This window comes from Ctenopharyngodon idella, chromosome 6 (assembly GCF_019924925.1).
Source record: "Ctenopharyngodon idella isolate HZGC_01 chromosome 6, HZGC01, whole genome shotgun sequence".
Lineage (NCBI taxonomy): Eukaryota > Metazoa > Chordata > Actinopteri > Cypriniformes > Xenocyprididae > Ctenopharyngodon > Ctenopharyngodon idella.
The window spans coordinates 14,917,627-15,061,805 of NC_067225.1; the positions used below are offsets into that span (position 1 = coordinate 14,917,627).

At 38.6% G+C, this 144,179-nt stretch overlaps 4 protein-coding genes and 3 long non-coding RNA genes across 15 annotated transcripts in view; 1 reads left to right on the top strand and 6 right to left on the bottom strand.

Annotated features, from left to right (window-relative positions):
* Positions 1–8,941: 8,941 nt before the first annotated feature.
* zgc:174863 (uncharacterized protein LOC100136852 homolog) lies at positions 8,942–16,214 on the bottom strand. Of its 5 annotated transcripts, none has more exons than XM_051897109.1 (9): positions 16,074–16,196; positions 14,270–14,324; positions 13,506–13,582; positions 12,893–13,207; positions 12,442–12,759; positions 11,498–11,623; positions 11,038–11,070; positions 10,475–10,523; positions 8,942–10,327 (listed from the first exon to the last, which is right to left on the bottom strand). In XM_051897109.1, exons 3-9 carry the CDS (start codon positions 13,573–13,575, stop codon positions 10,282–10,284), a joined length of 957 nt encoding a protein of 318 aa, XP_051753069.1. In that variant the 5' UTR covers positions 13,576–13,582; positions 14,270–14,324; positions 16,074–16,196; the 3' UTR covers positions 8,942–10,281. The 5 variants fall into 5 exon arrangements, with proteins under 5 accessions (XP_051753069.1, XP_051753067.1, XP_051753066.1 ...); XM_051897107.1 differs by having other exon boundaries at positions 12,893–13,204; positions 16,074–16,179; XM_051897106.1 differs by lacking the exon at positions 14,270–14,324 and having other exon boundaries at positions 12,893–13,204; positions 16,074–16,214.
* A 34,798-nt stretch (positions 16,215–51,012) lies between these two features.
* jpt1a (Jupiter microtubule associated homolog 1a) lies at positions 51,013–56,558 on the bottom strand. The gene is made up of 5 exons (XM_051897111.1): positions 56,357–56,558; positions 54,791–54,930; positions 53,123–53,232; positions 52,971–52,998; positions 51,013–52,180 (listed from the first exon to the last, which is right to left on the bottom strand). Exons 1-5 carry the CDS (start codon positions 56,410–56,412, stop codon positions 52,035–52,037), a joined length of 480 nt encoding a protein of 159 aa, XP_051753071.1. The 5' UTR covers positions 56,413–56,558; the 3' UTR covers positions 51,013–52,034.
* A 755-nt stretch (positions 56,559–57,313) lies between these two features.
* sumo2a (small ubiquitin like modifier 2a) lies at positions 57,314–62,329 on the bottom strand. 2 transcript variants are annotated; one of them, XM_051897112.1, is made up of 4 exons: positions 62,199–62,329; positions 61,028–61,156; positions 58,943–59,014; positions 57,314–57,806 (listed from the first exon to the last, which is right to left on the bottom strand). In XM_051897112.1, exons 1-4 carry the CDS (start codon positions 62,316–62,318, stop codon positions 57,744–57,746), a joined length of 384 nt encoding a protein of 127 aa, XP_051753072.1. In that variant the 5' UTR covers positions 62,319–62,329; the 3' UTR covers positions 57,314–57,743. The 2 variants fall into 2 exon arrangements, with proteins under 2 accessions (XP_051753072.1, XP_051753073.1); XM_051897113.1 differs by lacking the exon at positions 58,943–59,014.
* On the bottom strand, positions 57,662–72,321 carry gga3a (golgi associated, gamma adaptin ear containing, ARF binding protein 3a). Its single transcript, XM_051897110.1, has 20 exons — positions 72,165–72,321; positions 71,177–71,261; positions 70,689–70,764; positions 70,498–70,596; positions 70,217–70,340; positions 70,011–70,108; positions 69,181–69,261; positions 68,184–68,321; positions 68,021–68,102; positions 67,804–67,914; positions 67,392–67,655; positions 66,744–66,829; positions 66,444–66,607; positions 65,804–66,063; positions 65,497–65,666; positions 65,294–65,404; positions 62,199–63,642; positions 61,028–61,156; positions 58,943–59,014; positions 57,662–57,806 (listed from the first exon to the last, which is right to left on the bottom strand). Exons 1-17 carry the CDS (start codon positions 72,202–72,204, stop codon positions 63,532–63,534), a joined length of 2,100 nt encoding a protein of 699 aa, XP_051753070.1. The 5' UTR covers positions 72,205–72,321; the 3' UTR covers positions 57,662–57,806; positions 58,943–59,014; positions 61,028–61,156; positions 62,199–63,531.
* A 14,684-nt stretch (positions 72,322–87,005) lies between these two features.
* Positions 87,006–112,011, bottom strand: LOC127514341 (uncharacterized). 2 transcript variants are annotated; one of them, XR_007930604.1, is made up of 4 exons: positions 111,809–112,011; positions 111,199–111,504; positions 108,748–108,872; positions 87,006–87,526 (listed from the first exon to the last, which is right to left on the bottom strand). It is a non-coding gene; the product is annotated as an uncharacterized LOC127514341 (long non-coding RNA). The 2 variants fall into 2 exon arrangements; XR_007930603.1 differs by having other exon boundaries at positions 111,199–111,501; positions 111,809–112,005.
* Positions 102,327–108,741, bottom strand: LOC127514342 (uncharacterized). Of its 2 annotated transcripts, XR_007930606.1 has the most exons (5): positions 107,324–108,741; positions 106,905–106,956; positions 106,159–106,311; positions 105,875–105,964; positions 102,327–103,147 (listed from the first exon to the last, which is right to left on the bottom strand). It is a non-coding gene; the product is annotated as an uncharacterized LOC127514342 (long non-coding RNA). The 2 variants fall into 2 exon arrangements; XR_007930605.1 differs by having other exon boundaries at positions 106,905–108,741.
* A 20,883-nt stretch (positions 112,012–132,894) lies between the features above and the next one.
* Positions 132,895–144,179, top strand: part of LOC127514133 (uncharacterized) — an 18,877-nt gene continuing 7,592 nt past the window's right edge. The window contains exons 1-3 of one of the 2 annotated variants that reach the window (XR_007930571.1): positions 132,895–133,083; positions 133,386–133,691; positions 140,233–140,381. This is a non-coding gene — a long non-coding RNA (uncharacterized LOC127514133). The remainder of the gene's footprint in view (positions 133,084–133,385; positions 133,692–140,232; positions 140,382–144,179) is intronic. The other variant, XR_007930570.1, reaches the window with a different exon arrangement.

The following is a 144,179-nucleotide window of genomic DNA, read 5'->3' on the forward strand; positions in this document are numbered from 1 at the left end:
GGTAGGCTAAAGGCTACCACCGCTTAATAGAAAATAAGTTTGTTTCTGTTGCTGTCAGTATTGTTTTTGGAAGTTACATTAAAATGCAGTTAGCTCAAAAATATGAGGGCACACGACAGGTGCTGTTTGAAAGAGCATGATACATCTGTGTATGTTTAATGTGTTTGTTTAAGTGTGTGTTTCACTGGCTCCATGAGCACATTTTGATTGATCTAATTCTGGAAATTTCCAGTTGATAACTTAGCCTAAGACATGTGATTAATAATAAGACCGCACCAAGAGAACCATTATAATCAGTGATGCTGTGACTGTCACTTCTTGTATTTTGGGCACACCACAAGGTGTCACTGTGGCCTCAACGCTTCACCCTCATCTACTCTGAGCTCGATTGCTATGTCTGAGGTAAACCACGCCCTCCTCAATACCCTATGGACAAAGAAATGTAAAAATACATAAATGTAAAAATAAAGAAATGTAGAAATGAATAAATGTGGAAATTAACATATTGAAAAAATATATAAATAAATAAAGAAATGTGGAAATAAATAAAAATCGAAATGAATAAATGTATAAATAAATAAAAGAAAAAATAAATAAAGAAATGTGGGAAAAAAATATATACATAAATAAGGAAATAAATGTATAAATAATTATTTATTTATTATTTTTCTATTTTTTTTCTCTATGTATATTTATTTATATATTTATTTTTGCTTTTTTACATTTCTTTGTATATTTATTTTTATGTATTTATTTATTTTTAATTTTGGCAGACTTGGCATTCCATACACATGGGAGCTTTCAGACAACTCCCAGCTTACAAACTGTAATTACGAGCTCTATGAGGACGTGAACACTTTTACGAGCCAGAATCTAGGCTAATCTCTTTAATTTAGGCATTGATAGTGGTGCCATAGAAATGCATAATTCTTAGTCTGAGGACGTGAACAGCTCCGAATATAACGTCATGTGTTGTCATCTCAAGATTACAGTAATTACGTGGTTGCGTGAATGCAGCAAAAGACAAAACAGAGCAAAACCCTGACACACTGAATCATTCAACAATGTTCAAAGAGAAATGTCATGACTTATTTCATTGCACAACAAGACTATAACCAAATTATTGTTTAAAATGTGAACATAGTACCAAAAGTAGAAATTCAAAAAGAATGGATTTGTAACAAGCTCCCTGAAATAATCAATCAGGGGCCAGTGTAGTGGTTTCTGCTCTTTGTAAAAAAATCACACCTCAAAGATCTTTGATGCCAGAATTTTAGACTTTATTTTTCAGCAATAAAGCCGAGCAGCCTCTGCAGAAGACAGCTCCAGAATTCTGCTCCAATCTCAATTTATATGCATGCATCTTTCCCTGAATGGCCATACACCCTATGGATATTCTTTGGCAAAGTGTTCATATTTCATTCTTATATAGGCCTCTGTTCAAAGTTACAGATACACATTATTTTAATAGTAGAATTATATTGCTATTATACTTGAATTACTTATTTTCTAAATAATAAAATCTTCTTCACCAATTGCATAAACATAGCTGCTAAGTTAAGACTGTCTTTAGAACTAGTCTGACCAACTAACAATTAGTTAGGGCTAATCAGTCTTACTTTTCGTATTCAAGTTAGACCACCTTTTTATGTAACTGACTTAAAGTTATGACCAATCTTGAAGAAAAAATTAAATGACTAACTTGTAAGACTAGTCTAAGCAGTTTATGCAACGTGCCACAGGCCTTCACTTTAATCTTTCATTTTACAATGAGGGCTTTTTGCTAAGAAAAGCTGGCAAAAGCTTTGAGAAGAGTCATCATCTAATTTCATACAGTAAGATGCAGCAGTGAAATGGTTGATTGTTAATGCAGGAAGTTTTTCCAAAGTCCATGTTAACAAAATAAAGCTGTCTGGGAATCCATACCCTTGGTCTCATGAGACCAGGTCAGTCATCGAAGTGGTGCCGCAAGGGGCAGTAATGAAGTGCCTGGCCCACACAGTGAAGTTCAGTGGAAGTATAAAGTGCTTATATAGTGATGTGAGTATACTGAAGGTGTGGAGGATTTGTGCTTTATCACTGGTGTCATGAATTCACTGTAATACAAAAGTTTGAAAGAGATGATGCTACCCTTTTCTTGTTTACTGCATTGAGCATTTTTTTCAACATGACATTGACTCTATACATTCTCCCAAGGTGAAAAACCTGCAGTGTACAAGCATTTCAGCCAACCTTAACACTATTGAGCACCTGTAGGAGAATTTTATAGAGACAAGTTGCGCAACACTCCCATCAAACTGTCAGGGTCCCTTGTTTATTCCTTTTCTAGTCCTTGTTTGCTTGATTGTGTTCACCTAATCCTCGTATGCTCTGCTCCCTTTATATTGTGTTCCTTTCCCTCATGTCTTTTCTGGTTTGTTGTATTCATTGTGTGTGTGAAGTTTTGTTGCTTCCTTGTCAGGCTACATTTAGTGCTCTTTGTCAGTTCTAGCTTTGTGTTTATTTCCTTTTGATTTCTTTGTTCCTGTTTTTTTTTTTTTTTATGTCTAGTCGAGTTCCAGTTTTTATTTTGCTCTAGTTCTCCCCAGCTTTATTCTTGGATTTTCTCTTGTTTTTGATGTACTAATCTTTTACTTCTTTTCTCTATTGTTCCCAGCAAGGTTGCAGTTTTGTTTTATTTATTTTTTCGTTTGCAAGTTCCATTTAGTTATTTCTAGAATTTGTATTTCTTTTGTTTAGCTAGCTCCAGTTATAGTTTAGTTTCTTTAGTTTGTTTTCTCTAGTCTTAGTTGTCAGTTTTATTTTGTTTATCTCTTGTGCGTGTGTGTGTGTGCGCGCATTAGTGTCTGTGTGTGTGTTCCTGCCCTGCTTCCTGACTCTCCTGACCTGGCAGCCACTCTGGTGCTACTTCGCCAAGTGTTCAGCCTCTGGTTTCCTAAACCGCTGCCTTGTCTCCATTGTTGCCTTAGCTTCTGGAGCTTCCTCATCCCCAACCAGCCTGTTTTCCTGTTGGACCCTGTTTCTGCCTCATCTATCTTGTGCTTTGCCTTTGTTAGTAATAAATATATGCCCCTGCTCATTCTTCTATTGTGTCTGGGTCCTCCCTCTCAGAATCCTGAAACAAACATTAGGGCACGCAAGAAGATCATCCTCCAGGGGCCTGTACCATGATGGTAGTTGAACAAACTCAGGGTTATAGGATTAGTTTCGAGTTGACAAAACCAAACCACTCCAATCTGGCTTTGTTGGTACCATGATGCTGATCATCAACTTTCTTTGTCAACTCAGGCTTTGTGGAGCACGTGCACATGAATGCGTGACATCAGTGGTGAACAGCCAATCACATGCCTTGCAACAGAGAGAAACTATGATTCACTTCTCGCGAGAGAGCCAGCGCAACTCAAAACTCTTTTGCTGAAGGTTTCAGAGATTGAAGAAAATGAAGTATTTAAACTCATTTACACTGACAAAAATACTTGTCCATGAAAGAGGACTGATAAAAGAAAGTGTCTTGCTCTATCAGTGCAAGTGAAACTTGTGAAGTAAGTTTATATAGTTGATAATATATAGCGATAGAGACTCAAACATGTAAGGTCACATCATATTTAAAGTTTATTTACAGCTTATTTATATTACATATGATCTTTATATATTAATATTCATTAAAATGTGTCAGTGTCAGTTTGCTCACATCTGATAGGCCCAATTTCGGTTTGAGATCTCATACCAGAGCAGAGCAGCAGGTTAGCCGTGGAGCGTAAATTACTATGGTGATGAACACCGCTAAAAGCCAAGTCACTTTCATGGTACCTAAAACCCAGGATTGGCGCAAACTAATCTGAAACTTACCTGGCTAGCCAGCTAATCCGGCTTCATGGTACAGGCCCCAGGAGTTAAACCAGATAGATATGACAACTTGTAAACTCAGTGCTAATGTAGCAGTTCTGTCTACCTCTGTCTACCTCTGGTTTATTTTTTTGTTAAAGGGTGGACTGAGGAGCTTTGTGGGATGCCATCATCTGTTTTTACGGAAATGCGTTTAGCACGCAACAGTTTCTGTGCCATGTGAGTCGCATTACAGGTATGTTTTGATTTTGAGCATATAACCGTATGATTGTTAGCAGCCTGGCTGGTTAAATTTATGTTTTGTGTGTCAAATTTTACGTTTAAGGTGCGGGCCAACATGCAAGTGATGTTACAGTGGGCTTTGTGTCTCGTTTAAACGTCCGTTTGGATGCCTGTTGTGCTGGCTGCTTCGCTTTACTTCCTCTACTACGCTATATGTCATCGGACCTTTGTCACTGCGATCATTATCCTGTTTCTGTGAATCAAGGGAGACTGGATCGTAGCCTACGGTTCTGCTGCTGGATTGGACTCATCTCTCCACGCTGTAACTTAGTTTTAGCTCGTGTGTCATCACATGGTGTCTATTTCTGCTAACCATTTACATTTACAGCATCTAACACCCGCCTTTACCATCAGTTGTAATTGTGTGAGTAACAAACTTTAGTTAAATAGACGATCAGCCACCTAGCTGTCACCAAGCTTTTTGTGTTTTGGTTATTTTGTTTCTAAGTGAATTGTTATATATATATATATATAAATTTTCTTTCCTTATGTTTGATCTGAGTTTGTGTGATATTTATACATATTACTTTGTTTATTTTCTGTGATTGATTTAAGTGGTTTTTATTATTTTCTTTTCTTTCTTTTTTCTTTTTTTTTTTTTTTTGATGCGAGGTTGTTGTTTTTACATGTGTTTCTTTTTTTGTAATACTGCTGGCTACTGTTTCCAGCCTGACAACCGATTGGTTATTGTGGTGACCGGACACAGCCCCTTGACCAGTTTGGTAGGACTGACCTGGCGAACTTGCATACTGGTTGAAACTGTGTGATGCGTGTTTTTTTTGTTTGTTTGTTTCCCTTCAGAATTAGGGCTGCAGAGGACCAGCGTCTCTCGTTGCTGTGGTGGGTCTTTTGCCTGAATGCAGTGTTCACAGTGAGGTGTGGCATGCTGTGGTGTGAGTGTACACATGTGACTGCTGGGTTTCTTAGACTAGTGCGGCCAACCCCAATTCTGAATTTGGCAAACTGTGTGTGAGTGACTGGTTTTATTGAATTATTGTGGGATTTTCTATTATCTCAAATAAAGATTATTGTTGAAATTGACACCTCCTTGTCTGGTATCTGACACAGCCTTAACAAATTCTGAATGATTCTAGCCTTTTCCACTTCTCCCATTACTCTCACTGCCACACTAAGAAGGGTCATAGCAGAATGCTTCAAGTTTTTGAGGACATACTATGTGATGATAATGGAATAAACGTATGCACTCCTCTTTGCAACCCTTCATTTAAGTTAAATTGCCTAATTTGCTTATTTCAGAGATATTGAGGACACAGCATTTGTTACGTACTAGCCCTCTTTAGTATAGGTAAACTGGAGGGAAACTTTGTTGAAGTGTCTGGAGAGCAAACAGCCCCAATCCAGAACCCTACCTAGCCCAGTTTCCAGTCAGAGACCCACCAAAGATGGAGTGAATGCCAGGAGGAACGACCAAGCATGACATCACCCTGGAGCCTGAGGGGTTTTCATCTGAGGAGAGGTCCAAGTCAGCAGTCCCAGTCAGCGCAGAGGGTGTCAGAGACGAAGGGCTGGTTAGAAGCCCCGCCCGCCCGTCACTGAGAGTGAGTTTACCAACATCTACACAACTCCTCATCTGCCTAACCATTCTATACTGGACTCACTGGTCCCACCCAGCCTCCCTCTCCCACATCCTCTCCTAGATGTTTCTGTCAGCTCATCATCCCAGCCTTCTTCCCAGACCCCAGCCATGTTTGCTGTCCTGCCCGAGCTGTCCCCCATCAGTCCCGCTGTACCACCATCATCTCCTCTCAGTGACATGGGTCCATCGCGGGCCTACTGTGAGCCACCTCCTTCTGGGCGTGAGGATCCTGTGGCTCCGCCTCCGGCTTCTGTTCTGGTCTCTCCATGTCGACCCGTCGCCCTGACGACTCCACCTGCACTCCTTCCTCCTTCGACGTCTGCTTGGACCTACGAGCTTTCGGCTTCGCGGAGCTTCCTCAGCCCTCCGGATCCCTCCCATCTCGGGGGGTCGTCGCTGCGGCTCTGTCGTGGCCGTCGGTGTCGATCCACTCCATCAGCCCTCCATCTGCGCCGTGGGTTCCTCATTCGTCACTGCCATCGCCCTCGCTCCTCCCCAAGGTGGTGCAGAGGCCATCACCACCATGGCTCCTCCCTCCAGTGCCGCCACTGTGGTCCACCATCTTGGCTGGGGACTGGGCCACCACCTGGCTCATCCTCCAGCTCAACCGTCCTCCTCCTGAACCATCTCCAGCATCTTCAATCTCACCTTCACTCCACCTCCAAGACCCCCTCCAGGCCCTCCCCTTTGGATCTTCCATTACGGCGCGACGACTTGCCTCGCCGGAGGGGGATGTACTGTCACAGTCTCCAGATCAGTCACCAGCACCGGCACTACATTTCCCAGTGTCCCTCCTGTTCCTCACCTGCACTCGATCATCAATCACCCCCACCTGAAGACCATCATCATTACCACTCATCAGCACTCCCTTTATAAGCAGTCACTATCCTCACCACAGGGTCGGGTCTCGTATGTGCTAAGTGTTGTGTTGCATGTATACCTGTTCCTGTATATTCTTCTGTTGGATTACTAGTAAAGACTTGTTTGTAAAGTATCTTCTTCGTTGTGTGTTCCTGCACAAGCAACCTGTTACAGTAGTGAACTTAAACTGATATTTATTGAATCAAAATAAAGAATAGATTGAAACAAGCTTCAAGAGGGGGCAAGGCCAACAAAACAAAGATTCCTAAATTAATTTTAACCATAACTTATTTATACATGCATAAATAATAAAATAAACAACAATTGAGCTTCCCGGCCTCCCTAACTAAAAGATAAACAGGAGAAAAACGGTTTCAAACAAAATGAACTCCAATTATGAGTTTTCTCACACAAAATTGTCTTAAACACTGAAATCACAGTAACACAAATGGCTGAAACTTATCAGCAACAAGACACAGTAAAGCTATCTAGAGCAGGAGAGATCAGGGGCCTGTAGCATGAAGCCGGATTAGCTGGCTAGCCAGTTAAGTTTCAGATTAGTTTGTGCCAATCCTGGGTTTTAGGTACCATGAAAGTGACTTGGCTTTTAGCGGCGTTCATCACCATAGTAACTTACGCTCCACAGCTAACCTACTCCGGGGCAGGTTATGTTCTGGGTAAGAGATCTCAAACCGAAATTGGACCAATCAGATGTGAGCAAAGTGACACTGACACATCCAACGCAATAAAGTCCCTCCCCCAGTTTCTCTTCCTCCAAATTAAAGATCACTATATAGTGAAAACAAATGTTTAACAATGAAATTGTCTTGCTTTAATGATTTATAGAATTATTTTATGATTTATACATGATTTAAATAATTATTATATGATCTATATTATTAATCCATTTCACACAAGCAATTTTAGGTTTAACAGTTATTATTAAGCATTTATTTAAAATAAATATTAATATATACAGATCATATGTAAGCTGTAGAATCAACAGATAACTCTTTAAAAATGACTACATAACCTTACATGTTTGAGTCTCTATTGCTGTATATAATAAACTATATAAACACTTGACAGTTTTCACTTGCTCTGATCGAGCAAGATAATTTCTTTTATTTTCTACTTTAGTCAAGTTTCTTCTTTAGTGTAAATGCATTTAAATTCTTCATTTTCTTCAGCAAAAGAGTTTTGAATCGCGTTGACTCTCTCGCGAGAAGTAAATCAGTTTCTTTCTGTTGCAAGGCATGTGATTGGCTGTTTGCCACTGATGTCACGCATTCATGTGCATGCGCTCCACAAACTCAGGATCAAAGCCTGAGTTGACAGAGAAAGTTGATGATCAGCATCATGGTACCAACAAAGCCGGATTAGAGTGGTTTGGTTGTGTCAACTTGAAACTAATCCTATAACCCTGAGTTTGTTCAACTACCATCATGGTACAGGCCCCAGGTCCATGTGGCAAGTCACACGCCACAACTCTCTCTCTACTTTCTGTGAAGCAGTGCCGGCCTTTTTTCTAGCCTTCTCCTGGCAGGAGCCAATCAGTGAAGCTGAGGTTGTTAGACAGCAAACTATTGTCTTTTTAGAGCTGCTTCACAGCAGAATTAAATTCTATTTGCATCATTAATTACCTGTTTATCACTGTAAAGCTGCTTTGAAACAATTTGTATTGTATAAAGCGCTATATAAATAAAGGTGAATTGACTTGATTTAGTAATGCACTATAAACTAACATGAACAAACAATTGTATTTTTATTAAGTAAATTATTAAATCATGGTGACTTCTGGTATAGCCATTGTTATGACCCTGTCTTTTCCTTCTTTGCCTGGTGGTGGCAGTGTGATGTCCGGATGTGATGTCACAGTTAAATTGGATAATTTATGGGTGGAGAGTATAAATATTTGGCTGATCTACCCAACAGTACTTTCTCTGGTAGAACATAGTTCTCCAGAGAAGTTATTTGCTCCAACTTGTTTTCTTTTTGTTCTTAATTACTTATCAACTTTTCTTACCAATTGGAATCTTATTTTCTTTTATTTAACCTTGCAATTCAAAGAACTCATTTGTTTGTGTGGTCCTCTTTATGTGACGGTTAGGTGTAAGGTGTAAGGAGTTAGGTGTAAGGAAGAAGGGCTCCGGACCTACATTGTTAAACTAAACCTGTTACATGCCATAGAGTGTCAGTCATTGTTGGTATTTTTATTTAGTTTGTCTTGCTTCAGGAATGTATCGGCCCTTTACAAAGCTCCGTAAATACATTGTAGAGAGACTGTGGATGGATTTCAAAGCAACTTATCCATGGGGTGTAATGTGATGACTAAAAGATTGCGAGAAGGCAAAATTTCCTTTTTTCTTTTATTTCTGTACAGTAAGAAAAAAATAGAAGTGTATCCCAAACCAAACTTACAATTCTGGAATGATCACCCAGTCTTAGAAGCATGTCTACATGCTGCATTTTACAAAGAGGCATATTTCATAATTTTATTCAAAATCAAGAAAGAAAACATACTTCCTTTACTCAGAGCATTCTCACTTCAAAACCACAACACTCCTGGTTTTAACAGGAACTACTCTTCTTTTTGGCACACAGTTGTACTCTATAGAAAGTCACCACAACCCAAACCATACAATAATTCACTTTTGAATTATAATGGCATACATAAGTACACACATAATTACAAAATGATTGTTTAGGACTATAAAATATATAGGCAGCTATATATTTGCAGGTGTTTTCAGACTGTCATCATTAATGCTATTAATTTTTGATGTATAATGCTTAGAAGAAACATTTTCAATTTATTTCTAAATCTCACTTACTAAATAAGCATAAATGTTGTTAATAAGCAGCTTTACAGAAAATTTGAACATAAAACACTCAGTGTAAGCTAAATGTGACAGCAGTGAGTAAAAAAAAAAAAAAAAAAAAACTATTTTACAGAACTATATTTAGATTTGGATATTATTTCCTAAATTTGCTGAAAATTTTATTTAAAATGATCATAAATAATGATTTATGATTTCTGACCAGATGACATATTGACACCGTATTTAATCAATTTCACATTAACTTTGACAGCCATAGAAAAAATAACATTTTGTAAAATCATCACATCCTCACATGAAATCCTCATTTTCAGAGAACCTATAGACCCCAGTTTGAATAGTCCTTGTTTACATAGATGTAGTAATGAATTTTGGCAGTATAGTATACATGCTCCCTAAACCCACATTTGTTTGTAAATGTAAAGAGAAGCAATAACCCTTTATAATAAGGTCTCATTTGTTAACATTAGTTAACAAATGAGAGATAATGTATTAACTAACTTGTTTAACTTAATGTATTAACTAACTTGAACTAATCGTGAGCAATGTATTTCTTATATTCATTAATCTGTTAATATCACTTAATAAAAATACAGTTGTTGATTGTTGATTGAGATTAATAAATGCTGTAGAATTGTTTACTGTTAGTTCACTAATGTTAAGTAACTAATGTTAACAAATGAAACCTTATTGTAAAGTATTACCAGAGATGTTAAGCTGATTTTTAAGCCTTTGTAATCTTACAGTCCATTGTGTTGGCCCAGACATTACAAAAAGCTGACGCAGCTGCCATTTTCTTTATGCCTTCACTTTTGTTTTTGTGAAATGGTGGCTGTGCTGACCTCAGTATGAAAATCAGGGCTTATTTTCAATTTCATCAGCTGATAGTGGAACCTTCACTCTTTACGACAAAAAACAAAACAAAACAGAAGTGAAAATTTTAATAATATAACTTATGAGCTAAAACAAAGTTAACTGTTAAGTAATAATAAATTGTGTAATATTGTTTAGATCTGTGCCTATAATCAAAAATGAACTGTGGGCCTACCTGTAGTTGCCTGTTTCCAGATCATCTTCAGTGTTTCCTGATTCATAACCTATTTAAAAAAACATGTTAATTGATAAGTGCAGTCTCTACAAATGTCACTGGGGTTGCACAAGCTAGAGCTCTTCAAGTGTCAGTCCCAAATAAACTATTTTGTGACCCCTCACAAGAGCAGCCTGCAGCCTTTCCACACACTCACACACACACACAGACAGAGAGAGAGAGAGAGAGAGAGAGAGAGAGAGAGAGAGAGAGAGAGAGAGAGAGAGAGAGAGAGAGAGAGAGAGAGAGAGAGAGAGAGAGAGCGCATCTGTTTCCAATTTTTTTTTTTTGAATAAGCCAGAGCTGCTGTAATTTTCCCACCAGATATCCTTTCAGATATATCTACAAAGATTGTAACTCAGATTAAACATGAACATGGAAAAGTGGGAAAGTGAAACAGAAATGATCCACAGAGCTATGACTATTTGTTGAAACAGAAACTGAAAACAGAAAATGTCTTACAGAGAGAATGTTTAACCCAACACCATTGTTAATATAAAATCACATGCATTTGAGTAACATACTTAGAATAGGATGGGCAGAAGGTCGTCTACCATCTGTGAATAAATTCAGTCCAAAATTATATATCACTACTGACTACTCAAACCCGTATTGTTGAATAACCTTTAATTAGAGAACTATAGAGAAGTTAAAACATAACTTCACAAAACTTATAGTTGACTGCAGTTTAACCTAAACAAAAGTCATGACTATCAAATCATGATAAGGAAGTACTGTAATGCTTTATGAGGTCTTTCGGTAACACTTTCGTTAAGACTTCCCTTTACACAAGAACTGCTGAGGCCTCTTGTTTCTAAACTTAAGCATTGCCACATTTCCCATTTTGGATGCAAAAAAAGTAAAAATTCTGTTTCACAGAGATCCTTCCTCAGACATAACAATCACTGAAATGTGTATATAAAAGAAAATAAGAGTAAACAAAAGTTCAGTATTCTTTAGAACAAATGTTAAAGGTATACTCACGTTGACCATTTCTTTTTCGGAAAATTAACAGAGCAAACAGAAGACCAACAATAAGTGATCCAATGACCATCACACCAGCAACAATCTGTGTTGTATTAGATGCTGAAATTTCCTTTTCAGGATCACCTGAAGAAACAATATACATACAATTGAGACCAGCACATATTCTCCATGACAATGTTGCTATATATATATATATATATATATATATATAAATAAAAAATGTACAACAAGATTATCTTCAAGATAATGGGCAGATTTAGAAATTTGCTGTCTCACAGTAACCAGAGATATCTACAATATGCAGATTGTGCGGCAATATCAATGTGGCAATATGCTTTATTGTACTACTGTAAATTACATTGCTAAGAAAAAATGATATAAATAAAATCCCATAATATTGCCAGCTCCCTACAATTTGCTTTGTCTAAAAACATGCTCACTGTCTTCACTTTGAGAAAGTAGATCTTCAGAATACATGATACAATTATGTAAACACTCCTGAAACAGTGCTACTGTTAACCCTGAGTTATGTCTTCTAGAGATAAAATCTTTTCAGCAGATCATATTTTTACACAGCCTTCTAGCTATGTAACCTTCCAAAAATGAAAATTCCGTCATCATTTACTTCCCCTCAAAAATGTTCCAAACCTGTATAAATTAAATTTCTTTGTTCCGCTGAACACAAAGAATGATATTTGGAAGAATGTTTGTAACCAAGCAGATCTCGCCCCACATTGACTACCACAGTATTTTTTCCCTACTATGGTAGTCAAAACATTCTTCCAAATATTTTCTTTCATGTTCAGCAGAACAAAGAAATTTATACAGGTTTGGTACAACTTGAGGGGGAGTAAATGATGACAGAATTTTCATTTTTGGGTGAACTATCCCTTGAAATAAGCACTCGGGTAAGAGATGGTAAGAAAACTAGGCTTAATTACCATATGATAGTGATTTGATCGATAATGTGCTTTCTCCATCCTGAGCATATTTGCTGTTGAAGACGATGCATCTAAATGGCTCCAGGTCGTTAACAGACTTGAAAGTCAGTCTGCTATACAAGGCCACAGATTTTAAACCGTTGGTGTCCTTGGTGTCGGTTTTCAGTTCTGAATTCATGGTCCAATTAGTTTCATAACGGTCAAACCAATGGATGAAGCCTGCTGGGTAGCCATCAGTAGCATTGCAGTAAAGGTTGATGGGCCGTCCATCTGTGACAACTTCAGGCCATATGCTTGTGACTGGATTTTTGTACTTGGCTTTAGTGAGGGAAAAAAAACATTGATACATGTCAAGAAAGCAGAAAGTATTATAATAACCAGTTTTAAAAACAAAATGGCTAAGAATTTCAGTTTTATTTTATTTGATATGACTGGAGAAATTAAATCTCACCTGTGATACTGATGCTAAATTGTGCCATTTTTACACCACTGTCTGTCATAACACGGTACAGATATTCACCCTCATCGGAAAACTTGGTGTCAGAGATTTGCAATGATGGACCCAATTTTGGGTTTTTAAGACTAAAGCGTTCATCTCCTGATATAGATTTCTGATTCATTTCAAAAACTGGCTTTTCCTGTGTGATTTTTGTTAAAGAAACTGCAAGTATTTCCATCGTTTTAAAGTCTTTGACAATGCATCTGATAACTGTGGTCTCAGAAACAATTCCAACTGTAGGCAGGCATTCCAATTTCCACAAATCTGCTGAATATAGAAGTATAAACATAAAAAAATTGCATTATTGTATTTTAGTGAAAGCATAACTACATATTTATATTTAAACTAATGTTCAGAGTTTGTCTATTGACAGAATCTGTGGGATGCTGTTAATAATCAAAGAAAATAACTTGATATAAAAAATTATTAACTTGTATTGAGCCCAGAACATTCTTGGAAACTGCTCTAAGCACAACAAACAATCTTAATCTCTACTTGATACAAACATTGTGAAATTATGCTACTGTGCAAATCCAATAAATCTCTGAAGATTAAAGCATTGTACCTTGACTAGGCCTCGCAGCAGGGATGAAGAGAGAAACTATTACAAATACCATAACCATCAATGAAGCCATGTTTACTCTGAAAGGAAGAGAGAGACAGAGAGAGAGAGAGAGAGAGTTAACAAAATAACGAAAAGATTGTACATTGTGTTGCAGTGTAATTTTTGGTAACGTTATCTCTACTATTGTAAAAGTTTAGGCTCGGTTTCAGGAAGCAAACCTAAGTACAATGTTAGTTCGTTCAAATAAATACATCTTAAACAGAATATGGTCCTTAATCAGAAAATGTGCATGTAAACATGATACATACATTGTACATGGTGGATAAACATTGATAAGCATAAGTAAAGAATTGCAAAAGAGAGATGATTCTTAATGCTGATAGTGATTTAGAAAGAAAATTGCAACATTGCAATATAATTCATAATTTAATAGTAGTAAATAATAAATAATAATTAGAGTGCTAAATAATTAAGTATGTAGGCTATAATTGTTTATTAATAATTAACATCCATATCCACATTCAAATTAAGACAAAACAGCTTTAACAGTATTTTTCCATTTCTATAAACTAAGTCTCCTCTTTTGTGGCTTCTTTCTATAAAGTCTTAGCAGTACTGCAAGTTCCCACACATAGACTTTAGATGTTTGAGCACGCTTGTCTCGCATCTACATTTAAAATAACGAACTTAAGCATGCAAAGAACGCCACATGTGAACGGCCCCTAACTAGTAGAAAATCTACCCTTGCTCTACGCGTTTCGTACCTTCTCGTTCTGTGACCGGAAGAACTGTTTACTCCCACTGACAATCCCACATGTGCTGCAGAGAACCAAAGAGACACAGTGGATATTTCACTGACATGTGTGCGCACATGTTTGTGTGATCATGTTCATTCCACATTACATTTATAAGAGCAGTTAGCCACATCCAGAAAAATGAATGGATGTCTATGGGGCTCTGCTGGATGTAAATGATAATTACACTTTTTTTCCTAAAACTGTATTTCCTACAGATTTTTCTCTAACCAGCAGATGGTAGAATTCTGTCCCTAACACCTATGCTGTGTCCAAAATCACCCCATTTGACTCATACACAGGCGTTCAACGCATGTGCAGTTTTGAGCAATCTCTCGCCGCGAGTTACAACCCATGTAAACATCTTTTTCATGCAAGAGTTGTACAAATGAGGATACTTTCTAACCTCTTCGCACAATCTCGCATCTTTGTAGGCCTCCATTGTCCCTGTAGATTGCATGCATTCCGGTCTGTTCTGTTTATGTTTTTATTTTTTTTACTACCTTGTGAATTAACGCCCCCAGGGCATGGTTGCCACCTTGTGGATAAACAAATTACTGCAAAAAAATTACCACCTTGTGGATAAACAAATTACTGCAAAAAAATTACATGTGCAAAAAAAAAAAAAAAAAAAAAAAACATTTTAATTGTTTATCTAAGGCTTATACATAATTTCCATGACAAAATTCAAAATAAATCCTTTCATCTTACTACTGGAGCTGTTAGTTTGCTAAGTTTCAAATGATTAAACAGCAAGCAAAACTATGCAAAAGCGGCCCTTCCTGTGCATTTAGTGTCTGAATTCACTCACTCGTTTTCAGTCACTCTTTCAAGTGAACTGTATTAGTGAACTAATGTAGGGAATAGTTTATTAGTTTATGAGAGTATAGGGGGTGATTTTGGATTCAGCCCTAGATCAATATCCAGAAACAACTCATATTTAGTTTTGATCATCATTCAAGTTTATTTTATTTTTTTTAATATATATATAATATATATATATATATATATATATATATAAAATGTAATATTTCATATGCATGGTGTTGAGGTAAAAAAAAAAGAAAAAAAAAAGTACTTCATATCCCCCAAAACAGCATATTCTGTATCAAAATGAATTTCAATAAATATATTGTTAAAAGTCACACATTATTTGTTGTTTGTCACGTGTAGTAGTAGTAGACCATTTTTGTGCCGGGGGTAATAGGATTTTTCACCTAGCTAGGCTAGTAGATATACTGTAGCCTATTTCAAACCCGTGGGAGCACTGCTTAGCCATGAACTTCGTAATTGCATATTGTAAATTATTAAACCAAAAGTTGTATTATAACCTGGCTTCACTTAATTGTCCTGTTGTTCATTTGTGCTCTTAGATCCATGACTTTATACCACTAAATGAAAACGGATTGGTATGCATTAAAAAAATATTAGTACTAGTCCACTTTTAGAGCCCGAGTTAGGTTATTTCGTTGTGTTGACGCATGCGCAGTTCTTTATATAGCCTACACAATTTCCGTGTATGAAACGCATTAATAAAATCCAAATACATTTTAAGAGCCACCAGGCTACTCATTCATAAACATAAGAGTGGGATCCACTTCCATACGTGCCCGATTCTTACGCTGCTGTCTTTTTAGCCTGTAAGTTTAAGCAGTATTTGACCGCATTGTTCTGTAATTTTTACGATTGTAGGCTAAACCATATGGTTGTTCAACCTTACGGATATTAAAAAATGACACCATTGAAAATAGGCGAAAAATTAAACAAAACTTACGGTGTAAATGCTCTTCAAATGGACAAGGAGAGTAGAATACGACCGCACGAAGCGTGAAGGACTGCTTTTGTGTGCTTTCGCTTTCAGTATGACTAGCCTGTACGTCTTTTCGGCACACCCTACGTAACAGCCTATCAAACAAATAGTTTTATAAACCCTTTACTCATTATGCAAGCAAGTGAAAATTATTTTCAATATTGGAGCCATTTGTTTTTCTTAAATGAATTATATATTGTGAATATTTCCCAGGGAATTGTATCTGATTCCAAACTGTGTCTGATTCTCCATCGATTTCAGCAGCATTCCCTGAGCATATAGAACGTACTTATGTAAGTTTATTTTCATCCTATAGTACGGTTAAAAAAAAAAAAAAAAAAAAAAAAAAAAAAAGTACTGTACCCTGCATCTCTTTATAACATGCACATGGTGACCCAGAGCTGTACTTTTCCACTTAATATGTTTTGAGAAACAAGATAGATCTGGCAGAGAAGAGAAAACATCTGGCTGGAAGAGATCTCCAAAAATACCCACAACTATTCCCAGCAGCATCTATCCCAAGTCCTTCAGAATTGACTGTTAAGATGCATATAAAAAGTTATGGTTTTCACTCCTGCATTTACACAATTGACTGGAATATGATGTTAATGGCATTGTTACGTCTTTTGACATAATTTGCCAATCCTGCTGTTTTTGTTACACTTTTTCCTACCAGTTTTACACAATTGTAAAGAGTATCCACTTGAAAAAAAGGTAGGGGTGAGTGCCATTTTCTTTTGTAAATATTCCTGCAGTTTTTCCTGTTTTTCACTGCTGATTCTCCAAAAAAAATTCTCAAACTTATTAGATACATTTTGGCTAATTTCTCCATAACATTGTTTACTAAAAGAACATTGTGCTCAAAAGTCAAAATTATCAGCAAACAAAGCAAGATTTTCCAGTTGTAAAAAATGACTCATGATTGTGACCTAAGACACGTAGTTGCACCTGATTTCATAACCTCATTGCCACTTTTGACAGCCTGTAGAGCCTTCACTTTTATTAGTGTTTACAGTGCACATACCACAGCATAAATCACTTTCTTATGTTGTTCCTTTGAAAATCAAAACCAGTATAGCTACTGACAGCCCGACAAAGAGCTTGAGTTAATTGATAAATCAGTAGAGGTTAAAAAAATCTTTTTTCGGTGAAGGCAGGAATTTAAAATCAAAAAGTGACCATTTTAGTTGCACAACGTGCTAGATGGATACCTGATTATTTTTAAATAATCCCTCAGCTAATTGAAATAGATTGGACAGAATAAGCGTAGTTATTTTATTGTGATCTATCTATAATACCTTTTCTTATTCCTGGACATATTAAGATGACGCATATAAATTCTGATATGCACCAAAAACAGCCCAAATAGTTGCCAAATCTATGGATGTTACAGCAACACTGTAGTAAAGGTCAACAGGACCTCCGCCTGTTACATTTTCAGAACATGAGCTTGTAATGGGATCTTTATACTGGGCTTTGATTGAGAGAGTTTCAGTCTGACTCTGACTCATTTTGAAAATAAAAGTAGCACTGAACAATTGACATTTGTGTTATTTGTGAATATATAAATCATGTATAAAACTGAAACAGAAAAAGATTTTGAAATTATGAATTGTTTTACTCTTCATAAAAAGAAAAGAATTCATTAAGAATGAATCATACATGGACATTTCACTGATATCTTAGCTTCCCTTTCGATACTTCACTCGTACTGCGTATGGGGAAAAGCTCTTTTTTCCTCAATGCTGAAGCCTTTTTCAATAGCGCAGTGTAACTGCACGGCCATTGGTTCAAACTGGAAAACTTTTTGAACCAATGACGGCACGGCGTAGCTGCGCGAGCCTATGGCAATGCAGCGCGCCAAAGCCCGCCAAAATGGGCGGGGTGTCTGGCTATATAAGCTGGCTATATAAGCTGAAATCCTATGGCATTTCGCCATAGGATTTCAGATCTCTCTCCTACAGCGAAGACTTCTCTTCGCTGGATCTCTTTGCTGAACGCCTTAGCCTGCTGGAACGAGCTGAAGAGGCAACGCAGCGGAGCAGCTGAGATCGCTGAATGCCTGCAGCGCCGGCACCCTCATAGACTGCCACCCTCGAGCGCCGCTCTCGAGCCGCCCGCTTCCCGCTTCTGGCCGCCTTCTCAGCGAGTCTTCTAAAATAGCATATTTCCGCGGTTTTACGACAGCTTGCACCGCTAAGTGCTCTACCTTCCCGGTCTGTCATCCGACGTTATTCAACCCCTTGTCACGAGGGCCGAGGCCTGGCAGGCCATCCCTGGGATGTCAAAGTGGGTATTGGGGATAATAAATCACGGCTACTCTCTGCAGTTCGCCCGAAGACCCCCGCGTTTCCGCGGGGTGATTCCCACTTTGGTAGAACCGGACAACGCTCATGTCATCCGCGCCGAGGTGATGACTCTGCTAGGGAAGGGAGCCATAGAAATAGTTCCCCCCTCAGAGAGCGAATCGGAGTTCTACAGCCGTTATTTCCTTGTCCCCAAGAAAGATGGTGGTCTCAGACCCATCTTAGATCTCAGACTCCTGAACCTCTCCCTCATGAAACGGAAGTTCAAGATGTTAACGTTGAAGCAGATCCTCACGCAAATTTGCCTCGAGGACTGGTTATTCTCGCTGGATCTGAAAGACGCTTACTTTCACATCCAGATAGCCCCCATCACAGATGATTCTTGAGATTCGCATTGGAGGGCGTGGCTTACCAATATACAGTCCTTCCCTTCGGGCTGTCCCTAGCTCCTCGCACTTTCACGAAGTGCATGAACGTGGCGCTTTCCCCTCTGAGACCGATGGGAATCCGGGTTCTGAATTACCTCGACAACTGGCTCATGCTTGCCCAGTCGCGAACCGAGCTAGACCATCACAGATCCGTGCTCCTCAGCCACTTGAAGTGCCTAGGACTCAGGGTCAACTTTGCCAAGAGCTCACTGCTCCCCAGCCAAGGTATTACGTTCCTGGGTGCAGTTATCGACTCAGTTCAAATGAGGGCTGTAGTCTCGCCAGAGCGTGCCCTGGCAATTCAGCAGCTCACGGCTTCCGTCAGGAACAAAGCCTGTTTCCCTCTGAAGTTTTTCCAGAGGATGCTAGGGCTGATGGCTTCCGCCTCCCCGGTTTTGCAGCTCGGCCTTCTGCGGATGCGGCCTCTGCAATACTGGCTGAATCTCCGGGTCCCACCTCACGCTTGGTGGAATGGCCGCTTTCGCGTCAGGGTCAATCAGGCTTGTTTGGCTGCCCTGAAACCTTGGACAAACCCTATTTGGTTCAGTCGTGGAGTACCCCTGGAGGCAGTCTCCAGAAGGACAGTGCTCTCAACAGATGCGTCGAACTCGGGTTGGGGCGCTCTGTGCGAGGGCAGACCAGCCTTCGGCTCATGGTCACACGAGGAGAGCCATCTCCACATCAACTGCCTCGAGATGCTGGCAGTGGATCGAGTCCTTCACTCCTTCCAGGTGATCCTGAAGGGGTGCCACGTCTTAGTCCAATCGGACAGCATGACGGTGGTGTCCTACATAAATCACCAAGGCGGCCTTTCATCCAGCCGCCTCTGCGCAATGGTAAGGCGCCTCTTGGAATGGGTACTACCCAGGCTGCGGTCACTCAAAGCGACAAACATACCAGGCAGAACGAATCTGGGAGCAGATATGCTATCTCGGAGCAATGTCCCCTCGGACGAGTGGATGCTCCACCCCCAGACGGTTCTCAGAATCTGGGAGATCTTCAGGAAGGCAGAGGTCGACCTCTTCGCCTCAGAAGACAACTCTCATTGCCCAACCTATTTCTCAAAGGATGCAGATGCGCTGCTCGTGCAGATGCTCGTGGGCCTGGTCTAGTGGTGTCTCTATCAAAGACATCTGTGAGGTGGCCGGCTGGTCCTCGCCATCCACTTTTGTCAGATTTTATAACCTGGACGTTCCGACCTTGCATGCTTGGGTCCTCTCGGTAGGATACGACGGCCTCTGTCGAGTTCCGTCATCATGCCACTCCCAGGGAGCTAGCACCCTCTTAGCAAGTGTAATATAAGGGTTCGACCGATCCAGCCTTCTCACTTGTCCCTTGGACCCCTACGGTGTCCAAGATAAGTCTAGTCGTTCCTTCCCGTGGCACGGCGTGGTTGAATTCGTCCCCCATACGCAGTACGAGTGAAGTATCGAAAGGGAACATACTCGGTTACGAACGTAACCTCAGTTCCCTGAGATACGGAACGAGTACTGCGTTCTATGCCGTGCCACGAGGCTGCGGCTTCAGTGTCGTCGCTTCAGTCGAATGACCTGAAATCCTATGGCGAAATGCCCGCTTATATAGCCAGACGCCCCGCCCATTTTGGCGGGCTTTGGCGCGTTGCATCGCCATAGGCTCGCGCAGCTACGCCGTGCCGTCGTTGGTTCAAAAAGTTTTCCAGTTTGAACCAATGGCCATGCAGTTACACTGCGCTATTGAAAAATCTTCAGCATTGAGGAAAAAAGGAGCTTTTCCCCATACGCAGTACTTGTTCCGTATCTCAGGGAACCGAGGTTACGTTCGTAACGGAGTACGTTATTTGTACAAGCTCTCTTCATTGTTTGAGAATTATACAAAAGTATTGACACCAAAAAAAAAATAAATAAAAATTGCTGAATGCAATTTTAATGTTTGCTTTTTTAATATAGCCTGGTAACCGGCAGTGTCCTGGTAGCGGGACACTTGGCATGCTTTTTTAGTGCGTTTTTCCCTATCACATTTTAGTAATCATCATAAATTAGGTATCATTTGAAAGCTTAAACACTGAAAACTCATCCTGTGAAAACCATTTTGAAATGGGACATTGTATTACCATGCAAATATATACTTCAAATATCAACTTCAAATTTGGAACACAACTTGGTTAGAGATATGGCTTTAATTTTCGAGTTCATTTTGGAAAACATATTTTGTATAAAATAAAAAATGCTTAGTTCAGTACATTTTCAGTAAACTTAAATAGCTGCAAAGGGTGGGCCAACTCCATATTAAACCCTACAGATTAAGAATGGGATGTCATTAAACTTCATGTGCACGTAAAGGCAGGCGTCCCAAAACTTTTGGCAATATGCATTAAAATTGTAGTTGGGTACACTATTTTGCCAGTTTTTAGGCACTTATTTGACAATGTTGACTCCCAAGAGAATCTTGAAAATTATCATGAAGGTCGATCTATACGTGCCCCTGCTCACCAGAAAAAGAAAAGATATTTTAGCGCACCAACAACAAATAAGGAAGCTATAAAAGTGTTGTTGCGCAACACACATCTTTTCTGAATGACACAGATTGATTGAGCGTCATGACTAGTGAATTTGCTCCAGGCTACTTAAAAACACATACCATATGAATATGAATTAAATTAACTATGTGTTCATGCAGATTATCGTAAAATATATAAATGAATCAGTCACAGATATGACAATGTTGCGTGAGATATTTGCAGTGATGGATTCAAGACACATGTATCTCCTGATGGTGTGTGATTTTCTAGGCCTAAATTTAAAATGACTTTGACGCCTTTCTCTTTTTCTTTTGTCAAAGAAACTCTTCTCATCTTAAGATGAACACATATAAAGGTAATTATAATAGGAGTGATTATAATGTTTTTCAATTGACAGCATTTACAAAAGCAAAAAGTGGGCCTCACAGCAGAGGTGCACAAAGAAACTACAGCCAGGATCACAACAATAACTAAAGTCATGTGGTGACATTGTTTGAACAGAAGTTTCTCTCACTAAATTTGCTAATTACATTTTCTAATGTTCAATAAATTTAGCAATTATTACACTGGGCATTTCCAATAAGCAGAGGTGATCAACATATAGGGTTAGTTCACTGCACATTTCACAACCTCCGAAGTATGTATTTGTGTCTTTGGATCATTTTCTCTTGAGACTTGAGGTCATGAGAATGTACTTTCACAGCTGCAAAGTTATTTGTTTGGGGGTAGACTGAGTTTTGTGTTTATCTCCACTTTTAGACATACACTCACTAACTTCCTTATAAGCACTTGTGTTCACTTCGCATTTTGAACTATGTTCAACTTTGGACAGACCAGATAGACTACAGTGCAACATGATTGTGATGTCAGGGCAGATCGCGCTTAATTTACACCCACCTCACACACCTCTAGTGTATGATATTTGAGTTATAACCACATAATACTTGTAGCTATATTAAGATAGTTATAGTTTATTGTATAGTTATAATTTTCGTTTGTGTAATTTTTTTATATTTTCAGTCCAAGCATACATACAGGCCTACAGAATGCGTAAAACACATTCATAAAAAAAAAAAAAAAAAAAAAAAAAAAAACTGTAAATAATAAATAAACTCCATTGCAGATTCCAAGTGATCAAGGGCTTAGGGTGTTCCATTTAAATGCATTGCAACACATTGGGTTCTGCCAGTAGTGGGCACTCATGCAACGAAAGCAATGACGTATATCCGACTGAATGAGATGGCGGGAAGTTAGTGAGGTAAGGCCTACACGTTATCAGCCGAGAACCACATTAATGCATGTGACCAACAGCTACTGAACCACATAAACTGCACATGTTATACCTCGCAACAAGTAAATGACTCTAACTTGTTTATGAAAAAGGACTCCAAATGAAAAAGAATGTACAAAATAAAAAAAATAAAAAAACACAATTCTCATTTATTTACACAACATTCCTAAGTGAAATTAACTCCAAGTGGTTTCTTCATTTCTAACCACTCCAATTCAAAGAATCTATTCATTTTGAAACCGACACAGCCCAAACAGTCCATTGATGAGATAATTCTGTTTCCCATTCAGTCGGTCACGTTCGACGTACGTCGGACAGACCGACGAATAGGAATCTCGCTAGAGAGGCCAATCTACTTCGAGTGTAACTACAACGAGCCAATGCACATTGGCATGCAATCATATGCATCAGCTGCTCGCCTCGCAGCGCGGGTATATAATGAGCAGCAGGTGCGTTGCATCTTCAGCTTTTCGCTTCGGAGCCGAACAGTGTTTGTTCCTGTTCTCTGCAAGCAAGTGTCTGCTAGAAGACGAGTCAAGCTTTTGGTTGAACTTCTCTTTTTTTTTTCGAGTGCGGGCGAACAGCACAGCAGCGGGGTCGAAGTCCTCTCTTTATTTTCTGTTTTTTGTTTCGTTTGCCATTATAGAGCAAATAGCTGTTTTGACAGCGTCAGAAGGCTGTTCTCATGGCCGGTACGGTGCGCTTCAAGCGCTAAAAGCCGTTTTTACGGCTGGTAAGAGTGAGCGCCTTCAAAGAGAGAAAGAGCACACGACAGGCTGCACACAATCCCTGTCTGTGTTGCGGCGGCCGTTCCCCTGCGTGCTTCAGCACTCTAAAAGAGTAAAGTCCCTAAAAGAGCTTACACAAGTAGAGCTTGCGTCTTTTCAAAGATGACATTCTATTTGTGTGTTTCTGGATGCGGTCGTTTCCTGTCCTCACTGACGGCCACGATCACTGTTTCACATGTCTGGGCGCGTGCTGAAACGATGTTCGTGGGTGGTTCATGTTTTCGTATGAGAACATGATCACGTCGACACGCCGGTCGTGACTCTTCTTTCTCCGGGAAGCTTGAGTCCCCTCTGTTGTTGGCCAGCTGCCGCTTGTGTGTAAAAGCACAGCCGCGGGTCTGCCCGACACTCTGGGAGACCGCGGAGATCAGCGAGAGCAAACCTCTCGCTCCTCTGCGTGTCGTGTGCCGTCGAGCTGACGGGCTGCAGCGCGGGTTGTCACGGCAACCCAGCGCTCGCTCGGCGCTCTTGATGCGCGGTCTCCTTGCCAAATCTCCATTGTAGCGCCCTCTCTGGTGCACCAGAAGAGGTCTACTTCGGTGAAATGGCTTGGGTGACTTGGGGTTGAGGGGTTCCTTCGGGGAACCAACCCCCTAGGGCCCCTCCCTCTCTAGCGCATTACATGCTGTGCAGCTTCTGGATTGGATTGCTGGTCCTTTTCATAGGGGAACCTAGCATTTAATTCAGGGCTCCAGCTGAGGGTCAGATGTCGATTGCAGCATCGGAGAGAGGGCTGTTATGCTCTGGAAATGAGGGTGACGCTGCCCACTGTAATGGTGTGTGCTTATGCTGACTCAGATCCGGAGTTTACAGCCATGCTTTCCCGGGTGTTCCGGATGTGCATGAAAAACTTGGCAGTATGGAGCTATATTGGTGCCATAAATATGGAACGCCAAAAGTGCCAAAATCTGCATAAGTTTTTACTCTCTCACTACCCTTATGGGTGGGGTGGCTGTTCACAGACCACACCCACCCTGCATGTGAGGCCAAGGCACTCTTTATGCATGAGGGTAGTTCTGAGCCGGGGTTGAGCTGCGCTTGTTGACTAACCGTGATCAAAGTCACGGCGCAGGCCTTCGGCCAGACGATGTCCACCTCAGTGGTCCAGAAGCGCCCCCCTGGCTTACCTTGCTGAGGTGCAAGAGGTCGTCAAGCTAAACGCCTTCTCGACACTCCCATCTCACAAGGTGGCCTTTTCGGTGACACTGTCGGGGACTGAGCCCAGCAGTTCTCCTCAGTTAGTGGCCTACTGGCGAAGGACGCGATAGAGCCGGTCCCTCCAGCCAATATGAGGTTAGGGTTCTACAGTCCCTACTTCATTGTACTCAAGAAAAGCGGTGGGTTACGACCGATCCTGGATCTGCGAGTTTTGAATTGGAGCCTTCACAAGCTACCGTTCAAAATGCTCACGCAGAAATGCATTTTCGAGTGCATCCGTCCCCAGGATTGGTTTGCAGCGATCGACCTGAAGGACGCGTACTTTCATGTTTCGATTCTTCCGCGACACAGGCCATTCCTGCGTTTTGCGTTCGAAGGTCGAGCATATCAGTACAGAGTCCTACCCTTCGGGCTGGCCCTGTCTCCCCGCGTCTTCACGAAGGTCGTGGAGGGAGCCCTTGTTCCCATGAGAGAACAGGGTGTTCGCATCCTCAACTATCTCGACGACTGGCTCATTCTGGCACAGTCCCGGGATCAGTTGTGCAAACACAGGGATTTGGTGCTCAGACACCTCAGCCAGTTGGGTCTTCAGGTCAACTGGGAAAAGAGCAAACTCGCCCCGGTGCAGAGGATCTCTTTTCTCGGTATGGAGTTGGATTCAGTCAAACAGATAGCACGCCTCACAGAGGAACGTGCTCAGTCGGTGTTGAACTGCCTGAATACGTTCAACGGCAGGACAGCGGTTCCACTGAAATTTTTTCAGAGGCTCCTGGGGCATATGGCAGCCGCAGCGGCAGTAACCCCGCTCGGTCTGCTTCATATGAGACCGCTTCAACACTGGCTCCACGGCCGGGTCCCGAGATGGGCGTGGCAACGCGGCACGTTCCGGGTGGCAATCACTCAGGACTGCCACCAAACCTTCAGCCCGTGGTCGGACCCTTTGTTTCTTCGGGCTGGAGTACCCCTAGAGCAGGTGTCCCGGCATGCTGTGGTATTCACAGATGCCTCTGCCACAGGCTGGGGTGCCACGTACAATGGGCATGCAGTGTCAGGGGTGTGGACGGGCCCCCATCTGCATTGGCACATCAACTGCCTCGAGTTGCTAGCGGTACACCTTGCCCTGAGCCGCCTCAAAGGGCCGCTACGGGGCAAGCATGTACTGGTCCGTACGGACAACACTGCGACCGTTGCGTACATCAACCGTCAAGGTGGTCTACGCTCCCGTCGCATGTCGCAACTCGCCTGCCATCTCCTCCTCTGGAATCAGAAGCATCTGAGGTCGCTTCGTGCCATTCATATTCCCGGTGTGCTCAACCGTGTGGCCGACGAGCTATCACGAGCTCCGCGGCCAGGAGAGTGGCGACTCCACCCCCAGGTGGTCCAGCTGATTTGGAGAGAGTTCGGAGAAGCTCAGGTAGACCTGTTTGCCTCACCAGAAACCTCCCATTGCCGGTTGTTTTACTCCCTGTCCGGGGGAACACTAGGAACAGACGCACTGGCACACAGCTGGCCCCGGGGCCTTCGCAAATATGCGTTTCCCCCAGTAAGCCTACTTGCACAGACCCTGTGCAAAGTCAGGGAGGACGAGGAGCAGGTCCTGCTAGTTGCGCCCTATTGGCCCAACCGGACCTGGTTCCCAGAACTCTCACTCCTCGCGACAGCCCCTCCCTGGCCCATTCCTGAGGAAGGACCTTCTTTCTCAGAGACGGGGCAAACTCCATGTCTGGTCCCTGGACGGGACGCAGAGGTTCTAGGTGACTTACCCCCCGAGGTACTTAACACCATCACTTCGGCACCGTCTACGAGATGGGCCTTGAAGTGGAACCTGTTCGTCGAGTGGTGTTCTTCTCATCGAGAGGACCCCCGAAGATGCTCGATCGGTGTCGTGCTTTCCTTCTTGCAGCAGGGGTTGGAGCGTAGGCTGTCCCCCTCCACCCTCAAAGTCCATACTGCTGCTATCTCCGCATATCATGACCACATAGATGGCAAGTCTGTTGGTCAGCACGACCTGGTCGTCAGGTTCCTTAGGGGGGCGAGGCGGTTGAATCCTCCTCGTCCTCCCTCCATACCCTCTTGGGACCTTGCTCTGGTGCTGAGAGCACTTCAGATTGCTCCCTTTGAGCCCTTGCAATCAGCAGACTTAAAGATTCTGTCTATGAAGACTTTGCTGCTGGTTGCATTGGCCTCCATCAAGAGGGTACGGGACCTGCAGTCTTTTTTGGTCGACGAATCGTGCCTAGAGTTCGGGCCGGGTGACGGCCACGTGGTACTGAGACCCCGGCCTGGCTTGTGCCCAAGGTTCCTACCACTCCCTTCAGGGACCAGGTAGTGAGCCTGCAAGCGCTGCCCCCGGAGGAGGCAGACCCAGCCCTGGCTTTGCTCTGTCCAGTTCGCGCTTTGCAACTGTACATAGACAGAACTCAAAGCTTCAGGACCTCAGTCCAGCTCTTTGTCTGTTACGGAGGCCAGCAGAAGGGAAAGGCTGTCTCCAAGCAGAGGATGGCCCACTGGATAGGGGATGCCATCGCCCTGGCTTACCAAGCTCAGGGCGTGCCCTGCCCGCTCAGGTTGCATGCGCACTCCATGAGAGGTGTCGCGTCTTCCTGGGCGCTGGCTCGTGGCGCCTCGCTAACAGACATCTGTAGAGCTGCGGGCTGGGCGACACCTAACACGTTCGCTAGATTCTAAAGCCTTCGTGTCGAGCCGGTCTCCTCCCGTGTTCTCACCTCATGTCAGAGGCACGGAGAGGCCCCGGCTTAGTGTCGGCTTGCTGCGCTTACATGCGCTTTTTCTCCAGAGAGTCCCTACAAGGCAGACCCTGTTGAGTCCTCCGATCTCCCTTCGGCAGCCAACGTGGCGGAGCGTCTGGCGCTAGGCCTATACTCCGTTGTATCCTTGAGAACCGGGTTTAGGCTGGGTTCCATATGTGTGACCCTACTGGGATCCCATATGTCTAGATCCACGGTTGCTCCTAAACGAAGCCCGTGTCTTTCCCTCTGGGAGAACCCGCCTCTCATCGAGTTGGAGTCACCCCAGTTCTTCCATATGTAGTACAGCCTACGGGTTAGTCCATATGTACTTCTCCACATAACTCCTTCGGGGAAGGATGTGGCTTCCGCAGCGTTCCCTTTCCAGCAGAAGGGTACGCTTTCCCAGCGTTATCCAATAGTCTCACTGAATGGGTTTTGGGGAACAGCAGTGATCGACACTCTCTGTGTTAGCCCTGTCCCACTGTCCGTAGGCAAGGGGGTTCAGGTGGCTTACAACAGAGCGCTGGAAGGGGGCAGCTCCTGTGGCGCTTTGGTAGGGATTCCTATTTGTCAGTCTGTCCGACGTACGTCGAACGTGACCGACTGAATGGGAACGTCTCGGTTACAAAGGTAACCCTCGTTCCCTGAAGGAGGGAACGGAGACGTACGTCCCGTCGCCACAGTCGCTGTACCCCGCTGATGCTGCCGCCTATCCGGTTCGGCTCCTTAGCGAAAACCTGAAGATGCAACGCACCTGCTGCTCATTATATACCCGCGCTGCGAGGCGAGCAGCTGATGCATATGATTGCATGCCAATGTGCATTGGCTCGTTGTAGTTACACTCGAAGTAGATTGGCCTCTCTAGCGAGATTCCTATTCGTCGGTCTGTCCGACGTACGTCTCCGTTCCCTCCTTCAGGGAACGAGGGTTACCTTTGTAACCGAGACGTTCTCTCTCTCTACATTCATGTAACAAAGCTAAATAAATGTCTTTGAACAATCAATAGTCATAAAATAGACAAATGAAATGTTATATTTCATTCTATCTCATAATTCTTTGTGCCGTTAGCTGTTCAACATATTTCAGTAACGCCTGAATTCACAGTAAATGTTTACATGCTGCACTACATTTCCACTTTAAGTGGTTAATTTAAACCACATCTAAAAATATATGAGTGCCTTTGCATTCTATAAACATCAAACCGAGTGACATTTATTTAATAAATACAGCACAAACGTACTTTTCCAACAAAACAAGTATATTCTGTCAAATGATAAACATATTAACATATATTGCTCAACAAGTCCCCTGCTTGTCACACGTTCAGTCTATGATCAGGCAGTGTAACTTTATTTTGGGATGTTGGGTTTAATGAGAAAGAGAAAAAATTAAATACTGATGTAACAAAAAAAATATGTATTTCTTAATGTATATAAAAATGGCTAGTGTTTCAGTCAGATGGAAAGTAAAACTGAGCCTTGAAGATAGACAATTTTAATAATGTGAAGATGTAACAACTAAAACTGAGGTGAATCATGGTTTGGAGCTGTATCTTTTCCTGTTTTACTATCATGTAATCTGACACTATTCAAATGTTTTGGGTATGCCATCTGTTGGCTGCACAGGCTGGATAACTTGTCTGAACAGGATTCCAACTGTAGGTTGGCATTAAACCAAAATGTTTATTGAGTAGGTCTATAATAAAAAAAAAAATAAATAAAAATAATAAAAAAAAAAAAAAAAAAAAAAAAAAAAAGAGTAGAACCATTAAAATCTGTATTTTTGTTCTTTAGTAAAGACAGAATAGGCTAAAGTTAAATCGGTATTAAGTTATTTAACTGCTTTTAGATCAACAAACAAATTTTTGACATTATAAGTGAAAACATAAAAGTTGCTATCATGGAAGCCTGTTTCTGTACATCAATTTAAAAAAAAAATCACTATATTAACAGAGATATGCGGATTTAAACAGGCTTAGTGAACCCATGGGTCCATGGCGACACTGAAGAGTCCACAAATTTTTGTAAAAGATGAAAATATACATTGAAATTAACTTGTATTTTTGTTTAATCAAAGCTAAAGTTAATAATCTAATGTCTAGCTTAATGTTCCCTTTGTCAAAATTCTATTTAATTTCTAGGTTCTGCATTTTAAAGTTTAGTTTAATTAATACTAAGGTCTTTGTTGATTGTTTTTACATTTGTTCTTGTTTACTCAGTCTTTCCTCTTCTCATGTCTCCTGTGACAAGTCATGACTTGAGGCATGAACACAAGGAAAAGAAATGGATCATGAATCAGGCTGGCCATTATGTGTCTTGAAACTTTGATCTGGGTTCAATATATCACCTGGCCAAAAGAAGCCTGTTGCATCATGCTGCAACGTGATCTCATGAAAATGTGTGTGTATTTTTACATAAAGTGTGGTTCTACCACATGTATATTTACTTATGTTTTCATACACTCAAAAATGTACAATATTGACATATTTATACCACTAAAATGTAAAAATACTTACGTATTGACAGCAATAAAATGTAAATTATTTACGTATCCAAGTGTGAATGTGTATGAATTTTTTAATGTTTATAAATTAATGGCGCATTTATTAAATGCAGTTTACTCATCTACTTGAAATATGGAAGAACATTTCCGTTCGTGACTTGTACTGCAAACTTGTTTCGGAGGATTACATAACGTTAAACAAGACTACACTTTAAAACCTTAAAATGAACAACATTTCTGTAATTGTTTAACCATTTTGTAATATTTATTTTGTTTGCTGTGGGATGCAAAAGACGTTTTCTCCTATGCAGCGACTGACAGTACAACCATAAGATATACCAAAACACAACATAAATTCACAAATCACATCAATTTTATTTGTACTCCAAACCTTTAAAATCCATATGTTTGTAAGGTACAGATCCAAATTCAGCCCTTTATTCGGCAATCTTCATCTTCATTCTCAGAAGCGACCGCCACAAAAGCACACGCTCTTTATGATTCAAATTTGAAAGTTGCGCCCTCGAGAAGCGTTACGACATGGTTTACGGCACTGATATCAAACGCTCATTGGCCCTCACCTGCTTCGTCACAGATTGCGACATGCCATGTTTCAGTGGATTGACATATGAAATGAGTGCGCGCCTTCACAGAGAGTAGCTGGATTCACATTTTCATGGATGTAGTGAACAGCTGTTCCAAGGCCCAGTTTATGGCCAGGCCCCTCTCTGTCCATAACAGCGGACAAAGGTTTGCTACATTTTGATTGTTTGTGTTAGTCCACCAAGATCCAAACTGTCCAACGCCATCAGATAAATATGTAAGGACAACATCCAGACACCTCTTAGAGGGCAAGAAGAAGACCTCTTGTACCAAGCCTGAGAAGGACAGGACTTTTCATTGGTCCACATGCAGTTTCCGCCCTTCACCCATCTAGAGACTACTTCCTAAGGTTGGCCAGAGATTGCCATAAAAATTCCTCAGGACCTCAGCAGCAATGGGTGAAACAAAGAGAGATCACAAAGATCCATCCAAAGCCATTCAAAACTATGTTTGAAAACCTTAGAACTGATGCAAACTACACACATCCATTTCATACTTATTCACAGTATTCTCAACATCTGACACAAATTCAGCGGTTTGAAATTAGTAAACGTGAGACCATAAAGCATGATTTCAAATGAAAGTAACTAATAATCTCTTGTGAAAAAAGAAGTGCGCTTGTGTGTATTTATAACATCAGTCCACTGAAGGCGAGTCGAGTTGCGAACATGTGCAGTTTTATTTACAAAACATAAACCAAATAAAACATAACTTTGACTGGAACTTGACTTGAACATTAACAAAGAGACCTGAGCTTGAACATAGACCTGACTAAACAAAACTCACCCGTGAGTTACAACAATAAAGCAACAAAAGACTATGGAAATACGAGGGCTATAAATACACATTGACCAAACAAGACATACCTGAAAATCAAGACAAGGACTAATAACAAGACAGAACTGATAATCACATGACAAGACAATAACCAATCAGAATTTCCTGCAATAGAAAAATCCTACTGTGTTTTTGTCGAGGGAACCAGAGTGATGCAAACTTCTGTGTTGGCCTGCACTGTTTATTGTATTTTTGTGGCAACTTCTGGCAGCACTATTGCCAGTTAGCGTAACTGCCCCATACAACAGCTTAATTGTACACGTTTTACAGGATGGGGCCCTTACTGCAGTTTTATTTTACAGTATAAGTAATAATAAAAATAATAATAATTTTACCTAGAGAACAATTTAAATACAACTGGAAGCACGTGAAATCATCACATAGCACCCCAATATTGCCAAAAGTCTTATGAGGAAACACACTTTCACATGCTTACACAAGTATAAATTCAGTCAAGACAAGTCATCACTGCAGTACTCTATTTGTTGTCTCAAAGTCAACAAAAGTAATTAAATTACTTATAAATACTTGAGTGTGTCAAAAAAGGCAATCTTAGGTTCAACTAATTGCATTTAATCGATCATCTTGGAGTGCTACTTGCTGAAAGGACCTCCATTTAGTAATCCCAGAAGGTGTTATAGAAAATAAAGAATCCAAGGCACTTCTTCCCGTTCTAAAATATTAAAAAGCCTTTATTCAAGCATGGCTCACTCCAGAAACATTATAAATGACTAAAACACTGCACACTGATGCGTTTCGGCCATTCAGCCTTCCTCAGAGTGTGTCAGGTACAAAATTTGTCACAGGTGTAGGTATAATCAGTTGCTCAGTAGAAATGGGAGATACCAAAAAGACCATTACAGGGGGACCAATAATATCAATAATAATATTAACTATTACAAAGTATAATCACATACATCCAAAAAAAAAAAAAAAAAAAAAAAAAAAAAAAAGAAAGAAAGAGAAAAATTAAAATAATAATAATGATACTAAACAATAATCATAATGGTAATGATTTTACAAAAATAGAGTTAAATAATTCTTCATTCAACCTAGGAAAAATGGGAGCTTTTAACTGAAAAATCCAAAAGGCTTCTCTTTGTAAAATTCTTTGTAATCTATCGCCCTTTCTAATAGATCCAGTTACAATTTCCGAACCAATAATTCTTAAAGTAGATGGATTAGAATCATGTAGAGATGCATAATGCATTGGGGTAATCTTTGTTGTACGAATTGCATTTTTGTGAACCTATAATCTATCTTGCAGTCTACGCTTAGTCTGGCCATAGAAACAGTTACAACGACATTAAAACCTATAAATTACATATGTTTAAATTACAATTAATGAAGGATCTAATTGAATACATTTTCTTTGTGCAAACATCTACAAATGATTTGGGTTTGAATTACATGCTCACAGTGATTGCAGTGTCCACACTTTGACTAAACATTCCTCACAATTAGCTCACAATTGGAGACACCTGAAAAATCTCACAAAGACTTGGATCACTTTGGATAATCCCCTAGTTCCTATTTATTATACGCTTGATTTCATGTGAGGCAGTACTAAATTCATTAACAAAATACGGTCATGTGGAGCTGTTCTTCTTACTTTTCTTTTTGAGTAGGTCATCCTGTTGTAGTAGTGTCACTTTATTCAAAGCCTGTCTCACATAATTAATGACACTACCAAATTTACCCATGGTTACATGACATCACACATGAATGTTTACATGGCTCCTATATTCCAGCCCCTAATTATTATAATCTTAATAATAATTACATTCAATAACTTCAAAACTTTTCCAAGGGAAGTGTCAAATATCTGCTTCCACCAGAAGGCAGATTTTCGTGATTGGTCTTTTCAAAAAATTGGTCTTAGTCTTGAGTTGCACCTGACGAACAAAACCTTTTTTGTCTGGAAAGGTTTGGATCACTTTCCCCATCATCCATGAATTACGGGGTGCTGAATCATCCACCAAAAGCACAATATCTCCTGGAATGAAATTGCGGGTTACAGTGGACCACTTCTGTCGCTCTTGCAGTTGAGCTAGATACTCCTTTGTCCATCGTTTCCAGAACAGATCCGATATATACTGCACTTGTTTCCATCGTCGACGAGCACACAGGTGCTGGTCATATAATTAGAATATCGTGAAAAAGTTCATTTTTTTATTGTAAATTATTTTAAAAAATGAAACTTTCATATATTCTAGATTCCCTACATGTAAAGTAAAACATTTCAAAAGTTTTTTTTTTTGTAAATTTGTTGATTAGAGTGTACAGCTAATGAAAGTCCAAAATCCAGTATCTCAAAATATTAGAATATTTACATTTGAGTTTCATTAAATGACCATCCCTACAGTATAAAATCCGGGTATCTTTTGTTTTTTGAAACCACACTAATGGGGAAGACTGCTGACTTGGCAATGGTCCAGGAGACAATCATTGACACCCTCCACAAAGAGAGTAAGTCACAGAAGGTCATTACTGAATGGGGTGGCTGTTTACAGAGTGAAATATCAAAGCATATTAAATGCAAAGTTGACTGGAAGGAAGAAATTGGGTAGGCAAAGGTGCACAAGCAACAGGGATGACCGCAAGCTTGACAATACTGTCAAGTAAAGCCGATTCAAACACTTGGGAGAGCTTCACAATGAGTAGAATGAAGCCGGAGTCAGCACATCAAGAGTCACCACACTCAGACATCTTCAGGAAAAGGACTACCAAGCCACTTCTGAACCAGAGACAATGTCAGAAGCCTCTTACCTGGGCTAAGGAGAAAAAGAACTGGACAGTGAACAGTGGTCGAAAGTCCTCTTTTCAGATAAAAGTAAATTTTGCATTTCATGTTGAAATCATGGTCCCAGAGTCTGAAGGAAGACTGGAGAGGCACAGAATCCAAGCTGCTTGAAGTCTAGTGTGAAGTTTCTGAAGTCAATAATGATTTGGGGGGGGCGTGACGTCTGCTGGTGTTGGTCTATTGTGTTTTATCAAGTGCAAAGTCAATGCAGCCATCTTCCAGGAGATTTTGAAGCACTTTATGCTTCCATCTGCTGACAAGCTTTATGGAGATGCTGATTTCCTTTTCCAGCAGGACTTTAGCACCTGCCCACAGTGCAAAAACCACTTCCAAGTGGTTTGCTGACCATGATATTACTGTGCTTTATTGGCCAGCCAATATGCCTGACCTGAATCTATGGGATATTTTCAAGAGAAAGATGAGAAACAGTCGATCCAACAATATACAGATGATCTGAAGGCTCAATAGTGCCTCAGCAGTGCCACAGGCTGATCACTTCCATGCCACACTTCACTGATGCAGTAATTTGTGCTAGGAGCAAGTCATTTGCTGTAATATGTCCTGCCGATCAAGTATTGAGTGCACAAAAGAACATACTTTAAAGAACTTTAACTTTTCTGTTTTGCAAATCCATTTTTTGATTGATTTTAGGAAATATTCTAATATTTTGAAATACTGGATTTTGGACTTTCATGAGCTGTACGCGCTAATCATCAAAATTAAAAAAAAAAAAACTTTTGAAATGTTTTACTTTACATGTAGGGAATCTAGAATATATGAAAGTTTCATTTTTAAAAATAATTTATAATAAAAAAAATGAACTTTTTGATGATATTCTAATTATATGACCAGCACCTGTATATATCCTCCTTTTGAAAGATTCCCGGTGGTAATGATGGTGCAGGTTTTAAAAGCAACAAATGATTAGGTGTCAGTGCTTCCAAATTATTGGGATCAGTAGATTCCTTAGTAATGGGACGTCCATTAATGATTGTCTTTATACAGTTCTATGCGAAGCAGAAGCAATCTTCATCAAGAGTTTGTGTTCTTAAGGTAGCATTAAGAACCTTCCTTACAGACCTTATCAATCTTTCCCATGTGCCTCCATGATGTGAACCACTTGGAGGATTAAAAATCCACTTGATTCCTTTCTGTAGAAGCATGTTATTAATCTGAGATTGGTTCCAGTCTTCAATAGATTGTCTCAACTCACGTTCTGCTCCAAGAAAATTTGTACCATTATCAGATCGTATTTCTACGACTTGTCCACGTCTTGCAATGAATCGTCACAATGCATTTATAAAGGAATCCGTTTCCAGTGATGGTACCACTTCTATATGAATAGCACGAATGGCTAAACACGTGAAGAGAACGCCGTATCTCTTCACAATACTTCTCCTGCTCTTAATTTCAAAGGGTCCAAAACAATCAACTCCAACATAAGTGAATGGAGGTTTATCTGGAGAAACTCTATCTAGGGGTAGGTCTGCCATCTGTTGATGCCCTGGCGCTGCCTGCAAATGTTTGCAGATCACACACTTGGATAATATCTTCCTTATGGCAACGCTAGCACCAGGTATCCAATACTTTTGACGCAACCTTGATAGCATATAGTTTCGGCCACCATGACCCACTTCTTCATGTATATGTTTAAGAATGATACTTGAGATGTGAAAGTCCTTAGCAAGTATAGCGGGATGTTTTGCCTCTTCAGGCATAGCTGCCCTACTCAACAGTCCCCCTACTCTTAAAACACCATCCTCAAGGACTGGATTGAGTTTATAAATGTGACTGTTCCTTTTCACTTGTTCTCCTTTTTGCAAAATTGAGAATTCATCAGGGTATCTCCGTCTTTGGCAGTAGTGGATAATATCCAATTCAGCCCTTTTCAGCTCCTCCACAGAAAGCTCCATTTTATCACACTGAACCTTTGTCTTCTCCATTTTATCTTTCAGTTGTTGTCTTTGTTGGTTTTCATCTATTCCAGATTGTGTTAAAGCCATTTTCAATGATTTTCTCTTCTGACTTAGATTGAGAAGTAACTGCTTAAATCGGAGAATCCAAGCCACTGACCTCTTTAACCGGCTCCAAGAGGAGAAGTATTGGATAAAGTGTGTCATAATATCCTTCTCTGATTGTACGGTATTGACAGTGACACTTCTTTTCACCTCTGGATCCTCTGGTGAACATTCTCCCAGGTCAGTAGGATCAACAGGCCATTCCTTTTCAGGCAAAAGAAGAAACTGTGGTCCGAACACCCAACTTCTGTTCTCCAGAAATGATTCCACTCTCAAACCTCTGGAAGCTATGTCTGCTGGATTTGCTGCAGTGCTCACATACCTCCATTGTGATGATCCGGACACTTTGAGAATTTCAGAAACTCTGTTAGCCACAAAAGTTTGATACCTAGAAACTTCGTTTCTGATATATTTCAGTACAGAGGTACTATCCGTCCAGAAGACAGAGTCTTGGAGGCACATATACAGTTCTTTTCTCTTGCTTTCCCCATTACAAAAGCAACATGCACTTGTGAGTTAATATCATGCAAAAGCAGATAAGTAACTACTCTGTAAGACTTAATTTTCCTGCTAAGACAAAAACTGAGATCAAGCACCCTGCAATAAAGCAATAAAACTCATCTGGAGAGAAGATCTCAAAGAAATAGCATAGGACAACGCCTTGCCCTCACACATCTACAGGATGCAATAGCCCTCCCCCCAAAACACACACACACCCTCCTTCCTTTCCCCCTGACACAAGTCACTGAAAGTTCTCCAAAGAAGTATAATGTATCTGGTGTATGTATTGTTTTTTCCTTTCATGTTTGGTATCATTTTAAATGTCTCAGTGCATTTGGTAAAACGGTCTCAATTTCATAGCAGTCACTGGTATTATGAAGAAGATTAAAAACTAAGGAGAATTCTGTCCTCCTTTTGGGTGGTGTCACTTGTGAAAACCCACTCCTCTCCCCCCAAAACAGGTGTTGGTGTAATAAAAATTTACAATCCTTTTGTTCTGGTCTTGGTATATAAGGTAAAGTGCAAAGCAGTCAGGGGGGATTTTCTGTAGCCAGAAACCCCCACACAGTGGTGGACAAGTGTCTTCAAACACTAATCCACCACTGTGTGCATGTGCATTTCAGTTGATGTTATGCATTTATTATTTCTGAATTGGCTTCTAATTGTCCAACTATGAAATTGACATGATACATTTTTACTTGACAAATAAAATGTTATATTTGATTTACTCTTGATTCTTCTGAAATCATTATGACCAGTAGATTATGGAGTCCGTCATTTCCGTAAATCTGCGTCAGGACAGGCCAAGCCAGAGAGCCCCATGAAAGGAGCATATTGGCACATCATGGGACTTTTTGAGTTTGTCTGTTATTGAATTAGCAAGTTGCAGTATCGTGACTAAGAAAACTGTATTTTTGTATGAACAAGCATGTGGCGGTTCGACTCAAACGCATTAGTTAACTCTGCATCCTCTGACTAGATCATAAACTGGCGAATTTATGTCCGTGAGAACGCAGTCGGCCGATGTGAATTTCTCTAAGCGATGATGAGACCGTAATGAACGAATAATTGAAATTATGAGATACCCAGAATAATCAAAAATCAAAATTAATACATAAATGATTAATTTCCAATTGGGAACAAAACCTAAGAGTAATAATCATTTAAAATTGGAGTCAGATTAAACGAGTGAAATTAAGTGAACTTCACAGATGCGCTGAAAAGGCATACACGCGTTAACCTTCGCCCAGGCTGTCGGATTCCGTTTTTGGGCCGATGCGGGGTTCCTTACAACTCCATAACCATCTTCGCTTGCGTCAGAAAAGTGGTGCAACTGTGCTGTTCTCCGTTGCACCTCTCCGAAGCCCACAGGTTTAAAGCATCTACCAATCTTAAAGCTTTCCAACTCACGCAATCCATCCAACCAGTTGATCCACTCCTGAGCATTTGAAGCAGGAATCATATTGTCCCAGCCAAGTTTCTTCCTGCACAAATCTTGCAAGATTTTTTTTGCACACAAGGTCACTGGAGACAGAATTCCTAAGGGATCATAAACAGAACTCACAGCAGCAAGGATCCCTCTTCTGGTTGAAGGCCTCTGCTGCAACACTATTTTGAACTTGAAGGCATCTGATTGTATACACCATTGTACACCTAGCACTCTCTCTACGAGAAGTAAGTCTTGGCCCAAATCCAAATCCTTTACATTTTTTGCTCTGAGTTCCTCTGGGATTCTTACCAGCACATCTCGACTGTTACTTATCCATTTTGTCAATGTAAAACCCCCCTTTGCACAAATAGCTACAAGGTTGTGATACAGAGAAACGGCTTCATCCTCTGAATGTACAGAGACAAGACAATCGTCTACATAAAAGCAATGCATGATTGCATCGATTACGTCCTTGCTGAAGTCTTTGTTATCTTCTGCACACCTTCTAAGAGCAAAATTTGCACAACTGGGTGATGAAGTGGCTCCAAAAAGATGTACAACCATACGATATTCTACCGTATCTTGAGTAAGGTCACCGTCATGCCACCAAAGAAATCTTAGCAAGTCTGCATCATCTTTCGGTACCCGCACTTGATGAAACATGGCTTCAATATCTGCCATGATCACAACTCGCTCTTTCCTAAGTCTAGTTATCACCCCAATCAGTGAACTGGTGAGGTCTGGACCCTGTAATAGCTGGGTATTCAAAGACGTCCCTTGGAATGTAGCTCCACAATCAAAGACAACACGGAGCTTTCCTTTTCGGGGGTGATAAACACCGTGATGGGGTATGTACCATACTTTACCATCACTACGTCCCAAGTCTTCAGCTGGCATTCTCTCTGCATAACCTTTAGAAATAAGGTCTTTCATGAAAGCAGAATATTCAGAATGAAGTGAAACATCCCTTTTCAATCTTTTCTTTAGGTTCAGAGCACGCTGTTCTGCAATTATCGTGTTGTCCGGCGTACAAACATCCTTATTTCTCAAAGGTAAGCCAATAGAATAATGACCCCCTTCCAACTTTAATGAGTCTGTTACCATCTGGATGAACTTGTGATCTTCCCTTGAAAACTCAATTTGTTCATTTTTGCTACATTCAGGAAAATCCACTTTAAATTGCTGTTGCCAAAGTTCTCCCAAGTTTGAAACAGAAATCCTGTTGATTGTAACATCAGGGTACTTGGAGGCAATCAATTTGCTTCTATCTCCTCTTAGTGGACCATTTACTGTCCATCCCAATCTTGTTTTAATTGCGTAGGGTCCGTTATCAACACTGTAGATCACTTGAATCTTGGGGCATTTATTCCTATAAGTAGTTCAATATCAGAGTCAATGTCAGGCAAATTCACATGTTTCAAATATGGCCATCCCTGCAAGTCCTTTTGCTTTGGAATGTTTCCACTATGCACAGGCATAGTCTCTTGTGTATAAGCATCAGGTAACTCCCAAAATTCTTCTTCATTCAAACCAGCTACCTCTAACCCAGAAACAACATGGGTAGTTGTAACTTTCTCCTGACCCATGGTACGCAAGAGAATATTAGTCCTTTTACCCGAAAGACCAAGTCTATTCATCAATCTAGACGTACAAAACACTGCTGTGCTACCTTGGTCCAGAAAAGCATAAGTAATCACAGTCTTATTTCCTTTTTTAGATTTCACTTGCACAGGAACAATAGAAAGTTTACATTCACATTCACCAGCCCCAATATATCCACTGGACTCGACAGATTCGTGAGCACTGCCCATTACGGTGTCCATTTGTTTCCTCACTTGCTTTGAATCGGTCACATTTTCTCTTGAATAGATGTGAAGTATACTAGGGTGTTTAAGATTACACACTTTGCATGAAAGGCGATTTCTACAATCTTTACTGATGTGCCCTGTACACATGCAGCCAAAACAAATACCATTCTTTTTTAAGAATTAAATCTTTTCACCATGACTCCTCTTTTCCAATAGAGGGCACAATTCCAAAGTGTGTTCACATTTGCAAAACAAACAACTCTTGTTGCCAAGTGAAACCGTTTCTTTTCTATTAGTTCCAATTTCTGATTTCCTTTCCATTGCTGTAACAGTAGTAGCAAAACTGCTTCTTTTAGTTTTAAGATAAGACTGAGACTTGCCTTTGTTCACTGATTTATTCCCAATTAAAGTTGGGACATCCTGTATGTTTCCAAAAACTGGATCAGTCATTATTCTCACTTGTCTTTCAACAAAGTTAACAATGTCGCTGAAGGTAGCTCTTTGATTGACGGCTTCCTGCAATTCACAGACCTCTGATCTCCATCACTCCCTTAATTTGTATGGCAATTTTTTCACTACAGTCAACATATTAGAAGGCGTATCCATCTCACGCAAATACTGAATGTTTTCCATGGAGTTACAACAGCTTCTTAACAACAAACTATAATATTGTAAAGCTCGGAGATCTTCACTTTTGATGTTTGCCCATGAGAGAGCCTTTTCCATATAGGCAGACGCGATTTTGTACTGATCACCAAAACGCTCTTGTAGTAAAGCCTTGGCCCTTAAATACCCATGATCTGTAGGCATATGCTGGCAACTCTTTACGATCTCTTTTGGATGACCCCTGGTGTACTGTTCAAGAAAGTATAAGCGATCGCTTGGGTTTTCAGTTTTACTCTCCACACCACTTTCAAAGGATTTCATAAAGGAGTAATATTGCAATGGATTGCCATCAAACACCTGGATTTCCCTTTTAGGCAAAGATGACAGACACTGTTGTTGAACCAGCAAAGATGTAATTTCATTTTGTTTATCCATGATATGGAAAATTTGATCAGTATTTCCTGAACCAGCACTGTAACTGCTTCCATACTGGGCACTTACATTCACATTACCAGGCTGACTTGAGTTTGGAATTGTCTGGGGGTAAATTATTTGAGAAATGTTCCTCTTGTTTGCATTTGCACCTGAAGAAACCATTTGAGGAGTTGGAATAAATGATTTTGCATCAGCATTAAGTGTTTGGGTTGTCTGTTGTCCTTTGTCAACATAAGAATTCATTCCATCTGAATGATGTGTCACATCACTTTTAACAGTATGCACACTGGAGCCCTTAAGTACTTTCACTTTTGCCATAGTTGCAGCAATTTCCATTCGCAACCCAAATTCCTCTTTCTGTTTTCTTATGTTTTGTTCCTTTTCCTCAATAGAATGTTTTTCCTTCATTAAATTTTGACGTACCAACAGAGCTGCAATATCGGCCTCTGCCTTAATGCGTGCTGAAGAGGTTGATGATGTTGTTGAACGTCTTGAGGCAGAGCTTCGTCTACTTGATCCTTTACTTTCAACATTAGAAATGCTGTCACTTGGATTTATACCATCTTGGTTATGCATGGAAATTTGGGACGCATTCTGTTCTCTTGAACCTAGAGGACACTAAGCTGATTCCAATGGTTGATCTTGGACTTTATCACTTGAGCTTTCAATTCCCCTTATCCACTGCTTTGTGTCTTTTATGAAGGCGTCACTGTGTTTATATACACTTGAAAACCAATCTTTCTGTTTGGTTTGCTCATCACTGGGTAATAATGGGATCACAGAATCATGAAGTTTGATTGCCTCATCAAAAACTTGCACCAAGCTTTCAAGTTCACTCCGAACAGCCGAAATGTTCTCATTTCGTTGCATCAGTTCTTTGATGGTCGGTATAGAACTTTTAATCACGTTCACATTTCGTTTTCGTTCTTTCTGTAGCTGCTCAATTTTATTAGCCAAAGCCTTTGCGGTAAGCTGAACCGTTCTTTTACATTGGTCCTGTTCAGGTTCAACACCCTCACTAGATCCACATTCCATCATTACCACCACATGCGCGTCTCAACGCGTCTATTCAAAACACGCAAGCACTACCCAAAACAAAACATTTTTCATAAAGCACAAGATCAAAGACGCTCCTTATCTCTGTCTTTCATAAAATCCCAAACAACAGCTTAAACAAACCAACAGCGCTACATCAACAGCAAACAAAACAGCAACACAGAAACTGCTGAGCCGTTTCAAACCATTGGCAAACACCAACAAAGGAAAAATTACAACCCATGTCCTACCGGTTCGATGTCAGCAAACATATCCAGACTCATCGATCCTCTCGTTTCGAAAATCCAAGCGTGCAATCCTTCCCATTAGAATGAGTAAGAATAGAAGTGAGAGTAGATCCATACTCCACGCTGCACTTGCTTAATTCCAGTCGTCGGAGCGTGCGAGCCTCTTTAATCCAAAATCGACTCAATCATCCATCCACGAACAGATTTTTTTGTTGACTAAATTGTAGCGGCCTAAAAGCCAACCAATGCCACAGGAGCTGAGTGCGGAATAATTTGTGACTCGTCAAACATTCGTTACCTTTGCCTCTTGAGGTTTATTCTTACATTGAAAGTTTTCTTGAAGCATTTGAAAGAACCATTTTGAGTAGATGAATTTACGGTCAAAAAAAAAAAAAATGTGTGCTCCCACACTCACCCCCTCCTCCCTTCCTGACAACAGGTACTTTAATTGTCACATAATTAATGACACTCCCAAATTTACCCATGGTCACATGACATCACACATGAATGTTTACATGGCTCCTATAGCCTGATTGACCTTTTTTTTTCTCTTTTTGTTTAAAACAATATTTCATATCACAGCCAGACGATTCAAATCTGAGTCTTGATTGCATATCTGTCTTAATCTTTGGAACTGACCCAGTGGAATGCTTTCTGTCAGATGTTTTGGATGAAAGCTCTTTGGTGTTACTGTCTGTATTCTTTCTGAAAAGTGATGTAGACATCTCTCTTGGTCTTTATAAATAGTAATGTCTAAAAATTTTATTTTATCCTGATTATATTCAATACTTAACTTAATGCATGTATTTATGGAGTTCAAAAATGCATGAAAACTTTGTAATTCGGTTTCATTTCCTTCAAAAATCATACAAATGTCATCAATATATCTGGTCCACCATTTTATTTTCATGAAAAAAGGATTAATCGTAGCATTGAAAACAAACTCCTCCTCCCAGAGTCCCAGGAAAAGATTGCCATAATTTGGTGCAAAACATGCTCCCATAGCAGTACCTTTAACCTGTTGGAAGAAGTTATCTTCAAACACAAAAACATTATGTTTCAAAGTCCATTCCATTAGTGTCAGGATAAATAGTATATTAAGCCTCAAAGACCTTCATCATGGTTGATGTTAGTGTATAAAGCCTCCACGTCCATGACTACCAACAAAGAAGCAGGATCAACAGACCCAATATACTTGTTTTTTTAAATTACATCCGTTGTGTCCTGAATAAAGGCTGGAAGGGTGGGTACCAAAGGCTTAATAAAATAATCAATGTATTGTGAAGATGGTTCCAATAGACTCCCATTATTAGAAATAATAGGACATCCAGGGGGTTTATTCAAATTTTTATGAATTTTTGGCAACATATAAAAACATGCAACACATGGATTTTTGACATAGAGAAATTTAAATTTGTTGTCCGTAATCCAGCTCTTTTCTCTTGCATCATTTAATAAAGATAACAGTTCTTCTTTCATCATCTATGTTGGATCATTCTGTAAAGGTTGATAAAAGTCCTCATTCTTAAGTTGTCGATAGGCCTCTTCTATATACATATGCTACTCCATATTACTACAGCTCCGCCTTTATCCACTGGCTTAATGGCCAAGTCCTTGTTATTTGATAGGGAGATCAATGCATCTTTTTTTTCTTTTTCAGTGGTTTGACATCCTTCTTAAAAAGTAATTCTACATCATGATTGACCTTTTCATCATTGGTATTGATGGTTGCATTCTGAATTGGAGGCAGAAAGAGAGATTTCGGTTTAAACTTAGAGGGTTTTTGTTCAGGGTTCCTGATTCTCTCCTGATACATTACTCAGAATGTGTTGTTCGTCCATACCATGCTCTCAACTGCAAATTCCAATGGAAATGGAATAAGTCAATTTTGGTTTTAAATTCTGTCATTTGATGCATCGGAGCAAATGAGAGGCCTTTCGATAAAACTTGTACAGCATCATCTGTTAATGGAAAGCATGACAGATTCACTACAGTGTCCGTTTGGTAAAATTGCGTTTGGTACTTGGACGCCACTGATTGTTTAACTGTCTTCTTTCTCCCTCTCCTTGTCTTTGTAATTTGTAAGATGTAATTTATTAATTCTATGTCAAAAATCCACGTGTTGCATGTTTTTATGTTGCCAAAAATTCATAAAAACTTGAATAAACCTCCTGGACATCCTATTATTTCGAATAATGGGAGTCACTTGGAACCATCTTCACAATACATTGATTATTTTATTAAGCCATTGGTACCCACCCTTCCAGCCTTTATTCAGGGTACAACAGATGTAATTTAAATATATATATATATATATATATATATATATATATTGGGTCTGTTGATCCTGCTTTGTTGGTAGTCATGGACGTGGAGGCTTTATACACTAACATCAACCATGATGAAGGTGTAATGGTATGTGCACAAAGGCTGAAGAAAGCAGGAGAACAGGTTTCCAAAGAACTCTAAAGGTTTAATAACTCAAAAAGGTAAACACATCCAAACATAACAGTGACAGAACAAAGAGTGAACAAATCAAAAAGTACTTATACAGGAACTAATGAGATAATAGATGAACACCAGGTGAACTAAATGACTAATCAAACACACAGGAAAACTGGATCAACTGAATAAGATCAAACAGAAGAGAAAATAATGAAAACAAAGACTAACTGAACAAAACCCTGACATTACTCCCCCCTTCCGGAAGGCGCGACCTCGTGCCAAACAGGAGTCCAACCAGGGAGGGGGGACGGGCACCCTGAAGTCCTGGAGGTGACGGGCAGGTGAGCAGGGCAGTGTTGACAGGTTAGAGAGCTTCCAGGGTGGCTCCGGGAGCTCGGGAGGCCAGGGCGAAGCCGGCCGTTCAGGAGTGAACAAATTAAGGAGTACTTGTACAGGAACCAATGAGGGAACTAATGAGATAATAGATGAACACCAATTGAACTAAATGACTAATCAAACACACAGGAAAACTGGGTCAACTGAAGAGAGCAAACAGAAGGAGAATGTAATGAAAACAAAGACTACACTGAACAAATCCTGACATTACTCCCCCCTTCTGGAAGGTGCGACCTCGTGCCAAACAAGAGTCCAACCAGGGAGGGGGGGCGGGCACCCTGAAGTCCTGGAGGTGACGGGCAGGTGAACAGGGCAGTGTTGACAGGTTAGAGAGCTTCCAGGGTGGCTCCGGGAGCTCGGGAGGCCGGGGGGAGCCGGCCGTTCAGGAGTGAACAAATTAAGGAGTACTTATACAGGAACTAATGAGGGAACTAATGAGATAATAGATGAACACCAGGTGAACTAAATGACTAATCAAACACACAGGAAAACTGGGTCAACTGAAGAAGAGCAAACAGAAGGAGAATGTAATGAAAACAAAGACTAAACTGAACAAAACCCTGACATTACTCCCCCCTTCCGGAAGGTGCGACCTCGTGCCAAAATAGAGTCCAACCAGGGAAGGGGGGCGGGCACCCTGAAGTCCTGGAGGTGACGGGCAGGTGAGCAGGGCAGTGTTGGCAGGTTAGAGAGCTTCCAGGGTGGCTCCGGGAGCTCGGGAGGCCAGGGTGGAGCTGGCCATTCAGGAGTGAACAAATTAAGGAGTACCTATACAGGAACTAATGAGGGAACTAATGAGATAATAGATGAACACCAATTGAACTAAATGACTAATCAAACACACAGGAAAACTGGGTCAACTAAAGAAGAGCAAACAGAAGGAGAACGTAATGAAAACAAAGACTAAACTGAACAAAACCCTGACAGAAGGTCTTCGAGATACTTAACATCCAGATTGATGGATGAGAGTCCTCCAGCAGAATTTATCCTGATACTAACGGAATGGACTTTGAAACATAATGTTTTTGTGTTTGAAGATAACTTCTTCCAACAGGTTAAAGGTACTGCTATGGGAGCATGTTTTGCACCAAATTATGCCAATCTTTTCTTGGGACTCTGGGAGGAGAAGTTTGTATTCAATGCTACGATTAATCCTTTTTTCACGAAAATAAAATGGTGGACCAGATATATTGATGACATTTGTATGATTTTTGAAGTATGTATTTTGAAGTAAATGAAACCAAATTACAAAATTTTTATGCATTTTTGAACTTTATAAATACATGCATTAAGTTGAGTATTGAATATAATCAGGATAAAATAAAGTTTTTTGACATTACTATTTATAAAGACCAAGAGAGATGTCTACATACTTCACTTTTCAGAAAGAATATAGGCCATAACACCATCCTGCACGCAAAGAGCTTTCATCCAAAACATCTGACAGAATGCATTCCATTGGGTCAATTCCAAAGATTAAGATGGATATGCGATCAAGGCTCAGATTTTAATCGTCTGGCTATGGATATGAGATATCGTATTAAACAGAGAGGTTATCAAAAAAGAATGGTCGATCAGGCTTTGAATAAAGTGACACTACTACAACAGGATGACCTACTCAAAAAGAAAAGTAAGAAGAACAGCTCCACACGACCGTATTTTGTTATTGAATTTAGTACTGCCTCACATGAAATCAAGCGTATAATAAATAGGAACTGGGGGATTATCCAAAGTGATCCAAGTATGTGAGATTTTTCAGGCGTCTCCAATTGTGAGCTAATTGTGAGGAATGTTTAAGTGTGGACACTGCAATCACTGTGAGAATGTAATTCAAACCAAATCATTTGTAGATGTTTGCACAAAGAAAATGTATTCAATTAGATCCTTCATTAATTGTAAAAGTACGTATGTAATTTATAGGCTTCAATGTCCTTCTAACTGTTTCTATGTGGGCCAGACTAGCGTAGACTTTAAGATAGATTATGGGATCACAAAAATGCTATTTGTACAACAAACAAAGATTACCCCAATGCATTATGCATCTGTACATGATTCTAATCCATCTACTTTAAGAATTATTGGTTCGGAAATTGTAACTGGATCTATTAGAAAGGGCGATAAATTACAAAGACTTTTACAAAGCGAAGCCTTTTGGATTTTTCATTTAAAAGCTCCCATTTTCCTGGGTTGAATGAAGAATTGCATTTAATATTAATTTAAACTATAATACATTTTCATTTAATTGCATATAACATGCAATTAAGTGTCCGAAAATATTACATTTAATTCATATAGGCTATTCTTTTTTAAAGTGTATTAGTTCTGTAATAGGTACTCTTTTTAAACACATGCTGAAGTCTACTTCTTTTTCACAAGGGAGTGCTATAGCCTACAGTGAAGTGAACAAGTGTTCCGTTGGCATAGGCGTTTTATTTGATAATTTCATCTTTACACCTGACAAAGTCTTTCTAGTTCAGATTTGTCCACAAACAAGACTAATATCACAAAAAGTAGGCCTACAGCAAATACTAGGGACAAGCTTTTAATGATTGTGAGCCAAAAGAAGCATGCATGCATGTCAGTCAAAAGTTAAATGTTTACATTTCTACAGAATAGTAATAGCAGACGACCATTTGTTTCATACTGTAGCTGGGCCATTCCACCGAATGGGTGACATTTGCTTAACTCTTCAAAATTAAACTTTATTTTTTATCTTTTTTTCAACACTGAATCTAATACTACACATATTTAACTATTCAAAATATGTATTGGTCAATCTCAGGCAACTTTATTTAATTTTTTACAAGGTTTCAAAGCAGAAGATGGATGCATGTTTTCTCAGTCCTGTTACCAAAACTCATGTGCCATTTAAAAAGCATGTTTAAAAACATGTCAGTTAATTCCTTTATATTCACCTAAAGAAAGTGTTTATTTTAAAGAAATGGTTGGTTATTTGTTCAAATAATTGATATTTGTGACAAAAAAAAAATCACTTTATATTAAGGCAAGATGTATTTTAATAAAAAACGCAAAACAATTTTTTCTTTTTAAAGAAGACAGAAGCTTGAAGTTTATAATTTTTTAATAATTTAATTTATTTAACAATTGTGTAAATGATGGATCAAACTAAACTGATAAAAACATGGCTTAACTTTATTTTTTTTTTTTAGAATAATAAATAAATTTAGTAACAGGAATGAACACTTTGTAACAGGAATGAACACTGGGTAACAGGAATGAGTGTTCATATGTGTGTGCATGTGTGTGAGAAAGAGAGCGTGTACATGGCTGTGTGTGCATGTGAGTGAGATTTCTGTGTTGAAGGGACATGCTGTGTTCTAGTAGTACTTCACAGTGAAGGAAGTGGAAAGAGAAAGAAGGAGATAGAGGAAAAGAGAGAGGGGGGAGAGGGAGGGAAAGAAAAACCAAAAAAGCGGGGAAAAGAGAGGGTTGCGGGTGACATATTTCACTCCTTCCCTTGCAGCATGCCATGGGTGGGTGTTTCTGGCAACTGCATAGTAAAGGTTCTCTCCAAAAGATAATAAAGACAAAGACAAAAAGATTAAGTCACTTCGTGGTGGACTGGCTCCCTGCAAGTATGGCATTCACACTGTAAAAATAATCCTAAAAATCTACAATTTAAGTAATTTCAACTGTAAAACTCATGATACAGGTGAATAGTATTATATCAACAAAATATTCACACTATTAAATCAACAAAACAGAGGACTCTGCTCACTCCTGTTATTTTTCATATGAGTAACAGGACTGAAAGTAACAGGACTGAGTTTTTAAGCAAAAAATGATCAAATGCATGACAAATTGCCACATGGAGTACATGCTAATAGCATGAGGACACTGAGCAAATACTAGTGACTTACCTAAAGTTAATATTTTTAAAATAAATAACATCTAAGAAATAATTTAGGTAACAGGACAGTACGTTGAGATTGACCTTCTCATTCATAGTTTCATCAATTTCATCAAATATACAGAAATTAAAATGAAAGGACTTACTTTTTGGTCTTCTCATGGCCTGCAAAAGATCCAGATGATGCAACTTCCTGTTGAAAATGTGTCTTGTGGAATGTTCCAAGTTTTTTAGAGGAGGAAATGTATGAGGATAACAGCCAGGACTAAGTGAAAACCTGGGGACATGACTAAAATGTGTATTTTATATAACATATTATGGATTTCTTATGAAATTTCTTTTTGTTTAGCATAGATGGTATATGAAGTATCACAACAATGCAAAAATAATAAGATTTCTAAAAAAAGATTTTAATGATTATATTTCATGATAAAGTTTAGGTTTAGATAGCGGGGACATGTAACAAATGCTATATTTTTAGTATTCTCAGTAGTTTTTAATAATGTTTTAAATTATATATATTAAATTTAGATTAAAATATATAATTAGTAATATATAAATAGTTAGATTAATGTTCAGGACACTTTGCTTAATAATAAAATATATTTTAGAGTTAATTTTCATGCATATTTATACATAAAATGTCCTGGGGACAGAAATGGCACCCATTCGGTGGAATGGCCCAGCTACATAAGTCAACCTTACAGATAGCAATGTAAGTAGGTATAGAAGCAAAACCAACAAAACCTCCTTCAAGAATTAAACAGGACATTGCTGCCACCTGTAGACGTGAAGGCTATGTGTGACCACTGATTTATATAAAGGACTGGATTGCTCATGTCATAAGTGAAGCCACCGTATTCCCTATACCCCTCACATTGTATTGAATTAATAGGAAATCGTCTGATTTTAATGAGAAAACATTGCCTAACGTGTCAGTTTTTGTCTCCCTCTCACAATGTAAACATCCTAAACATTTTAAATGATTATTTTAAAGTAGGGAATTTCCCCTGCTTATTAATAGTTTATCTTCATTACAGTAGCGAATATCAGATCAGCTGACGGACGAGAAACCTCAGCATTTATATGAGGCAAATGTCAAAATGATTCTTCTGACATCTGAATACAAATGCTTTCTAATATGTTGTATTATATAATATTGATTAATACAGTAGCCTAACTAAATGATTCAGCAGTGTTTTAATTAACAGCATGTATTTCGAAGCAGTAAAGATAACGACTTAAAACGTTGGTTAAATGAATAATTAGCTCAACAATATAGGCTACAAATAGCCTATGTGCAAACTGTCATGCTAAAGATCTTCAAGAGTCTGAATGTTGGTAAACAAAAAGACATCAGGAAATATAATATACACGTTTAACAACTTATGCAGAGAAATAACGCTGATTGTGTATGTAGCCTATTTAAAGACACGTTTATTTCCAACATTTATATGCTACTGTCTATGGCCCATGGTAAACCTTGGATTTGATACAATTCAGTGCAATATAGTACTAATAGGGGCTTGTATGTATTGTAATATTTAATCCGAATCAATTTCTGCCCATAAAAACATAAACATTACAGATAACGTAAACTAAAGTATCAATTAATGATTATAGGATGATTTAGGCCTACGTTGTCTGCAAGTCTATGAGGTCCTCTTTATAGCAGAGAAAAGTAAGATGGCCGCTCGAACACTACCGGTGAATTTATTGCTTGCTGGCAGTTTAAAACATTCAAAATGTCTATGAACGCAACGAGCAATCCATTCATTTAGTACAGATCAGTGATCGTGACCATGGGCTGCTTTCACTTTCACAATGAGCTATTGGGGCCGGGTTCACAGACAGGACTGGTGCCATCTTGAGACAAAACAATGGCACCGACATATTTTAAGATATTTCAGTGCAAGCTGCATTCAGCTCAAACATGCATTTTTGCCTGGGAAACCAGGGGAAAATGTTGTAAACATTTTAAACACCTGTTCATAGTACAGTTAATCATACACTATTATATATTATGTAATACACTATTGGATATATGGAAAATTAAAAAAAAAAAAAAAAAAAAAACACTGGTAAGGTGTTTAGGCTGGATGGCAGTGACATTTGTATGTATTCTCAGGACAACAAGACAAGAAATGTACTAATTTTTTTAATTTGAGAAAAGTTAATGTACATAAAAAAAATGAACAGACTCTATTACACACTTTATTACAGCACCTTTTTGGCATACGTCAAAAATAACAAGGCAATAAGAACTTTCAATCTTTTTGTTGAATATGGAATACTTGAATGATTTGATAAAATGGCTTTACACTGTGGCTGTTTGTGTTTTTGTACATGTTTTATAACTTTATATTTTGTAACAAACACAAATAAATAATAGCTTGCTCACATGCACCTTTTCTGGCACACCTGTTAGTGACTAGAAGGTAATATTTCATTGCACTCTCATGTTGTTGCTCTGTTATCTCTTTCACCACACACCTGAATGTGCAGGCAATGATTTAATGTGTAACTGTTAAACCTCATTGTGTTTTTGTTGTTCTTTTGTACTAAATATCTCTTCAGCGATCAGTATATCAGTGTTTATACCTTTTTTTTTCCTTTACATCTACAAATGTTTCAGCCTTTTTTTTTTATTCGCAGTGATGGATGTGAAACTTTGTGTCTTAACCAGCAGGTCTGAGGCACCGCAAATTGGGCACCACAGTTCATAAAGTGCTGACAAAAACTTAATACATGAAAAGGGAGACAAACACTCAATCAGGGAGACATTTCTTAGGCTTACGTGAATGCAGTTTAACCTTCTAAATGTTGAATGTTAAGAACTTTGATGGCAAATTGTGGCCTGTGGTTTGTAGAATCTGAGAGTAGCAGTGCATACATAGGATTTGTTTTTCCTAAAGGGTCTTTAGTTGACACAAGACTGAGAGACCAACACTCAACATATTCAAAGACATTCTTTGAACAAATCACAGCTCAGAGATTTGTGGCACGCTCTGACAAAATTGCCCCGATCTGAATCAGTTCTTTGTGGCTTTATGTCATTTTATGAATACAGTTATGCAGAGGATGAGCACTGACTACAGAACAGCACATTTACTCTGAGATGCTTGTTTCACATAGGCCCAGATCTTATCCTTAAGTGCGGCAATGCTTTAGCCTAAGATGAGAGAGGATTTGCCCCCCGGTGGGTTTCTACGGCCAGAAGGAAGCCCAGCTGCAGGCTGCTCTGTTGCAGAGAGGCAAGGAGGAGCTGGTGTGTCATGCTGCTCCTGAACAGGTTTAAGTTCTTCTGCGCTATCTGTGAACATATAAATGAAAAGAAAAATTAATAAATCGGGTAATTTTATAACATTTCAATAAAAATATATGGGGAAAAAATGCTCTTGTTCTTTTTCTATTAGTTTTTGCTACATTTTCACTTACTCTCACCCTCGTGAGAGAGTGAGATTAAGACAAATGTGTCAATGAAAAATCAATATTTTATTTATTTTAAAATTTAGCTTAAAACACATGAGCCAAATTACTCTTTGTATTCATACTTGTTTCATGTTGTTTTGAAAAACTTTATATTTTCAACTTTAAAATTTAATGACTCCAAAAATGTTGTAAACAACAAAAAAGTTTCTAAACATTTTCTTTAAACCTTGAATACATAAGCAGATCTGTAATCTTAATCATTATTTTAAAATAAAATATTCAATATTTAAATATGTAATATAATATTATAGTTGACACTTTTTTGGCAAATATCATGAAATATTTATGTTTTGGGGGGGAGTTGCACCACATGACATTTTACAACATGAATTAGCCTTGCCATAAAATCTTGTCATAAAAAGATTGAATTAGTAGATATTTTAAGACTTTGACTTTTAAGACCAGAACTTTGATTTGCCGGACAAAATCTTTGTCACTGTGATATGATTGTAGTTGTACCCTGACATTTTTTTACATTATGCTCTCCAAAAAATTCTCAAAATGAAACTAATTAAAACATGCTCATAATAGGTGCATTCAAGTCATTTTTTTTATTATTTAAAATAATTGATCAAATCATGCAAAATCAAACGAAGAGTTAGAACACTCACCAACATTGACTGAGTCTTCATCACCATTCTGTGCAAAAATAAATTACATTCTCAGCAATACATTTTAAAATAGAGCATTTAAAAATTGAGTCAGTTTGAACTTCGATCCAAGTTTTCACTCATTAATAACTGAAACTGTCTCCATATCTTACCACAGGTACATTATTGTCGAGTGTGGTGTTACTTTGGTTGACTGGTTGAGCAGTACATCTTCTGAGCGGGGCAGATGGCTCACCACACAACACACCTGTAGGCTTCCCACCTTTCAAACAAATAAGAACTGTAAAAGTATCTGTGTACTGATCTTATAAACAATAGTTATCGTTTTTAAAGTGGTTAAAAATTAGCAAGACTTAACAAGTTTTTAAATGTGGAACTGAAACACATTCAGCATTTGGTTGCTCAATATCACACATGCTAAAGTGAGTCACAAAGTTATTGTTGCTTCCACCAGCAGCTTATGTCTGGGGGGGAAAAAAAAAAAACTATAATTGAAATATTTCTTTTCATTTTCTCTAGGGTTTAGTCAACTTAAAGAAATAGTTAAAGTCCCCCTGTAGTCAATAATTTTATTCCTTAAAACTCATCTTTGATCACCAAAATGACATTTTTTTCCCTGTGAAATAAATTTTTTCATGCCTTAAAATAGCTTGAATGTAACTCTACACCCTTTCTTCATTTAGTACACGTGAGTCTATGAATATGCTAAGCCCCGCCTCCACTCACTCGCACAAGCTCAAAGATCCACTTGGTCAACTTACTGAGGTAAACACTGCACAATGGTATCGCTTTTTACAGACATAATGGTAAATAATATGATTAGCCTTTTGCTTGACTAGCCTTATGTTATCAAACAGCTAATAACGTGTTGCTAATGTTACACAAACCATGTTCCCGTTTGACACATCAGAGTCAGACAGCTGCCTTCTAACAATCAGTATCCTTACAAACGCTTTAACAACTCAGAACATTGATGGAGAAAGGCATATAGTTAATCATACAACCGCTATATTGCTAAATCAACACGATTTTTCATATCAACAGAAAATATACCGGGATAACCTGGCTTCTCTTCTCTTGAGACTCCTTTGCCTCAGAGTGGTCATAGTTAATGATATGCTAAAGCCCGCCGGCACATTGACGTGATTACAAGGTAGTTTGTGATGTAAGAAACACCAGTGATTTCAAATGTTTTTTAAACTGTCTCTAGATCACTGCAGTTTTAAAGAGAAAATACTCAGCAGTGGTGTTGACTTATGTATTTGCACATGGTTTGCCTTAAAGCATATTAAAAACACCACATAGACATATAAATAACATTAAAAACTTGATTTTTACCATAGGGGGACTTTAAAGAACTCGACTCTCTCGTAAACATGCGTACGACCATTGCCAGAAGCCAGTGATTATAGTTTATATTTATAGTTTTAAATATGGATATTTTTCTAACAAAAAACCATCACATCGCTTCAGAAGGCATTTATTAACCCACTGGAGTCACATGGATTACTTTTATAATGGATGGATGTGCTTTCTGGAGCTTCAAAAACTCAGGCACTATTAAATGCCATTACAAAGCTGGGAAGAGGCAGGATATTATTTAATATAACTCTGATTTTGTTTGGTTGAAAGAAGAAAGTCATATACACCTAGGATGGCTTGAGGGTGAGTAAATTTTGGGATAATTTTCATTTTTGGGTGAACTATTCCTTTAAAGGCAAGGGAATAACACTGCCTATAAGTATGTATTAAAGAGTATTCACTCCTAGTATTAAATAGTAAAGGAAGAGACAATAATCATTATTAAGAAAAATCAGCACCTGGCGGATTGTTCCTCCGATGGGCGTGAGGGTCCTCGGGTTCAGCAAATATGCTAGATGCCATTTTGTTTTTTTTCACAGGTTTCTCTTCCTCTGTGCCAAAGCAGATGTTTGAACCTCCACCTGGTGGACGCAGCACTCTGGTATGGAAAACAAAGAAACATTAAAATATGTTGTCATAAATGCAACTTTTGGAAACGATCAGTAATTTGCTTGTCTTTAGTTATGCGTATTGTTTACTTCTATTTTACATGTTCATGAGGTTTTTTTTTTGTTTTTTGTTTTTTGGTGGTTTACAGTTCATTCCCTATCAACTTTTATTTTTGACTTTTGACTTCTTAAGTGTTTTTTTTTTTTTTTTTTTTTGTCACATCACATACATACCCTGACATAGCAAAAAGGGTTGTGGGCAACATCAATCCAAAATGACTGACCCATGAGGGCCAAATAAAACAATAAAACAACTTAGAATGCTAAGTAACATTACCGAGTGCGCCTTTAAGAGAGAAAAAAGAAAGAAGAAAAAAAAAACTGTGTTGCTTTAGTTGGGTTGGGGAGGGGAGGGGGGGTATGTATGTATGTACATGTATTATTTGATTAAACTCGATTTATTATTATATTCTGTAAATTAAAATACTTACACAATACTTATCTTCATGCTGCTCTTATTCATGCCAAGAAAGCATCAATGAGCTGAGCTGTCGTCTGACAGCAAGCGTGATGAAATAAACCTCACTCAAAATCCCTCCACCACTCCGACTGATAGAAGAAACGACTGATAAACGTGACGAATTGGCTAATCTGCACGTCATTAATGCATTCAGTTAATGAAACGATAAGGCAGATACAACAGGGAGCTTAATATAATTCTGTACTACACCAGCTGAACCGCACCCAACCTTATACACACACACACGCGCGCGCTCAAGCATCCTCTCGTACTCAGAAAACGTGGAGAGTGATTCGTTTCAAATTTACGAACGACGGATACAGTGCAGTAAAGAAGCGGTTTTAATTACTCAACAATTATATCATTAACTGTGTGGCTGTCCTTTTGAAGATGCTGCAGTCAAAGGCCGTGTCACAAAGCCTAGCGAGTTGCCTACCTAAACAGCGTTTTGGAGCATTATATACATATATAAGATTTGGAAAGCGACCGTTATGCCTCAAAAAATGCTGCACGCGCCTCTGGTGTCTCCCCCAAAACGCTGTCTAGATAGGCAGCTAACGAGATTCAGACACTGCTAGAGGGATTCGCATATTAGTACAATAAAACAGGCATTTATAAACCAAAATTCTGCTTTGAAATCCAATATACTTTGCCTTTGAGCTAAGGCGAACCATTTTATCCCCAAAACGCAGTATTTGTACCGAAGATGGTGCTAATTTCTTATCAGTGTTTTTACATCAATATCGTTCAGCTGGAGAATAATTTTGTCTTTGGTCAGTGATATTACATCTCATATAACGTACTGAGATACCATTAGCCATTATAAATCTTAAATAATTTGTTTGCTACAACCTAAACCGCTTGAGCATTATCTTCCTATAGACATCTATCAGCACCTGGAGCTGCTCCTCGCAGTCGGATCCATGCCTTGATAAGTGGTGGTGGTCGTCATCTTGAACACACAGCTTCTGTTCACGGCTTTTCCCAAACTATATTTGCCAGATTATTGTCATCAAGCCACAAAGAGCGTCTCCTGCTCAGGGCATCAGTCTCTAGTGCTGAATCTGCGCTCCTGTACACGCCCATTAGACGCGATTAGTACTGCACTTCTGCAGCTCCGCCACTGGAGCGGCGCCAGAGAGTAAGTATTGTTTTGTGAAAATACAGCTGCGTTCATAAGTTCAGAATAAAACATGTCGACATTTGAGGGACTCATGCAAAACTATACAAAAGCAACAAGCAAACATTCACTGATTCTCAAGAAGAATTTGAACAGGATGATCAGGGTAAATTGTATTTGTTCTACTTTTTTTTTTTGCCTGGGAAATATTTAAGCGTCTAATGAAGCTTCCAAAGGGCAATACTAAGAGAAAAAATAAAATATTTAAACTACATTTTTAAAATGACCAACCTATTCAAAAGTTTACACCCCATCTTTCTTGAGCATCTGTGAATGTTTGCACCTTTTAGAAGTTACAAGTCCCGCAAGTGCCTTCAGAGTGAAAAGATGGTTCTGCAAACTCATTCGGTAACTGCTGGAAAGAGTTCATATGCAGAAGATGCTAGAAAACCAAATGTGCAGAATTCTCAAAAACAGTGGGCAGTTCAACTGCTCAGGACAAACAAGGAACTAAATTTAAAAAGTCATGGATCATCCACGAAATGTTAAGAATCACGCTTGTGCACTTTTGATGTCTTTTTTTCTATGTAAACTTTTGTTTTGTGAAATAGTTTATTCAGGGAGCACAAAAAAAAAAAAAAAATAGAAGTGTAAACACAATGTCCCATTTAACTTTATGTTGGAAGTTAATAATGAACAAATAATAATAATAATAATAAAAAAATGCCTCAAGTGGTTTTGTAAAACTGTTTTATTCCAACACAAAATCGTATCAACATTTCAGTTCACAACAATCACTGAATAAAATTAACCTGAGTACAAAAGAGAAATACATCAACATATAAAATATATATAAAAAGTCCAACGGCTCTAAGCAAACAAAACAGTACTTTAGAACTGACACTGACCACAATTCTATATACCAGATCTGATGACTGATCAAAAGCATTTTAGCCTTGAGATCCACATCTGATGAAATATATCAATGCGTTTACACAAATATATTTTAAAAATGCCATTCATCTGCTGATGGGCATTTTAGTGGGCAACTCTTGGAAAGGTGGAGGGAGGTCAGCCTATATTTATATTAAAAAAAAAAAAAAAAAAAAAAAATGCAGGGCACAGAGAGGAGGACAATGATGATGGAGTGCAGAGGTAGTTATTTACATCAGGCCCCCAGTCTGTTGCTGAAATACATCAATTGTATCCTCATCCTCCATTTCCAACTGCAAATAGATTAAAAGAGACAGACTGTAAATTATACACATGCTTTAAGCAGGGCTAGACAACGCTTGTCCGCTTATTGAAAGAGCAAGTGAAAGAATTTTGAGACAAAACAATGGCACTGACATATTTTAAGCTATGCCAGTGCAAGTTGCTTTCAGTTAAAACAGCTCAAACATGCATTTTAGTCTGGAACTAGGCTTAAGCCTTGTCTGTGAAACCAGGAGTTAGTGTTAAGTGATGATCGAGAGTGGATAATATATCATGAATAATGTACTGATGGTAACAAGGTTGTGCAGCCTCTCAAGGAGAAATTGAAACAAATGAGCGCAGCACACACAAAGAAACTCAGTTAACATACTGTGGTAAAAATGTGGAATTTTTATATGTATAACATATGATACAGTTAAGCAACATCACACGACCAAGAATGCCGTTTTCCTGAATACCATCATGGTTGGGTTAACCCTAACTGATTTCATACGACAGTTCAATAAACAAGTAGTTAATATTAAGTAATTTACATTTTAGATGCAATATGGACTGTTTTTCTTCTATTTCAGCAGCAAAAATAGTTCCAAACAAAGATCACAGCAGAATCATAGCGCATCTCCTTTTGAACAAATCGGTTGAGTAAACTGCTGCCTCATGCTTGAATGAATCAGCCGTTTTGAACGAATCGTTTGAATTTATAACTCAACTCATTAAGAGTGTCACTTGCCGCCACCTACTGGCGGTTTAGTTTCATGTTTAAAAGTATAATGTTTTCCCCAAAATTTCTCATTTGTATTTTCAAAAAAAATATTTAAAACAACTGCATAACATTATTTAATGCAGTTGTAATTTTTCAGTGTAAATGATTTAATTTGACTGGTAACAACCCAGCATCTTATTATAACTGAATTTAGGGGGGGTGTAAATATCACTCTCTGGGTGAATGTCACAAATATGCCGATTTAAAATGTCAAAGCTGATAGAACCACTGATGATAATATTGTTTCAGAATAATTTTTTTTTTTAAATCCTATTTTTTCCAGACAAGCAACATTTTTACTTAGACAAGTTAATTACCGATTTAATGTCGAGCCCTGCTTTAAGCATGGTGACATGTAGAACTGGTCATATCAGTGAACTGTACCTGAGCTGGTGTGTCAGTCTCATTAATTGGCTGCCCATCAAACCGGAACCGAATCTGACGCATTGTTAGCCCCTGTGAACAGATCAAATGTTGATTTGACTGCGTGATAAGCATGCTTTAGACACATAACCAATTGGAATATTGTGTTGCAAAGGCCATGTCAAATGACAAATGAAGCATCACCTACAGCATTACCTTCAGCATAGTATTGCATGTCTTCCGAAACCCTGCCAATGATACCTCAACAATTCATGTGATTTATGGAATATACAGGCCCAATTTTTCCATGTTTGTGATTTTTCACATGGTTTTGCATCACTATGGATGTATTTATCTTTAAAAAAAAAAAAATCTTAAAAATGCCTCTCAATTTTCATTTAAATTAATGACAAATTACCAGCTATTTTATTTTTAATACTTCCAGTTCTTAACATTTTGGTCATAGCTCTTTGAAACAAAACTTGATCTATAGAGCACATTGCAAGGTATGTGTACATAAACATTTTGCACATACAAATTAGTAATTTGGTAGTAAATTGAGTTTGAGATTCCACTGGTTACAGAGCTAGGTCTAGCAGAAACATGGGAAAATCCTACTTCATTCACACATTTGTGTGAAGAGTGAAAAGATGTAATAAGCATATTAATAAAAGCAAAAAGCTGTTACATTATTTTACAGTAGTTAGGTTTATGATTGACATACAATAGCTTATGCTTGTCAGTGACATCCAAAATGTTAATACAGTGAAAGTATAATCTTTTTACAACAAAAATTCCTGATCAAGAACATCAAAACCATTCCCATGAACAATGTTCTCATAAAACTGCCACCTAATGCTCTCAACATTTCTGAGAACCTGAGTGAGAAAAGCTCACAGCTTCTAAATCAAACTTTCAGCAAACAATTACTGTAAAATACTGTTCATTTTTATGCTTATCTGATCAGATCTCAATACACATTAACAAAGCAGGCTTTCCCCAGATTTATACTAGCCCTTGCTCTGGGATTTAAGACCAAGTCTAAAGAACAATAATGTGAAAAATGTTAATAGATGTACCTTCTTATGTGCTGCAGAGATCAGTTTGTGTTCTCAAAAGCTAGGACCATCCTGAACTGAGATTGAGGTTTCGGTTAACATCTATATAACCAAAATTTTCCACCGTGGCAAATAAAGCAAAATAATAGTGGTTATTGCAATACTGCAATATTGTTTTATAGGAGGTCTATTAACACATTGTCCCCCGGTTTCACAGACAAGGCTTGATCCTTTTCCCAGACTAAAATGCATGTTTGAGCTGTTTTGACTGAAAGCAATTTGTAAAGACATGTTAAAATATGTCTCAAGATGCACACCAGTAATGTTTTTTTTTTTTTTTTTTTTTTCCTTCTTCCCCTTAAAGGCACGTTTATAAAAGCTACTTAAATGTCCCTATTTAACTAAGGTCTAATCCTGACTTAATATAAGCACTGTCTGTGAAACCAGGCCTGTATGAGTTCTATAATTTAGTAATAAACTATAACCAAAGTTCAGCAAGTAGTAGTTTTAACATATTAGTGTTTCTCAACTGCAGTCCTGGGGACCCACCTACCAAAAAGTTTTAGGTGTCTCACTAATTAAAATAACTTAGCTTGTCAGCTTCTTAGTTTGAATAAGGAGACATCTAAAACATTCTAGGAGGTTGTTCCAGAGGACTTGACTTGAGAAACATTGTGTAAAAGGATATGACAGTGTTGATGTATTTGGTCTTGGCGGACTACATATGCTGCCAGTGAGCATGTAAATCATGCTTTTAAACACACAGACATACATAATATTCCTCATAGCAGATCAGGTGGAGGATTTCAGAGGAACTCTGATAATGTTAAGCTGGACTAGCTTTCAGCGAATACTGAACCAGATTGTTGTGCAATGAAGCTCACTGGCTGCAGATACATACAGCTGTGATTTATATCCAACTTATAACCAATTATTTCCAGACATACCCATCTTCTATACCCGTCGCCTAGTGGCAAGTATGGCCAACCTGTGCACTTAACGGAAGGATTATTGATGATGCAGCTGAATGTGCATGAAAATGTTTTACCTGTCTCTCACAATATGCTTTCATCAGTTTGTTGAGGGGTGTGTGCCTCTTGATTTTGAACTGAACCACTGAGCCATCCTGCCCAGCTACTTTCAGATTTATGTGGTCATTCTCTGTTTTCACACCCTCCTGAAATGAAAAGTGAAATACAGTTGTTATCATACATACATAAAGTAAATAAATGCTTGACCAAAATAACTGATTTAGTGCACTGTAGCATCTTGGAATCATGACAGGAATCATGGAAAGGTACACAACCATAAATTTAGTTCAATAAAAGGGTATACAAAGCTAAGAGGCAAAACAAGACACTTCCACCCATCTAAAATATTGTCCTCCAAAGTCTAAACCATTATACAAAGTAATAAATCGATGTATTGAACAACAGAACAGCAATAAACATATAAATAAATAAATACTGGGTGACACCATAATACTGAAAATGTGGGCATTTCTTTATTACGGATTTAAAATTAAGTGAATTGAGTAGAACAGTGCTACGCAAACACCACTGCACATTTTGTATGTCTCGCTCATTATTCACACTTTAATTCAAGTCTTGCAGTCTCTACTAATGAGCTGATGAGTTGATTCAGATGTGCTAGAGGGCGACATGGAAAATGTGCAGTGGTTGAGGGGGTCCCCCGGCACAGGTTTGAGAAGCACTGTTGCAGAGTAAATTTATGAAAAGTATTGTAAAGCACTTAAGTAAGATTTCCAATATACTCATGACACGCACAACCTTTTTTTTTAAGTTACTGTCAAAAATAAGTCTGTCAAAACATAAGACAACACAAATAAATGAACTCCAATAACGCTTTTTTCCCCCAGTCTATGGTCAGTCTGCGGCACTAATTCGAGAGTCCAGAGCTTTGCGCGCGAACAGTCAAGTGAGCTCGCGAGAAACTGCAGTGGACCCAAGCGTGCCACACGCGCTTCCAAAATACAGTGCTTTGTTTACTATAAGTTTTGTCTCATCGCTTGCAGCGTGTATAAGGTGCAAGGCACATTAGCGAACTGGATAATTAGCGCGTTAGCTTAATGAAAGACCATCACCATTTCAATGAATCACACTAAGCAATAAATGAGAAAGGGGGAAAATAGTCCCCATTAATCATATAACAAAGTATAGCGCTTATTAGAACATTTATAAAGAGCCCTGCACACGCACCTTTGGCTTCTCGTCTGCCATGACTGCCACTGCCTCTGCCTCACAAGAACGCGCGTAATGCCGCCGGACATGACGACATTTAAAAGGGTCAACTTCCGGAGTCCCATTACTGATCCCCATCCTCCCCTTGGTTTTATTGCTTAATAAAATAAGTAATATCCCCAGCTGCATTTTAGCTGCAAAGTTTGGTGTGAATAATTTGACAACACCAACAACAACCAATAGTGATAAACATATGCCACATTGTTCAAAACAGTATATTTATTTGTCTTTAAAACAGTATACATAATGTTAAATTCTAGATTTTTACTAAGAATCTAAAAAGAACAGTATCATCATTGGAAGATTTGTGAAGCTCTTCTTCAAAATAATTTACAAGTCAAATTAATAATTGTATTTGAATATCATTAAGTAGAATACACTGCTGGACACATCCAGTACAACAAAATAATACTGAGGCATCTGCTGTAAAACAAAACAAAAGCCATACAAAAAGGCTTCCATTACTTCCATAAGTCCATACTGCAAACAAATCATTTAAAAAATCTAATTTTATAATATAAATAATGGCATCTGTAATATCCCCAAAATGTAAAGTTTGTCTTTTTACACATCAAAACCAGCCTCCTGTCCAATTATATACACACACACACACACCAAGAAAGAAAATTGGACAACTCTATATACAGGTAGAGTTCCTTCCAGTTGTGTAAAAAAAAAAAAAAGAAAAAGAAAGAAAGAGTGAAATTTTACATCCAAAAACACAGAAGTCAAAGAATGCTTTGCACCATTTTTTTTTCTTCCCCCACACACACTTTCCTGTGTGAATTACTGCTATCTATTGAGTTTCTGCTAAATGACGTAAAACAAAGTAAACTTGACTTTAAACCAGTGAGGCCAGCCATGTCAAACACCAAGAATCTGATAAATAGAAATAAATATGTAAAACTCAGAAATAACATCAATAAAATTCACATAAGCACTAACAGAACTGGTGCATCACATCACAGAACAGAGATTGAAAGATATTAAAATCGTAACATGTCCAGTGATCTGTATGAGCTGAATTGTCAAGTGGTGGCTAACAATAAAATGACCCATTACTATAAGCAATACGCTTATGTTAATGACAACAGTAACTAATGACCAAGACCAGCACATCAAGACATCTGTGGTTACTCAGAGATTGGGATTTATACATTTAACATCCAGTGTGTCAAAGGTAAGGCCTGGTCCTGGACATAACATATCTTTGAGACACCGTCGAGGGCTCACTGATGCACTTACACACCATGTTTTCCATTTCTCTTAAGCAGTAATAATGCTTACACAGCTATAAATGACCCCATCTTTCCACTGGAGGGAACTTGTCTATCTCACCGGACTCTGTGACCTGTCGATCTCCAAGGATGAATGTCAACTTGTACCTCATTCTCACTTTCTCCTGCAAAACACACACATACAATTATTTACAGAGTCATTTAGTTTATCACAGAAACACATTTATAATTTATTTTTATGGCCACATGTAAAACTACATCTAATAACTAATTCTGCTGGAATTAGCAGTCATTCTTGAAATATGGTGACAAACATGATTATTGATTTTTAAGTGATTAAACATTTGTAATAGTCAAGAAATCCCATATAAAAGCATTCTGCCATGTAACGTGTAGTCAGCATGCACAAAGACGAAGAAGATATAAATAGACAGTCTTTATTAACAAAACAAAGTACACAGGGCATCACAGGAACAACGTAGGAGAAACACTAACTGCATAAACCATAGACGATTAACACAGAATAAAGAACTGACAGGGCTTAAATACACAAGGGAATTGTAATTAACAGAACTAGAGACAGGTGTGTACTTAAAACAACCACCATGGAAACAGAAACTTACGATGATATGCTTAAAACGGAGAAGTTTTTCCTTTGAGTTTTCTGCGTAAATATGACACCATTGTCAAAACGATCCCTATTCACACAGATTTGCGAAAACACCTAAAAACGCTGTATTCTGCTGCCAGGACATTAGATGGCGATGAAACCCTATAGACTGAGCAAGTAATACGCATGTGCATGACGTCATCGTTTCCACAGATTCGTGTGTTTGTTGTTTACATGGAGACCGTTTTAAAAAACTTGCACATTGAAACCCATTTTCAAAAGTTTGCATTTTCATGGACCCAAAACGCCGTTGTCGTGTAAATGAACGGCCAAAACGCATTAAAAGTTTTACGTTTTTAGTTTAAAACAGTGTCGTGTAAATGGCCCCTAAAAAGATCAGGGAAAAAGGAACCAAAGGAAACAGAACAGAATATCAATATCAATAGTCCACAAAACATGACCGTGAATTTATTTACCAAGTTTAGGCATTAGTGCAAGGTCTAACAATTTTGCAAAAAAGCAAAACAATGTAATTAATAATATAATTTATTTTAAAATAAAGTTTGTCAAAAGTTAACAATTTACCCAATTATATTTTCCCCATTTCATTTACACATGGATATATGCATTGGTGATACATTTTTTAATGTTAGCGTGAAACAAATTAATTGTATAATTTATTGATTTTAGTGTCATTATTGATGCCATCTTTGAAAATTAATATTTTTTGACAGCTTGTAACTGATGTTACCTTCCTTGCTATATTTTATTTATTCATTCATTCATTCATTTATTTATTTCACACATTAAGGAAAGAAGTCAAATTGTTCTTTATGATTAAAACTGAACCTTGCTAGGTCAGAAAGGCAATATTTTGTGATTAACCCATTTAATTTCTACAGCAGGAAACAGAAATAAAAAAATTTAAAAAAGTGACATTAATTTGCTTTTCTTTAATAAATGTCCTGTTAATGGTGAGAAAATTGTCTGTGGGCGTACCTACTTAACCATATTTGCTGACAAATTTTCACCCAGAAGTGAGCTTAATCTGACAAAACTAACTTTTGAGGATGTTTTATTTTAAAAAAGCATAAAGTTTTCTTTCAAGGTTAGGGTTAAGTTATAATATTTATAACTAGCTGTATATAAAAACGTCCTCATTTAGATAGCTAAGTATACATGTGTATGTATGTGTCTTTCTTCACCTTCAGTGGGTTAGCCAGCAGCATGATCTGTGTGATAGAACTGGGGGGCATGAAGGGGTTAAAGGGGACCATTTCTGTTCCAGAAGGGGGCTGCAGCTTCACTCTCATAGACTGTCAATTACAAATCAGAGAGGTAAAAGTCAAAAATCAAATAATCAAAACCATCTGAAACCATTTCCCGAGATTCATTTCGTGCCTCTCACCTTTGGCACAGCTGCCTGAAGCACTACATTCCTCACTAACAGTGGTGCTGTATTTAACATGGACACGACAATCACCAGAACATCAGGACGACCAGGTGGATGGTCAGTAGCAAAGTGCAACAACACACGAACACCATCCTTATCGTAGGCTGTAACTGGACACTCCTTACCTGTGAAAACAAAGGGAAAAACAAACAGTTCTAAGCCTTTCAGGCAAGTAATTATGTCTAGAGTAATTGCTTTTATATCAGAATAAAAAAAAACAACCTTTTTATCAACAGCAACCATATTAATTTATTGGCCTTACTTGGTTTAATGGCCTCCAGTGGGACAAAGACACTGTTTAGGGAGATGTCCGAGCCTGAGGGTGACTGACTGGTGGGTAATGTTGGAGAGAGGGATCTGAAGAGAGGGCTGTCTGGGGCGAAGCTCTGAGGTTTGGCAGAGGTTACAGCAGAAGGCACTGGTGTTATTCCAGCGGGAAAACTGAATGTGGGTAATGCAGGATGAATGTTCTCTTCCCAAGCTCTAAGTTCTCTGCTGCCCGAGCTTGAATATTTGGACTGGCTGCTTCATATAGAAAAACAAATAATTAGTTGTATTTAAAAGAAACGAGACACTTCATTACTAGTTCTCTGATCATAATAAAAGGTTCTAATAATAGAGTGTGCATGTTGTGCCCCTTTCCTTCCACGTTTTAATGCTATTATTAAACTGCTTCATCTGTGAACAACTCACATTTACCAATGGCATCAATCCTTCTTGAAAAAAGTATTTTTTTTTCCTATGATTGCAAAGCTTTATTTTCAGCAGCCATTACTTCAGTGTCACATGATCTGTCAGAAATAATTCTAATATGTAATAAATAAATAAATAAATAAATAAATGTTTTTTTTGTTTGTTTGTTTGTTTTTGTTTTAAGAAATTGCTACTTATTTTCTCACTACCTATTAGCCTTGTCCAGGTCCAACATGGCAAAATCTTTACTGCTCTGCTGAAGGGAGTTTTCAAAGCCTGTAACTGAGGTAGCTTCAGAGGTAGGTGGCGCTGTTGAGATTAGAGGATTTAATGGAGCAGAGCTGCAGAGCAGGTCAATCACTGGTTTAGAAGTCTGTCATTACAAAAAAAATAAAAAAATAAAAAAAGTTTTATGGGTAGATATCAAACATCACAAAATGCAGACGTTCTAGGCACACATTTTAAATTAATTATACATTTATGTATACACAACACTCTTGTAATCTTACTTGTGAAGAAATCCACTGATTGCTTTGAGCTTCTTTTGTATTCCTCTCTGCTGACTTCTTTGAGTTTGAGTCCACACTACCAAGGCCTGAAAAATAGCCAGTTAACACTAAGAGTGTTAAACACTGAGATTGCCTTAAATGGATGACTGTTACTTATTGAATTTAAACCCATTCTTATGTAAAATTGTATTTATTCTATTATGATAATTATAATATTATATTACACATATATTACTTGCACTCCAGTACAAAGGTTTGAGGTCAGTATGATTTTTGCTTTTAAAATTAAAGACTTGTTTACAAAGGCTGTATTTATTTGATATTTTAAATAAAACAGTAAAACATTAATTTTGTGAAATTTTATTCTAATTTAAAATAACCGTTTCAAAGCTCCATTTTCAGTGGCCATTATATCAGTCCTCTAGGTTACACAATCCTTACAAAATCATTCTAATTTGCTGATTTGGTGCTCAAGAAACTTTTCTCTTCTTCTTTTCTTCTTCCTCAAAATGGTTTTGCTGCTTAATGTGGAAAGTGTGGAAATACTGGCCTCAAACTTTTGAACAGTGGTGTATTAAATTTTGTATTAAATACATTCCTAATAAAACACCCACCACATATTGCAAAATAATCTAAAGCCATCTTTACCTAATGAACCAAGTTCTTCATCCAGAAGAGAAAGACTGCTGGGAAGCTGGCTTGATGGAGGACTGATTTGGAAACTTGACGATCCAGAAGACGTGTTGGAAGAGGAAGGCTGAGCTCCAATTATAGATGTAAGTGTGAGGAGGTCAGCAGGAATGGAATCGGAGTGCTGAGGTGGAGTCAAAACATGTTTGAGGGGTGAAGGGGACCCAGAGTCCAAATCAGCCAAATCAATCAAAATCTCAGATGAGCTTCCATCATTGGTGTCTAAACAAACAGAAAACAGCAATTTTCAGAACTGTAGTTTAATAGACCATGCAAGCTGTTTGGATGATTCAGATACAGTATGCTAAATTTTAAAAAAAACAAAAATTTTAATGTGTAAAGTGTAACAATTCTGGTGCATTATACATACATTTTGAGGCCGTTAACCCTGGCATGTCAATCACAATGGTCTGTCCTTCAACAATCTTTTTATAGGAGTTGATTACCCGTGAGAGATCATCACTAGCGTGCAAAATATCACCTGCACCAAAGACCAAAAGATACATGTGAAGGAAAGAAAGATATTTTGTTCTAATACACTATAGGCTCAAAACCTAAATGAGTTTTTATTTACTAATGTGTATTACCTAAGGCACTGTCATCATCCTCTGTCTCGGTGGCGAGTCTGAAGACAGCAGTTCGAAGTTTGTCACAGTCATTATAAAGATCCTATGAACATAAAGTTGCACATGGTCAGTTACATACAAATGCAAGTTAAGTTTAGCAGTGACTGGATATAAAAGGTCTTACCGTTAGAAGTTCTTTGTCTGCTTGTGTCGACTCATCTTTTTTGAAATGTCTTAGCATCTCATTAAGGAGCTTCACACTGTTGTTCACCTCCTCTAGGGTGTTGGCACGATGGGAAGCTTTCTGCTGTATAGCCTCATCCTGAAAGCAAAGTAAGAGGGCCATTTGACAAATTCATAGGAATTCTTGCAAGCACAAACATCAACAGAGTAAACAAAAAGGTAATGACGCACATATTAATGATTTGAATACACCACATCGACCATAAGCATGCTTTTAATTTCTGAATTAAAATTCATTTTGATACTTTTTGGTGTAATATTTCTTACAAAATTATATTTTAACAAAACTGCTTAAAAATAACCATGCAATCAACATGCAGAAAAAAAATAAATAAATAAAATTTAAATAGTAAGGAATTATATCACATCATAGTAGAACATCATGGCTGTGTGTTAAGGTCAACAAATAATATCAGATTAATATTAAATAATTAAATAATATCAAGTCTAATATATATATATATATATATATATATATATATATATATATATATATATATATATATATATTTATTTATTATTATTATTATTTTTTTTTTTTTTTTTTGGAGATGGACCACTTGAAATTTTCATAAAATATTGTCATAAAAAGGTAAAGTGATCTGTTATTTTAAGAGACTTGATATTATTTAATAATTTAATATTAATCTGATATTATTTGTTGACCTTGACACACAGCCATGATGTTCTACTATGATGTGATATAATTCCTTCATGACATTCATTTTTTATTTTTTAAAATGTGTTTTTACAATACCATATGAAGCCAAAAACATGAATACAAATAGTACATCCCTATTAAAAATAAATAAATAAATAAATAAAAATAAAAAATGGCACCTGTGTTTTTTGTAGATATTTGAAGGATTTACTTATTTGTCGGTAATCCCAAAATATTTGTTTTTAAAAAATTAGCCAAAAATTTTTGAAGCACTTACCTCTTTGACCATGTTCTTGATAATGCGGTTGGCTTCTTGAAGATCCTCAGGCTTTTTACTCTTAAGAAGTTCTGCAAGACGCTGCAAGAAAATTTTTATAGATAGACAATGCTTTACAAAATTACAAAATAATTACCCTTAAAAGAATATTCTAGGTTCAATACAAGTTAAGCCCTGTCAGCAGCATTTGGATTTAAAAGCAGAACTAAAAGCATACAGTTTCATAGAAGCACTGACATTGATTCTTCTGTTAAAAAATAGTTTGAGCTATAAAGTTGTTTAAATTGGCATTTTATGGTTTTATGATTTACGGCCTTAAAGCCCAAAGTATACTTTGTTTTTTACGTGTACATGAGGGTCCAAGCACATTGACGCAAATATCATCACCAGAATAGTGCTACCCGATTATTGTAACCGCTCGTCCTTGGTATACGCAGGTCGCAGATGCGCATTGAATTTGTTTTGCACTAATCTGTTCTCAGTCACCAACAAAATCATAAAATTTGATGCAACTTCTCACAGAAAAGGTTAGTAAGTAATTTTTTTAATCACACTCAAATCATGTTAACGCTCTTGTCTTGTGGCTACACAATTGAAACAGTGAGCATTTTAACATACATTATGGATTAGCCCCATTCATTCCATTGTAAGTGCCTCACTCAACCTAGACAGTGTAACTTTTGCTTTTTTTATAAAGAAAATAAGGGAAAACTTTTTTTTTTTTTTTTTTCTGATAACCAACATATACAACAAATACTGTCAATTGAGAGCAAATTGTACTGAATTTGGATTATTTCTTTAAGCTTTAATACTGTAATGTGTTCCTTTACCTTACTCTTTTCCTCATTGTCAAACACTGGATTCTTGGGCTTTGGCGAGGGAACAAGGGTCTTGTCCACAGGAACCTCTGGGTCTTCTGTTACAATACCTAAGAAAGAATGCATTGAAGATTGAACAAAACAATCTAGCAAAATTGGAACACAGAAAGTAAGTAGATTCTTATAGATGTAAGTATTTATATTTGTGATGAAAGAACCTTGCTTCTTTAGCATCTGATAGGCCTCTGTGATCTTTGCCTCATCTGGTAAAGCAACTGACCAGCTGTAGAGCAACTCTATTACTTTGGTCTTCACTCGTTCAGACACTCTGTCTCCCAAATACTGCAGGATAAAAAAAAAAAAAAAAATCAAAAACTTATTGTGGAGGCATTGTTTCTGTAATGGATATTGCCAAAAATCATACAGGTTTTAAATAACTTGAAGGTGAATAAGGGATGACAGAAGTTTCATTTTTGGTGGAAATTATCCTTTAACTTACCTTAGGTGAAACTACTTTAATGAGTTCATTTAAAAATCTAAATTTTCCAACTTCATTATGAAACCTTCTCCCACAATTCTTCATGCAGGCTTCTAAAACCTGTAAGAAAAAAAAAATCTGAATTTAGTTTAATCACTATATTAAATATACAATTTTTGGTAAATTTTAAAGACTGAAGGAGATAAACTCACAGTAAGTGTTTGTAATGACTCCCATTCTTGGGGTGACTGAATTTTATGTGCTAATAATCTGACCGATATCTGTGGGCTGCAAGTTATAAACAATTCTCAAATCAGTGATTCATGAGAATGAACACAAACTTTACAGTTTCTGTATTATAGAATCATCCTAACTTGTGTATTATAGAAGAATCATATCTTATCTGCTGGAATAAAGTACACATCACAACTTTTAAAATCTGAGCAGATTTTAAAACAATATTCATCATACATTTGCCAACATTGTAAATTGTTACAGAGAAAAACTGGGCATCATACATTAAACAAATGGCTCTGATTTTCAGCAACTAGCGTCGATTTCTGGGCAAAAGTCATGTAGTGTATTTGTAACCACCATGGTAATTTCACTTAGCAAATAGAACTTTTTCAAATCTCATGTCAAGAATTATAATAAGACGTTTCTGTAATACATAAGACAATTACATGAAAGGTGAACATACCCTTCAAGTTCCTTATTGATTTGGTCACAGAATCCAATGATGTACTCCCACTCCTCCTGTCTGTTGGAAGGATTGGTGGCTTTGTCTAAGAAGAAAATGAAATTATCTTATTATAAGTTATCTTATGCTTTACTCTTGTTCTGCTCAACATTTGAATTAACATATTCAGTAAATAACAAATGTCATAATACATGTAAGCATTTAGAAGACACTTTTATCCAAATCAAGTCACATTTATATAGTGCTTTATACAATACAAATCGTTTCAAAGCAGCCTCACACTAATAAACAGGAAAACAACATAATTTAGCAAAATTCCTGTATGAAACAACTCCAATTTCAGCTGTAAAGCAGATGTACAGAAGGCAATAGTGTCATTGTTCAGCTCAATCAATTTAGTTTAGTGTTGATTCAATTCAGCTCAATATGTGTCAGTGTTGCAAAGTTCATCGATAAAGAAACAACTTCAAAGCCAGCACTACAGTAGACAATAGTGTAAACTGCAACTTGTGAAGTTTAAGACAAAATGGCTGGCTTTCTACTTAAAACAGAAGCAACTGTTTCAGAGCTAAAAATTAAAAAGTGTAAAGTTACAGCCGTTTAGACAACAGCAGTTCAAAATGAGTTTAACTGATTGGTGGATGACAGAATATTTTGCTAGTCACAATTGTGCATGTGACTCAAAAGCTAACGTTAGTTAGCTGCGCTGCCTACCTAGACATTTAGGGGCATAATAGGCGCGTTCGAACCAAAAATTCTGCTGACTTTAAACGCATCTACGATACCCCAATTCCTGGCTATACAGTAGGATGGGTCACAGTCCATCCAATCCTCATCACTTCAACATGCCAGTATAAATATCACAGACACGCCAAGATAAGAGAAAACAACTAGTAACAAACTGCATCTGGACACGACTGTTTAACTTAAAGACGTTAAAGAGTAAAATTTAAGCGTATACTGGTAATGTATTAGCATGACAACTCACTTAGCCATGACTCCAGTGACTCTCCTTCCGGATCCGCCATGATCACAATTGCATAGCTGACGAGAGCGAGCTACTACACATACCTGTCATGTGACATTCTTGTGCCTCTGACTCTGAGTCTGTGAATCTGTTGTGGTTCCGAGAGGAAGCGGAGTTCCTAAATAATTAATAATAAAATATTATTATCAGCTATATATTTAGCTTTTTTTTTAGGTTATCATAGATACAATATATGATAAATTATCGTAGGCCTAAATAATTCATATATTCATAGGTAAAGATTGAAAGACAAGACGGCTTTAACAAAAGAAAACAGTTTGTAAACTGTTAGTTTTACTAAAAAACAACCGCAAGAAACACCCTTTGTACATGGCAGGCCTATGCCTATATTTTTCAGTAGGCTAAATAAACTGCTTTGGCTGTATAATTGTCTAATAACACTGTATTTAAACATTTTTGAAGATTAAACATTTTTTTATAGTGAGCTAATTGGCCTGAATTAAGTGGCAAAAAGATTTCCATATACATTTGTTTTGCTTAACCTATTCAAGTATTTGATTCTAAAAAGAATGTGTGTTTGTGTGTAAATCATAGGCCTACTAAATGTTTATTTATTTACTGAAAATGTAAAAATAAAAAAAAACTTTAACAAAACAAACTCAGTTATACCTACAAACATCTTCAAATGAATAACATATCAAAATTTAACTCTCCCTCAATTACAGATAATATTGCTATGACACAAATTCATTCATTAAATCAAAAATTTATCTCAATCTAACATTCTATAATGCAATGAAAAACAGTCCCTCCAAAGTCCCTTTCAAGGAAAGTCTGTTCATTCGGTGGCCATATTTGCAACGCCTCCGGGCAGCTATTTCAGGCGTCCAAGACCAAAGTTGCGTCCCAAATGATGCACTATACACTACGCACTTATGCACTATGTACTCATCTATGTAGTGTATAAATTTTACAAGTTTATTTTGTCATTTAACATCGGAGTCTGATCCCCCCCCTTCGCAATGTAATTAAAGCTGGGACAGTTGAGTGCATGAAGTGTCCAACATTCCACACTTCGTTTTTTCCGCTAATTTAGTCCATCATCTGGGTACTTAAAGTGCACTTTTTCTTTTTGGAATTTTAAGCATACTGCTAATGTATTAGCATAAGTATGCGAATTGGGACGCACCTCAATTCCTATCTATTTGAATGGGGGATCCCGAAATCTCAAAAACTGCTTGGCGAACTCACAATTAAATAACATATTTTAAATCAGCAACTAAATGTCATAAACTGTCCCATAAATGTTGTTTCTTATGCGCAAATAGCGTTAAAAAGCTTATTTTTCAGGCTAGACCAGCCAATGCACATGTGCAGTCCTAAGCCCGAATCTCAAGTTTTTATGGGAACCGGAGCCGCAATGACTTTATCAATCAGCGACTGACTCTTTTACCAAAGCCTCTGGAAGGCAAGCCTGCAACCTTTAGCCAAAAAAGCGTAACGGCTAATGCTAACGCTCCGGCTGTGACTACTGGTGGTACGCAGGAAAGGAGACCAGAGGCCATTACACGATAGGCTGAGAGGTGCCACACGTGATTAAGTTAGCTGTTACGCTTTCTCCAATGGTAAGAGATACAGACACTCTCATCTCCCTATAACCTTATGTGCCAGAGAAACAAGCGCGCCGCCATCTTTATAATATTGTCTTTGAACTTCCGTTTTCGCGGTAACTCTGTATATTTCTATGGCATTGCTGTCAAAGAATAATTAGCTGGTGAAGTGGATTTACTCGTTGTAGAGTTGATGAAAGTTATCTCGAGCATTGTGATGTGTAAATGTTAGCAAATGTCTTAACAAAGTCAGTCGACCGGAAGATTTTAAAACGAGCAGTTCATTCATAAATACGTAAGTTCGCTGTGGAAATACAAACCGGAAGACAAAAGACAACGAGGCAGCGCTGAAAAGGGGCGGGGCTACATAAGGTCTAGAAGATGGGGACGTATTCCGCCATATTGCGCGTTGCGGAAATTTCTCTCATTCATAACTAATAGGAGTGAACTGTCTTTCTATATCGATAGTCTTTGGTCTCTCTTATAGACCTTATGTAGCCCCACCCCTTTTCAGCGTTGCGCTCGTTGTCTTTTGACTTCCGGTTTGTATTTCCACAGCAATCTTACATTTATAAATGAACTGCTCGTTTTAAAATCTTCCCGGTCTACTGACATTTGTTAAGACATCTGCTTTAAACATTACAATGTTCATGATAACTTTCATTAACTCTACAACAAGTAAATCTACTTAACCAGCTAATTATTCTTTGACAGCAATGCCATAGAAATGTACAGAGCTACCGCAAAATGGAAGTTCAAAGACAGTTTTATAAAGATGGCGGCGCGCTTGTTTCTCTGGCTCATAAGGTCTATAGACCCCTTTTGAGTTAGTAAACGTTTATTGTGGGTGGAGCTTAGGTGGAGGCAGAACGATTCCCTTGACCACTTCACTAAAGCTAGCTAGCAAGTTTTGTTAGCTTGTTTTTTAACGATGACTGCAGAAAATCCGATTTTATCTGAATGTCACTCACAGTCTGGGACCACGATTGTTATTTGAAATGTTAACTTTAACGGAAGGAACCAGACTGGCCGACTCGCTCACTCTTGGATGGACGATCTGACAGATGTGGCCTGACATCTACACCTACCAGAAACCGAGTGTGTATAGTAAATAGAAACTTAGGGCATGTAAATCTTTATATGTCTAATGTATTAACACTGGCAAACGTTATGCAACTACTTGAATACACACCTGACACATAACATGGGCCTTCACTGTTCCCTCTCTCTACAATTGCAACTATGACAATTGTAGAGAGACGACACAAACGGTTTCCTTTATGTTTATCTTTATGTTTTATTGCAGGGTAGCAGTGACAAAGTACATGTAACACCTTGGGTTTATCGGAATCGGAATGAACCCCGAACATTTAAATCTCAAACCTTCTATCCTGTTACAGTTTACCACTCCTCATGTAAATGAAGTTGCTCCTGTTGTAATGGATGTGGTCTGTTAAAATCACACTAGAATATTCAAATTTGTGTTGGCGCTGCAGCTGACCCAAAGAGAGCAGTCTTGTATGAAACAGTGCACAAACCACACAGTATCATTATTTCTGTGTAACAAATATTCAAATTATCACAGAAGTATTGGGATAAAAAAGCAAATAAAAGTTTATAGTTTTGATATAAATAGTGACAGGGACGTCCACAGACATTTTGGGGGGCAGGGGCTCAAGTGGAAAAAAGGGCACTTCTCATAATTATTTATTTAAAAAAATAATAAACCCTTAAATATATTAAGACAATTTTGACTTCCTTACCAATTTATTTTAATTCCCTTACACTCACGCAATTGTTTTATACTCCACAGGTTTCTACAAAATAATCAGTTTACACGGAGACCATGGTCTTCTTTAGTATTCACTAGGTTTATCACAAGAGAAGGCAACAGCACCTATTTTCAAGTAGCTATATATTTAGAATAAATGACTGCACCAAGGAGAGGGACATAGTTTAACTAATAATTTGTTTATTTTGCACAAATCAATAAATCGTTTTAATTCTTTTGGTGTTATTGGAATACTTCTTTCATGTAGTGGACAATTTTAAGATTGTGGTCCATTTTTGCTTCCATGTCTTTTACTCTAATGAAAAGAAAACGTAACCCTAACCCTACACATTTAGACGGTGTTTGTTTTAAGCCTACTACCCTCCATCTGTTTGCATCTGTAGATTTCTTCTAAATTAACCAAAACAAGCTAATCTGCATATTTAAACAAATCGAGAGTTTTTTTCCCCTGAAATGTTATAAATACATTATATATTATAACAAATGCCTGCAGAGGGCGCCAAACGCCTGCTGATTTTTGTTGTTACACAGCACAGCACGATCAAAGCCAACCACCATAATTAAAAATATTTTATTATATTTGTGGGGAAGATGTAATATGTTCTTCCAGCAGCAGGGGGGAGCTGTGTTTCATTGTTTGATTGTGCCCTCTTTACATGGGTGGAGCTGTTGTTGGTCACAATGCTCTTCCTTTGTGACAAGGTAAGGAGGGTCTTCCCTGCTCTTTGTTATCTTATAAATGTATATGATTATTTTGACCATCCGTGTTATATAAAGAGATATATTGTTGTTAGAGAGGTTTACTAACGTATATGTGCAGTTATTTTTGATGGATGGTTTCGTATTTCTGATATTATTTCATATGTTGTAAATTCCATGTGGTGGAGTATATTTTTCCTTATATTGTATTGTGTTCAAGGTTTATTTGTGTATTTTGTGGGTTGTATCATTTGTATTTTGCATATATTTTACATCTATCTTTAGTTTTTTGTATGTTGTTTATTTTTCCTTAGTTTGCAACCATGTGATTGGCTGCAGCTACAGCTATTTTGCTGCCTGTTGTAATTTGATATACAGGTGCTGGTCATATAATTAGAATATCATCAAAAAGTTCATTTTTTTATTATAAATTATTTTTAAAAATGAAACTTTCATATATTCTAGATTCCCTACATGTAAAGTAAAACATTTCAAAAGTTTTTTTTTTAAATTTTGATGATTAGAGCGTACAGCTCATGAAAGTCCAAAATCCAGTATTTCAAAATATTAGAATATTTCCTAAGATCAATCAAAAAATGGATTTGCAAAACAGAAAAGTTCAAGTTCTTTAAAGTATGTTCTTTTGTGCACTCAATACTTGATCGGCAGGACATATTACAGCAAATGACTTGCTCCTAGCACAAATTACAGCATCAGTGAAGTGTGGCATGGAAGTGATCAGCCTGTGGCACTGCTGAGGCACTATTGAGCCTTCAGATCATCTGTATATTGTTGGATCGACTGTTTCTCATCTTTCTCTTGAAAATATCCCATAGATTCAGGTCAGGCATGTTGGCTGGCCAATAAAGCACAGTAATATCATGGTCAGCAAACCACTTGGAAGTGGTTTTTGCACTGTGGGCAGGTGCTAAAGTCCTGCTGGAAAAGGAAATCAGCATCTCCATAAAGCTTGTCAGCAGATGGAAGCATAAAGTGCTCCAAAATCTCCTGGAAGATGGCTGCATTGACTTTGCACTTGATAAAACACAATGGACCAACACCAGCAGACGTCACGGCCCCCCCAAATCATTATTGACTTCAGAAACTTCACACTAGACTTCAAGCAGCTTGGATTCTGTGCCTCTCCAGTCTTCCTTCAGACTCTGGGACCATGATTTCAACATGAAATGCAAAATTTACTTTTATCTGAAAAGAGGACTTTCGACCACTGTTCACTGTCCAGTTCTTTTTCTCCTTAGCCCAGGTAAGATGCTTCTGACATTGTTTCTGTTTCAGAAGTGGCTTGGTAGTCCTTTTCCTGAAGATGTCTGAGTGTGGTGACTCTTGATGCGCTGACTCCGGCTTCATTCTACTCATTGTGAAGCTCTCCCAAGTGTTTGAATCGGCTTTACTTGACAGTATTCTCAAGCTTGCGGTCATCCCTGTTGCTTGTGCACCTTTGCCTACCCAATTTCTTCCTTCCAGTCAACTTTGCATTTAATATGCTTTGATACATCACTCTGTAAACAGCCACCCCATTCAGTAATGACCTTCTGTGACTTACTCTCTTTGTGGAGGGTGTCAATGATTGTCTCCTGGACCATTGCCAAGTCAGCAGTCTTCCCCATTAGTGTGGTTTCAAAGAACAAAAGATACCCGGAATTTATACTGTAGGGATGGTCATTTAATGAAACTCAAATGTAAATATTCTAATATTTTGAGATACTGGATTTTGGACTTTCATTAGCTGTATGCTCTAATCAACAAATTTAAAAAAAAAAAACTTTTGAAATGTTTAACTTTACATGTAGGGAATCTAGAATATATGAAAGTTTCATTTTTTTAAATAATTTACAATAAAAAAATGAACTTTTTCACGATATTCTAATTATATGACCAGCACCTGTATAATGTTTTGATGTTAATTTGGAATTAACACAATGCTCTTCCTTTGTGACAAGTGGCTGATGTGTACGAGACAAATAAAAAGAAAGCTTCACTGCTGTGACACAACGACGGTCTTGGTGTCCTCCTCTTACACCCAGTATATCACACAACGCAGAGACATTTGGGGGAGCACACCAACGAAGAGGGTTACATATTATATTATTTAAATAATAATATTCGGACACTTTTTTTTTATAGAAATGCTACAGCCACTGTAATTTCTTCAACAAGAATATGTGGACATCAAAACATGCACTCAGAGTGAGGGTTTAAACTTTTATTGATGTATTATCCTGTGTAAGCGTAGATTTAGGAATAGCATTATGTAATGCGGTATTATGATTTTTAAATAGTTTTAATTGGAATAATGCGGTTCATGGATGCTCGTCCGTGGAATTCTCTTCTTCTATTGACAGCCCTACAGATATCTTTACCATGGTTCAAAACGCAATGCATAGCACATTAAAATAATTCACATGTTTGAGAACATACATAGGCTGAAAAAAAAATGCACGGGATGGATCCATCTAGGGCTTTTTTCTTTTTCGCTTCTCATCGCCAGACAGCAGTTGCATTTTCCCGGGCACAAGTTTTCAGCCAGCAGCAAACACGAGGTGGGGCGTGGCGCACATGGGTGCGGGAATGAATGGCGTGTCGAGGAGGGAGGGCATCTGAACTCGACAAAGCCGACCTGATATAGTATTTTTTTTTTTCTTCAGTAGCCTAAATATATTTGTTTGACATGGAAACTGTGCGCAAACAGGAATATATGTTCATTTATTAAAAAAAAAAAAAAAAAAAAAAGGGGCACTTTCTCTCGAGGAAGAAAAAGGGCAGGGGCTCAAGCCCCTTTTATGTCTACGTGTGCACGTGCCTGGTCACGACCTTTATGATCAGTACCCCTTGGCGTCATTTTTTAACGCACTGGGTATAATAAACGATCTATGCCGGGGCTGGTCAAATGGCGGCCCCCAGATCATCTTTATCTGGCCACCCAACTGGTTTTTAATGTTAAGAAATCCCGCAGTCTGATATCAAAGTGCCCTCTGCGCAAAAGGGTTAGCGTTCATAGGCAGCAGCATTCAGCGGTGAGTTTAACAACGCTAATCGTGGTGTGCAACAGCATCCAGCGTTGAGTTAAACAACGCTCATGTGCAGGTAAAACCGCATTCAGAGGTGAGTTTAACAACGCTCCACGGTGCGTGCAAGTAAGCAGTTTAAGTATTTTCTGGTGAGGTGATGTAATTTCCTGGTGGATAATGTATTTTTATCGGAGGCTGGTTGATGTTGATAAATAAATAAATACATATGCTACGATTGTATTAAAATATAATCAATGTTTTGTTTATTTATTTATTTATTAAAAATCCTCTAAATTAATAACGCTGATGTCATTGTATGGGGCGATCGCGATCCCAAGGTCTATTGCGATTTTCCACACGGTAATTAGAAAAGTTAATTAATAGAGATGGAGACTAGAAAAACTGTTGAATCAGGACAAGAAGTTGTATTTAGAACCTTTAGAAGTGTATGGTAGCAATTTATTAGGACGGTAAAGAAAATAATTGATGCACCAAGCCTTATGTTATGAAGAGGAGCGATTTTTCTACTGAACAACCGAAGTGCTCAAAACTGGCCACTTCAAAGGACCCTTCTGAATGAAGGATCTCGAAGGGTAAACTGATGGACACTTCAGGCCCCCATGATCCTTTGCACAGGGAAGTTGTTTGTCGTCACAGAATGGATACAAGGTGGCGCTGTCTCGAAACCATTTGAGAACCTTCAGGGCATAGATAGATCTATCTGTCTATCTATCTATCTATCAAACAAAATCCATCTATCATTTATCTATCTAAATCTATCTATCTATCTAGCAACTCTCATAGCAACCACCCAGGACAACCTAGCAACCACATAGCAACCACCCAGAACACCATGGCAACCACCTAGCAACCACACAAATCACCCTGGCAACATCCTAGCAACCAGCCCGGGTACCCTAGCAACCGCATAGCAACACCTTAGCAACCACCCCGAGTACCCTAGCAACCGCATAGCAACCACCCCGAGTACCCTAGCAACCGCATAGCAACCACCCCGAGTACCCTAGCAACCGTATAGCAACACCTTAGCAACCACCCCAGTACCCTAGCAACCGCATAGCAACACCTTAGCAACCACCTAGAGTACCCTAGCAACCGCATAGCAACAACCTAGCAACCATCTCAAGTACCTTAGCAACCGCATAGCAACACCTTAGCAACCACCCCGAGTACCCTAGCAACTGCATAGCAACACCTTAGCAACCACCCCGAGTACCCTAGCAACCGCATAGCAACACCTTAGCAACCAAATCGAGTACCCTAGCAACCACATAGCAACAACCTAGCAACCACCTAGAGTACCCTAGCAACCACATAGCAACACCTTAGCAACCACCTAGAGTACCCTAGCAACCGCATAGCAACAACCTAGCAACCGCCCGAGTACCCTAGCAACCGCATAGCAACACCTTAGCAAACACCCCGAGTACCCTCGCAACCACATAACACCCCAGCAACCGCCTCGAGTACCCTGATTCTCTATCTATCTATCTATCTATCTATCTCTTCTCTTCTCATCTATCTCTCTTCTCATCTATCTATCTATCAATTTTTCTATCTGTCTATCTGTCTGTCTCAAAACTACTAAACTAAAACCAAACTGAAAACTGAAAACTTTTAAACTTTAAACTTTATAAACTACTTTAAACTTTCTGGACCGACTTTTTCAAGTCAACTTAAAGTTTGTCTCGACGAACTTTTTTATCTAGTTTCATAATACTGTACTGTAATTAATAGCAAATTCATGTTTTGTTTAATTATAGCGCCACCAAGAGGCATAATCACACCACTTTTTTTATGTGTCCTCAGAGTGAGCCCATACATGTGTGTCAAATTTGGTGAAAATATCTCATTTCATTTTGGTTATAGACATTTATATGTATGAGAACATAAAAAATGACCCATGGATGACTTTTTGATTTTTTTAACACTTCCTATCAAAAATTTGACATTTGGGCATTAACATTTCGTTAACCAACTTGGGTTCCGTGTTTCCTACGATGGCTTCATTTCGATCGGACTAATGGTTTCGAAGATATTCGCAATCATTTTTTTAACGGTAAATCACCACGTCGCACAAACCATAAGGCGAAACCTAGCATGTTTGGTATAGCGTTGGACTTGGCAAGGATTCAGGAGTCTAAGGATATGTCTTCTGTGAAAATAAGTCAACCACATCACAAGTTATAAGCATGTAAAAAAAATTCTCCACTCCTTCAGGGCATCGTGCTGATGACCCATACCAAGTTTCGTAACGATATGCTAATGCGTTCATAAAATACAGCATTTTAGCACAAAATTCAAAATGATATGGAAAAATTGGATATCATTCAACTCTGCATGATGCCCTGAATTTAACGAGACCATATTTATGATTTTTGGACAAGCCCCTCAGAAGTTATAAGCAAAAATAACCATTTTTCGTATTTCCAGACCAGTTGGTGGCGCTGTGCCAAAACGTGGCATGGTCTCAAGATGATCTGGTTAAATTTTCATGAAAATCAGAGTAACGGCCTACGAGGAGTTCGAAAAAAGTAGGCTTTTCATATAATTCAAAATGGCGGGAAAATTTTCATGATGGAAAATGACATCATAGGGTGCAATCGAATCGGCTTGAGCCAAGGAATCAGAGGAAAAAAGAATTTGTGTCTAACTCTTATGGTTCTAAAGTTATTAGCATAAACATAAGTGAAAATTTGGACAGGTGGTGGCACAAGAGGGATTGAGTTAGAGACTCCAAATTTGCTATGGACAAATTTCAGAACGCCCTCTATCAGTGTGCCAAATTTCACCACTTTCCGCATAGGGTTCTATGGGCTGCCATAGACTTCACTGGCGGAAGAATAATAATAATAAGACCACTAACGATTTCAATAGGTGCCTACTCACCTTCGGTGCTTGGCCCCTAATTAATTATAACTAGTTATAATTAATTATAAATATTTGGATAAGTTAATAGAATGAACCTAATGTAGTAAAATTAATATTACAATCAATTAACCTGTTTGTCCAGTGAACACTCAGTGTTAATTGTTCATTAATTCTAAAAAATATTCATTTTCAGGGTATGGAAAATAATTTCTTACTGTACAGTACTACTCAGAGCATGTAGCCAAAATCTGCATGATTAGGGACTCCAGTATACGAGCATGGAACACGGACAACTTTATGTGTGACATGAACAAGACTTTACTTACTAGACTAAACACTTAAACTGCTCTAACATTCACACACATACATGCAAACAGTTTACCAAGGGAAAGAGAGCTGAAGTAGAATACAGGAAAGCAAGTTATAGCATTGTTTGAAGTTCAGCAGATCAACAGCTTTGAACAAACCATCAGTTTAGTTCTAAAAAGCCCTTTAAAAGGGGTAAGGATACTTAATTTATCAAATAATGAGACTAAGTTTAATGCTTGCATGTCTCGCTCATTTGAATTAAACTGTCCTGATGCAACTTGTGGAGGCTCCTGTTGATCTTTGCTGATGTTGCCTTGATGAGAGAGAACCAGTTGGAGTCAGAAGATCTTTGGTGAATGGAAAGACAAGGCCGCAGCCTGGCACAAGCTTGGGGGTTCATAGAAGACTTATAGTTTAGCATTATCTTCACATCAGAGTTTATCAGAAAAGGAACTGTTGTGATCTTGTGATCAGTGATTTTTAAAATGTGAAGATGTCACACCCTCTGCATGTGACTGAGCCAATAAGTTCCTTTGGAGGGAACTTTTATGACTCTTTGTCCTCTAGCAGGATATTAGTATAAGACATTGGATTAAGTGTTCAAGAGAAGAACCTTTAAGATTCTTATAATACTAATGTGTCACAGAGTTAGCAACATGTAATGTAAATTGGAACAAGCTGGAATCCATAGATACCAAACATGTGACCCATGTGATTTTAGTTAACCATGGTATGCAATTCTGAAACATTAATCCAAAAGAGTTTAAATTAATACATAGAAAAGGAATATCTATATCCCTGTGATAAGAAAATCATAAAATGTAAAAATTGGATAATGTTTATACATTTCTCAAGTGGTTATACATATAGAATATATAGGATTAAAAGGGATTATCTGTTCTTTTTAATGAGAATTGAGTGAGTGAAAACTCTCTCTAAATTCCTTTCGATCATAAAGTCTTATCAGTCTTCATGTGTCCTGTAACTAGAGGCTTGGTGTTAGCTGCATTTGTTGCAGTTTTTGGGGGATGGTTCACAGACCTTTGTTGGGACAGTGAGTTTGCTGGATTATTCAGTAAATATAATTAATAATTTGTGTGTGTCTGATTGGTCCAGATGCTACAGTGTATTTGGCCTCCTCTCACTATAGAGTCATTCTGCTGAGGCCTCTGCTTACCTGAACTTCAGTTTGACAGTGACATCAGGTTTCGATCCTCTGTAAGGCTGCCTTGGTGAATTGTCTTGAAGTTGAGCATGCATGGCCTCCTCTCACTATAGAGAGTCGTTCTGCTGTGGCCTCTGTTCACCTGGGCTCAAGTTAGATGGTGACATCAAGTGTTCGGACCTCTGTTAGGCCGCCTTGGTAAACTGTCTTTGAAATTGAGAGTGCTTGGCCTCCTCTCGCTATAGAGAGTCCTTCTCCTGAGACCGCCGCTCACCTGAGCTCTAGTTAGACGATGAAATCAAATGTTCAGCCCCCTGTGAGGCCGCCTTGGTAAACTGTCTTTGAAATTGAGTTTGTTTGGCTTCCTCTTGCTATAGAGAGTCTTTCTCCTGAGGCCTCCGCTTACGTAAGCTCCAGCTAGACAGTGACATCAAGTGTTCGCCTTGGTAATCTGCAAGGCCACCTTGGTAATCTGTCTTTGATTGGACCCATCTTGGGCCCAAGTTTCATTTGGCTCAGAGATGTTTATACCTGTTTGCTCGCCTGGGTAAGGGTTCTCCCTTGCATAGAGCATGGGCCTAGGTTGTGGCCTTAGGGAATAGTGTTACTGACAGCCCCATGTTTGAACTGAGTGAGCATCTAAGTCTGTTGAGCCTTCTTTTTGCTTATCTTAGCTACTTAGGCAGTTATTCCCTCAGCACGGCGGAGTAGGTACTCAATCCCCAAAATGTCTTTGGATGCAGTGCGAGTTCCCATTCGAAAGGGAACGTCTCAGGTTACGCATGTAACCATGGTTCCCTGAGACACACTGCGTCTCGCTGCCATGCTTTGGGCATACCTGGTAACATCTCCTTCAGACAAAGAAGTTGTTGACGTGTACTACAGGTGCCAACTTGTACTCACGGTCGCACAAGTAGCCACGTGGCATTCCCCAAAGTGTTTTCATACGCAGTGTCTCATTCCCCTTCTCAGGGAACTATGGTTACATGCGTAACCTGAAACGTTTACTACACAAATATGTTTGGAATTGTGTTGGGCCTATTTATGTGAACCAAAGGGTTGCACCTCATTTTGGGGGAGAGGAGCAATGATTATCAGATATCTTGAAGGGACACTACCCACAGCAGGAGAACAGAATTCTCCTAAGTTTTCAATCTTTCTTATAATATAAATGACTGCTGTGAAATTGAGACCATTTTACCACTAAACATTTAAAATGATACCAAACATGAAAAGGAAAAAAAACAATAGAGTTACACGATACATCATATGTGGTATATAGACATTCTTAGGCCCTGTTTACACCTGGTATTTAGATCCATTTTGGTAGATCAGATTACAAGTAGACGAGGGAGATGCATACCATTTTACACCTGGTGTTTTAATCCGTCTCTTTTGTCCACTTTTGCCTACTTCTGTCCTGATTTCTTCAGGGGGAGGGTTTATGGATGGGTAAATGAATGGACAAAATAAGCTCACAAAATTTACATATGAATGACAGAAAAACATACAGAGAGCATCAGCTTTCATTTCTGTTTGTCGTGTTCAAATCAAACTTCAGCCAACAAAGTTTAAATCCCATCTGGCTAGCACACTTCCCATGTTACGCAATAGGTTAAGGCGGAGAGTAGGTAGTCTTTTGTGGCTGTTCGAACTACCTATGCACTTTCCACTACCTCTGGACAAACTCATTTTAGACCCCGTTTACACCTGTATTTATCGTCGTCCACTTGTGATCCGATCGACCAAAAAGGTGTAAACAGGGCCGTGAGCCGGGTTCACACTGTGCAATTTTGGCCACGATTTGGTCGTCTGAGACAAATTTTGAGAATCCTAAAAGATTCCTATAATCTTAGGCTAAAATTGATCGTTTGATTGTTAGTTTGACATGTTCACCGACAGCCGATTAATGACCGTTGCGATAAAATTTTACGTCCGACGAAATTCTGGCAGTGTCAGAAGATTTGCCGCACAGTCCTGCAGTGTGACTTCTCCTACGACAAACGTCAAATTGTCTTCATTTTTCAAGATAAGCCGTGATCAGAATTAATGCTAGAGATGTCTTTGTTAGCCACCATTTCAGTCCCGCATGTAATGCAGCTCACAGTCACCGAACGTGTGTAGGTTGATGATGTAAAACTCCAGACAAGTTTTCATGCGCGTGTCCGTTTTTAACGTGTCTTGACTGTCGTACAGTCTGACATAAATGACAGCTGAGATCCCACAGTGTGACATGAGGATCATATTCGTACAGTCTGACAAGCAACAATCCTAAAGGACTATTATAAATCGCACAGTGTGTACCCGGCTTAAGAGGGAAAGGAGAGGGAGTATGGGAAGAGGAGGATGCATAGATAAGTGAGGAGAGATATTTGGGCAAGGTGATGTCCTATGCTCTTTCTTTGAGATCTTCTCTCTTGATTAGTGAGTTTTATTGATATATTGCAGGGTGTTTGATCTCGTGTTCTGTCTTAGCATGAAAACTGGCCTTATAAAATGCAACTTGAATCTCTGTTACGCAATGAGAAAGCTATACATCTGTTCAAAGCAGAGATGGCGCTAAGTTCTCTGGCTCCAAAGTCATCTCAGATGGTCTAAAAGGAAATGTGTGCTGTGGTCAGACAAGTCCATATTTAAGCTTGTTTAGGGGAAAAAAATGGAATCGAGTTCTCAGTCTCAAAGACGAAAAGGACAATCTAGACACTTTCATCAGTGACAGGTGCAAAAGCAAACATCTGTCATGGTATGGGCGTGCATCAGGGTGACTTCCATATGTGTGAAGGTACCATTGATGTGGAAGTATGTATTGGGATTGTACAGAGACACTGCCATCAAGATGACATGTTTCATGGGAAACAAGACAATGCCAGGTCTCATTCTGCACATGCTACAACAGAGTGGTTTCTAGACACTCTACTCCATAAAAGGGATGTGCTTGACTTACCTGCCTGCAGTCCAGATCTCTCTGTTATTGAAAATGTATGGCCCATCATGAAAAGGAGCATCAGACAACGATGACCACAGACTGTTGAACAGCTGTCTTTTGCAAGACGAGATTGGGCAAAAATTCCACTTGCAAAACTTCAACAATTAGTATCCTCAATTCCCAAACATTTAAAAAGTGTAATTAAAAGGAAAGGTGATGTGACAGTGGTAAACATGCCTCTGTCACAACTTTTTGGGAGTGTGTTGCAGCCATTAAAATCAAAAGAATTATATTTCTACATATTTTTTTTACATATAATTTTACATACTTATATTTACAAAATACACTTAAGTTGGTCAGTGAAAATCTTTTCTTTGTACTCTTGTTAAATCTTGTTAAGGTTAAATAGAATTAACAAATAAGAGATTCTTGATTTTATTGCATTTTACAAATCCAAAATTTGGGGTTGTAAACAATTTTCACTCTGAAATTGCTTGTCAGCGTCACAAATAATTACAAAGAAACGACAATTAACAAATTGAATTGAACTGTTGCATCATGTTTTTTTTTAAAAATGCTTCACACTTGAACTATTTTGAATTCTTGACTTTATATGCCTCACCTGATGTTCACAATTAATGAAAAGCATGTCTCACACTCTAAGAAGGCTACAGAAAAGAAAAATAGTACACACTAAACATGGATAAACTCAAATACGAAGTAATGGGTCTTTGAAAGCTTTACTAATTGAAATAGAGAGTAACACAACTTAAACTTCTTATTAATCCACAGGTATTTATCAAAGTTGCTTGGTACTGATAGTCAGTTTTGGTGAATGTCTGTACATTAGGCGTGTCCAAATTTTCTCCATTTCATCTCATTATAAGTCTGAGGGTGGATTTGATCGTGTGTATTTCCTGTTCCCCCAACACCCTTTCACCTGAGGATGACAAATAGAAGTGATTCATTTAAAATATCAAACATTCATGTCATGAATCCAAATATTTTGTTATATTTTAAACTGTATGTGAGAAAACAATGTTCCAGTAAAACATCTCAAACCTGTTGCTCAAGCCTCCCAACACTGGACATTTTGAATGTCTTCTTTGTCTGACACACCCATTTTAGGTCTTAGAGTGTCTACTAATTAGCTCAGGGATGGGCAACTTCAATCCTGGAGGCCCACTGTCCTGCAGAGTTTAGCTCCATCCCTGATAAAAACTCACCTGATGGTAGCTTTCTAGTAATATTGAAGACAGTGAGCTTGTTCAGGTGTGTTTGATTCTGGTTGGAGCTAAACTCTGTAGAACAGTGGCCCTCCAGTTCCAAAGTTTCCCATCCCTGAATCCTGATGACTTAAATCAGGTATATTTCATTAGGAAAGTGGTTCTTAATCTTATTTATTTATTTATTTTTGCGCGATAGGCCTACTTGTGTATTTGACCCCACATGTATTTTATTTTATGTAACCATAATTATAAGGTTTGCACTAGTAGCTGTCACGTCTTTCACACTTAAATTCTATGAACAACCGTGTACAAACCACACATGGAACTAATTAAACTCACCAAAAATGCTGAAGCCTCAACTTATTTCCACCTTTATTTTATTAAGACTTTAAATGCTGGAGTGATATGCAATGACTGGTGTGTAAATGTCCTGCTTCACTTCTCGTAAAGAGATGTATCGAAGTTTCCTTGTTCCCTATACCATTTGCAGTGCCCTTTGAACTGAACATGTACTCTCCTTCTGGATTGGAATTATGTCAGAATACGATATAATATACGATACATGTACACATGTGATATATGTACACATGTATATGATATAGTAATGAGACCACTGGATTAGGGAAACACTGAAAATGTGCTATACAGTATCTAAAAAATAAAGACTTACGTATTTTATTTAGTTAATTTTGTTAGTTTATTAGCTTTCACTTTCACATGCAACAAAGAATACAATATTTATACAGTAAGTATTATGAGTATTTAAGACCTTATTTAAGCATAACCAGTTATGTTTTGTTGAATTTATGACTCTAGCTCAAACAGATGAGCATGGGTTCCACCCAAGATCATGTATTCCATTCCCAGATAATGCATGAACGAGAGATGGCCTTATTATTGGGAGACATAAGGATCCATGGCTCTACCACTGGAAAAAGCATAACGGCTAACTTGAATCACGTGCCTTGATAACTAATCACATTACAGCCATGACGTCTTTGAATTTCGTTCAGAGTCGTGCGACAGTTCATCACTGTTTGCGGATACCACAGAAATGAATGAGAAGTGCTGTGAACTAAATCATGCCACGCAATTGTCTGTGACTTCTCTTATAAAAATTTTTTTTGATGTAAACTAAAAATAGGTCAATCCAAAATGAATGTTTAAGAGCAAACATGTTGAAAATTAGACAATGGGCTGTTGATTCATTAAACGATAAGCTATTTCCTCACAAAAATAGTTTATTCAGCGGAGTGAAGCCTCTCGTCAATTGACAACCAACAGCCTCTTGTTCCTGCATACTGCAGAGTTACCAGGTATTACACTTCAAACAAGCCTTCAACCTTAGCCAAAAAAGTGTAAAGCCTGTTAACTGGTAAAGAAACAAAACATACACAAGAAATACTGGAACACAAAATAAAAGCAAACTGAGACAACTTACCAACATTAACACTAAGTTGTCTCAGTTTGCTATTATTTTGTTTTCCAGTATTTCTTGTATATGTTTTGTTTCTTTAATAAATAACTGCATGCAATTAGGTCCATCTCTCAAATGCTTTCCTCCTTCCAGCAATCATGACAACATAAAAATTTGGGTAACGCTTTAGATTACAGCCCGAAGAATTTACAGCGTTCCTTTCCGTAATTAAAGTGTACCTATAATGTATATGTAGGTATAAGGGAACAATATGTAAAGTTCTAGGAATAAAGGGGTAACAACCAAGAAAATTAACACATTATTTATACTGTAAGTATTTTGGAACTAAGGGGTACTTATTCTACTATTATGATATTATGATACTTATTTTACTATTATTATGCATGAATCTTACATTTGGGAGCAATTTAGCGTGAACATACACTGTTTACCTTTTTAGTGGACCAATACATAAAGACTTTTTTAATAGTATTTTCTTTTCTTTTTTTTTATAGCAAAAGTGCATTGATTTAGTTTGGTCTTCCATGTTTCAAGGCAAGTAAAACTAAGACTATTGCAACTTTTTTTAATACTAGGGAAATATACTCTTGTTCCATTAAGTTACAGGGTAAGTCTGACATCTGCACGCTGTAAATTAAAGTTTTTTTCTTCAGATGAACACAAACAAAAGTTTTGAGAAAAATAATTAATCTCTGAGAATACATATAATACAAGTTCATGGGTTCCTGCAATTCCAAGGACTTCTAGACTAGTGCTATAAAGTCCACTATCCAGTTGGGATAGTCTCTGCTTCATAACTGGCAGGCCTCAAAAAAACATACAAACAGCTGCTCTGTTTGCCTAAATTTGCTAGAGCACTCAATGTACACCCTAAGGGCCTGAACCGGGCAAAATGGGTGTGGCATCTTTCTCCCCTTTTGTAGAGGGGAGAGCAGAGAGCGAAATGACCTGTGCCCTGAAGGGTGTGAAAAGCACCTTAGGCACATAGCCTTGGCTGGGTTTAAGGACAACTTTGCTGTCATTAGGCCCGAACTCGAGGCAGGAGGTGTCCACTGACAGAGCCTGCAGGTTACCAAGTCTGTAGCAAGAGAGGTTGAAGGTTGGCCGTTGCGAGCGGCTCAAATGGAGGGCCCTCAGAACAATAGACAGGTCCCAGGAAGGAACCGTGATGGGGCGGGTTTACAGGGTTAGTTCACCCAAAAATGAAAATTCTGTCCTTAATTACTCGCCCTCATGTCGTTCCACACCCGTAAGATCTTCGTTCATCTTCGGAACACAAATTAAAATATTTTTGATAAAATCCGATGGCTCAGTGAGGCCTGCGTTGACAGCAAGTTAATTTACACTTTCAATGCCCAGAAAGGTACTAAACACATATTTAAAACTGTTCACGTGACTACAGTGGTTCAACCTTAATGTTATGAAGTGATGAGAATACTTTTTATGCGCCAAAAAAAAAAAAAAAAAAATGACTTTATTCAACAATATCTAGGGATGGGCGATTTTAAAACACTGCTTCATGTTCATGCTTCATGCAACACACATCTTTTGTTTTGAATCAGTGGTTCGGAGCGTTTAAGTCACGTGATATCAGTAAACGACGCTTCGTTACATCATAAGTGTTTTGAAATTTCAATGGTTCACGTGACTTTGGCAGTTTGATACACATTCTGAAACACAGATTCGAAACAAAAGATTCGTAAAGCTTCGAAGCTTCATGAAGCAGTGTTTTGAAATCGCCCATCACCAATGTTAAATAAAGTCGTTATTTTGTTTTTTTTGGCGCACAAAAAGTATTCTCGTCACTTCATAACATTAAGGTTGAACCACTGTAGTCACACGAACTGTTTTAAATATATCTGTAGTACCTTTCTGGGTGTTTGAAAGTGTAAATTAACTTGCTGTCAATGGAGGCCTCACTGAGCCATCAGATTTTACCAAAAATATCTTAATTTGTTTTCAGAAGATGAACGAAGGTCTTACGTGTGTGAAATGACATGAGTAATTAATGACAGAATTTTCATTTTTGGGTGAACTAACCCTTTAACCTCCTGGCCCCTCTGAGAAATTTGATGTCATGTTTCCCCAGCTGACCGGCCAGCTATAGGAGTGCGGTACGAAACGACAGCTGCCCTGTATACTTTAAGCATGGATGGGGTGCACCTGCCGTCCAACAGCTCCTACAGAATTGAGAGAATTGAAGCGATTTTACAAGACATGGGGTCTATTTTGTACCTCAGTGGGATTGGCCATGGTGCTGCTGACAGCAGCTGAACTACTCCTGGGAACCACGGCTGGTTCTGCCAGAGTGGTGCCACGAGTAAGACTGAGCATCTGTCCTCCTTGATTCAGCTGATGGCCTGAGGGAGCAGTGCTACTGGAAGAAAGGCATAAAAGGCACAAAGAGAGCAACCCATGGCTAATGCGTTCTTTCCTTTGAAAAGAATAACGGGCAGTGGGTGTTCTCTTTCAATGCAAAGAGATCCATTTCCACCTGGCCGAAAATTCTCCAAATCATGCAGACCGTGTGGTCATTCTCCACTCCCCTGGAGGTGGTCTGCTGTGGGGCTGAATATCTGCTCCTGTGTTCATGGAGCCCAGCACATGTATCGGTCTTACTGAGCGGAGAATGTCCTGTGCCCACAGATAGAGGCGGCCTTCTGGAAACTGAGCCCAGTTCCACTCCCACCTAATTTAGATGGTGTGATTTCCAGGAGACCAGGGCTCTGGTGCAGCCATGGATCACACTGAGAATAATACGGCCCTCGTGTCACGGTCGAGGTGGGACATGGGCCTTCAATCAGGGAACTGCTGAGGAGGCTTCTGAACATTTTTAAGGGGAGGTTGGTCCCCGATCTGAATGCCGTCGCTAACTTCTGAAATTTCAGTGAGTGTTGGGGCGAAATCCAGGCCTGCATTTGGGATGAATTGAATACTGCCCCCAGGAACATGATGCATTGGCTAGGGAGCAGTGAGTTATTGCTTAGTTGATCCTTAACCCCAGACTTTCTAGATGGCTGAGAAGCAGAGAGCTAAGTGTGGCTAGGGACATTGGGAATATATTGGGAAGCGCTTAGCTGGGTGGAAGTGCTGCTTCACCTTGGGTTCCGCCTTGGGCTGGGGCTGAGAGGGCGCAGGAGCTGGCTTGGTGTGCTGCTGAGTCGACGACGACTTAGGATGACTAGAAGCAGCAGAAGAACTCGGCTGCTTCAGTAGGAAGTGGCGCATTGCTTGCGACGCCTTTCAGGCTGTCGTGAAATGCTCAGCAAAGCTGTGCAGAACAGAATAGGCCAGAGAGAGACAGGGGAGTCAAGGAGGGCTGCCTTGTAAGTGTCCTTGATCTCAACGTTTAACAATAGGTGGCACTTTGAGCACCCGTAAACATGTCATCATACGGCTAATCGCCTGGGCCATTGTCTTAGTGAGGTCGGTTGCACTGTGCAGCTCCTTCACAGGAGCAGGGTCTGGGCCGGACTCATCCATAGCGTGGAGGAGTTTGGCTTGAAACACTTGAAGGACTGTCATTGTATGGAAAGCAGATCTAGCTTGACAGACCACAGACAAGGTTTGTGATGGCCTCCACCAGGGGGAAGCTTTCAGAACCTTTAACAATGGTGTGGGCAGGCGAAGCAGAAGAGTGAGCGCGGGCCAAGTGGGGGCGCACCACAACTGGTAAGTTCATCATGAATGAATGGAGTAGGTTCCTGGCTGGGGGCTCACTGATGGCGCCCCGGCTGCAGGAACCATTGTTGAAGCGGCTGTGGGCAGGCACTTCCAGGGCCGACCACTCCAAACCGAGTTTATGACAAGTTTAGGCCAGGTCCTTAAAGGGATAGTTCACCCAAAAATGAAAATTCTGTCATCATTTACACACCCTCAGGTTGTTCCAAACCTGTATACATTTTTTTGTTCTGTTGAACACAAAGGAAGATATTTTAAAGAATGTGAGAAACTGAACAGTTCTGGGGCACCACTGACTTCCATAGTATTTTTTTTTTTTTTTTCCTACTATGGGAGTCAATGGTGCCCCAAAGCGGCCTGGTTACAAACTTTCTTGAAAATATCTTCCTTTGTGTTCAGCAGAACAAAGAAATTTTTACAGGTTTAGAACAACTTGAGGGTGAGTAAATGATGACAGAATTTTCATTTTTGGGTGAACTATTCCTTTAACATCACCTCGCTCCTTAGGCGGTAGGGGTGAAGTCCTGCATGAAGTCTGACCACTCCTCTGTATTTAAAGCTGCCAATGCCATTGGCACAAATTCCTCTTTTGAACCCTTAAAAAAAAAGACCAAAAATGCCTGTACCAGATGAGGATGCTGATCTCTGTGGGTGAAGAGCACCGGGAAATCCCCTCGCTGCAGGGAGAGTGAGGCATGCGGGATTTGGACCGGTGTGAGCTCACTTAGTCCCGTCTGCTCAGCCCTGCTTCTCCACTGTTTCCTCCTCTTAGGCTCAGGCGGTGGAAACGAGAGGGGGTCTGTGAGCACAGTGAAGCGAGACTCGTGCTTTCGCAGTGAAAGCGTCAGTATTTTATGAAGGTAGCGGGACACTCAGAGGCGCAGCGTTTTGAAACAAACGCCGGTGAAAACATGCTCTTTTAGAGTGAAATATGCTCTGTAAATCTCACCTGATAGTTGCAGAGGAGAAGCGCCATTCTCAGCTCCCGAGTTGTCAGCACTGTTCTCTGCAGTGCCGTCAGAGCCGTTTACGTTCTCGCAGTGCGAGCAGTTGGTCTCAGTGAATGCAGTCATGGAGTGGGCATGTCCTAGGCACACGATGCACTCGGTGTGCTCGTCAGAGCTACAGTTGCTGCCTACATTTTGCATCAAACATCGCTGCTTTTGTAGATTTGTGCTTTTGCCGGAAAGCCACAGTGGAGAAGCGCTGAGTCAGCTGCAAGGTGCGGGCTGCAAGAAGCCGTTGGTCTGCTGCAGAGGCTTGCGGCAAGTAGAGAGGCTTCTGTGTTTTCATCTTCGGAGTCAGCAAGGAGATGATCTTTGCACTGAAGGAAAAAAATTCTGACTTGAAATGGCTTTTAACACGTCAGTCAGGCTTCAGTATTTCAGAGAAACCTTTGAGTTTCCCAAAGCATCAGGATAACTCTGAAGTAATGCGAGTGAACTGTATCGAAAGGGAAATGGGATTCATCAGTGGAAAGAATGAAAACGAAGAAGAGGAAAAAGAGGAGGAAGAAGCCAAGGAAGATAAACAAAGAAAGGGACAAAACATGCTACTTCTTTGACTTTAGCATTTGAAATGAATGGTTGATTTAAAAATAATGTTTTAAATAAATACGAAGTGTTGTACATCTGTTTTGAAATAAGTTGTTTGAGAGTGTAGTGATCAGCAGGCAAACATGAGGGCAGACACCCCTCATCCCATCAGCAGTCCCCTTTCATCTGACATGATAAAAAAGACAGGACTCTAAAACTCACACCTCCAAAAGAAGTTCCACAAACAAGGAACTAGGTGGGCTAGAAGATAAGGCTTCAAAGACAAGGTACCATTTGTGGAAAGAAAGAATGATGACATTAGCATGTCATTGATCACAGATTGATCTCATCACCATTTACACTATTGTTTGCCCCAGGCTCTCAGTCCTGAGACCAGGGTGTAAATGTCCACAGACTCTCTGACCCACCAAACCGGTTTTGCCATGTGGCTTGAAGTCACAAAGGATGGATTTTCTACACAAAATGGACACAAAACAGACAAATCATCTCCATTTCTATTAACAGAACTGTATATACTTAATGAGTGCTGTTTGTTTACATGCAAAATATACAAACGTACCTATTAATGTATACATTAATGCATAGGTAAAAGTTCAGTATAACTTTATGTTTTCAGCACGATGCCTAGGTTAATCTGAAATTGGTTTGGAAAATGAATTATGCATAGGAAAAACCTTAAAGACACACTTCTAAACATGAACTTTAAGCTAAGCAAATGAACCTCATGAAAAAAGGGGCCATCTGGTGGTCACCTCTGACAGCATCAGCCAATCAAAACACTGGATCTGAAAGGTGCTAATTTGCAAGTCCCTCCTTCTCATGAGAGATTAAATGGCTTTTCTCTGAGACAGAGAATTGTTCCATTTTCTGGGTTGCTGCAGTTTCCCGTTCTGGTTCCAGGCTCCAGTTCCTGTTCCAGTCCCGATTTCAAGATTTGCTAAGCTAAGTCTAACTCTATAGAGTTGTGAAGTTGCTCTCTCAAGACTCTGAAGCTCTAAAGAGAAAAACAAGGAAGTTCTGCAAGAAGTGAATTTGGGGAGTTTGAAAACTGCAACGGAGACAACGATGACAAGCTTAGTCCCCATCTTCAAAATATCTTCTGCACCAACTTCAAAATCCTCTAATCAAAGATCCTCCAGATCTGCACTGACTTCAGAATCTAAAGATTTTTCTGTCTGTGTGTTCCAGAGAATAAGGATCGTCTGTACAAACATCAGACCCATCAACTTCAAGGCTTCTTCTTCTGGATGTTCCAGGAAAAGGACCTTCTCTATGGTTCAGGAGTTCAACGTTCACGTAATTCATGTTCAAGGCTGTGAAACGAATTCCAACTCCTTTACTTTCCACTGCAACACTGCCCAGCTCAATCAGTGAAGACGTCACCCTTGGATTCAGCACGACCAGGCAGACGTAAATATCACTTACTAAACCTCTTTTAGAGACCTTGGCATTGGCGTATATTGTCAGTATATGATTATCTAATTTTCAGAACAAGGTTTACCTGTTTTCTTCCAGAGAAACTACAGTTTATCTTTCCATAAGATTAACTTGTAAGATTAACAAGTTAATCTTATAGTAACATCCAACTCATTCACTTGCATTTGTTAATCTTTTTGCACTTTATCCATTCAGTAGTTGTTAGTTACTCTTGTCTATCCTTTTGTTAATAAAATCTTTTTATTACACTTGTGTCTTCCTTGTGTTGATAATACAGTAAGAGGCTCTACAAGTTAACGATATCTCACAAATCCTTCAGATTGGTCAGATCTGCTTTGACACAATCTACATTGTAAAAAAAAGCGCTATATAAATAAAAAAGGTGAGATGACGAACTTCCTCCAATTTATATAATTGTAATTCAGTCACCAATCTTCCATGATTGTTCTTAACTGTCAAGGTGAAATTCCTTGGCTGGTGCCCCATAATATAGGAAGGAATCATCTGACACCCTCACACTCACCTTAGGTTACGTGTGACCGAAAACTCAATATTAATATTAATACTGAATATTAATATTTAAGACCATAAAACACTACAAGATTCAGTGATATCATATTGTGTGTATGTATTTTTATTGTACTTACCCTGTAACTTCATGGAACAAAAGGGTAACAAGCACCACTTTAATTTACAGCCCGCAGATGTCACACTCTCACACCACCAAAGACTCTGTTTGTTTTCGTTCACCATGGCTGCATTTACACTGCAAGTCTTAATGCACAAATCCAATCTTTTGACCATATCTGATTTTTTGGCCAGTGTGTTTACATTCACTTTAGATGCGACTGGTATCTGATATCTGTGTTTACATTACTTTCTGCCCCAAAATGATTGTCATTGATAGTTTTACATGCACATAGCAGACCCTTGGGTTTTGAATGGCCGTGCTATTAAAATTATTTATATATTTCATGTCGAGTGGCCATGATTACCTGTCAGAATGGATAAGTTAACAGCTGTCAGTGTCATGGATGTATTGCAGTGCGAATTCTGACTGAACGGATATAGACCGGAAAAGTAATTTGCGTTTGATATTTTATCTACAGTTATCAGTTTTAGAATTTCATTTTTTTGAATGAATTCGAGCGAGCTAGGGAGAGAGCGCGCGCACGCGCGAGAGAGAGTAGCTACAGTGAAGCTTTTGGCTTATAAGAAAAAACAACAACACGGCGGTCTCTTTTAAATTAACCGGGCAGAGGTTGAAATTCCACTGCTGAATGTATGTGTGTGCGTGCAATACATTTTTTTTCTAGAAAAATAGATAACGTTAAACATATATCCCACCTCAATAATAAAGCTGTGAATTTTTAGTGCAAGTGCATAGAAGCACATCTGCTGCATAATGCAACATAAAAGCTACCTTTTAGTGAGCAAACGTGCCACCCTTGCCTTGTGATGGCTTGGAAATCCAATGGGAATCGGATATGCATGTTTAGACGTAGGTCGAATGTCCAGAGATCGGATATGTATCGGATTTAAAACCACATTTGGAAGTGGCTCAGATCGGATGCGAAAAAAACGGATCTCGTGTGAATTTTTGTGTTTACACGTGTGCAACTAATTCCAATCTGTGTCAGATTGGAGCAAAAGATCGGATTTTTTGTGCCAGTGTAAACGCAGCCCATTTCTCCGTGCCTCGTTTGTCGTCGTGGTCACTGATTTGATTTTGTCATTGTGCTCAGGTGTGCTAATATCATTATCTCCCCTATTTTAGTTCAGCTCAAGTTTGTGTGTCATTGTCAGATCTTGTCAGTGTTAATGTTGTGTTGAAAGTGCCTATCAGTGTTGGACCTTACCTTGTGAATTAAATAAGCCTGTTATATCTCATCTTCTTCATTGTGTCTTTGTATCTTACAACACAACACGTGACAGGAGATTCGACCAAAACAGAGTGAAAAGTTTGGCTTTGTTTTTCCTGCTTTTTTTGTTTCGTTCTGTTTTTTTTTTTTTTTTTTTTTTCCCAATATGGATATCCCCGCTGTTCGCCTTCTGTGTTTGGAGCAGGGGGACCTAACCTTGGAGGACCACATGCAGATCTTTTTAGAAACTGCCCATTTGACTCACTACCTGGACAAATGCCTCTGCACATTCTACCATGTGAGCTTCTACCACATGCAGAGCACAGTTGTCCGGAGAAGGTCAGAGGGTGAATTTCGCTAGCTTTGTGGAGTGGGTGCTGGAGAGCTGTAACTCGCCATTCACCATCGGCCTTGGAGAAGAGGATCTCGCCAGCCCCACTCTGGACCCAGAGCCTGACCAACAACTATCCCGCAGCACAGAACTCTCACCCGCCACGAGTGACGAGACATCGCCGAGTGGAGCAACAGAGCGGAGGATTGCCACAGAGCCAGAAATTCAATGTGCATCTGACCATGTGCGTGCACCGGCTACAGCACTCGTGAGGTAGTATACAGTGGAGAGGGAGGGCATGGAGGAAAGCCCCGCCCACTGTACCACCGCTGAGGGTGAGCAGAGGCTGTGCTCTGAGGAATTGGACTTAAAGTCCCTGTAAAGTCAATTCTGAGAATTGTTTCTAAACACATTATAAATTAGGGCTGCACAATTAATTACAATTAAATCGCAAGCAATTTGGCAAAGGCTGCAATTATTTCATGCGTAGCTTGTCAGAGCTGTACGGCTCTGTGATCAGTAGTAAATCCTTCTCCATCTGAAAGCCAGAGGGCGCTCTCGTGCAGAAACGGCAAATATGCCCTGCCTGAAGTAGATGACATCATTCCAGGAAATCCCTATGGGCATCATACTATTGCTGTAGCTGAATAAACAGAAGATTGAAATGCTTTGATTGATTAAACATGACTAATAAACACACAACTGCCTTATTCTGTGTAAGAATCCACATCATCTCATAGAAGGGTGCTAAACTGTCATTATGAAGTGAGTTTGGAGTAAAAATATGTTATTAAATGTTGTATTTTGTTGGACAAGATGTTAATAAATGCTTCTCACGCCTGGAAAGATGTTTGACGCGTGTTGTTTTTTCAAATGCACATTATAAGCAACTCAAACTCGCAGTGCTTTCAGATGGATTAGCATTTGGAGCCATACTTCATTGACAAGCCACGCATTAAAAAAATAATCGCAGCCTTTGTGCTTTCATAATCGTACTAAGCCAAATCGCGATTTCAGTGTTATTTTTCTAATCGTCCGATTAATAATGCAGCCCTATTATAAATGTTACAAATGTATTGCTGAAACACCTTACAAAGAATGTAAGCTATGTAGTACTGAATTGTGGAGTTAGACCATTAAACAGTTTTTCATCAATTCTGTGTTCTGGATTTTTGGGCGGGGCTAAAACGGTGACTCGATGACGCACTGGAGCCCCCGAGCATTGCTACGCCCCTAACACTATAATAACTCTCGATGACTCACTGGAGCCACCGAGCATGACCCCGTCCCTAACACTATAATAATTACAACGTATTAGCATCAGTGACTCGCCCGCTCAATCCCAAGTTACTGTCATTACCATTAGTGACTACAGCCTTTATTTGGCTAGCTAGCTGTGCCTTCATCACGCAAATGCATATTACCTGGTTGCGATAATATACAAAACAGCTTGGTCTCCTTATTTAAAATTCCTAAAAACAATGATATGAAGAAGAGGTGGATTAATTTTGTGCCATCTTAATGGAGAGCTGACAATCATCACCAACACCCACATCTGCAGTGATAATTTTACACTGGATAGTTTTACAAACTTTCATCAGAGACAACTAGGATTCACTGATAATCCGCTGTTATTGGTGAATGGGGCTGAATAGACTATCGTCCTATCATCCTTTGACTGTGCTACAGTATATGATCACGCTATCATTCATTCAAGTGCTATTAAACCATTCAAGCACCATAAGACACAAAAAAGAACTCAAAACTATATTGGCGTGCTCTCTGTGAAGTGGCTCTCTATGAACAAGCATCAGAAATGCACACATAGGATGCCACTTCAGACAGCGCGCCAGTGCCGCGTTCTCTTTTACGCTTGAATGGACAAAAACACACAAAATTATGTCAAATTCCAGTTTTGTCGAGTATCCTTGTAAGCACAGTCTTAAATGAGTTAAATGTGGTAAATGAATGTAAATAGGATGTGTGTCAGATCCACATCATGTACATCAGGTCTAATAAACCTGCTGCTGTCGGTGTCATTGATGTTAATCAAAGAACAAATCACTCACTGCTCTTGACTGAATAACATTTGTAGATTTAATAAAAGTTAACCTATATTCAGTTTAAAATTTATGCAATAAAGACAGTGTTTATTAGCTGGCAGTGTTTATTAACCACACAGATACAGAATTTATTCAATTCATGTATATTTAGGCCAACCTGTTAGACCTGAAAATGTTTTGCGCATTTTAGCAGGGCAGGTACTAGAAAAAAACCTTAGCGTTGATTTTAAAATAAACGTTTTTGTTCTTCATAAGTGCTACACAGCAAAACGAACACTTATGAAAAACAAAAACTTTTATTTTAAAATTTTCAAATCAGTATTATAGCGTTTAAAATTTATTTTTGTCACTTTAGTACATATGTAGGAAAAGCCACAAAGCCACAAATTAAAAAACAAAACTTAAATTGCGAATGAAATTACACAGTGAGCAAATAGCGCTTCCTGTATAATCACTGAAGCTGTCAGTCAGTTTGGCGCAAACTCATTAAAGTCCCCCTGTGGTGAAAATCAAGTTTTTAATGTTGTATATATGTCTATGTGGTGTTTTTAATAACATTTTAATGCTTTAAGACAAACCATGTGCAAATTCATCAACACCATTGCTTGGTATTTCCTATTTAAAACTGCAGAGAAAAAAAGACAGTCTCAAACCCGCAGTTTGAAATCGCTTGTCATGTCAACTTGCAGCAGGCTTTAGCATATCATTAACCATGACCGCACTGAAGCAGGAGAGTTTCTAGAGAATATATCTGGGTATATTTTTCTGATATAAAAAATCAGGTAGATTTGGTGATATAGCGGGTGTATGATGTATATAACAAAGTATATGCCTTTCTCCACTGACGTTAAGGTGTTCAAAGCGTTTCTAAGGATACTGATTGTTAGAAGACAGCTGTCTGACTCGCCTTACATTCAAACTATTTTAAGGCATGAAGAATTTTTTTTCACAGGAAAAAATGTTTAAATGTGTCATTTTGGTGATCAAAGATGAGTTTTAAGGGATAAAATGATTGACTACAGGGGGACTTTAAGTGTGAAAACTCAACAATGAATCTGAGACCGTTTTCAACAATGAATCTGACTAAACTTAGCAATTAATCTTTTATTTTCATAGTGTCTCTGCTTTGTTGTTTATAATGAGAGGATTTGTGCGTCTGTAGAACATTTCACAAAACAAACTCATTCAGCATTTTGAGAGATACTGAGCAGATTCTCCTTACCGGTAACTTAAACATCTCTGATTGGTCATTAATTTCAACAGAAAGCCTGTGATTGGCTACAATACTCAATGCTGCAAAATCACTTTGTAGACACATTTGCAGCGCTGTTGAACTCACATCACGAATTCAACAACCAGATCACTTTAATTTACTTGATTTTCTCTTTTATTAAACAATTACAAATTATATGTTACATGTAGTAATATAAATCTGTTAATCCTGCACTAAAAATATACTACCAGGCAGCCAAGGTATGGCAAAGGCCACACCCTGTCGTATCCAAATTGACACCCCTGTAATTAATGAAACATTGCCTGCATCCCAATTTGCATACTATCCATTCTAAATAGTATGTGACATTAGTAATTTTCAATACTATTTAGGGCAGGTAGGGTGGACAGTATGCACACTGGGATGCAGGGAATGAATCACCATAGCAATAAATGATGAGCGGGAACAAAGGGAAGCAGGAAAACAAAGAGATGAAACCAAAATTAAACCAAGACCAAAATACAAAGAAAACATGACACCCTCATGTTGTTCCAAACCCTTCTTTCACATTTGTTCATCTTCGGAACACAAATGAACACTCTTAACCCGAATTAGTTGACTTTACTAGAAATTTGCGTGGAAACCCGTTGCACTAATCCATTTTAGTTTTTACACAAGATGAAAATAAACAGGTTAAGTTGTATGAACATAAAATCTTAAGTTGTGCAGCAGACAAATCAAGTTTATATTAGTAGTCTTTACTGAAATTCATTAGTTCACATTATTAATGTTTTTGAGCATACGTTTTATAAAATAACTATTAAGTTAAACAAATGATTTTAAGTAGAAATAAATGTTATATTTAAGTAATGTCTTATAATTTAAAAAATGATACTACTTAAATTTAATTTTTTTGCATTAATTTGAAGAAATTAAAACAATAAGAACATTTCAATGGTTTTTTTTATTTTTTATTGTTGACAAAAAAGAAAAAAAGGAAACACTTCAATGTACTCAACTTGTCTTTTTGGTTGACACATAAAAAAATTTTGCATAAGCAAATCTTTTTGCTTAACAATTGTAAATTGTTTAGAGGAGGAAAATGAACACAGTATTCAACAATACGCAGACAAGCATTAAACTGAATGAAAATGAAAGATTAAAGAAAAAGACCACACATGCACACTCCCGCACACACACACACACCCTCAAACTGTTGACAGCTTTTGAGTTGACAACTTAACTCGTATCAATAGAGCAACAACATGCCGTTTTAAACATACAGTACATTTTTAACACAGAACACTTGTAAACTTTAGAGCACTTATTGCAGTGACTGGACAATCTGAACAAGAATCTGTTCAAAGATTCACATAGCCCTTCTTGAGAACAAAAAAACAGTCATGGTAACTTCTCACAATTCCTTTGTGAAAATCAAATTGTAAGTTGTTTTTTTTTAATGTTTGTAAGCTGCGTTTTAGTTCACTGTGGCCCAACATGAGAAGTACTTGTTGGGTGAACTGGAATGTGTTTTTCATTGATTTGGGGTAGTTGAGATACAGTGCATATGCAAGTCCAAAGAGAATGCACACAGCTTTTAGCAAGTCTTTAATACCTTCCATCACAACTTCTCCCTCAGTGATGATCTTAATTGAAGCTGGATTGAGATGAAGAGAAGATGGGAGCACAGCACCTTCATGCTCAACAAGGGGGATCCCAAAGTCAAGGTGGCAAAATGAGTGATCGGAGTCCTAACAACAGAGCACATTCATGACATTTCTTATTACATAACCATCAATAATGTTAAACAATATACAGTGGGTATGGAACGTATTCAGACCCCCTTAAATTTTTCACTCTTTGTTATATTGCAGCCATTTGCTAAAATCATTTAAGTTCATTTTTTTTCCTCGTTAATGTACACACAGCACCCCATGTTGACAGAAAAACACAGAATTGTTGACATTTTTGCAGATTTATTAGAAAAGAAAAACTGAAATATCACATGGTCCTAAGTATTTAGACCCTTTGCTCCGTATTTAGTAGAAGCACCTTTTTGATCTAATACAGCCATGAGTCTTTTTGGGAAAGATGCAACAAGTTTTTCACACCTGGATTTGGGGATCCTCTGCCATTCCTCCTTGCAGATCCTCTCCAGTTCTGTCAGGTTGGATGGTAAACGTTGGTGGACAGCCATTTTTAGGTCTCTCCAGAGACGCTCAATTGGGTTTAAGTCAGGGCTCTGGCTGGGCCATTCAAGAACAGTCACGGAGGTGTTGTGAAGCCACTCCTTCGTTATTTTAGCTGTGTGCTTAGGGTCATTGTCTTGTTGGAAGGTAAACCTTCGGCCCAGTCTGAGGTCCTGAGCACTCTGGAGAAGGTTTTCGTCCAGGATATCCCTGTACTTGGCCGCATTCATCTTTCCCTCGATTGCAACCAGTCGTCCTGTCCCTGCAGCTGAAAAACACCCCCACAGCATGATGCTGCCACCACCATGCTTCACTGTTGGGACTGTATTGGACAGGTGATGAGCAGTGCCTGGTTTTCTCCACACATACCGCTTAGAATTAAGGCCAAAAATGTTCTATCTTGGTCTCATCAGACCAGAGAATCTTATTTCTCACCATCTTGGAGTCCTTCAGGTGTTTTTTCATGTGTCTTGCACTGAGGAGAGGCTTCCTTTGGGCCACTCTGCCATAAAGCCCCAAATGGTGGAGGGCTGCAGTGATGGTTGACTTTCTACAACTTTCTCCCATCTCCCGACTGCATCTCTGGAGCTCAGCCACAGTGATCTTTGGGTTCTTCTTTACCTCTCTCACCAAGGCTCTTCTCCCCCGATAGCTCAGTTTGGCCGGATGGCCAGCTCTAGGAAGGGTTCTGGTCATCCCAAACGTCTTCCATTTAAGGATTATGGAGGCCACTGTGCTCTTAGGAACCTTAAGTGCAGCAGAAATTTTTTTGTAACCTTGGCCAGATCTGTGCCTTGCCACAATTCTGTCTCTGAGCTCTTCAGGCAGTTCCTTTGACCTCATGATTCTCATTTGCTCTGACATGCACTGTGAGCTGTAAGGTCTTATATAGACAGGTGTGTGGCTTTCCTAATCAAGTCCAATCAGTATAATCAAACACAGCTGGACTCAAATGAAGGTGTAGAACCATCTCAAGGATGATCAGAAGAAATGGACAGCACCTGAGTTAAATATATGAGTGTCACAGCAAAGGGTCTGAATACTTAGGACCATGTGATATTTCAGTTTTTCCTTTTTAATAAATCCGCAAAAATGTCAACAATTCTGTGTTTTTCTGTCAATATGGGGTGCTGTGTGTACATTAATGAGGAAAAAAAATGAACTTAAACGATTTTAGCAAATGGCTGCAATATAACAAAGAGTGAAAAATTTAAGGGGGTCTGAATACTTTCCGTACCCACTGTAGTCTTGTAATGAGGGAATGTGTGAAGTGGTTGCAGAATATGACTATAGATAAATAGTAGCAGAATATAGAAAGGAGGTTAGAAAGACTTTTGCTACTAAGTTTCAGTGATTTAAAGGGTTAGTTCACCCAAAAATTTAATTCCTGTCATTAATTACTCACCCTCATGTCGTTCCAAACCTGTAAGACCTTTGCTCATCTTCGGAACACAAATTAAGATATTTTTGATGAAATACGAGTGTTTCTGATCCACACATTGGCAGCAATGTCATTGCAACTTTTGAGGTCCAGAAAGGTACTAAAAACACTGTTAAAATAGTTCACGTGACTCCAGTGGTTCAACCTTAATGTTATGAAGGGACGAGAATACTTTTTGTGTGCACAAACAAAACAAAAATAGCGACTTTTTTCAACAATTTCTTCTCTTCTATGTCAGTCTTCTGCGCAGTTGACGTAGTGAATGCAGCACTTCCAGGTTCTACGTCAGAACGACTCATTATTGGCCGGCTCCTCTGTCAGCATCACATGCATGCGTCAAGCTGATCACGTGTACAGCGTTTGTCAATACCAAGCTGGCATTCTGACGTAAACACGGAAGTGCTGCAATGCGTTTACTACATCAACAGGATAGGAAACTGACAGGGTAGAGAAGAAATTGTTGAATAAAGTCGTTATTTTTGTTTTGTTTTTGCGCATAAAAAGTATTCTCGTCTCTTCATAACATTAAGGTTGAACCACTGTCACGTGGACTATTTTCATGATGTCTTTACTACCTTTCTGGACCTCAAAAGGTACAGTGATGTTGCTGCCAATGTGTGGTTCAGAAACCCTCAGATTTCATCAAAAATATCTTAATTTGTGTTCCGAAGAGGAACAAAGGTCTTATGGGCTTGGGACGACATGAGGGTAAATAATTAATGACAGACATTTTATTTTTGGGTGAACTAACCCTTAACGCTCTATGCACACATTTTATCAAACACAAAGACTATCAGTTAATAAAAGAATTATGTTGTCATTGTCCTTTGAGAAAATGAGTTACTTACAAAGCATGCTTTGAAGAAGTTCGTGGGGTTGTCACCAAGGACAACTGGGAGCCCTCCGAGCAGTGACGTATTATCAGTTGGCTCTTGAATCTATTGGGTAGTAAAATGAAAAACCAAGTTACATAGCTAGAATAACAAGAAATGATCCAAATGAACCAGCAAAGCACAATTTTGATTGTATTGGACAACCAATATAGTATCACTTATTGTGACATGTTTTCATTACTGTAAAAAAAACAAAAAAACAATGCAACAATGTAAGTGTATAATGGATATGGACTAACCCTGGTTTGTTGTGAAAGCGGTGTGAACAGCTGTCCAACATTCCCTCTCTTAGATCGAAAGATATCAATTAGATGAAGACTGTGTCGATTAATGCTATCATAGAATTCCTGCTTTAGGTTCTTTCCCACAATCCTGTTGAACTCCATGAACACCTGCAAAAATAGAAAAAAATACAGGGCAGTACATTTAAAAACTAAATTATACTGTGGTTGAAGGTACCCGTGTTGTGTGTGAGAAAAGATTAAAGGGATGCTTCACCCAAACATGAAAATTTGCTCATCATTTACACACCTTATGCTGTCCCAGGTGTATATAAATTTCTGTCTTTCTTTGGATGAACACTAAAAAAATTTTCACAAATAATTTCTGTGAGCTTATACATATATATATATATATATATATATATATATATATATATATATATATATAAATATAAATATAAAATGCAAGTGTACGGGACGGTAGTTGATGCTTCAAAAACCACACAAAGTGAATACAATGGTAATTTATACAAACCGTGTCATATCGTGTTCGCTTTGTGTGGTTTTTAAAGCATCAACTTTGGGGGTCCTGTATACTTGCATTATATGAACTCAGAGATTAATTATTTTCTAAAAATATTTGTGTTCATCTGAAGAAAGAAAATCATATACATCTGGGAAAGCATGAGGGTGTTTAATGACACTGAACAATGACATCAAATAATAATAGAAAGATAGATAAGTAATAACACTCTTGAACATACCTGATCTTCTGTAAAAAGAGCAGGACAGCGTTCCACCATCTGGCTTATGGACCTTAAGAAGCAAATTTTTGAACTGTTACCATAATAATACACCAAAGAGACATATGCTAACATTAGCCACAAGCGTGTACATACATTCACACATGCTGATATGAACAGACTGGGAAAAAAAAAAACAACGAAAAGCAAACGTTATAGCTAAACTGTGAACATACAGAAACACACTGGCTAACGTTATAAACTGTGACCTGACGTTAAATTTAAATGTTAACGTTAGTTAATCTGTGAACTGACAGAAAAAAACAAAAAAAAAAACAACTTTGACCGGCACATTAACACTACAGTTTTAGCTTTCAACTAACATCGGCCCGGTTTTGGGGTAATCACTTTTGTCAGAAAGATAAGATTTATACACTTACCGTTTAAAGTTTCTTTCAAAAATCCATGTTTAGCGTGCAGCATCGGGCAGGACGAGCAGACTCTTCAAACAGTGCGCTCTTCTCACTGTCAGTCACCTGTTTCAATAGGCCCCTCCCTCCCTTACAAAAGCGTAACATTCCGAGTTATCACAGCTTAACATGATCAGTGCTTCCAATATTTCGTCTGATTACTGCAAACAACTAATTTGATTTAGTAATGGCAATGCTTTTTCAAAAACAACAAAGAATAAGTAATGACCACTTAAAATGTTTCATTAACACAAAATTCGGGTTTAGAGTGAAGATATTTTTTTAATAAAATCTCAGTGATTTCTGTACCTCCATATCACTTTGATGCTTCAAAAACATGCTGCATGTCACACAAGAATAAACCTCACTGGTTCTCGCACATCAAGCAAGCATGCTTGAGCTTCCGTTCATCATAACGGATATGTGAGCTAATTAAAGTTTATGTGAATAAAAGCCTAAATGAACTCTCTTCATCATATACAGCAGTTGTGTCTCTACAGAAAATTTGGACCAAACCGCACGATTCATATGATTTGTTTTACGATCTCTTTATGAACTTTTGAAGAGTAAAAATGGTAGTTGTGTTGACTGTCAATGGAGGGACAGAAATGTCTCAGATTTAATTAAAAATGTGTTCATTTATGTACCGAAGATGAATGAAAGTCTTATGGGTTTGGAACCACAGATATATAAACATATATGTCTCATTAATAGCTGTTTCTATGGGCTGCTATATGCAAGTTGTCAGCCATATTGGAACGGTCAAAACACTATTCCGTAAACATTCGAGAGCAAGTTGACAGTGCATCTGCAACCATAGTAAGACGCATGTATGAATATCTATATCTGCAATAGACTTCAGCAGATGATTTTTGCTAAACTAACACAACAATGCAAAGGATTCAGCTAACACATTCTCACCTGTGAAAGTTTATCCCATTTCTTCGGAAAAAAATCTTGGCGGTTTCACAACCAGAATCTGAGCAATGTTGTGGCATCACTGACTGAGTGATGACACGCTGAACTTTCCAAGAAGGTGGGCATGCCCAAAGTGTCTAAAGCAGTCGAATGTGTCATCTACATAGACATATCTATGTTTGGAACGACATGAGGGCGAGTATTGATGACGAATTAATGAATTTTCATTTTGGAGTGAACTAACCCTTTAACATGAAAAACACTTAAAGTGCCTCAGTGTACTAGTGTTAGTACAAATTCAGTATATTCAATATACAAAGAGTATCAATGAAAGCGGCTGCCATTTTTTCACAGCATGTTCTAACATGACTGCATGTTGTCTAAAAGTTTTTTTTTTTTTTTTTTAATTTTTTTTTTTTTTTAGCTTTTGATATGTGCTTTTAGCTAAAAAAAACATGATGTTATTTTATACTTACCTTCAGAATCACACAGAAGAAACCAATGATGCACAGTAAAGATATGACAGCAAACAAAATTAGTAAGTGTTTCGCATGAGGAAGAACTTCTTCTGGGCACTCTTTTTTTTCTTCTTCTGATTTTTCTATGACAGAATAAAAAACAAAGCCAGAGAATTCAATATTCAAGCTGCTGTCCGTAATTTTTTTTGTGTTTTCAAAATTTACAAAAATTATATAATGAGAATGTACGTCATGAAACCATTATCCTGAATCATATTATTATGATCATATTAATTATAATATTATTATCACTTATAATAAGTGTTTATATTTGGACTATTTTAGACTGCCGACTGTCAGGTTGGCACCGCTGTGGAGTAGCACGCTGCGTGACTCGTCATAGACATAAACAGAGAGAAGTAGCTCCGGCCAGTGGCGCCTGCAGCCGTACGGCTATACGCACTGTGCGTACCATGAGAGGGCGCTAATTAATGCCGTTTTTATTTTTTACATAATTGATTATTAAAATCTATCTGCGTACACTCATGACATATTAGGAGAGCAAGAGAGAATGAGAATAAATAAAGGTGTGTGTTTGTGTGTTGTAAAGTCAAATGTGTGTGTGTGTGCGTGCATGGGTGGGCGTGGGGGATATGGGTGAAGAGAAATCTGAGTATATTATATATATATATATATATATATATATATATATATATATATATATAAAGGCCAAAACGATTTAAATTACTGTGACTTTTTTCGTCTGGCTGTTTTATATTGTTTTATATCGAGATTTTTTTTAGGATTAGGATTTGCTTTATAGGCTAGGCCTATAATTCAGGGTGATTGAGACACTTTTTTTTTTCCACTGAGATGACTTGGAAAAAGTATCCCAATCAACCTGAATTCACCCTATGTCATGATGACAAAATTATACCCCAATATGTAATTTATAAAGGCAAAATTCCCATGCCCTTTGCCTCAGTGGAGGTTTAACATGAAATTTTTCTCAATTCTCATCGCTTTATAATATTAATATTGAACCACTGTACTCATATGAACTGATTTAAATATGTTTTAGTACCTTTATGGATCTTGAGAGAGGAAATGTCATTGCTCCCTATGTAGGCCTCGCGGAGCCATCGGATTTAAACAAAAATATCTCAATTTGCGTTCCGAAGATTAACGAAGGTCTTACGGGTGTAAAACGGCATGAGGGTGAGTAATAAATGACAGAATTTTCATTTTTGGGTGAACTAACCCTTTAATGCAAAGACTGATAGTTGTGTACAGTGTGGTGTTGGAAATTAATTATGTCTTAGTTTAATCATTTTATTCGATCAGGATTAGTTATAACATAGCCTATGCTTGAATGTGGGATGTAATGCCATATGAGATTAATACATGCTATATATTTTTAAAACGTATTAAACTCACGACAATATTATGTATCTTTAAATATGACTTTATATTCCGCATATTGGGAGTTAATTTTTTTTAATGAATAAATTATATAAATAATGTTCGTCGTACGTGATACGATCGGGGGAATTGCTGAATGAGTAGCTGCGTAGCCTATTATAATAATACTAATAATACCTACTGAGTTGTTTGAGGCAAGTAAATTGTGCTATTATTTTATTGTTTTTATACTGTATATATATATATATATATATATATATATATATATGATAATATAATATAGGCTAGCCTACAGGCTTATATATTTAAAATGTTTAGTAATTGGATTTGAACTTCCATATAGTAGTGGTCTGGGTTCAAACATTATGACACGAAAAGTGAAGCATTCACGTGACTGGAAACAATGTGAGGCTTAGTTTTTCGTTAATCACGTGTTTCTCTGAAAACAATACGCACATTTCGGAACAAAGCCGCTCAGAGATAACGTAAAAAAACTAAACAAAACAAAAAATTCACGAAGCATCTATCTACACTAGCACATCAGAGTGCATGCAGTTAGGTTCATCAGATTTTCTAAGTGGGGAACAGGAAAGAGACAGTCGATCAGTCGATTTCTACAGCATTAAATTCTTCCCACCAACGCAATGATTGATTTAATTGGTTTTTGCGGACAGCAACAAAAAAAAAAAAAAAAAAAAAAAAAAAAGGGGGCGGGGGTGAGGGGGGCTATGGTGCTAGTTCTAGTTCTGTGCGTAGGCTACCCTAAAATAAAATCCTGCATGCGCCCCTGGCTTCGGCTACAATGTTCTTCCGCAAGACGCAGAAGTTCTGTCAAAACTAAACTTTGGTTCTGTTTATTAACCGCTATAGTGCCAAAAGTGTGCAGCTTTAATTAGAAACTGTCTGCACTTCTCAATCTTTGCATTTGTATACTAGAAATTTTCCCATTCACATCGTTTACATACTAAACTACGGTACATTCTAGACCACAATAAACCCATCATGTTTTAATAATTAAATGATATACATTACATGTAAGACACTTACTTATCCATAACCAAGTGAACTTGCCCAAAGTAGTTTTTTCTTCCATATTAAATTCACACCAGTAAAGTCCGTTGTCTTCGGCAGTTACATGTAAGAGGGTGACGTTAAGGTTGGGAAGTGCTCCACTTACACTGACTTTGGATTTACTCATTGTTTTATGGGTAACAATGTCTGGCTTGTAGCAGTAGAAGATTTCCTGTCGTTCACTTGCTGCTCCTTGTTTGTACATGTACACCCCATCCTGAGGTATTTTATCAGTAGCGCACTCGATGATGATATCCTGCCCAGTTGCTCTGATTAAAACTGCTTTAAGAAAGGCAACTATTGAGACTTTTTTCTTTAAACACTTAAATACATTGATGAATCTGCAAAACTGCCTTACATCTAAAATCATTTTTGTAGCAAAATATAGTACAAGAAGCAAGCAAAAAAACAAAAAACAAAAAAAAAAAAAAAACACCTTCTTTCATTTACACGTGTGTGCTTGGTCTTTTCTTAACTAATGCAACAAAACATTGACTACTACAGGGTATAGGCCTACCGATAGTGAAATAATCCATGAAAGTAACAATGTTAAAATGGAAAGCAAAATGTGAGCCTATAACCATACCTTGAGGTGAGTCTGCCCATGAGATGCTACAGATGATCAATAGAAAACTGTATCTCACAACACACTGCATCTTCACAGCTCTTTTTGACAGCTTGAATATATATTCACGTATTGGAATCTGTGTGTGCCCTCTTGACTTCGTAGTTTGCTTGCATTCGTTACTTTTACTTTTCTTTTTGTGCATTGTGGAAAAACAGCCAATCAGAGCCCCGGCCAAAAAGCTGCTGACCGTGTCTATTCCAGTTCCACAGGAACAGGCCAAAAAATTAAAGTGGATACATCCACAATAGGGTGGGCCTTATTTTTGAACTTTTGAAATCTTCTGCTCTAGTCAACCCTCCTTCATGAGAAATGGAAACAAACCACATTTGGACAAGATTGGAGTAGGGAAGAGCAGGGCACAACCTAACGCTTTTTGACTTTCTCACTTTGTGTAAATCTACTTAGGGTTCAGAGAATTTCTTTTGTTCCACATTAATTTCACACATGTCTGGTGCAAATATGTGGCTTTGTTTCATTAATACAGTGTATACTTTTTCTACCCCGAAAAAAGGGAAGTGAAATGTAACAACATGCCCCATAGGTAGATGGCACATTGTAACATGTGATGGGGCACATTGTAACATGACCATATGACAGCTAAAAATGTTATCTGATTTAATTAAAAAATATATACATGACAAACTAAAATATTTTGTCAATAAAATACAATTATTTTGTTCATATAAAATAATAGCATTTTTTTAGAAATTCAAATTTAAATAATTTTGTAGTTTGACAATGAACACTCTGCAAAACAAAGCTTTACAGCATAGGTCAAAACAATACACCCAAACAGATGAAGAAATATATTAGACATTCAGAAAAACACAGAGCTGAACAAAAACACTCCCCTCCCTCCACTCACAGCTCTCACAGAATTCAGAGGCTATATAGGAGGCTACGTTGTACATTGCAACTGTAAAATTATTTTCCATTTCTGTCTTTTGCATTAAAATAACTTAATTCCACCTGCACAAGCCCATTTTATCACACATAGTGCAACCCAAAACAGACCAAATGGGTGGAAACCTGCCCAATCTGCCAACATTGATGAAGAATTCTGTTGTAAGGTGTTCAATTCTTAATAGTTTGTTTTCTCTCTCATCAGGTCCTTCAAATTTGCCTGCTCTTTATATCACCCCCCGCCACATACAGACACACACACACACACACACACACACAAACACAATAAAGGCACTTTTAAGAGCCACGTCTGTCTTGTTAGTCTCTTTTTAGCTCTCTCTATCTCTATTTTGGTCTCTGTTTTCATTTTTATTTGTTTTATTTGGCCATCTCTCCATTTAGGTCCTTTTAAAAAAAACTCTTTATTGTAACGCTTTGTCTATCTGTATGTTTTTGTGTATGTTTCTTGTCTAGTCATGACAAGGCCCAAATTCAGGCCCTGCCCTTCTTCCCAGACTCCCAATCATGCAAGCAGAAAAACTTGTCATGTCTGCTTTGGAAGCCTGTCCACCAAAAAAAAAAAAAGAAAAGAAAAAAGAAAAGAAAAAGTGGTGTCACTGGATAGCCAGGGGGGGAAATCTGTCCTTAAAAGCAGAAATGCTGGGCATATAATTGATTGTGCCCGTATTGCAGTAAGTAAAATTGTTCATATTTCATAAATTAGTGTTAAGTGAAGTGAAACTGAAAGCCCATGTTTTTCACATACTGAATATCAGACTAGTACCGATATGATCTGGCCTTTACAAACATAGTCTTATTTCATACATGGAAGAATCCATCTTTACTTATAAATTGTGCTAAAGAGTAACAAAATTGTGTTCTCTGTCAAGTATTAAGTAAGTCATGATGGCAATGGCAGAAACTGCAGGAGTACCTCTGGCCTTATCTTATATTGACCATCAATTGTATACAGTTCAAGAGTAATGTTTCTTAATAAATAAATAATCTTAATGAAACAGGTTACAGCTCATTTTCTTGCATTGTTTTTCATTAAATGTCCTTAAAATAAAATTGCTTTAACAGTACTGATGTTTCTAATACTTAAGTGGGTGTAACTAACTAATGTGTGATAACTGCTTTTGTTCATTTCAGGTGCAGAAACTTGAGGCTGTCGGATACAAGCCAGTCGTATTTATTGGGAACCAGGATAAAAGGGCATCAAATAAGTGGGTTGCAGATATTATTACCCATCTGCACCCCACTCAGTAGTATGTACAGATTTTAAATGAAAGTAAACTTGTATTATAACCTCCACAGTACAGCAGCCAGAGAGCCTCAGCGTGGAGCAGGCGGAGAGCCAAACCGTGGAGCAGCCGGAGAGCCTCAGCGTGGAGCAGCTGGAGAGCCTTACTGTGGAGATAGTGGAGAGCCTCACCAAGGAGTCTAAGACTTTATTTGTACTCAATCTTGTTTCTCTGTCTTCCTCACTCTCTCCAACCTCTATCTCTCCTCCTTCCTCTGCTACTTTTACAACTGTTCTTCCTTCACTTTCTTCCCCTCCTCCAACTCCTCTGCGACAGAGGAAAAGAAGGACAAACACCTCTACCGTATCACACTATACAACCTTTGCAGGGCTTGACATTAACACCCGCCAACCCACCAAATGCTGGTAGATTTCAGCTGTGGCAGGTAAGACAGCCAGTGAAAATGCGGCCAGTGAAAATGCTAAGTGGCTAGTAACTTTGGAAAACCATAGCCACAGTGGCTGGTGAACGAAAAAGTTAATGTCAAGCCCTGAACCTTTGTCTCTCCTCCACCTCCATCTGCCTCTTCCATTTTCAAGTCTTTGAGTCAGGAGGGGCCACTGGTAAATAATAGAAGAAAAGGTAACTTTTTGCATGGTACATCTTACACCACACTATTAATAAATTTGCTCCCAGTCAAAGCTGACTTCATGTAAATTTGATTCATTCAGCTAACCAGGTCATTTTTAGCCAGTTCACAGTATTTTGTCATTTAGTTATTTAGCTGTGTTTTAGTGGCCAATGTCCAAGGGCTGTGGTTAATGTCAATCCAATGTCAAGAGGACTTTTGGGAAACCAGTCCAGTACATTTTGCTTGATTGACAAAAACAGGGACAAATTCTTTGACACGAATGGAAAAGACTGCATATCACCTCACATGTGAAATGATAAATATGGACTCGTGTGATTCAGCTACAAAGCATGGCATTCATGGCTTAATAAACTTTCCTTGTCTTTTCATCATTTCAGGTTGCAGAAAATGTAGTTGGCAGAAGGTTTTGCTTTTTGATAAAATAACTGGGGAATGGATAAATGATTTAAAATGTCTTCTATTAGGCCACGTGCTTGTCTCAGTGACTGATTCTGAGCTTTCAAAGATAATATCTAGTGATTGCTTAAACAGTTAAAGTAATTATTACTTGTGTTTGTTTGTGTGTTTGTAGGGGAAAGCCGAATTGAAAGTTCACTGGTTGCCTTGCACTGTGTGGTAAGTCATGTTTTATTTACTATTTAATTCCATTTCAATGCAATGGATTAGTCCATTCCATGACCCAACAGGCAAAGTTCAACTGCTGTCTTGCAAGCAGCATGGAAGCTCATGTCAGTGATGCCCATGTCAGTGTCCATGACAGATGTCAGTGATGTTGGGGAAAGTTATGCATTACAATATTGCGTTACTCCCTAAAAAAGTAACTAATTGTGTTACTTAGTTACATTTTATGAAAAGTAATGTGTTACATTACTTTTGGGTTACTTCTTCCCACCAGGGGCCTGTACCATGAAGCCGGATTCACTGGCTAGCCAGGTAAGTTTCAGATTAGTTTGCGCCAATCCTGGGTTTTAGGTACCATGAAAGTGACTTGGCTTTTAGTGGTGTTCATCACCATAGTAACTTACGCTCCACAGCTAACCTGCTCCGGGGCAGGTTATGTTCTGGATAAGAGATCTCAAACCGAAATTGGACCAATCAGATGTGAGCAAAGTGATAGTGACACATCTAATGCAGTAAAGTCACGCCCCCCAGTTTCACTTCCTCCAAATTAAAGGTCACTATATAGTAAAAACAAATATTTAAAGATTAAATTGTCTGGCTTTAATGATAATTAGAATTATTTTATGATTTATATAATTATTATATGATCTATATTATTATTAATCCATTACACACAATTCAGTGATGGCAGAGTAAAACAGTTTCAGCAGCTCCTGTGGTAGGCTGAACTTCCTCAGCTGGCGAAGGAAGTACAACCTCTGCTGGGTCTTTTTCACAATGGACTCAATGTGGTTGTCCCACTTCAGGTCCTGTGAGATGGTGGTGCCCAGGAACCTGAATGTCTCCACTGCAGTCACAGTGCTGTTCATGATGGTGAGTGGGGGGAGAGCAGGGGAGTTTCTTCTGAAGTCCACGATCATCTCCACTGTCTTGAGCGTGTTGAGCTCCAGGTTGTTAAGACTGCACCAGACAGCCAGCTGTTCAACCTCCAGTCTGTAAGCAGACTTGTCACCGTCCTGGATGAGGCAGATCAGTGTGGTGTCATCTGCAAACTTCAGGAGCTTGACAGAGGGGTCTTTAGAGATGCAGTCATTGGTGTACAGGGAGAAGAGCAGTGGGGAGAGAACACAGCCCTGAGGGGCGCCGGTGCTGATGGTGCGAGTGCTGGATGAGAATTTTCCCAGCCTCACTAGCTGCTGCTGCCTGTCTGTCAGCAAGCTGGTGATCCACTGACAGACAGAGGTGGGCACGGAGAGCTGAGTTAATTTGGGCTGGAGGAGTGATGGGATGATGGTGTTAAAAGCAGAGCTGAAGTCCACAAACAGGATCCTCACATAAGTCCCTGGTCTGTCCAGATGCTGCAGAACATAATGCAGTCCCATATTGACTGCATCATTCACAGACCTGTTTGCTCGATAAGCAAACTGCAGGGGGTCCAGTAAGGGTCCAGTGATGTCCTTCAGATAAGCCAAAACCAGTCTTTCAAGTGATTTCATGGCCACAGACGTTAGTGCCACAGGTCTGTAGTCATTAAGACCAGTAATTTTGGGTTTCTTTGGGACGGGGATGATGGTGGAGCGTTTGAAGCATGAGGGGACTTCGCACAGCTCCAGTGATCTGTTGAAGATCTGTGTGAAGATGGGGGCCAGCTGGTCAGCGCAGGTTTTCAAACAGGCTGGTGAAACGCTGTCTGGGCCTGGTGCCTTTCTTCTCTTGTTCTTTCTGAAGACCTGGCACACGTCATCTTCACTGAACTGAATTGTAGGTGTGGGGGAGAGGGGGGGTGTTGGGGGTGTTAATGGTGATTTTTCAAACCTGCAATAAAAATCGTTCAGATCATCTGCCAGTTGTTGATTCACCACAGTGCTGGGGGATGGTATCTTGTAGTTGGTGATGACTTTCAGACCTTTCTACACTGAAGCCGTGTCATTAGAAGAGAACTGATTCCGAAGTTTATCGGAATAATTCCTCTTTGCCACTCTAATCTCCTTTCCCAGTGTGTATTTGGCCTGTTTGTACAACACTCTGTCCCCATTTCTGCAAGCATCTTCTTTGGCCTGACGGAGCTGGCTGAGTTTTTCAGTGAACCAGGGTTTGTCGTTGTTGTAAGTTAGATGAGTCCTGGTAGGAATACACAAATCCTCACAGAAACTGATATATGATGTAACAGTCTCTGTGAGCTCGTCCAGATCGGTGGCAGCATCTTCAAAAACACTCCAATCAGTCCATTCGAAACAGGCTTGTAAAGCCCGCTCTGTTTCGGTGGTCCATCTCTTCACAGTCTTTGCTACAGGTTTAGCTGATTTCAGTTTCTGCCTATAGGTCGGTATGAGATGAACTAAACAGTGATCAGAGAGCCCCAAAGCTGCCCGTGGAACAGAGTGATATGCATCCTTTATTGCTGTGTAACAGTGATCCAGTGTATTACTGTCTCTGGTGGGACAAGTAACATGCTGTCTGTATTTTGGAAGTTCACATGAGAGAATCGCTTTATTAAAGTCCCAGAGAATGATTAGAACAGAGTCCGGGTGTTGTTGCTCACTCTCTGTGATCATATCAGCGAGTACCTGTAAAGCCGAGCTCACGTGCGCTTGTGGAGGAATGTAGACGCTCACCAGAATGAAAGAGCAAAACTCCCGCGGCAAATAGAACGGTTTGCAGTTAATGAAGAGTGTTTCAAGATCGGGACAGCACATCTTCTTTAACACAGTTACATCTGAACAACCTTTCGTTGATGTAAAAGCACGTCCCGCCGCCGCGCGATTTCCCCGTTGATTCTGCGTCGCGATCTGATCTAAACAGCTGAAAGCCTGGCAGACTTAACACGCTGTCCGGAATGGCGTCGTTCAGCCAGGTTTCCGTGAACCACAGAGGAGCCGAGTTCGAAAAATCTGTATTTGTCCGGGAGAGCAGAAGGAGTTCGTCCATTTTATTGGGTAGAGAGCAGAAATTCGCCAGATGGATGCTAGGCAGCGGCGTTCTTAATCCGCGCTGTCTGAGCTTCACGAGGGCGCCGGCGCGCTTTCCCCGTCTGCGCGTCCTGAAGCGTCTAAACAGCGCTGCCGCTCCGCCGACTACAACATTCAACAAAACGTCTGAATAATCGAAATCCGGTAAAAGATTTTGTGGTGTGTACTGCCGAATGTTCAGCAGTTCATCCCTGGTAAAAATCCAAGACAATACTTATACCCTTGACATGGTGTTAATTCGATGAAATCCAGCATGATGTCTGAAAGGAAATTCAGGTACGGGATGAGCAGAGGGAACAACCCGTTTACTCTGCTTTCCCACATTATTCGCTGCGCAGATGTGGCAATTCTGGCAAAATTTCTCTGCCACTGCTGTAAATCCTGGAGCCACCCAGGAAGTATTAATCAAATCATTCATAGCCAGTTTCGAGGCATGATCTACTCCATGAACCCAATTTGCGAAATTTGGATACAGCTGTTTAGGTAGAAATGGCTTACTTGATTCGGTATCTCTCCAGACACCTTCGTCATCTTTTACACCCCTCTCTGACCAAATTTTCAACTCCTGGTCAGTACCCAGTCTCTGAATCTCGCTTAATGATGGTGGTAGCTGGGTGCTATCAGTAGCAAGGGATGTAAAACCCATAAATTCAGTTGGCACATGTCCTGTCAGTGCTGTGTTTTTCGCTATGGAATCGGCAAAATTATTACCTTTCGATACTTCGTCACCACTTTTCATATGAGCCGCGCATTTACAAATAGCGATTTCTTTTGGCAACAATAGATTCTCCAATAACTTATCAATCAATTTTGAATGTGCCACGGGTTTTCCGTTAGCAGTAAGGAAACCTCGGTTCTTCCATACTTCCCCATGGTCATGGCAGATGCCAAAAGCATAACGTGAGTCAGTATACAGTGGGTACGGAAAGTATTCAGACCCCCTTAAATTTTTCACTCTTTGTTATATTGCAGCCATTTGCTAAAATCATTTAAGTTCATTTTTTTTCCTCGTTAATGTACACGCAGCACCCCATGTTGACAGAAAAACACAGAATTGTTGACATTTTTGCAGATTTATTAAAAAAGAAAAAACTGAAATATCACATGGTCCTAAGTATTTAGACCCTTTGCTCAGTATTTAGTAGAAGCACCCTTTTGATCTAATACAGCCATGAGTCTTTTTGGGAAAGATGCAACAAGTTTTTCACACCTGGATTTGGGGATCCTCTGCCATTCCTCCTTGCAGATCCTCTCCAGTTCTGTCAGGTTGGATGGTAAATGTTGGTGGACAGCCATTTTTAGGTCTCTCCAGAGATGCTCAATTGGGTTTAAGTCAGGGCTCTGGCTGGGCCATTCAAGAACAGTCACAGAGTTGTTGTGAAGCCACTCCTTCGTTATTTTAGCTGTGTGCTTAGCGTCATTGTCTTGTTGGAAGGTAAACCTTCAGCCCAGTCTGAGGTCCTGAGCACTCTGGAGAAGGTTTTCGTCCAGGATATCCCTGTACTTGGCCGCATTCATCTTTCCCTCGATTGCAACCAGTCGTCCTGTCCCTGCAGCTGAAAAACACCCCCACAGCATGATGCTGCCACCACCATGCTTCACTGTTGGGACTGTATTGGACAGGTGATGAGCAGTGCCTGGTTTTCTCCACACATACCGCTTAGAATTAAGGCCAAAAATTTCTATCTTGGTCTCATCAGACCAGAGAATCTTATTTCTCACCATCTTGGAGTCCTCCATGCGGGCTTTCATGTGTCTTGCACTGAGGAGAGGCTTCCGTCGGGCCACTCTGCCATAAAGCCCCGACTGGTGCAGGGCTGCAGTGATGGTTGACTTTCTACAACTTTCTCCCATCTCACAACTGCATCTCTGGAGCTCAGCCACAGTGATCTTTGGGTTCTTCTCTCTCACCAAGGCTCTTCTCCCCCGATAGCTCAGTATGGCCGGACGGCCAGCTCTAGGAAGGGTTCTGGTCGTCCCAAACGTCTTCCATTTAAGGATTATGGAGGCCACTGTGCTCTTAGGAACCTTAAGTGCAGCAGAAATTTTTTTGTAACCTTGGCCAGATCTGTGCCTTGCCACAATTCTGTTTCTGTGCTCTTCAGGCAGTTCCTTTGACCTCATGATTCTCATTTGCTCTGACATGCACTGTGAGCTGTAAGGTCTTATATAGACAGGTGTGTGGCTTTCCTAATCAAGTCCAATCAGTATAATCAAACACAGCTGGACTCAAATGAAGGTGTAGAACCATCTCAAGGATGATCAGAAGAAATGGACAGCACCTGAGTTAAATATATGAGTGTCACAGCAAAGGGTCTGAATACTTAGGACCATGTGATATTTCAGTTTTTCCTTTTTAATAAATCTGCAAAAATGTCAACAATTCTGAGTTTTTCTGTCAATATGGGGTGCTGTGTGTACATTAATGAGGAAAAAAAAAAAGAACTTATATTGCAGCCATTTGCTAAAATCATTTAACAAAGAGTGAAAAATTTAAGGGGGTCTGAATACTTTCCGTACCCACTGTATATTGTGACAGAACGGCCTCTAGCTAATTCACATGCACATGCAAGTGCTACGAGTTCTGCTGCTTGAGCTGAATGATGTTGTGGTAAACATTCAGTTTCAATTATCTCAAATTTAGTACAAATGGCATATGCAGTTGAAAGCATTCCTGTATGTGGATTTCGGAGACACGACCCATCCACATAATACATCAATTCAGGATTGGATAAAGGTGTATCTTGTAAATCAAGTCGTGGTTTCGTCATTATTTCTACTACCTGTGTACAGTCGTGGGGTTCCCCATCTTCTTCAGTGGGAAGTAGTGTCGACGGGTTTAACATGGTGCATCTTTTCAATGTGACATTTGACATTGTGAGCAGGACGTTTTGCCAGTACAGTGAACGTGCAGCTGTGAGATGAGCTGTCCTTGACTGCAATAACAAAGCATGTACTGCATGAGGGACATACACAATTAATTGATGGAAAGCCACCAAATCTGAACATGCTAATACAGCTTCGACCGTGGCGGCTACAGAACGTAGGCACTGTGGCATTCCTCTTGCGACAGTGTCTAATCGTTTTGAATAATATGCGATCGGACGTCGACGGTGACCATGAGGCTGGGTTAAAACAGCAGACATGAATCCTTTTTTCTCAGAGACAAATAATTCAAAAACCTTTGTATAATCAGCCAGCCCTAAGCTGGGTGTAGTGGTCAATGATAATTTCAATTTTTCAAATGCAATTTGGCATTCATCTGTCATTTTTTTGACCTCATGAGCTGCCATGAGAAGGGGATTTGAGATCTCAGCATTATCTTGGATCTATGGCCTACAGTATCCCGTCACCCCTAGAAATGTCATCATCTGCGATTTTGAAATTGGTTTTGGAATTTTTCGGATCGCTTCAATTTGATCTAGGCCTAATGCTCTGCCATTTGCTGAGATAAGATGGCCAAGATACCTTACTTCCTGTTTTACTAACTGCAACTTATTTTTGGACACCTTATGTCCATTTTCTGCCAAAAAATTCAACAATGCACATGTGTCAGCTTCACAGGAGGCTTTGTCTGGAGAGCAAATCAACAAATCATCAACATACTGAATTAATATACTACCTTTAGGTGGAATGAAACTTTCTAAATTCCTGGAAAGTTCTTCGGTAAACACAGTGGGAGATTCTGTATATCCCTGCGGCATTACAGTCCAAGTCCAGCACTTATTCTGGAATTGGAATGAGAACCAGAATCTACTCTCTGGGTGGACTGGGATCGAGAAAAATGCATTTGCCAAATCGACCACTGAGAAGTAAGTGGCATTATTCGGAATTTCGGATAGAATTATAGAAGGATTGGGAACGATTGGGGAACGCGGCTGAACAGCTGCATTCACCAATCGCAAATCCTGTACAAAACACCATTCACCTGGGAGTGAATTCCTCACAGGGAGTATTGGTGAATTGATGGGTGAATCTGGACAAGGCACAATAGCCCCCTTTTCAACGAGCGCTGCATGTACTTTAGAAATTCCTTCTACAGCTTCTTTGCTGAGAGGATATTGAGGCCTATATGGCCTGTGCTGAGTTTTAGGTGTGATAACGAGAGGCGTTGCATTCTTTATCCGACCAATATCAAATTTATCTGTTGCCCAAAGAGTCTCTGGAATCCCTGATGAATCAAAATCATTTTCAATTGGAGTTCTAGAAATATTATTTCTCTCCTCACTGCACAACCTGTGAACCATCACTGTCTGCATTGTTGGATATGCTCTTACCCCTGCTTCATTTGTATAATACCCATCATCATGCCAAGTCCAGCCCCCTCTCTCCACTTGCTTCATAAGCCACACTCCTACTTCCACCCAAGAGCTTCCTCTCTTTCCCACAGAGACGTGAGGCTAGACTTGCATCTGTTGGAAAAGAGTAGATTGAGAGGGTGTTAGTTTTACAGTGAATGCTGAGAAATGCTGCGATATTAACAGATACTCAAGATTTAATGTCTCAGCCAGAGATCCATTGAACCAATTTTCTTCATACTCGATGTTTCTCTCATGACCCACAAACCATGAAGTGCAATGGAAATGAGATGGTTTTTCATAATCAGCAGGTATAAAACTATTTTCTGAATATCGGTCAAATGAAGGAGTTATAGCCCAATTATAATACCAATTTGGTAATATCTGAGTGGTAATATCACAAGTATTGTCATCATTAGATTCGAGTTCGGGTCTTTAGTCAGTTGAATAAGCTGAGTTGTTCGGGTTTGAGTGTCTCCCTCCTCATCCTATGCTGTGGAGCTTGGTGGTGGCGGAGGGGGAGGAAAAGAAGAAGTGTATTGTTGCTCTCTGTAGTTCTGCCTCCGTGGCGGATAACTCTGCTGTGGCTGCTGTCGGAAGTTATTTTGGTACTGCTGCTGTTGGGGGAAGTTGTTCAGACAGTCCTTAGCCCAATGACCTCTCTGGCCACAGGTTCTGCACCTGTCCCCAACCCTGCCATTCTGTACCATCCACCCGCCACGACCTCGACCTCTTCCTCTTCTTCTCTCTTGATAGTTGTCATCTCTTGGCATTTGGTTGCTAGACTGGGACTGGTAAAACATATACTGAGCATTTTCCAACTTCTGCTGTTTCTCTGTGTTCCTCTTTTCATCATTCTGCTCAGCATGCTTGGCATGTTGCATCACTACTTCCAGATTCTGAGCTTCCCATCCAATGCAGGTCAGTTTGACAGCTTTCTGTATGCTTAAAAGCAGGCCATTTACTAAATGGTATTTCAGAACCCCGGTGTTGTCGGTTCCTTCTGGAAGACCTGCACATTCATCAACAACAGTCTTTAGTCTTGCAAGATAAGCAGTGACAGTCTCACCTTTCACCTGCTTTGGGTTTCCATTGGGTGTGTGAGAGGTGGTTTTCCAGCTTTTCTTTTCACCCCCTTAAACACACGACTGAGAGGCTCGCGTAACTCTGGTGTCATCGCCTCGTTCAGAAGTCTTCGAACTCCCTGATAAACCCCTGCATCCCTCTCATCCTCATCTGAGCTCTCACCTTCTGTCTTCACTTCCCCTTTTCTGGAGCATGGTTCTGCAGAGCTCCCAGCCACTGGCACTTGTCCAACTTCCTCTTCTCCTGCAGCGGTGTATGGGGGGGGGCCGCCTGCAAATCATTGAGCTCCTGCTTCTGTTTCTTGGTCTGCAAAGCAATAAGAGCAACCTTTTCCTCCTCACCTTTTCTTTGCCTTTCGTACCGAGTCGCTTCTTCTTTGCCGCTTCAGTCCGTCTCCGCTTCTTTGGGGACAAATTTTCCAAGATGCGCCTTGATTCTCCTAAAACTGACACACTCAAAGAACCACAGTTCTTCTCAAGTTCTCCTTTTGTGAACTTTGACCACAAATGAATTTGAGCAATTTGCTCTTTTTGCAAATTCCACTTTCTAACCAATTCTCGAAAAGGACCCTGGATCTCAGTTTTTTCAGTTTTTCTATTACCGCAGCAATTCCCCATTGTTAATCGAGCAAGTACTTCTTTGCAGAAACAATGGCAAAAGCAAGATATATTTCTTATATTTTCTTCTCTTATTTCAATGAGAGCTATAGCAATAAAGGAGGCAGACAAGATAAGCAAATTATTCGTTGCAAGAAGGAGAGGAAAATAAAGAACAATCTTATGAATTCTATTTACTGGATAAATATCTGAGATATATCTCCAAGCCCAAATCACGGGATGTCCTGGAATAGGAGGATTCAATCCCAATTCTCCTGTGCTTCTATCTATATATGGTCTTAAATTAGGTCTAGTAACCAAATACAAGGATGTTTGACCTATCATTAAATATGGGTCTGGATTGTAATCATAATACCATGCTTTAGTGCAACCAATCCCCAAAACTGCTCAAATATTTGTTCAATTTGGCTACTCAATCTCACTCCTACATGTCGTCTTACATAAGTATATCTTGTTAAATTGAAGGGATATTGCTGTGGCGAATTCAGTCGAATTTCATCATCCCTATAGGCTAACGGGATTACACCTTTTAAAACTGGGCCTAGCCAGTGTCTCTCTTACTTATTTACAGCTCAACACAACATTCAAACAAAGAACACAAACAAAACAAACAACATCCAACATCAGAAAGAATTCAAAACATTCAAAACAGTTCATAACTTTAGAAATTGCAAAATTGCATCTTGTTTGTCCCAATAATAAGCAAATCAAAGGAAAAGAACTGGAGTCTGTGTACCCTACCTCAAACCTTAAGTCCTTTCAGCCCGTCTTGGATGGGTCCCTCCGTCGATCGGGGTCTCAGGGTCTTGTAGGGGAATTTTACAGTTAAATACCCAAAAGACCAGATATGATAAATAAAGACCCGGAGTCAAAGTTTAAAAAATTAATAAATTGAAGAAAATTTTTCTGAAGAATAGTTTGCAGTTTCATCAGCAGAAGCCAGCTTCAAGTCTCACAAGGAATTTGTAGGCCGCTCTGCATACATTCACATTTTCACAGCAATTATACTCTAACAGAGTCTACTAACTACGTCATTACTTCAGGTTGAATGATTCTGATTGGCTAAGAAAAATAGACAAATTTGGTAATCTTCCACACATTGACAGATAGTCAGAAGCATATCTCCATTTGTCATGATGCTGACGAGGGGACCCTGGATTTAGGTACTGGATGTCTTTTTGGGGTCATGACATGGCATCTGCTGGTCTCAAGCAGAGTGCCAGTTGTCCACCAGTACAAAGGACCTGCACAGAACACTTAGCGCACATACACAAATACACGTCACAGCTTCGTCAAGGCTGAAGTTGATCTGAGCTCTGCTCTGAGCAGGAAACTTTCCCAAACCATACTGATAACATGTTCTTTTCTCTCAGTGAGAGGTACAGACAATATCCAAAATTATTTTCTAGTGTTTGAAAAGGAAAAGAAATGCTTTGACATACGTTGAACAAGTCATTCAAATAATTTAACAGAAAGATAAATGTTGATTAATAACTTAAAAGATATATATTGAAGCGGCAGTGGATTCCAGAATCCACCCCTTCAGTCTTCTCTGTGAATTGCAAGTTGGCAGAATGCAGAAATAGGAAAAATAATAATCAAGTTCCTCTTACTCGAATTTAAAACTATCTGGGCCCCCACTGACGGAGGGAGGATCCCTTGGGCTCCTGGAAGCTCGCCAAAACTGTGGTAGATTTTCCAAGACGCACCTGACTTAAGTTACCTGTTCCTGGGCCGTCTCCAGTCGACACTCAATAAATTTCCTGATCTTTCGGAGCATCTTCAGTCGACACTCAATAGTACTTGGAGCATCTCCAAATCGACACTCAATAATATATGATCTTTCGGAGCGTCTCCAAATCGACACTCAATAATATCTCGGTCAACGTCTTGACCCTCAAAAACCTAGTGTTCCCTAACCTGACTTGCTGCAGCAATAACCAGAGACTCCAGTTTTTGTCCTTCAAAGCTTTAATCACGGCCGGGAGAGTTCTCATCAATTCCAGAGAATCTCTCTCCGAACAAAGAAATACAGCAGGTTTTATAGGATTTCAGGTACATTTCACAGTCAGTATGGCATGATCTATTACTCATTATCATCAGTCTCAATATGATTGGTTCAGATTTAAGAAAAACATCTCAGTTCCTCTATCCCGCTTACTGGCGGAGTAAATTTAGATCAGAACAATGAATCACAAGATCATCAAAAAATATCACCGGGTTAATAGTTCAGATTATTCAATAGGTTAAAACAATTTTTCAAAAGACTATTTTTTATCCTTAGAAGGATGCTGTCTAGCCAGCACAGCAGAATTTTTCCACTTGTTACAACACTCAGTCCTAGTGACTATTTCTCTATTTCAAAGTTAGCTTATTAGGCCTGTAGAAGAAAAAAAATTTCCATCACACGCGTCAACACAATGGCCAATCAGAGGTGTTTACAAATCCCCTCAACAGCGCTCAAAGTGTCACTTATTTAAAATTTCAGCTTTGTTATCTTATTAATACAAACACTGTGACACACAGTTTGGAGTACCTAGCAGCATTCTTGAAATGGTAATGCTTGCGGTTTCCATCTACGGAAACTGCAAGCATATCTGGGGTGCATGCAGGGCAGATGAAGGGCTCTTCCTTGCATATATTGTCCACCTCGAATCGCACAGTCTCCCACTCAACTTTTCTGAAAACTATCTGCTGAGATCTTGCCAGTCTATTAAAAATAAGGAAACCAACAGCTAGTAATGTACAACAAATACATTAGCATTAAACAGCTTTTCAACCCACAATTCAAATACATTGACAATACTGCAGGATAAATAAATTCAATACTCACACGACCAAAGCGGACAGTTTACTGATCCAGCATCCTTAAAAATGCTTGGCAGGACAATCCTGGTGCCGCCATCTTCATTTCTTTAAATGAAAAAAATATATCTGTTGCATAAATTGTGGCAAATTGAAGAGTTGCAGGCCAGTAGTCACTTCTGTTTAGGTCGCTACTGCAGCAGTCCAAGTGGCTTGTGTGGTGGAAATTTTGAGTTTCTGTATAATTTCCACATGATTTTACTTATATGCTTATGGTTAAATGATTTTGTTATTCTCAGAAGTGTTTAAGTATGCATTCTTTGGGTGACAAATGGAAAAACACTGAAGTGGTAAACATGTTCCTAATATGGTAAAAGGACAGAGGCTTCAGCCTTGGAGGTCAGAGATATAAAAGTGAAGGGAAGCTTTCATTCTTTGTCTTACACTCTGCAGCTTTTTGTGTTTCTGTATGAATGTCTGACCTTTCTTGCAAGAAATAAAACTTTCAAAAGACAATTGGATGTGTTTATCTCTTACAGCTGCTGGTCATATAATTAGAATATCATCAAAAAGTTGATTTCACTAATTCCATTCAAAAAGTGAAACTTGTATATTATATTCATTCATTACACACAGACTGATATATTTCAAATGTTTATTTCTTTTAATTTTGATGATTATAACTGACAACTAAGGGAAATCCCAATTTCAGTATCTCAGAAAATTAGAATATTGTGAAAAGGCTCAATATTGAAGACACCTGGTGCCACACTCTAATCAGCTAATTAACTCAAAACACCTGCAAAGGCCTTTAAATGGTCTCTCAGTCTAGTTCTGTAGGCTACACAATCATGGGGAAGACTGCTGACTTGACAGTTGTCCAAAAGACGACCATTGACACCTTGCACAAGGAGGGCAAGACACAAAAGGTCATTGCAAAAGAGGCTGGCTGTTCACAGAGCTCTGTGTCCAAGCACATTAATAGAGAGGCGAAGGGAAGGAAAAGATGCGGTAGAAAAAAGTGTACAAGCAATAGGGATAACCGCACCCTGGAGAGGATTGTGAAACAAAACCCATTCAAAAATGTGGGGGAGATTCACAAAGAGTGGACTGCAGCTGGAGTCAGTGCTTCAAGAACCACTACGCACAGACGTATGCAAGACATGGGTTTCAGCTGTCGCATTCCTTGTGTCAAGCCACTCTTGAACAACAGACAGCATCAGAAGCGTCTCGCCTGGGCTAAAGACAAAAAGGACTGAACTGCTGCTGAGTGGTCCAAAGTTATGTTCTCTGATGAAAGTAAATTTTGCATTTCCTTTGGAAATCAGGGTCCCAGAGTCTGGAGGAAGAGAGTAGAGGCACACAATCCACGTTGCTTGAGGTCCAGTGTAAAGTTTCCATAGTCAGTGATGGTTTGGGGTGCCATGTCATCTGCTGGTGTTGGTCCACTGTGTTTTCTGAGGTCCAAGGTCAACGCAGCCATATACCAGGACGTTTTATAGCACTTCATGCTTCCTGCTGCTGACCAACTTTATGAAGATGCAGATTTCATTTTCCAACAGGACTTGGCACCTGCACACAGTACCAAAGCTACCAGTACCTGGTTTAAGGACCATGGTATCCCTGTTCTTAATTGGCCAGCAAACTCGCCTGACCTTAACCCCATAGAAAATCTATGGGGTATTGTAAAGAGGAAGATGCGATATGCCAGACCCAACAATGCAGAAGAGCTGAAGGCCACTATCAGAGCAACCTGGGCTCTTATAACACCTGAGCAGTGCCACAGACTGATCGACTCCATGCCACGCCGCATTGCTGCAGTAATTCAGGCAAAAGGAGCCCCAACTAAGTATTGAGTGCTGTACATGCTCATACTTTTCATGATCATACTTTTCAGCTGGCCAAGATTTCTAAAAATCCTTTCTTTGTATTGGTCTTAAGTAATATTCTAATTTTCTGAGATACTGAATTTGGGATTTTCCTTAGTTGTCAGATATAATCATCAAAATTAAAAGAAATAAACATTTGAAATATATCAGTCTGTGTGTAATGAATGAATATAATATACAAGTTTCACTTTCTGAATGGAATTAGTGAAATAAATCAACTCTTTGATGATATTCTAATTATATGACCAGTACCTGTATGCAGTAGAGTCAGAGTTGATTTTTGCCACAACACTTGGCATGCCTCACAAATTAACTCGGGTTAGATCATGTCGTCCTGGAAAAATCAAAAACACATCCACTGTAATGTAAACCTTTACTGGGTTAATCAGGGTTTGGGTTCTTTGTACAATTTATACATTTACTTTGTATACTTCATACATTTATAAAATTCTAGATACACTATCTGTGCCAAACTTGTTGGGAGTTGAGTATGGACAGATATTTATTTTTAAGATGCTTCTCAAACAGGACAAAATAAAGTTCTTCACATTCTTACCATTGATTGTGACCACAGCAACAGTCTTTCCTGGACTGACCCTCAATGACTCTGGTGAACAACCACAGATTTTGTCAGGCACTTCCACAGGTACAAGCCGCACTGAAAAAGATCATACAGTACATGTGAATTAAGATAATTTGTATAGACTGAGTAATATAAGATTGTAATGGATCAATGGTAATGAAGCACATTGCTGTAAAAAAAAGTACACAAGACATGTGTCTCTTTCACTTAATCTTTCACTTTCACTTCAGACTAGTGACATCTGTAATAAATCTACTTTTTATGTCAAAAATCAAATGATTGGTTCTGGTTTGATTGTTTCCCTGACATCAAGCTATACATGTATTCCTTTATTTGATACACTCTTAAGACTTTGGAGCTTATCCATCAGTTCTTGATGAACAACCAAGTTATCCAAGACCATGAGATGGTCTTGGAGTTCTGAATCACTCATGGACATGGTGATGGGCAGAAACACAGACAGAAAGACTCACAACAAAGAGATGGACGGATAAAACAAACAGATAAACAGAAACAGGGAGGGGGGACAGAGAGAGACAGAGAAAGGAGAGAGAGAGAGAGAGAGAGAGAGAGATGAGTACAGGTTAACAGGATGGACATGGCTCTTAAAAGTGCCTTTGTTATGTTTGTGTGTGTGTGTGTGTGTGTGTGTGTGTGTGGTGGGGTGTTAGAATAAAGAGATAAAGAGAATTTTTGAAGCTGGCAAATTTGAAGGACCCAATGAGGAAAAAAAAAACAAACAAACAGATTTGAACATTTTACACCAGTATTCTCTTAAAGGTTCTAAACACAACTCAGACAGTCTGGAGGGACACACCATGCTGTGTGTCCGTCCAAGGCAAATAGCTTTTTGCCAGCGGTAGCATCCCAAATTTGTACAAAACCTTTGTGCGTACCCACAGCGACAAGATTACCCCTCTCCGACTAGCCTACAGATGTGACTGAATCTCCCTCCACTGATAGGTCACATAGTCGTGTTACTTGACTGGTGCATGCACTCCAAAGGTAAACACAAGTTCCCAGTCCAACGCTGAGTACATTTAAAGAGGACCAGTCCACTAAGTTGAGGTAGAAGTCATCTTGTAGCTCTGGTGCATCTAGCACTTTAAATGGAATCTTGGAAATTTTGCGCGTCGGCTTTCTTGGCGACCGCAGCAGCTTCTGACTTTTGCTGTTAACAGGGGAGAGGGAGTACGGGGAAACACTGTTATCATCAGGAGTGGATCTTTTGGCACTGAGCGAATAACTAAAGAGGCTCCTCCTCTCGGGTGTGGAGGGCTGTAGTCTTCTATCTTCTGTCTGTCTTGTCCTGATTCAACAGTTTTTGTTGTGTAAATTTAAGGATAGTCTCCATCTCTATTAATTAACTTTTCTAATTACCGAGTGGAAAATCGCAATGGACCTTGGGATCGCGATCGCTCCATACAATGACGTCAGCGTTATTAATTTGGAGGATTTTTAATAAATAAATGAACAAAACATTGATTATATTTAAACACAATCGTAGCATATATACATATTTATTTATTTATCAACATCAACCAGCCTCCGATAAAAATACATTATCCACCATAAAATTACATCACCTCACCAGAAAATGCTTAAACTGCTTACTCTGCACGCACCGTGGAGCGTTGTTAAACTCACCTCTGAATGCTGTTTTACCTGCAGTTGAGCGTTGTTTAACTCAACGCTGGATGCTGTTGCGCACCACGATGAGCGTTGTTAAACTCACCGCTGAATGCTGTTGCCTATGACGCTAACCCTTTTGCGCAGAGGGCACTTTGATATCAGACTGCGAGGGATTTCTTAACATTAAAAACCAGTTGGGTAGCCAGATAAAGATGACATGGGGGCCGCCATTTGACCAGCCCCGGCATAGATCATTTATTGTAGCCTGTTCCTAATTATTCTTATTTATTGTCGTCTCGACCCATCCACAGCAGACAACGCTTACCCAAGACATCAAATTTCAACGGCACAGGCTCCTGTTCGGGGTTCTATAGAAGTCTATCAGACTGCCCTGCTCGTTGAAAAATGACGCCAAAGGGATACCCAGTGCGTTAAAAGGTGACGGCAAGGTGACCAAGCGTCAATGTGACGAGTTGGGAGTGATTTTGTTGAGCACACCCTAAACGTAGGGGAACGCGGGGCACAAACTAACGCGGGGTTAGTTGTAACACACGTGTTTTAAATACTGCGGCAAAATTCAAAAATCTTTGGAAGATATCGCTGAACATTTATTTAACAATAACAAAAGTAACTTTCTTACTTAAGCTAATTTTTCATCTATATTTTTTGTTTTTATTTAAAATTAGACAAATCTTATATTATTTTAATCTCCAATCTGTTGTTTAGCAGTTTGGGTAGTTCTTTAATGCTTCGCTAACTATCAGTAGACACTAACCAGGTTTACATTCCAGTTGCGCAGATAGGGTTCGTTGTAACACTGCGTTACAATGTGCCCCGCTATTAGAAATATAATATTCTATACAGTTACGATACAACTGGCATAATCAACTTTTATGAATTTCTGTTAAGAAACCATGGAAAAAAAGGAGAATAAAGACTGAGAGGAAGAACCTGAACATCCAGAAAATATTATTTCAAGAAATGTTCAGCATTTGTACTGTCTCGTCTATTTATCTCGTGTTCTGTGAGAGCTGTGAGTGGAGGGAGGGGAGTGTTTTTTGTTTAGCTCTGTGTTTTTCTGAATGTCTAATATATTTCTTCATCTGTTTGGGTGTATTGTTTTGACCTATGCTGTATAGCTTTGTTTTGCAGTATTCATTGTCAAACTACAAAATTATTTAAATTTGAATTTCTAAAAAAAAAATGCTATTATTTTATATGAAAAAAATAATTGTCTTTTATTGACAAAATATTTTAGTTTGTCATGTATATATTTTTTAATTAAATCAGATAACATTTTTAGCTGTCATATGGTCATGTTACAATGTGCCCCATCACATGTTACAATGTGCCCCACCTATGGGGCATGTTGTTACATTTCACTTCCCTTCTTTCGGGGTAAATAAAGAAAAGAGTATACACTGTATTAATGAAACAAAGCCACATATTTGCACCAGACATGTGTGAAAATAATGTGGAACAAAAGAAATTCTCTGAACCCTAAGTAGATTTACACAAAGTGAGAAATTCAAAAAGCGTTAGGTTGTGCCCCGCTCTTCCCTACTCCAATCTTGTCCAAATGTGGTTTGTTTCCATTTTTCATGAAGGAGGGTTGACTAGGCCGGTGAGAGCAGAAGATTTCAAAAGTTCAAAAATAAGGCCCACCCTATTGTGGATGTATCCACTTTAATTTTTTGGCATAGACACGGTCAGCAGCTTTTTGGTCGGGGCTCTGATTGGTTGTTTTTCACAATGCACAAAAAGAAAAGTAAAAGTAACGAATGCAAGCAAACTACGAAGTCAAGAGGCAACACACAGATTCCAATACGTGAATATATTCAAGCTGTCAAAAAGAGCTGTGAAGATGCAGTGTGTTGTGAGATACAGTTTTCTATTGATCATCTGTAGCATCTCATGGGCAGACTCATCTCAAGGTATGGTTATAGGCTCACATTTTGCTTTCCATTTTAATATTGTTACTTTCATGGATTATTTCGCTATCGGTAGGCCTATACCCTGTAGTAGTCAATGTTTTGTTGCATTAGTTAAGAAAAGACCAAGCACACACGTGTAAATGAAAAAAGGTGTTTTTTTTTTTGTTTGTTTTTTGTTCTTTGCTTGCTTCTTGTACTATATTTTGCTACAAAAATGATTTTAGATGTAAGGCAGTTTTGCAGATTCATCAGTGTATTTAAGTGTTTAAAGAAAAAAGTCTCAATAGTTGCCTTTCTTAAAGCAGTTTTAATCAGAGCAACTGGGCAGGATATCATCATCGAGTGCGCTACTGATATAATACCTCAGGATGGGGTGTACATGTACAAACAAGGAGCAGCAAGTGAACGACAGGAAATCTTCTACTGCTACAAACCAGACATTGTTACCCATAAAACAATGAGTAAATCCAAAGTCAGTGTAAGTGGGGCACTTCCCAACCTTAACGTCACCCTCTTACATGTAACTGCCGAAGACAATGGACTTTACTGGTGTGAATTTGTTTTGGAAGAAAAAACTACTTTGGGCAAGTTCACTTGGTTATGGATAGGTAAGTGTGTCTTACATTTAATGTATATCATTTAATTATAAAACATGATGGGTTTATGTGGTCTAGAATGTACCGTAGTTTAGTATGTAAACGATGTGAATGGGAAAATTCTAGTATACAAATGCAAAGATTGAGAAGTACAGACAGTTTCTAATTAAAGCTGCACACTTTTGGCACTATAGCGGTTAATAAACAGAACCAAAGTCTAGTTTTGACAGAACAGGATTTTATTTTAGGGTAGCCTACGCACAGAACTAGAACTAGCACCATAGCCCCCCTCCCTATATGGAAGTTCAAATCCATTTACTAAACATTTTAAGGCTAGCCTATATTACATTATCATATATATGTATATGTATATATATATATATAAACAGTATAAAAACAATAAAATAATAGCACAATTTACTTGCCTCAAACAACTCAGTAGGTATTATTAGTATTATAATAGGCTACGCAGCTACTCATTCAGCAATTCCCCCGATCGTATCACGTACGACGAACATTATTTATATAATTTATTCATTAAAAAAATTAACATCCAATATATACTTCAATGGGGGATATAAAGTCGTGAGATACATAATATTGTCGTGAGTTTAATACGTTTTAAAAATATATAGCATGTATTAATCTCATATGGCATTACATCCCATATTCAATAGGCTATGTTATAACTAATCCTGATCGAATAAAATGATTAAACTAAGGCAATTAATTTCCAACTCCACACTGTACACAACTATCAGTCTTTGTATTAATGTATATATTCAGCCACACTTCAGTCATCTCTCACTCATATTTTCCTGTCGTCATCATCTTAAAGTGTGTATTATGCACAGTATTATCGTGCTGTTGCACCAGAAATATCTAGAGTGCGAGCGGTCCTGTTTCATGAATCAGAAGATCATGCTTGCGTGATAAGGGAGCTGCTAGCTGATCATTTCCCTAGCACGTCGCGAAAAACACTTTATACATCCCAATGTGCATATCCACCCTAAATAGTACTGAATATTACTAATGTCACATAGGCTACTATTTAGGATGGATAGTATGCACGTTGAGACGCAGGCGCTGTCTTTACAGCACATGGAGTGCGACAATGCACAGCCGCGCCAAACAGACACGAAGAATATAACCAGTTTAACCGCCATCACTTCGAATTATTTATTAAATTTAGCTCTTAATGAAAGCTCTGTAGTCTCACTAGTCTCACCAATAATTCACCAAGACCGTTCAAACATTTTCATGACATTTAATTCGTAAAACGACTTTGATTCCCGGGCTGGTTCTTCTTCTTCTTCTTCTTCTTCTTCTTCCTCTTCTTTGGGTTTTTACGGCAGCTGGCATCAAATTTGTTGCATTACTGCCACCTACTGTATTAAATTCCCTTTACAGTATATTCTCTTCTCCAACCCAGTTTATTTTAAAAAACCTAATAAGTATTTCCTGCCTTTTTGTTTCTCTGCACACTCTAAAATACTTTTTCCCGAGCTGGTTCTGATCGAGGATCGGCTATATATATATCACTGTAACCGGAAAAACTTTTACCCGGCGTGGATCATTCCGGAAGCCAAAAACCCGGAAGTGTGAAATAGGCCTATTATTGTTTTTGTTGATCCATTTTATTTATTGCCAAACTTTAATATGTGAATAATATTATCAGAAAACTGAACATATTTAGCGTCGTCAGGCTTTTATTTGTGCGTAATGGATAAAACAACGGAACTGCGCACTCAGGTTTATGGCTGCTGTAAATTTTACCGGCCACAAGATGGCACTGTTTTCGACACTCTTGGTGCTTTGAAACGTTTCCCGAAACATTTAGAGAAAAGCTTCAGACCTGGTCCGTGTACTTTTGCGTCCATTCCTTTTTCCTTTTTCAACCATGGAAACAAAAACAAAAAAGGAACGGTTGTTGTATTTTTAAATGCTATGTTGAATACCAAAATGTAAATTTAAACCGAATACACAAATTTCATGCGCACAAAATAAATATTGACTTCTTTTCCGATTTTTGTTTACGTTTTGCATCTTTATAAACCAAAATTAAAAATAGACAGATTAAAGTCGAAGAAATGTCAATTTACAAGTTTTTGTTTTGTAAAATTATTGTTTCTCCCACACTCGAGAGGGTCCGTGTATCTTTTGGTCATTCGTTTTTTGATTTAATATTGAAATCGGAAAATGAAAAAAAAACGGCATATTTTTCGTTTTTCATTTTTTTCAAACAAAACGAAAAACAAGATTTCGGCTTGATTTTTCGTTTTTCGTTCAGGGGTAGAAAATGAATAAACAACTTGAATATTTGATCTCTACATGTGGGCGGGAATGAAACACCCCTTTTTCGCTGATTGGTCAACCAAACATTAAACGGTGCCGTCATCAGTTCTTCCGCAGTTCAGCGCAGCAGAATAATACTAGTCCTTCGCTACGATGGATTTAACGCGTTTATTGCAACTAACAGTTACATTTAATCTCTTTCTCATCAAACAGCCAGACTAACGAATGGCTTGAGACACAAATCGAGGCAGAGCCTAGACAAGGCTTTCTTCTGTGTGTCCATAAATTCGTCAACTTAAGCGTGTTTATCTCAGAAATATTATCATTATACTAGTTTATCTCAGATATAATAATTTACTAAGCACCTGTACTCACAACTACCTAGCCAACACCTTTGGCACACTGCCTGTTTTATTATTGCTGACCACCTTTCAAAAACTGTGTGGCAATGCTGCGCGACTCACGGGACAGACAGAGATATAGTGAAGCCCAGACCAGTATCAGTTTAAGTCATCATACACAGATGCAGTGGTGGAAAGAGTACTGAAAATTTGTACTTAAGTATAAGTACTGTTACATTGCTGAAATAATACTCAATTACAAGTAAAAGTACTGGTGTCAAAAAAGTACTCAAGTAAAAGTACAAATTACTCTTCTCAAAAACTACTCAAAGTACTAAAATTACTAATTACTTTTTAGCCGGTGATACTTAATAAATTATCAAAAAATATTTAATCAAATCATAGATCTAAGTAGAAAAATAGCTACTTTAAACAAAGCACTTTCACCTTATTGACGAAGTATTAGTGGTCACAATACTGGAATTTCTAACTTCAATACAATACCTTGAAAATGATCAATATTCAGTATCATTTTAAATACCATGGGGATAACCACCAAAAGTCTGTACATAAAATAAGAACAAAAAAAAATTACCTAAATTCAGTTGAGGTATTCGAAATATGACAACACTGAATTTTTATATGCTGTGTATCTTAAAGGGTTAGTTCACCGAAAAATGAAAATTCTGTCATTAATTTCTTACCCTCATGTTGTTCCACACCCTTCGTTCATCTTCAGAACACAAATTATATTTTTGATGAAATCCGGGAGCTTTCTGACCCTCCATAGACAGCAACATTATTACCACATTCAAGGTCCAGGAAGGTAGTAAAGACATTGTTAAAACAGTCCATGTGACTACATGGTTCAACCTTAATGTTATGAAGCGACAAGAATACTTTTTGTGTGCAAAAAATTAAATTAAAATAGATAACAACTTTATTCAAAAATTTCTTCTCTTCCATGTCAGTCTCTGACACTGTTGACGTAGTAAACACAGTGCAGCACTTTCAGGTTCTACGTCAGAACATTGGCTCATTATTGGCCGGATTCTGCATCAGCATCACACGCATGTGTCGTGGTGCTCACATGAACAGCATCAGAAAGTGACGCGGAGAGAGGAAATTGTTGAATAAAGTTGTTACTTTTGTTTTTGTTTTTTTTTGTTTTTTTGCACAGAAAATATATTCTCGTCACTTCATAACATTAAGGTTGAACCACTGGTAGACACATGGGCTATTTTAACGATGTCTTTACTATCTTTCTGGGCCTTGAAAGTTGCAATTACGTTGCAGTCTTTGGTCAGAAAGCTCTCGAATTTCATCAAAAATATCTTAATTTGTGTTCTGAAGACGAACAAAGGTCTTACGGGTGTGGAACAACATGAGGGTGAGTAATTAATGACAGAAATTTCATTTTGGGGTGAACTAACCCTTTAAGAGCCATATAATATGTTGTTTATTTAGATAAAAAGAACATCAGAGGGGTTTGACCTGTAATGTCTGTACAATATAGTGATGCAGATAGACAGACTAGGTTATTTTTATGTACAAATCATACAAATGCCCCATTCTGAAACATATTACATTGTAAAGAAATTAAAGATCCACCTTTGATTGTTGAGAGACTTTCTGGTGCATTTCACTTATAGCCAATAAGATTTCCAGTAGCATTTTCATTGGTCAGGCATGAAGGTCTATTCTGATAACTTTTGACAACGTTTAATTTAAGAGCACGGAGAGATTCACGATTGCACACTACTCAGTCTGACGGCGCGCACTCAATATCTGAGTGAGAGGAGTGGCAGTTCACTTGTATATTTGAGAGCTCGCGTCGTTTGACATTCAGGCTCTGTAACTGAAACGTGTGAGTGACGGGAGGAGGCGGGTGTGTGTCAAACTCGCTGTCGGGGAGATGAGAGAATGAGAACGCGCCGCTGGTAAAATATCAGGGTTTTCATTGGTCCGTTTATGATCGGATTTCTTTATTGGCTACCGATATGCCGGTCAAAGGTTTGAATAATCAAATTGTTGCCGTGCTCAGTAACGGAATGTGATTTTACAAGTAGCGAAGTAGATTACTTAGCTTAATTTGTACTTAAGTACAAGTAAAACTACAGATTTAAAAATGTACTCAAAAGAGTACAAAAACCCGAAAAAGCTACTTAACTACAGTAACGTGAGTAGTTGTAATTCGTTACTTCCACCTCCGCACAGATGGCATAACTTTTTTTAAGGCAATACTCTGAGATTTGTACAATGGAGGAACTTGAAATAATATGACAGATATGAAAAGAAATGACATCGTACCGTAGTTAATGTTCACAGCACATCTATTATAGTTCTATGATTTTTATTCATACAACAGATGGATATCATAATGCCGTTATCCCACAGAATGTTTCAGTGATTGACTTTAGTGAAATATGAATTTGTCATAGGCTAATGATTTTAAGGTGAACTTGTTTGAGTTATATGAATAAAACCCTGAAATAAGACTTTGTACAATAAACCAAAGATGAAAGGTTTTCATATTTAATGCCATCTACCAGTGTCAGAAATTAACTTTCCCATATGGGACAAATGATTTTCAGGGCTTTTTAAAAAATATATATATATATATATATATATATATTAATATATAGCCTAATTTCTTTCCTAATCTTATTAAATATGTATGCTATCTATAATGTTAAATTCTTAAATGTAGTCAAATAAATTAGAATAATATGACACTATAGGCTGTTATCAATTAAATCAGTAGGCCTATCAACCAACTGCATGATGCTTTCAGATGTAGCTACTTACAGTAAATACATTTACACATTAATTACAACTGTATAATATAATGAGATTAATATTTTAAACAACATTTTTATTCAGAAATATGAAATGACAAAATGAAATGATGCTGTTGATGACAAGAAAATGTGTGAGTATAATAGTTTTAAATAGTAAAAAAAAATAAATAAATAAATAAATAAATAAATAAATTGTTTCACCCTGGTTATTGTTTTAGTAGGATTAAACCATGTAAAGCGTTAAAGTCCCAGTGATGCGGCCGTAACGCATTGCTTTCAATGAAAATTGAGAAACATTTCATGTTAAACCTCACTGAGGCAAAGGGCATGGGAATTTTGCCTTTATAAATTACATATTGGGGTATAATTTTGTCATCATGACATTCAGGTTGATTGGGTTACTTTTTCCAAGTCATCTTAGTGGAAAAAAAAAGTTGCTCAATCACCCTGAATTATAGGCCTAGCATATAAAGCAAATTCTAATCCTAAAAAAAATCTCGACAAAAAACACGAAAAAAGTCACAGTAATTTAGATGTCGTTTTGGCCTTTATTATATATATATATATATATATATATATATATATATTCAGATTTCTTTTCACCCATATCCCCCACGCCCACCCATGCACGCACACACACACATTTGACTTTACAACACACAAACACACACCTTTATTTATTCTCATTCTCTCTTGCTCTCTTAATATGTCATGAGTGTACGCAGATAGATTTTAATAATCAATTATGTAAAAAATAAAAACGGCATTAATTAGCGCCCTCTCATGGTACGCACAGTGCGTATAGCCGTACGGCTGCAGGCGCCACTGGCCGGAGCTACTTCTCTCTGTTTATGTCTATGACGAGTCACGCAGCGTGCTACTCCACAGCGGTGCCAACCTGACAGTCGGCAGTCTAAAATAGTCCAAAATATAAACACTTATTATAAGTGATAATAATATTATAATTAATATGATCATAATAATATGATTCAGGATAATGGTTTCATGACGTACATTCTCATTATATAATTTTTGTAAATTTTGAAAACACAAAAAAAATTACGGACAGCAGCTTGAATATTGAATTCTCTGGCTTTGTTTTTTATTCTGTCATAGAAAATTCAGAAGAAGAAAAAAAAGAGTTCCTAGAAGAAGAAAAAAAAGAGTGCCCAGAAGAAGTTCTTCCTCATGCGAAACACTTACTAATTTTGTTTGCTGTCATATCTCTACTGTGCATCATTGTTTTCTTCTGTGTGATTCTGAAGGTAAGTATAAAATAACATCATGTTTTTTTAGCAAAAGCACATATCAAAAGCTAAAAAAAATTAAAAAAACTTTTAGACAACATGCAGTCATGTTAGAACATGCTGTGAAAAAATGGCAGCCGCTTTCATTGATACTCTTTGTATATTGAATATACTGAATTTGTACTATCACTAGTACACTGAGGCACTTTAAGTGTTTTTCATGTTAAAGGGTTAGTTCACTCCAAAATGAAAATTCATTAATTCGTCATCAATTACTCGCCCTCATGTCATTCCAAACATAGATATGTCTATGTAGATGACACATTCGACTGCTTTAGACACTTTGGGCATGCCCACCTTCTTGGAAAGTTCAGCGTGTCATCACTCAATCAATGATGCCACAACATTGCTCAGATTCTGGTTGTGAAACCACCAAGATTTTTTCCCGAAGAAATGGGATAACCTTTCACAGGTGAGAATGTGTTAGCTGAATCCTTTACATTGTTTGTATTGTGTTAGTTTAGCAAAAATCATCTGCTGAAGTCTATTGCAGATATAGATATCTGTCAACTTGCTCTCGAATGTTTACAGAATAGTGTTTTGACCGTTCTAATATGGCTGACAACTTGCATATAGCAGCCCATAGAAACAGCCATTAATGAGATATCTGTGGTTCCAAACCCATAAGACTTTCATTCATCTTCGGTACATAAATGAACACATTTTTAATGAAATCTGAGACATTTCTGTCCCTCCATTGACAGTCAACACAACTACCACTTTTACTCTTCAAAAGGTCATAAAGAGATCGTAAAACAAATCATATGAATCTTGTGGTTTGGTCCAAATTTTCTGTAGAGACACAATTGCTGTATATGATGAAGAGAGTTAATTTAGGCTTTTATTCACATAAACTTTAATCAGCTCACATATCCGTTATGATGAACGGAAGCTCAAGCATGCTTGCTTGATGTGCGAGAACCAGTGAGGTTTATTCTTGTGTGACACGCAGCATGTTTGAGCTTCCTCAAGAACCAATAAAATTGGTTTCTTGCATGTCAAGTACTGTTGAGCTTTGTTTATGTTCACTGATCAATGTTTATATATGAATAAAAGTCTAAATTCAATCAATTCATCATAAAAAGTGATCAAGTCTCTTCAGAAAATTTGGACTAAACAGTTCAGTTCATATGGATTATTTTTACGATCTCTTTATGAACATTTTGAAGCATCAAAGTGATAGTTGCGTAGCTATCAACGGAGGTACAGAAATCACTGAGATTTTATTAAAAAAATATCTTCATTTGTGTTCCGAAGATGAACAAATGTGAAAGAAGGGTTTGGAACAACATTCATCTCTTTGTTTTCCTGCTTCCCTTTGTTCCCGCTCATCATTTATTGCTATGGTGATTCATTCCCTGCATCCCAGTGTGCATACTGTCCACCCTACCTGCCCTAAATAGTATTGAAAATTACTAATGTCACATACTATTTAGAATGGATAGTATGCAAATTGGGATGCAGGCAATGTTTCATTAATTACAGGGGTGTCAATTTTTATACGACAGGGTGTGGCCTTTGCCATACCTTGGCTGCCTGGTAGTATATTTTTAGTGCAGGATTAACAGATTTATATTACTACATGTAACATATAATTTGTAATTGTTTAATAAAAGAGAAAATCAAGTAAATTAAAGTGATCTGGTTGTGGAATTTGTGACGTAAGTTCAACAGCACTGCAAATGTGTCTACAAAGTGATTTTGCAGCGTTGAGTATTGTAGCCAATCACAGGCTTTCTGATGAAAATAATGACCAATCAGAGATGTTTAAGTTACCGGTAAGGAGAATCTGCTCAGTATCTCTCAAAATGCTGAATGAGTTTGTTTAGTGAAATGTTCTACAGATGCACAAATCCTCTCATTATAAACAACAAAGCAGAGACACTATGAAAATAAAAGATTAATTGTTAAGTTTAGTCAGATTCATTGTTGAAAATGGTCTCAGATTCATTGTTGAGTTTTCACACTTAAAGTCCCCCTGTAGTCAATCATTTTATCCCTTAAAACTCATCTTTGATCACCAAAATGACACATTTAAAAAATTTTTCCTGTGAAAAAAAATTCTTCATGCCTTAAAATAGTTTGAATGTAAGGCGAGTCAGACAGCTGTCTTCTAACAATCAGTATCCTTAGAAACGCTTTGAACACCTTAACGTCAGTGGAGAAAGGCATATACTTCGTTATATACATCATACACCCGCTATATCACCAAATCTACCTGATTTTTTATATCAGAAAAATATACCCAGATATATTCTCTAGAAACTCTCCTGCTTCAGTGCGGTCATGGTTAATGATATGCTAAAGCCTGCTGGCAAGTTGACATGACAAGCGATTTCGAACTGCGGGTTTGAGACTGTCCTTTTTTCACTCCAGTTTTAAATAGGAAATACCAAGCAATGGTGTTGATGAATTTGCACATGGTTTGTCTTAAAGCATTAAAATGTTATTAAAAACACCACATAGACATATATACAACATTAAAAACTTGATTTTCACCACAGGGGGACTTTGCGCCAAACTGACTGACAGCTTCAGTGATTATACAGGAAGCGCTATTTGCTCACTGTGTAATTTCATTCGCAATTTAAGTTTTGTTTTTTAATTTGTGGCTTTGTGGCTTTTCCTACATATGTACTAAAGTGACAAAAATAGATTTTAAACGCTATAATACTGATTTGAAAATTTTAAAATAAAAGTTTTTGTTTTTCATAAGTGTTCGTTTTGCTGTGTAGCACTTATGAAGAACAAAAACGTTTATTTTAAAATCAACGCTAAGGTTTTTTTCTAGTACCTGCCCTGCTAAAATGCGCAAAACATTTTCAGGTCTAACAGGTTGGCCTAAATATACATGAATTAAATAAATTCTGTATCTGTGTGGTTAATAAACACTGCCAGCTAATAAACACTGTCTTTATTGCATAAATTTTAAACTGAATATAGGTTAACTTTTATTAAATCTACAAATGTTATTCAGTCAAGAGCAGTGAGTGATTTGTTCTTTGATTAACATCAATGACACAGACAGCAGCAGGTTTATTAGACCTGATGTACATGATGTGGATCTGACACACATCCTATTTACATTCATTTACCACATTTAACTCATTTAAGACTGTGCTTACAAGGATACTCGACAAAACTGGAATTTGACATAATTTTGTGTGTTTTTGTCCGTTCAAGCGTGAAAGAGAACACTGTCTGAAGTGGCATCCTGTGCGTGCATTTCTGATGCTTGTTCACAGAGAGCCACTTCACAGAGAGCACGCCAATACAGTTTTGAGTTCTTTTTTGTGTCTTATGGTGCTTGAATGGTTTAATAGCACTTGAATGAATGATAGCGTGATCATATACTGTAGCGCAGTTAAAGGATGATAGGACGATAGTCTATTTAGCCCCATTCACCAATAACAGCGGATTATCAGTGAATCCCAGTTGTCTCTGATGAAAGTTTGTAAAACTATCCAGTGTAAAATTATCACTGCAGAGGTGGGTGTTGGTGGTGATTGTCAGCTCTCCATTAAGATGGCACAAAATTAATCCACCTCTTCTTCATATCATTGTTTTTAGGAAATTTAAATAAGGAGACCAAGCTGTTTTGTATATTATCGCAACCAGGTAATATGCATTTGCGTGACAAAGGCATAGCTAGCTAGCCAAATGAAGGCTGTAGTCACTAATGGTAATGTTCCATGAAGTTACAGGGTAAGTACAATAAAAATACATACACACAATATGATATCACTGAATCTTGTA

What these genes read in the sequence shown, in the direction of transcription:
- sumo2a (XM_051897112.1), bottom strand. Translation starts at nt 62,318, where the DNA reads ATGGGGATCAGTAATGGGACTCCGGAAGTTGACCCTTTTAAATGTCGT. An exon ending in TGGCAGACGAGAAGCCAAAG is followed by an intron (nt 61,157 to 62,198) that starts GTGCGTGTGCAG and finishes TTTTCATTTCAG; the next exon opens with GAGGGTGTGAAAACAGAGAA. An exon ending in AGACTGACACACCAGCTCAG is followed by an intron (nt 57,807 to 58,942) that starts GTACAGTTCACT and finishes ATCTATTTGCAG; the next exon opens with TTGGAAATGGAGGATGAGGA.
- zgc:174863 (XM_051897105.1), bottom strand. Translation starts at nt 13,575, where the DNA reads ATGGCTTCATTGATGGTTATGGTATTTGTAATAGTTTCTCTCTTCATC. An exon ending in TGCTGCGAGGCCTAGTCAAG is followed by an intron (nt 13,208 to 13,505) that starts GTACAATGCTTT and finishes TTCTATATTCAG; the next exon opens with CAGATTTGTGGAAATTGGAA. An exon ending in CTGGAAACAGGCAACTACAG is followed by an intron (nt 10,328 to 10,474) that starts GTAGGCCCACAG and finishes TTTGTCGTAAAG; the next exon opens with AGTGAAGGTTCCACTATCAG.
- jpt1a (XM_051897111.1), bottom strand. Translation starts at nt 56,412, where the DNA reads ATGACGACCACCACCACTTATCAAGGCATGGATCCGACTGCGAGGAGC. An exon ending in ACTGCGAGGAGCAGCTCCAG is followed by an intron (nt 54,931 to 56,356) that starts GTGCTGATAGAT and finishes TTTCCATACCAG; the next exon opens with AGTGCTGCGTCCACCAGGTG. An exon ending in TCGGAGGAACAATCCGCCAG is followed by an intron (nt 53,233 to 54,790) that starts GTGCTGATTTTT and finishes TTTGTTTGAAAG; the next exon opens with GTGGGAAGCCTACAGGTGTG.
- gga3a (XM_051897110.1), bottom strand. Translation starts at nt 72,204, where the DNA reads ATGGCGGATCCGGAAGGAGAGTCACTGGAGTCATGGCTAA. An exon ending in TTAAAGTAGTTTCACCTAAG is followed by an intron (nt 70,341 to 70,497) that starts GTAAGTTAAAGG and finishes TTTATCCTGCAG; the next exon opens with TATTTGGGAGACAGAGTGTC. An exon ending in TTCAGGCAGCTGTGCCAAAG is followed by an intron (nt 65,405 to 65,496) that starts GTGAGAGGCACG and finishes TGTAATTGACAG; the next exon opens with TCTATGAGAGTGAAGCTGCA.